We start from the raw sequence: 144,179 nt of genomic DNA, 5'->3' as shown, positions 1-144,179 counted from the left end.
GACTCACTTTGGCCATCAGCGTCGTGCCGAATCCACCCTGGTAGTTATTCCCAGACGGCACGCCCTCCATCACGCCCGGCACAGGGTTGTACGTGTCACTGGACCAGCAGCGGCCAGAGCTCATGTTCAGGATCTTAGCCAGCAGCTTGGGATCAAGCCCTAGCCTAGTCACCAACAGACAGAGAAGACAGGAAGTGACCCGCTGCTCTGCGCCCATTCATCTCGTGCTAATAGATAACACCCATACTGCTATGCATCAGGGAGGCTGTTCACCTTTGGATTCCTTTTCAAAATAAACCAACCAGGAAAGTGGTAAAACAAATCACACAGACATGATGGCTCATTTCATTGCAAACCTGCAAATACTGGATTGTTTTAATGATTTGAAGGAAACTGCAGTGAGTCTCAAAATAACTGCACAGAACTACACTGTAGTACACAGCACAATCCTGAGACCAATACACAATGAAATGAACAAAGTACAGCAGTATCACAATCTGAGGAGCAGCACATTCAACTCCACACACAGGGACAGCTGCTACATGCTCACAGAAGCTGACAGCAGGGCTTGAGCACTTGAGTACTCCCCTTCTGTTCAGCTTTAGTGCTTAGTGCAACAGCCTACGGTCTCATCTGTATCGGTGACAGCATGTCAGTTATTACTACAAGTGCTGCTGCCTCAAGAACTGAACTTTCCTGTAAACTGATGAAGGAAGAAACCCTAGGGCTCGTGGAGCCTGGCAAAATATAAATTATCTAGCATTAAAATTTCATGACCCAAAAAAATAAAATTGCAATGAATAATAACTCAGAGACCTCTTGCTGTGGTAATGGTATGGCATTGGGCAATGTGCATTTATGTCTACTTGTGCGGGACTCGCTCACAATCAGAACTAGTATTGCCAAATTCAATCTTCAGTGTAGAGGACCAATTTGCCAATCACAGGCAGTTAATCTCAGGTATAACTAACCATTACTGTAGTCCGGCGAGTGAAATAAACTGAAGACATTAAGGCATACTCCCGTACATAGTCCATTAGAGGCAGTTATTGCAGATTAAAATAGGCTTGTGGGATGTGCCTTATATGGAGCCTGTGCCATAGAAATGTCACAGTCAATCAGAGAACCCCTCCTTCTTCCTGAACCAGACAGACACGAAAGCTTAAGTATGCTATAACTCAGCTGGCCCATTCACATTCCCACCTTAGACTGCACTCAAGAATGCTCTACCTCACCAAGGGTTGCTAGGAGAACTTCTCTAGGTGATTATTACCCATATTTGTACATGCACTCTTAGCACTCAAACAAAAACAGATGGCTAGGAGGAGAAATAGGATACTGAAAATGTGAGTGAATTCAATCCAAATGCATTTGTACTTTTGTTTTAGACATAATAAGTCATTTCTTTCAATAAATTTCCCAGCATACGCTGGCCTAAGCCCCCACCAAAAGAAGCGATAGGAGACTGTGGCAAGGACACTCCCTTAATGGCACACAAAGCTTCAAAACCTTTACCTAGGTTTTACTGCAACACCTGTGAAATGCCACCTATGGTGAAAGTAGCACTAGCATGGGATGGTTTCTAAGGTTTATTTCCATGCAGCAATTTATTATTATTATTTTTTAGGCCTTTTTCAGCTTTATTGGACAGTATAGTACAGAGAGACAGGAAGAATGGGAGCGAGAGAGAGGGGAAGACATGCAACAAATTGTCGGACGGTCGGATTCGAACTGTCGACGTCGCGGCTCGCAATGAGCATGCGGTCAGTGCTCTACAGGCTGCGCCACCGAGACACCCCCATGCTGCAATTTATGAAAACAGACTTTTAGCTCAGTCTACCAGTCCCGTGGCATACTTTACCTAATCCCCAGGTTCATCGTTTCAGCAGTCCCAATCATCCCGATGGCCAGCAGCATGTTGTTACAGATCTTTGCCGACTAGACAGAGTATGGATGGAAAAATACAGATTAAATATCTGCACATATTTAAGATGAATACCGACACCTAAAAAATAAGACTTGAACCAAATAAAGATGCTGTGGCAGAACCTGAAACAAGTGGTTCATGCATGAAAACCTACCAATTTGTCTGAATTAAATGAGTTATTCAATGAAGATTGAGCCACAATTTCTCCACAGTGGTGTAAAAGACCACTGTGGAGCAATTGGACTGAATTGCACAATTAATTTAATAACCTTAATTTTAGGGTGAACCCTTGAAGCTGACAAATTATTAAAAAAAACATTTTTATAGAAATTTCCTGCAATTGTCCCCCCCCCCCTCTTATTAGTCAATTGAGAAGGCCTACTTACATGCCAAGCATGTGTAGTGTGGACTTACCTGTCCTGTTCCGACCTGGCCACAGTAAACCACGTTGGCTCCCATGCAGCTGAGGAGCTCTTTGGCTGCAGTGAACTCCTCCTCCGCCCCGCCCACCATGAAGGTGAGATTTCCCGAGCTCGCTGCTCCTACACCTGAAGACATCACACAAACAGGAGTGTGAATGGTTAGCAGGGAGGGCAGCTGACAGTGGGGTGAACACTGACATCCAAAATAAGGCTGGATATACTGTTCAGCACCATCACTATGAAAATAATCCAAATTAATCAGTGGCGCATCTAAAAATCACACACTAAACAGGGCAAATAAAAATTACATGACAATGGTTTCAAGTGCATGGATGTTTTCCATGTACAAGACATTAACAAAGTTTGATTAATATACTTGCAGCTCAGGCACAAATTGAACTTTACATATTGGAATTGGAAGATATCCAATATTTTCTTTCACTGAATATCTGAACTGGCAGAGTTCTAAACCACAAGCACAATGCTAGCATTTGCTCCCACAAAACAAACAAAAAACAATAATAATAATAATAATGATAATAATCCATCCATCCATCCATTATCTGAACCCGCTTATCCTGAACAGGGTCGCAGGGGGGCTGGAGCCTATCCCAGCATACATTGGGCGAAAGGCAGGAATACACCCTGGACGGGTCACCAGTCCATCACAGCGCACACACACACTCATACCTACGGGCAATTTAGACTCTCCAATCAGCCTAACATGCGAACATGCATGTCTTTGGACTGTGGGAGGAAACCCACGCAGACACGGGGAGAACATGCAAACTCCGCACAGAGAGGCCCCGGCCGACGGGGATTCAAACCCAGGACCTCCTTGCTGTGAGGCGGCAGTGCTACCCACTGCACCATCCGTGCCGCCCCAATAATAATAATAATAATAATAATAATAATAATAATAATAATAATGAGCACAGTGCTCCCTGGAAATAGCTCACCGAAGCTCAGAAATATTAGCAAAACTAGTACTAAAAAGCCAAGCCAGCCCATTACATCTCACAGGAGTCCCACAGGGCTCTGTACTGGGGCCTCTGCAGTTTTCCCTTTACAGAAAATCTTTTGGCTGAGGAATTGCATTGTTAAAACTTTTCTGGTCTTTCCTGCCCACTGCCACACAGGTAAATTAGAAAATATCTGCCTGCCTGGCTGACATCTCATCATGGATGGTCAGACAGCTCAACCTTAGCAAGACAGAGCTGCTCTCACAGAGCCTCCATACCACAAGAACTCCGTCACCACTGATGGTGCTACAGTGGCAGCCTCCCGCTCTGCTAGGAACCTGGACGACCTGCTGGATTTCAAAGAGCAAATTTCAGTAACATAACAGTCCAGCAGAGTCTTTCGGTATAACATCAGGAGCATTCGACCATACCAGACTGCATACTCAACGCAGCTACTCATCCAGGCTATGATAATCTCCCAACTAGATGTACGTGGTGGCCCCACTCGTCTTCAAACTTCGTAAGTTCACATATCACGCTCCTGCTAAAGTCACTCCACTGGCTACCAGTTGCTCTCAGGATCAGATTCAAAGTTCTGACTCTAGCCTAAGCTGCACCCAACAACACAGCCCCTCCCTACCAACAGGACATAATTCAAACCTACACACCAGCTTGCCCAATCATATGTGAATCTTACCTTATCCAACCTGATCTGTTTGTTCGATGACCTTGATATGCACATTTTTGTACGTTGCTTTGGATAAAAGGGGCGGCATTTAGGGGCGGCCTGTAGCGTAGTGGTTAAGGTAAATGACTGGGACACCCAAGGTCGGTGGTTCTAATCCCGGTGTAGCCACAATAAGATCCGGACAGCCGCTGGGCCCTTGAGCAAGGCCCTTAACTCTGCATTGCTCCAGGGGAGGATTGTCTCCAGCTTAGTCTAATCAACTGTACCTCGCTCTGGATAAGAGCGTCTGCCAAATGCCAATAATGTAATGTAAGAGCATTTGCTAAATAAAATGTTATGTCATGAAAGGTGAGGATTCAAAATAAACTCGCTGTACAATGTGTATATATCCACCTAAAGGCAGCCCCTAATAGTCATAAACTAGCAAGAGCAGAAATATCAGCCCACACAGTTCCAGTTAACACAATAAAAGCCCACGCGAAACCACCATCAATTGGCAAGCATATTATATAGTCACTCATTTCCTATGCCAAAGGAAAGTCTATGAACAATCCCACAAAACCTTCAACTTCGACTTAACACTCACTTCTCATTTCAAAAACCTGAAGCTGACTTGGAAACGCTTCAATCTTAGACCGTTTAAAAAAAATTAACACTTTGAATGTGCACAGAAACATCCATGAGAAACAGAAGCCCCAACTCAGCTGAATTTCAAATTCAAGTTTTTGTTTACAGCAACACCAATGGTCATATTATAAGTGGTGGTTAAGCATCATTTCATAGGAGGTGGACTACATTTAAATCTATATTTGTATATACAGTGCAGTCTATAAGTCTTTGGACAGTGGTACAATTTGTTATTTTGGCTTGAGCACATTTAAATTTGAACAGATGAATATGAGATTAAAGTGCAGAGTCACCTTTAATTTGAGGTCATTTGCATGGGTTGGGTTAACCATGTAGGACTCCCTTTTTTTATACATAGTCCCCCATCTTAGGGAAGCAAGAGTAGTTGGCTTCTCATCCGTTTCTAATTAGTTTGGTGTATTCACTTCCGGAGTGCAGGTATAAGAAAGCTTTCCAAATCCAGTCTTGGCTCAATCTTTTGATTGCCTTTGGAATCAGTTATTGGTGTTTGTCAAGGACGAGCATTGTGCCAATGAAAGTCAAGGAAGCCATTGTGAGGCTCAGAAATGAGGAGGGGAAGGGAAAAAACAAAACAAAAACAAACAGTCAGTCAGACATAGGCCAAACAATAGGCTCACTGAACCAAACGGTTTGACACATCATTAAGAAAGAGCACTGTTGTATGGGATCATTGCCTTGCTGTGGGATGAAGCACCATCCAATGAGGCATTGATTGAACTTCAGTCAAACAGAATGCATTCTGCTGCTGCTAGCAGTTACATTATCTGCAGCCATCTGCTACATTATCAATGAAGACAAGTGAGCCAGCACCTGTGGCAGATGTATGCCCCTGCCACCATGTTTCACGGACCGCAAAACCTTTTTCCAGAAGTCTGTAGGGTCTTTTAGGTACTTCTTAGCAAACGCATGCCTCCTGAAGAGTGTTTCTGATCTGTTGGACAGGTGGTTTTATTCATTATGGTCAGAGTTTGTCGGTCATCAACAGTAGAGGCATTTTCCTTGGCCTACCAGCCCCTTCGCAACTACGGAGCTCACCAGTGCTGTCCTTCTTAATGATGTTCCAAACAGTTTATTTTAGTAAGCCTATTGTTTGGCCCATGTCTCAGCCCGTTTTTTATTTTTTATTTTCTCTCAGCCTCATAATAGCTTCTTTGACTGTCATTGGCACAACTCTGGTCCATATGTTGACAAACACTAATGTGTTCCATGTTCAAATGTGTCTTTGGTCTGGAACATGCCATTAAAAACAAATCTCTTCACTCGTAATTACCTGTTCAAATGGACAGGGCTTAGCCCAGAAAGAGACAGGCAGACAAGAAAGAGAGGTTAAAACAATGCACATAGTTGAGTGGTCCAGCAAATTATTAAGTCACCTAATTAAGAAATAAAAGTATAGCTGCGATTATCAGTATGGCATAAGCATGTTTGAAATAGAAAGCATGAAAGAGCTGGCTGAGGGTGTCGCTAATGGGAACTGTGGTAAATGGCCTTTTCCAGACACAATGGGACAATAACATGGGTATGGTCAGCCCCCAGTCTCCCACAGAGAAATAGCCTACTTGTTTACAAGGAGCCTCAATTGTGGTTATGAGTTAGAAATATGTCAAAATGAGGGATTTTCTCAAAGAAATAAAGAGCAAAACAACCTTCAACTAACATAAAAGGTTAACCAAGTTGGACATAAAAATACCCATTTCAATATTTTGCATGCCAAAACTACCCAAAATGTCTTATTAAAAAAAGCACTTCATCTCCTGGCCAAAAATAATGTGTGCTCTTCCAGCACAGCCACTCTACACAGGAACAGTGTCATTGGACAGATTATCAAAATCAAAAGCTCCACTTCAGTTCAGCCTATAAGAGAAAAATACTCACAGGATAACTTCCACTGCTGCAAGACCCCACACTGATGCATCTGCAGCAGAGTGCAAAGATGCCACTTATTCCCCCCAGATGGAATACATTCCAGTTTGTCCAAATACATTTTAACAAGGGGGGCATGGGGAAAAGGCAGGGCACTACTTTGCGGGTGGTACAGCACACCCATACACAAGAATATACCGATATCAGTGAAGACCAACCTAAAAAGGCCCGACACACCAATCCAGTTGCCCTACACAGGGCTCAATTTCCATTTCTTGACAACAAATTGTCATTTTTCAGAGTACAAGATGGGCCAACCACAAATGGTTCTCAAGTTGCAACCTCCTGCCAATTGGCTCAGTTTAAATGTTAGTTGCCAACATCAAACCAAAAATTATACAAGCAGAAATAGTTTTGTTTACAACTTACTTGCATATGCAAGATCAGGCCAGTGGCCAAATACAGACGAGCAGAAGAGCACCATAAACTTTGTGGTGCAGATTTATTCTTCACAACACATGGACAAATTGACAAGATAAACGTAGTTAAAAGCTTTTATTCATTTTATTCTCATGCCACTATGAGGCCTTTATGATGGTTAATGACAGCCCAGTGAGCAGAGCAGCAGGAGGACAGAGATAGGCGCGCCCACACACAGGCAGTTATCTGTAGTGTACGGACGTGACGTTAAGTGGACCTGGCTCAGAGACAGGCGGCTTGTTAAGATGAAAGCCAAGAGGAAGGCAGCCAGAGTTTGTCACGGCAGCACGCAGCTGAATTTACCTACATAAGGAGAATAAGGGAATGGCAGGAGGCGAGGTCAGGGGCAGACTGACAGACTGAAGCCCAGTGGGAGTGGACCCCACACCAAAACCGATGCACACGACGGCACGATCGGAGCCAAGAGCCAAGTCCACAGCTGCCGGGACAGCTTTCATTTGGAGACACGGCCAGACACCAGCTCCCTCAACACAAGCTTTCTTATGCAAATTCAACTCGCTCAAATGTGCCCCGTCACTGCCGGTCAACTGCACCTCACGCACCAACTGGCTGTCAACCACTTTTTCTGCATCAACACTGCCACCAGCCCAACTGCGTAACGTTTCCAGAGGAAGCACCACCCCCCCCTCCTGTGCCCATCCTGCCCAGCGACGGGGACATCTCACGGACTGCATGACAGGACTCACAGTTCCGGCAGGACACCCACACAATGGAGGAGTTCGCTAAAACCACAGCCACTCACAGAAATCCACACACACGGAGCTACACAATTAGCTGCATTGCTCCATGAAATGGAGGATTCCAGATTGAAGGGAAAACAAAAGTGGGAGAAGAAAAAAAACGGTCCAACACGATTAAAATTTTTTCTAAATAAAATCATCATAGGGTACGTTTTTAAGGGACTGCCAAGTCTGCAACAACAATGTAGTACATACACGGCCATTAAGAAACATGCAGAAGTAGAAGCCTGCAATTCAGCCCCCCACATTCCCTTGCTTGCAATTGTTTCCGTGCCTTACTAACACACAGCATTTTTGGCATCAGCTCGTTATTCCACACCTAAAAACAAAAGAGAGGTTCTCAGTATGCATGTGTATGACAGAGCTTTGGAGAACAGAAACAAGGGAGAAGTGCATACAGGCCAAAGGCTCACCATTTACTGAATTTACATTTTCCCCATACTGGTAACTTTCAGACTTTATAGCTGTATTCATTTATGTATTGCTATTCTCTCAATCCGCACTTGCTATGTTGTACAACTCACAAAATCAGACAAAAAGACTGCAACACAGAGATGGTTTACAAAGAAACATGGCATACTGGCCAGCACGTCAGTGACCACATGGACCCAAAAACAAGAACCCACTGGAAAATGCCACAACACATTTAAAGCGCGAGAGTTAGTAATTGTAGCAATGAGGAATGCGGCATAATTACCGTTAGCTAATGGCCGCCCGCTTGTTAGCCCCTCTATTTTTACTCCGACGCGCCACCACCCTGCCGCGACGTCAGACTGGGTTTGTTGTGGGTGCCGTTGCATGAGGACACGTTTAATGGTACAGACACAGGGTTTTATGAATAATGCGTAAGAGAACTACTGCGCTAGACAGCCAGGCAGTGAGAGAGCGCCTTCACTTTTTATTATCACTTGATGCAGAAGCTCGGAGCAGAACACAGCTGCTTTGACAGGATCTGCCAAACCTCACTGACGCACTCGAGGTGGGAGATTCGATAAAATTAGCTGCTAGAATGAATCAAATACAGTCGTTTACACTTAAGGAAACCAGGGGATAACATACTAATTATGAAGAAACATAGGGAAACGTTGCAGGCAGTGCAAAACATGACGTGCCACAAATGAAAAATATTCACTTTGAGACAAAGCTTTGCAGATTGACAGAAACTAGAGGATAGGAAAACAAGCAACTAAAACTGCGAAATTAATAAGTGAAATATAGAACAGAAGCGGTCAGTAGCATACATGCATACTTAACTGTACACCTTTTCTGAGGATTACAGATTGACTCATATTCTCAGTGCAATAGTCACTTGACCAGATGTTATGAAAACACATCAACAAATGGGAATACTACAAATAAATAAATAAAACTGAATAATGTTCAATATTATCCGACATGATATTGGTATATGGCATTTTGATGAGGCAGAGTATTGATTAATTATTGAGCATGAATATAATTTCATAAAAATATAATCTCAAAGAATTTAAGATTAAAAGAAGACCTTATAGTCCTGGCTGACTGTAACATTGACTGTTCCTGGACAATTCACGGATGGTGTGTTGCCCTGCAGGAGAGTCCACAGTAACCCCAGACATGAAGCCCATCCGTGCACTAGAGCCTTAACAGGATGAGCCACTCAGCAGCCCGCCATGCCGTACCTTTCAAATAGTGCAGTGAAGACCTTATAAATGTGACAACTCAGTCTACCATTAATCAAATCATACCTCCCAAAGCAATAGCACTAGGAGAAATGCACAGTTAGGATACGATTACTCAGAACTATGCTTTGAAAGTTCAGGTGACCACAAGCTCAGATGATGTAGATTAAACTAAGGCAACCTTGAATTGTTGGATCAAGTAAGCTGGAGGAATCAGGAAGACAAACAGAAAGTGGTCTCCACATGCAGATACCTGACTGTGCAGAGAAAATCACCATAAACTGGGAGTGTGTGTGTGCTTAAGATTACAAGATGAAAAGGAGACAAAGGACTGCTCTGTAGGTCATGAGTAAGCCCTTGACCTCAGCTCCTGACCTCAGTTACTAAAGTACAAGTCCATTAGAGAGCCACACAAGTCTGCTGCGTGTGTGCGTGTTTGTGTGTGGCCTCCTGTGCTGAGATCTCTTTTCTTACAACTCCACATTTGGTTACAGCGCCACCTGCTGGTTTATAAAGACATTGACAAGTGTCCCATTCTCATATTTACAATGCATAGCTAATAATGATAGAGTTCAGATCTAAAAGGGATTCGTGCCACACCAGGTTATATATGGATCTCACACCAGGGCTTTCATCCTCTATCCCTGGAGAATGAACCGCATGCAGTCTATCCATTCTGTAGTTTCAAACAGGGTCATTAGTCATTTTTCAGCACACCTGAATGGGACACATCCAGCCACCCTAGTGGAGATGGGACAGGTGCTAAGAATAACAACAGTGGAGACGCCTGCCAGACTTCGTCAGCACCCAATGGGGACATACGGAGTCAGTTAACCGGCTCCCCACTAGAACAGAGTTAAGAGGATTTAAAGATTTGGGACTCAACTGTGCCATCTCCGCTGGCCTGAGACAAGACAGCCATATAACCCACCTCCGTCACACACACACACACACACACACACACACACACACACACACACGGGGGTGGGTTATTAAGTAGTTCTGCTAAAGGAGTTTTATGGCTACCCCCCACCTACTGACCCCCTCCTTGCCAAGTTCAATGCGCGCTGGCAGACCGCTTTAATCCCGCCGCAGACACAGCTCGGCACCTCACCCGAGATGGGAAGCAAACGAGTCCATCATTATCAATCTTCAGGACTGGCTCATAAAGCAGGGCTTTACTTCAGCTCAATGAGCGCTGGAAGGCTGGGTCACAGACATCAGATCCTACTGGCTGTGGAACAGACGCCGGTCAGTAAACAGTGTCAGAGGGCGCTCGGGTGTGTGTGTGTGTGTGTGTGTGTCTGAGAGGGGGAGAGAGAGGAATGCCAGAGCGACCGCATGCATAATCAGAACTCCCTGCTTGCTGGAATTCGGTGTGTGTGCTGCCTGTGTAGTGTGTAGTGTGCACTAGTGTCCCAGTGCACAGACGCTCAGACCCATCTCTATGATCCAGGGTGGGCTGATGGACAGTTATACTGCAATGTCTGTCGCTCAAGGCAAAGCTCATCCTCCCACGGGCAAAGTCAACTTTGGTGTCGTAAAGACTCAAAGGGTTGTAAAGAGGGAGGAGTACCTCTATCTCCATTAAGGGCAGTGGGACAGGATGCAGCCTTACGCCTCCTTATTCACATGAAAGCAGCGCTACGCGATACACAGTTACTGACATCACAGCCTGCGGGCCTGTGCACCATCACAGTGATGTCAGTGGAGCCAGTCACACACACACACCACAACACACCACCACACACCACCACACACCACAGGGGCATGCTAGAGGGACTGGATCAACAGATCCTCCAACAATCCTTGCAGATAACTACCCACTGATGTCACAAAGTAACAATTCTTGTGTAATAGTCCTGCTCCAATGGAAAAACAGGTCACACTTGAGAGCTTAAAACAGGGCATGTAATAAACTTCTCTCCAACCAAGTTTACTGGTTTAAATGAGGACAATCTTGTTCTCAAGCAAACTAAACGTGCAGAGTAATGAGTCAGTAGCTTAATTTGGAAGTCAAACTAATGTACTTCCTTGATAAAGGTGGTGGCAGAACCATAATCTTTTTCAGTTGTCAGGAAAGGGAAGGTACTGACACACAGTAAGGGACTTCTGGGTGAGAAAAGCAGATCAGTTGCTGAGCTCACTGGACCAAACAACTGAACGTAATATGGGCACAAATTCTGATGTTTTTCTCATTTCTCCATGTGGAATGGCCACTTGCAATTACAGGCCCATCTCATCCCATCTCAAACAGAGTGTAGAATGCAGCTGTCACTTCTCTGCAGTCTACCAGCCAAAGTGTGCAGTAAGTGGCATAAACCCAACACAACAGCAAACTTAAAAAGAAAATAACAAAATAAAATACCTTGTCTTTGGATGGTTGGCCATTGAACCTACCTTTTCATAGGAATGGAGGGGTCAAGAGGAAAGAAAACGGCACACTGCCACAATGCTGCGATAGCTACTGCAGCCCTTACCTCCAGACACGGGAGCGTCCATGAACACAGCTCCCATTTTCTCTGCGGCGGCTGCCATCTCCTTAGAAACGGACGGATCGATGGTGCTGGAGTCAATGAGGAGAGAGCCTTTCTTCACCTTCCTGTAGGTGAGGAGAAACATTAATGTACAAAACCAAAGGAAAACCAGTCTCACCCTGCTACAGACTTCTTCATTGCCTTGTAGATGCAATTCTTCCATACAAGCCAACACAAAACAAATCATATCTGATAGTGACAACTTGACCAGGTTTGGCACATGGAGCTGCAAAGCCATAAGAGATAGTATAATATTTAGCAGAAATCACAAACACTAAAGCCACAAATTAACTACTGTTATTTCCATCCCAAGTTCTCTGGCCACAATAAATTTGAGTCCAATAATAATGCAAAAATAGCATTATCTTGTGATCCATATAAATTGAGGATTGATTAAATTTAAGCAAAGACATGCAAACCTTTATCATTTCTCTTCTTCCCCTATATAAAAAAACAAACAAACAAAAAAAACAACAACATTTAAATTAAATCTGATTTAACGCAGTAAAAAGCAAGGTGACTGCATAGCAGTGAGAAAAAAAGACATGGCAACAGCCAGGGCAGTGTGGAAGATGGCCTAACCAAGTGAAAATCACCCCCTGGGTGTGGAAGTCGTACAAGACGGGGTGACTGAACCGAACAGAGATACTCACTTTAGAATCCCGTTGGGTCCTGTATATACATCCACCACGTTGGGACTGGATGGCAGCATGGTGATGATACGGTCCGCCTTGTCTGCCACATCTGCTGGACTGTCCAGAATCTGCGTACCCAACCAATCGTATCGTGTTATACAGGTTTGCAGAAGGTACACTTTGTAACGGCAAAAACTGCAGATAATGGCAACATCTGACACGTAAACAAGTCACCCTCAAAAACTGTGAATAAGTATAAACTGTGAATGCTAAGCAACACCAAATTTCAAATCATAAAAGTAGAGATTCCGTTTCCAAAATCAAACCCCTATGTGGAGGGGAAACTAAAACACTTCCTAATGCAGTTAACAGGGCCGTGGCACTATGATCAGGAATCATTTTAAGAAGACAGTTGGGGGTGTAGCATTTCTACACAATTCCATCTTAATCCACCAGAATGTTGCAAATGTTCAGTGGACAATGCCTGGGTGCCTCAGAGAAGTTTCTGAAAGCCGTTATATCCCCTCCCCTCTGGAATCTAATTGGACACTGCTCCTGACATACCACCAACCACAAGGCCCCATCTCAGCAACTCAATGAACAACAAACCATAAGACCCTTTGATATTGCATATACAGCCCTCATCCTCCTCAAGCCAAAGTTAATGCCAAATGTATTGCTACATTTGAAAGGATGGGGGGGGGGGGGGGGGGGGGGGGGTAAGTCAACCATCAGGTCTATGGAGACAGGTCTCTTATATACCAGAGCAAAATAAAGGCTAACAAATAAAACGGACCTCAAACTTAGACATGCTAAAAGGCATGAAACCAGTATCAAACTGAAATTGTATTCTTGCATTTGGTTAAGGATTATTACTGTAATCAAACTTCTATCATAGTCAGACCCTTTTTGGAGTAATTGCACAATTGCCTTCTCAGCCGTTTCAGATCTTGCGACTAGGAATTACAGACACTGACATTCCTTGTTTTCTTTGGGGTTTTCCTCTTTTATTGTTTTGGTTTTGGCACTTGCTGCTGTGACGTCAGGCAGCTGGACACACCACTGCTCCACATTTGCTTATCCAAACAAACCATCATTAAGAAGAAAGAGAGCACTGGTAAACTGGTGAAATTGCAAAGAGGCTGGTATTCCAACATCTGGATGCTAATACCCTCAAATTAAAGGTGACAGTCTGTATCTCATACTCATCATTTCAAATCCAAAGTGCTGGAGTACACTCCTGCTCTTGAATTAAATATATTTTAACATTAAACATTAGTAGCTGTACTAAACATTACAGCAGCATTGAAAACGGTTAGCTATATATCCAAAAAATAAAAAAAAATAAAAAAATACATACATACATAAAAAGTCTTCAGAGTATTTTACATTTAAATTACACCATATTTGTATTAATTTAAGTTTATATGCATGAAACTGAATATTTAGTCACTGGATTAATAACAATCCATCATGAAAAAGGAGACTGTCAGGGCTAGAAGTTCTAGAGTCCTACTGCAAAGCACAGTGTAATCACCGTGTTCAGTGGGGCAGATGCAAGTTTGGGGTTCAGCTGCTTGACATACCTGAGCACCCAGCTCCTGCAGCTCTTTACAGGACTCGGGGAACACGTCAGTGGCGATGATTGGGTAGCCATGCTTCAGCAGGTTCTTGGCCATGGGGTTCCCCATGTTTCCCAATCCAACAAACCCCACCTGTGTCTTGGAGGCCATAGACCTGGAGGAGACTGGGACAAGAGAAAAGTGACCCTTTAAAACACAGTACGCAAGTATTTATATACACAAAATTACACACATGGATACAGAAAAACACCTGTACATAGCCTGCACAGAAACTATTTCCACAATGATACAATAGAACGCAAAAAAAGAAGGGTTCAACCAGCTACATGGAGAAAGATTTAGCATCAGTATAATTGGTTATTTCAGAAAGCAGGGTTACTAGGTTAGCTGGATAACTGCACAGAATAAAACTTCTGGGTTTTACTCTGTGCAGTTACCTAGCCAGCTCAGTAATGTCTGTGGAACAAGCCCCTGGAACCACTGCTGGGAACTTCTGAAGAACATTTCAGTGCTGCCAGACCAGACCAACAAATATGAGTATCTGCACACGACAACAATGCAGAACATATATGATGAGGGGGAACATTCAAGCAATACAGTTTGACAGTTTTTCCATTTAAAAATAAATAAGCATTACATCCAGTTCACCCCCTGAAATTCAGAACATTGGCATATGCGGAGCAGAAGCCCTGCAGGGAAAGCTGCATGAAACCAGAAAGGCAAACATACTTTCCACACAAACACCTCCAGCTGGAGAAACACCCCAGCCAGGATTCACTTCAGGCAGGCACAGAACGAGGACAGCCTGAGGTCAGCCAGCGGTCACCTTACACAACTGATATGGCATTACAATGATCCAAATGTTCTGCGTACATGTTTTCAAAGATGTTTGCCAATTTGTTTATCCTGAAAACTCTCATTGATAATTCTTAAACAAATTAATGAGGTTCTGAACTATCCTTAAATGCTATTTATATTAAAATGGCAGTAGCATTAATTACTTAATCTGCATTAAACTAGATGCAGTGTGCTAGTTACAGTACCATATGTACAGTGCCAGGAAAATGTTATTGGCCCCTTCCTGGTTTCCTCTTTTATTGCATAGTTGTCGCACTGAATGGTTTCAAATTTTTTGGACAAAATGTAAGATTTGACAAAGGGAACCAGTGTACACTGGTTCCACCATATTTAGCAGCAATAGCTGTAATCAAACACTTCCTTTAATTTGATATCAATCTTTCACACTATTGCGATTTAGCCCATTTTCTTTGCAGAACTGATTTTCAGACAAATCCATAGGTTTGGCATGCCATAATCAAAGGAAATTTAAAGAGTTGAAATTGATTAGTCTGGAAAGGGTAACAAAGCCATTTCTAAGACTCTGAGGATACACAGAACCACAGTGAAATTAATCATCTCCGAATAGAGAACAATTGGAACAGTGAAGAATCTTCCCAGGAGTGGCCAGCCTGGCAAAATTCCTCCAGTGTTCATGACTCTACAATGAGAGAGACTTGGCAAAGAAGGAAGGTGAAAACCACTGCTAACCAAGAGAAGCATCAATGTTTCATCTCTTTCAGGGTGTTCTATGGGCAGAGGAGTCAAATGTGTAACCTTTTGAATGATACAGGTGTTGTGTAATGCAAATGCAGCATTGCACAGTAAGAGCATCATACCAAACGTCGAACATGGTGACGGTAGGGAGACAGTGTACGGATGTTTTGCTGCCTCGGGACCTGGACAACTTGCCATGAATTCTGCCATGAATTCTGCTCGGTAGCAGAAAATTCTCAAGATGAATATCTGGTCATCTGTCCATGAGCTAAAGCTGAAGTGTAACTGGTTTAAGGAGCTAGCCAATGATCCAAAAGACAAAAGCAAGTCTACTTGGCTGGAAATAAGAAAAAGAAAGAAAAAGAAAGATTTGTAGTGGCCTAATCAAAGTCCTGACTTGAATCCAATAGAGATGATGTGGCAGGACCTGAAAAGAACAGCTTGAAAACCTACCAATTTGACTTTATAAAAGCTGAAGAGTGGGTTAAAATTCCTCAACAGCAATGTGAAAAACTGACATCAAATTATTAGAAGTGTTTGGTTGCAATCATTACTGCTCAAGAGGGTGAAACCAGTTAAGTTTGAGTGTTTGATAACTTTTTACCATTAAACAAATGAAACTATTTAAAAAAAAATAGGTTTTGTGTTTACCCAAGTTCCCTTTGTACAATACTACTACATTTTGTCTAAAGATCTGAAACCATTGAGTAAAAAAAAAAAAAAAAAAAAAAAAAAACCTATAATAGAGGAAAGGGGGCAAATACTTACTCACAGTACTGCACATACAACATATAATTCTAAGCACAATCAGTGGTGCCCATACGCTGGTCTGGGGGCCCCTTGTGCATGTTGGTTTTCATTCCACAATTGCAATCACAGACTTTTAACAAGCTGTAGTTTTTCTTAATTAAGTGCTTTTCATATTAAGAGGGATAGTTTGCAACAGGCGTCTAAATGGTGAAAGTGTGGATACCTGGCCACTAAAACAAACCACCAGGAAAATGAAGAATTCAAAGAAAAAGTTTGTCAAAACACAAGTTTCTGGATAAAATAATGAAATTAGGTTGTTGAACATGTGTATAAATTAAGAACTGACTGATTAACCTCAGTCTTTCATTTGATCAAAAAAAAAGAAGTTATCAGTGAGTATGCAATTGTTGGCAATATAGCACAGAAAGCAAAATATGAACATGGGAATGCAAAGCCATTTCTGACAATGTGGTGTAAGAGGGTAAATAATCCCTCTAAACATGAAAAGCATCCAATTAAGAAAAATGAACAACTTGTTAAAATTCCAGGATTCTGATTGTGGTAGGACATTTGGAATGAAATTCAACATACACAGGTAACCCCCAGGACCAAGCTTAGGAGCCAGGGTGCTAGGTAGTGTTCACAAGATAAAGAGAAGAATAATGCAAACAAAGCAACAAACTAATCACCATCAGAAAAGGCATCACAACATCACAAAGAGCTAGAGAGGAGGAGGCAGTGCCAGCTCAGTGCCCATCTATGAGAACTACAAAATTATGCAGAGGAAGTATTCTGCTGTGAAAGGAAATCTATTTTCCTTTCCCTACCTTGTGACAAATGACTTTTACTATATTTATATAATCAATGAAATACAAAATAGGGAAACTAATAATTTATATGACCAACATACTACACAGTGCTTTCTCGTCCATAGTCATGAAACAGGTTTAACAAATTAATTGGGTCTGCAACCCAGGTCCCAGAGAGCCACAGGCTCTGCTGGTTTTCATTGTTACTTTGCACTTAATCAATTACTACAGTTGCTTGCACAGTTAGTTCACTTCACCTGGTTACTTTGGTCTGAATTGGCTGCTGAGGCAAAAACAAAAACCAAAGAGCTTGCAGCTTTCCAGGACCAGGTTTGCAGATCCCTGACTTGGGCTCATGAATTAATGAATGCCATCAGACATTAAATTTTATACTGTCAATCTTTCAGGATCATTGCTCTTCTAAACTTCAATGGCCTCATGGCATGCATCTCCAACAGACTTCAATCAAACTACAAGCCTGCAACTGGCAGGATGACATTTCCATCTTCCTTATGCTCCACAATCTTTGACAGAACCCAATAATCATATGTTTGTTTGGGTAGCTGCAGTGAATTATAGGAAATATATACCTATATGGAGTTGGCATTTGTGCAGATCCCTCCCTAGAGAGGAACTGGGGATGGTGGACAACTATGTAATGTGCTTGGCTTATTAAGGGATTGGACTTGCTCCTGAAATGGTGACAGAGTACATCTGGGAGATTCCTCCAAGTTTGCAGTGGAGACACAGCCTCCAATATGAGAGAGAGTTTCATTCAAATAGGACACTTGATTTCAACTGTTGAAAACTAGAGGCTTGTAACACTGGCCAAACCCCTGAAGGTCCCTTGGCTGCTAATTCTACAAACTACATATAGCTTGATAGTGTGATCCACTTCGCCAATCGCCTTATACAAAGGCAAGGAGTAAACATGGAAGATTGATAAGATTGCAGAAATGTTTCAGTTAAATGCAGTTAAGTGATATGCCGAATCTCTTGAGTGTAAGCATATCCGGGTTTAAGGCTGATCTTTTCCCACATGTTAATACATTGTACGGAAATAACTAGAATCTCTTCAGGTAATATTTACTCCCCAAACTGTGTTCAACAGCGAACTGTGGAAATAGTTAAATATTAAAATAACAGAAGTGACTTGGCAGCAACCTCTTGCAGAAACAATTTGAGGCAAGTCTAGAAGCTTCAAATTTGCGAAATTTCGCAAGGACAAGCATGTTCTCCAATTAACTAACTAAGAAAGCTAGCAAATAAACGTGGGACTAGCTAGCTGGATAAATAAATGCTCAAAGCATGATTCTATGTGGGTCGTAAACTTGAAATCAATTTGGCTTTCAAGAGATTGGCCACATGACAATTAACTAGCATGGTAGTTAATGGAACGGCAATTTAAACATGCAAAAGCTGATCGATAAACGAGCACGACCAGTTCACCCATGCACTAAAGTTAATTCAGTCACTAGACAGTAAGCTATCCGGGTAGCTATAAAAAAACAGTACGTCTTTCAAGTTGGCTGAACTAGCTGGCCAGCTAGCTATCTGCAAATGTCTCGACAGTCCTAGCTCGCTAGCAAGCTTGCTAACTTGTTAGTTGTTGCCCTTTTGATATTCTACACCAAGAAAGTATATCAGTGACATAATTCAAGACAGCAGGACTGTCATAAAGCAATAATTCGATAATAAAATTAAAAGACATTACCCAGCGCCAAGTCGACATTCTTATTCCACCTTTTCAATAAGTTTCGAGACCCTCTGAATAAGGCGGCCATGCTTTTCTTCTCTTGACCTCAGCTTTACAGTAGAGCAGGTTGTAAATGATGCGCTTTTCGTCCATTCAGCAATAGCTGCGCGACCTCACATCCAATGAGAAACCACAAGGAGGCGGGATATCCTTTTAGTTCCCTCTGTTTTGTCATATGTGGCGTGTAGCACCCTCTGAACTTGTATTCCTGAAGCTGGCTGGGTGTTGTGAAGGACATTTATTGACGCAAGTCCTTGATCAAAATCATTTCACGGCAGTTACAATGCATAACTCAGATAATTGAATTAGTTAGGAAAGGTGCATATCGTTCAAATAAAATAATAACAATAATAATTATTATTATAATTATAATGATAAAAGTAATATAATTATATAGTAGTTATATATTAGTGAAATGATTTAATAATGTATAGCAAAACTACAGAAATGTGACATTCAGATGCGACAGCCAACATTTTGAATAAACAAATATTACATAGGTTCAATTTTTATTGCCAATAGTTTGGATTGATTACAGCTTTGCTTGTTGTCTGTTTGCCTACAACAGCCTTTCTACCGTCGTGGTTAAGCTACATACTGGGAGCCGCACAGCTGTTTGGCCCTTGAGCAAGGCCCTTAACCCCACATTGTTCCAAGGGGGATTGTCTCCTACTTTGTCTAATCAACAGTAAGTTGCTTTGGATAACAGTGTCAGCCAAATGAAATGACATGGCTTGTAATGTGAGATTTTGTTTTTACAATTGGGTGAATATGTGTGATGATGAAAGTATTTGTATTTCTTTATAAATGTATTGCATAATTGATACATTACATAATTAAAGGCCAGAAGCATCTTCTGCAGTCCACAGCTAGGGCTGGCAAACCAGCAATACAGTGCATCACTCTGTGACTGAATGTATTATCAGAGCCATTCCACAAAATAAGCTCGAATTTTGGTATTTGGAATTTTGCATTCTGGAGTTGAATGGCCATAAAATCCATTTAATGCCAATGTTACTCTATTGCAGTTTCCATTCTACTGTCTCCCAATATGTTCTGTTCAACTTCATGATTAAACAGACAACACTAAGCACAGACTAATGTACACCAACATACTGAAGTTGGATATCTGTATTCACTCCAGCAGGAAAGACTAGGCATAAAAAAGCAAAGAAACAACATTTATTAATTCCACCAGTAATCATGACAGATAATGGTCTTGACAAGGTTCCCACTCAATAATTTTTTTTGTTAACTCAATGTTTTTTTTAATATAAATGTATTTATCTTAAAATGTAAAGGATTATTGGTGCAACCTTGAGCTCTTGGTGTGTTTTTGTGAAGTACAATATTGTCTGTAAAGCAAATGCTTGACTACAATGACATACAGTGCCCTCCATAATGTTTGGGACAAAGAGCCATCATTCATTTATTTATTTGACAAAAATTATAACCACTGTGCTTCTGCCAGATATGCAGTAGATATGAAAATAATAGATTTTCCGGTTGAACTAAATGGAAAAAATATTGAGGAGAAACAATTATTTTCATATCTACTGCATATCTGGCAGAAGCATGGTGGTTTCAGCCTCATTTGATACTGTACCTTGGACCATTGATGACTTAAAGCCATTTAGCCAAAAAATATGTTCCATACTGCACCAGCATAATTTAATCCCACCCCCCATTCCCATAGAAATCCATTCAAATGCAAAGAGTTTTAGAATTGCTTTGAGGACAACTGGAAAATAAGATATCCAGACTCTGTTGATGTTGAAAGGTTACAGACATCAGGAAGTCATGGCATGCAAATGATATGCAACAAAATACTAAACATGACATTGTTGTGTTCCAAACATTATGATGCCCTGAAATGGGGGGATTGCTGCAATTTCTACATTGTGAATCCAAACTGTATACACATTCCCTTTATTAAAATCTGACAATGGGCACTTTAACCTTGTGTGATTTGTTTTCTTACAAATCTCTAATTTTGGAGGCAAATAAATAAATGACGGGTCTTTGCCACAAACATTATGCAGAGCACTGTATGACTTTTGGAAGCAAGGAATTTGGATGGATTTTGTGTACTATTCATGTCCCCCCCCCCCCCCCCCCCCAATATGAGCATTTGTGCTTCACTTTTCTAGGGAAGTTGAACTAGAAGTAGAATAAAAAATATACATCAGACATCAAGTAATATCAATAGTGCCCCCAGGTCTTTAAAATTGGTCAACATAGAAAAGGCCATGCACGTCATCCGGAAATGATGTCACGTTGTTATTCTATTTCAGGAAGCAAGAAGGGGAATGCCTTCAGCTTGAGAGGGGAAAAAGTGCGTCAACAACTGTTTTGCAGCATAAACCACGTTTTACTTCAATTTCACATGGGAAAAAGGTATTGTTGAATATTATTAATGTGTAAATCCATAATTGACAAGGCATATACTTTGTAGTTGGTATGCTAACCTTGATCTTCTGTTGGTTCGAACTTGGCTGACAAGCAAGCTATGGCTGTTATTGCTAAGCCAAGGACTTCGAACAGAGCTAACGCTGAGTTGTCATGTAGCTGACTAACGTTAGCAAATTTATTTGGCTAAATTGGAGTGGAGAAAAAAGATGTATTGAAAAATGCGAATATACGCTTTTGAGTTTTATTTAGATTTTACATATTTGAGCGATGTCAGAAATAAAACAATATTTGTTTTGGTGGAGCTAGCAATAAACTGATGTTAGCTAGCTAGTTTACAATCTTAAGAGTTAGCTAGCTAACGTTAGCATTTTGCATGTCTGTCGCACTGAACGGCCTTCACTGATAAGGCCTTCATAATACCAGTTTTCACGAGCTCAGCGACTCGAGGATAGTCAAAAATATCCAGTTAGTTTTAGCGCTCACTGGTTGTCCTGCTGCCACGATTTTTTAAACAAATATAACTAGCTCTTATTTACATGTTATCTACATGACATGTTTACGGATGTAGCTAGCTAGCTATCTAACATGCCAAATTAACCAGATTATCCAATGTATAAATTAACTTTGCTGTTTGTTAATATTCATAGCCTAAGTAGTTGGCGTTAAGCGAAACTGTTAACGCTTAAAACTATTCGAAGTTTGTTTTTGAAGAATTGAACACGTTATTTAATGGAAAGGTCAGGTAAACACGATCAGAGTTTTACTTGTATTCAGGTCGTTAGCAACAATAGCCTGCGTAGCTGCTGTAGCATCTTGGTATAACCCAGCAGCTAAATGAAGCCAGTTGTCTGTTCACTAAAAGTTAGGTAGCAATTGAATATCTGAGATCGCGGGACCAGTTAATTAGTTGGTCTCTAACCAACTCATTAGCTAGCTAACTCTATTTTGCAGCATATTTGTTTTTATAATGGAACTGCGGAATGGAGACACACACATTACTAGCTGCGTTCCTGTGATGTAGGCTAATGCATTTTTATGATATCTTTTTACGACGTCATGCCATGGCCGGGAAATTTCTGATGTGAAGTGTTTCGAAACATAAACCCCATGTCATATATCTACCGGTATGCAGTGACAGTCAATGTAGTAATACACTTATGTAACATGTATTAGAACTAGGCCTATGTATTATGTACAGTACGGTATGCAGATAGGCCCCTGAAATGCAAATTGTTTGAAGACAATTTTGGGTCTACAGGTTTAAATCTAAAGAAAGAAATGCACCAATTCTCAACAATTAATATACCATATTATGATTTAATCTAGTTGTAATGGGTAAAGGGGGTTCCTTAATCCTGTGGAGGTCATAATTAATAAATTAAATAGATTAAATAACCTTGGCAGCCACAAATTGGCAGATGATGGTGCATTTCAAGCTTCCCATTAGGTAATTGGTTTTTCACAGTCAGCTAGTTAGTATGTGTTTAGTCAAATGTTAATAATCAGCTTTGTAATCTTGCATGGAATTCAACCTTCACCCCACTCTGTTAGTCAATATGGAATGGCACTGCCTGTGTGTCCTCTGTCCCAGTCCCATATTGATGAATGCTACAGAAAAAAAAATCTGCTATACCTACACGTTTGAGTGAGTAGTGTGAGAGGGCCTGAATCTGAATAATCTCATCTTTACCACTCAAAGCAGAGCGAAGCCATTTCTTAAAATGTCACCAAACCCAGGCCAAGTTGATATTACTTTAAACATTAAACAATTATTGTAGTGAATATCTTTTCAAATATAAGCTACTTCTAGGAGAAGACAAATCTTACAATAACTCAAAGTATTTTTGCCCCAGTTAATAATTTCTTAGGTTCCTTTAAATTGAATCACTTGCTATGACTGTAAACTACATATTATCATGAATTGTTATTGTCCTCTAATTGTAGAGTCATCATATTTGTCAGTAATTTCAGTCAATCTTCCTGAATCCCGATCACTTTCAGCTTCTGTGCTGTGACTTTGTTCATGGGGCACAGTTTGATGTACCTGTAGGCCATTGTTTGAGTCACACCCACCAACCCTTTAACAGTGGGGGAATCCTTTTCAATCTTTCCAGATTGACATTACTGTATGGATGTGGACATTACTAAGTAGGTTTCTTGTTTTGACTTTCTATGAAATCCTTCCCTTCTGCCCCAGTTCATAGGTTTTTGTCTATATATAGCACATCATGTATCTTTTGTGACTTGTCTGCAACTGAATGTTGGCACTTCTTTTGTTTTTGTTTTACAGTGAAATTATGTTCACTTCTTTGTAGTGGGACTTGATACTCGATTGTCTGTTATGTAATCGGCTAGGCTAACAGAAAACTAATTTGACACCAAATGTACGTGTAGGTTTCGGGGTGCTAGAAACATATGTTCGTAAGCTCACTGTCAGTTTTTGGGAGTGACATTTAGCTGCAGGGTAAATGTAGCCATAGTTTAAATAGTTTTCAGTTGATGCTATCTGGTCGCTTTTAAGACCGATTACTGAAGGGAGTGTGGGAAGAGAGCCCTGTGTGCAAATGGAAATGATTCAGCCTTTTCTGTACTACATGTTTATTCACAGGGCTGTACATAAGCCAGACTGCACTGTTTGGCTGAGGGAACTGGGCATATAACCAGGAGTGTTGAACAACATATGGAGCACTCTTCTTCTACCTTTGAGCAATTGTGTTCTTAACCCTGGGGGAGCATTTTAGTATCCTGCTTGTATACAGAAAGTTGATAATATGTTTAGGCTAATCTCTAGAGCAGTCGGCACTCTTCTTTTCCCGCAACACAGCCTGCAGACTATTGGTCACATGCAAAATCTTTAGTCCTTGTGTTGCCACAATTCCAGAGATGCACGTTCAGCAGTTGAAATCAGTACATTGTCATGAATTACAATTCAAAGGTCTATGTGTCAAACTAATGACAAGAGTGATGACCACAATGATGACATTGCATAAACATTTTATTGCTGTACCGTGAACATTGACCTCTTACATTAATCAGTTACTTCTTTAATTACAGTAGGGAATGCTACGGCATTAAAGCATTTTGGGTATTATGTCCAGACAGTTCACGTTACATGAAGGGGGTCCGAACTGAACATTTTTTAAAATTTTAAAATTTATTTTATTTTTAAAGATATTTCTTAGGCCTTTTTCAGCTTTATTGGACAGTATACAGTATAGAGAGACAGGAAGAACGGGAGCGAGAGAGAGGGGAAGACATGCGATAAATGTCAGACGGTCGGATTCGAACCGCCAACGTCGCGGCTCGCAATGAGCATGCGGTCAGTGCTCTACAGGCTGCGCCACCGAGACACCCTGAACATTTTTTTAAGGGACAACATTTCTAAGCTTCTTACATAATGGATCGTATCTGAAATCAGCTGAGTGTGAATCATGATTTGTTTAGACTGCTTTCAGTCCGCTGTTCCTTCGGAGCTCCTTAGAGGAATCTCATAAGACATCCTCTCTTTTACAGATATAGCCTAGACTTAAAAGCTCAGGCATAATAAACTCATTTTCTGAACACCAAATTTATCTTTTACCCTAACATTTTCTATGTCCATCTTACATCTGTATGCATTTGCAAGCTGAAGTGGACCTGAAGTGTCATGGACGACAACAATATTTGGCAAAAATGACTTCCAGAAAGTGTTTTTGTTGAAAGTAAACGGCTGCTACTGCTGGAGCCAGAATTGAAAATGCTCGGCTTGTCCAATGAAATATTTTATTTGGGCTTGGCTGTGTATCCCCATAGAAGAGCCCTAGGGCCCCAATAAGACACAAACCATTATTGTACAGCTGGCTGACTGTCACATGCAGACTTTATCGCAGCAGGGAAAGATTTTGAAGTATGCCGGCAGTTGGGAACGTGGTTTATTCCTCATGGCAAGTCTGTTATTCTGGTTGCGTATTTACACAGGCCCTATCCCAGCTTGTTTACTCTGGTAGGCAGTTGGAAATAATTGTTGAATTCATTCAATAATGACTAGATAATATTTGAAAACTTTTGCAGGCGAATTGTGTTTGTTTCACTGTTAATGATTTTAAGTGAGTAAACTCCTCCGTAACTGTGAAATGTCCTCTTCTGCTGTCTGTCCTTTAGGGACACCCTTTGATGGGAGAGATGGCGTTCTACCAGGAAGGCCCCTCAACTAGCAGCACCATGGAAACGTCAAACTTTGCCCATGTGATCTTCCAGAATGTGGGGAAGAGCTACATCCCCAACGCTGCCCTGGAGTGTCACTACACCCTCACCCAGTTCATCAGACCGCACCACAAGGACTGGGTCGGCATCTTCAAGGTGCCTCTTCTCTCCTCTGTGGTTTTTTGCGCATTTCACTCCTTTCATTTCCCTTCTCTCTCCATTTCCTCTCCCTTTTGACTCTCACTTTTTGGCTCCTCCTGAACACTGTGTGGACTGAGGGGTGTGTGTGGGTGGTGGCAGGGATTAGCAGCTTAACTGGTCTTTTTTCTTCTGTTTTAAACACAGCTTTTTCACCAATTAGCCACCAACAGAGTGGAGTGAATGTCCCCCACTGTTCAGAAATGTTTATAAATGAAATGTCACCATGAGATGGCAAACCTATGATCAAATTATTATTATTTTTTGTCCTTTAAAGAATTTCGATTATCTTAAATTTGCATAATGAAACGATGTCACTTTCCTTTATATTTTGGTGTGCAAATACTGCATAATGTCCATATTGCTGGTGTAAGGGGGATGCCTATGTTTGGGGACAGTGGGGGGTGTTGATGGTGCTGGCCATCATTGTTTATGAGCTGTAGTAGTCCTGCTGTAGACTTGGTGATATTTTATTTGCAGAGCAGGTATTTAAACCGCCACTCCTCCTGTTCATATGCCTGGGTCTACGGTGTTCCTGCCCTGCATATTCCCATGCTTATTTTGAAACTCTTTTTTATTGTTTATTTCTTTTAATTTTTTTTTCCAAACGCCCTCCATGAATATTTCGGCACAGCAAATTGGTACATTCAGCTCAGAATTGGCATATTGCATATTATTTGTTCCTTCCTTCAGCAGGCAAAACAAAGATACTCAACGACAGAGCAGCCCTGCAGAAGCCAAGCTTTGGCCCATAAATCCTTTATCACAGACATCTGCATGATAGTGCCAAGCTAGAACACACAGGAGCATGTCTGGGCCATGAGTCACTGGTCTGTAGGGAGGTTCTGTTACCGGCACACGGTTATTTGCCGCAAGAAGCGCACATGAAGAGCTATCGCACCCTAGTGACGTGAAGCTGTAACAGCCTCAATCGGCAAATGTTGGCCCTGTGGAGTTTTCTTCTTCAACACACCGAGTGTTCAATCTTTATTGAGCAGGACTGGGGTGGGTGCAACTTTTTGTTTAGGATTTTGGGCTAATATTATAGCAGAAACATGCACCAGATGTTCTTCCTTCAGCCTAGAAAAATAATTAGTTTGAAAAATAATCCAGAGACCATTACAACACTAATATTTTGAGATGTTTCTTTTTATTGTTTAGAAGTATATTTGTCATCGTATATTTCTGAATATGATTAAAACGGGTAAATTCATTATTTAATTATCCGTAATGGGATGCCACTAGGGACTGATAGATGATATCCAGTATTACTGATATAATTAAATTATACTGATAATTGAAGTCGTAAAAATGATTGAATGCATTTCACAGCTAAAATTATTACAATCATGATACATCAATACAGTGAATTATAAAGACCAATGGATGTCATGGCATTCAAAGAGACAGCTTTAAAATTAAGGATTGCAATTCAAACTCAAATCACTATGTTTATACCTATTGGTGCAAAGCTGTTTGGTGTGTTACATTCTAATCATTTTTATGTGCTTTACAGCTGAAATGTTCAGTCCAAAGATACTGATACCATACAACAATCCTGACCATGTTACTTGTATGTAGGATATAAATCCTTCTAGGTTTATTACAGGGTTACCAGTTGATTGGTGTTGAATCTAAGCAACAGCAAAATGTGAAGTTGTTTTAAAGGTACAATAGTTAATTTTGGACTTCTAACGGTCAAGAATTGCAGCAACAGACACCCTTAAACCACAACACTGTTTATCCCTCCCCCTTGTCTCTGAACGCGCTGACATTGAAACCCCCCCCACGCCATTTCAACCAATGAGCTTGAATTATTGTACAGCTATACAATGTTTTGGGACTGAGTATTGGTCTGTCAACTGTATGTTTTGAAACCCAAATTGAAGGACTATAAACACAGGCAGAGGGCGAGTCAGCACGTCAGTGAGCCTTTTTAAACGATAGGAAGGGATTTACAATGGTCTAGTGACAATGTTTTAACACAGAAATGGTGTTGTACCTTTAAGGTTTCCTACGCCGCGGTGTCTGAACACGCCGGAGCGGCTGCTCTTTGATGGCGCAGCGCTTGCACGGGGCCGTAACTTTAAAGGCCTCCCGCGCGGCCCCGGAACCACTGGGGCGAGCGGCGGGGCCGCTCCGGAGAAAGCAGCCGGGGTTTATAATTACGGTGTCAGTGCGCAGCTGAGCCGGGCTCCTGCCGTGATTCATGGCGGCGCCTCGCTCGCCCGGGCCCTGCTCTGCGCTTTATTTAATCGGTCCTGTACGTACACGCAGCCCCCGAACCCGCCCCTCGCCGCCGGCGACTGCAATTTCCCACCGCGCAATTACGCCGCTATTTATGTCGGCTGCCCATCTCTGCGGGGACGTAAACGATAACGTGCGAGCGTTTCGAGCGTTTCCGAGCGGGCACGGCCTGAAAAGCGGATACCGGCAGTCGGTACATCTGGGGTTTTTTCCCTCGACGCGTTACAGAACCGCTGTCTAATGGGGTTTGTGCTTGACAGAGATGTTTAAAAATGATTCATTGTCCTTTTTCAGTGCGAAGTACCGTCCCAAGGATGGTACAGTACCAGTGCATGCTGTTGCTAATGTAATCCATGCACATTGAAGCTATCCACACATGTTCTCTGGGGCCCAAGACAAGACGGATGTATTTCTTTTTTTTCTTTTTTCTTTTTTTTGGTAGTTTGCCCTCTTACCTGTTTGCCTGTAATGAAGTTGGGAAACGAGGACTACTACCTAGCATTAACGCTAACGATGCTCAAGCCTTTACTGCTTCCTGTTCTTAACTGCGCTGACACCCCAGGCTCCTCTCAGGTGCTCATGGGCACTTCTGCTATACTGACATCACTGTGAAAGGAAGTGTAAGATACCAGCCGTTCCCTGATTTTCTCTCTCTCTCTCTCTCTGTGTGTGTGTGTGTGTGTGTGTGTGTGTGTGTGTGTGTGTGTGTGTGTGTGTGTGTGTGTGTGTGTGTGTGTGTGCGCGTGCGCGTGCACGTAGAACTTTCTTGTGCATACACAAGTCTGATTCTGGCTGACAGTTTTATGGCAGAGGGCTGAAATTATGGATGTATGTTCTGCACTCCCCTCATCAGCCATCAGTTAACAACACATAAAATTCATATAATTACATCTTGGTTTACATTTTGAAGTATGTATAAAATTTTCACCTATTTTGCTCTTCCTGTTTGAGCCTGGCTGCAGCTAACCAAACCCATGCTTCCCTTTCAGTAGCGTGCTCCAGGGCATTGGCCACGTTTGCAGGGGGCCGGGAAATGAACGCTTAAAGGATCTCTGTAAAAGTCTCCAGAGCTTAAACTTCATTAGCTATCGTACATTTCTTACAAAGGCCTTCTTGTTTTCTGATGGAGTAAAAATATTGATAATTATAATGTAAGAAAATTATTATGATTTACACTGTCTGAAACAGCCATTTTCATTTAGTTTCTTCTGCTTATTACTGTCGTTCCACAGTGAGAGGGGTGGTTTCTGGTGAAGGTGTTGTGTGCTGAAAGGCTATTTCTGCTGTGGGTTACAGTAAGGTACCAGCAGGGTACTAAGATACCCACTCTGTGCTGGTGTGTTCCGGACTGTAACCACTTTTCTACCCACAGGTCGGTTGGAGCACTGCACGAGACTACTACACGTTTCTGTGGTCACCTTTTCCTGAGAACTACGCTGAGGGAACCACAATCAACAGAGTAGTGGTGTTTCAAGGTAAAGTTGCAAAAAATCCCCCATTTTATACAAGCCTGTTTATCCTTATGGTGGAAACAGGAAACCGTTAAATGCCACACCTCCTTTTTGGAATGCCCTCGTGTGTTAGCCTGGCCTTTCTCCTCGTTCTGGCCTTTCTGCAGAGTTTTTACTTCGCCGGGGGTGTGGGGGGAGTCCGCAGGGCTTCCGATTGGCTCGCAGGCGTGGAAATGCCTCGTGACTGGACGAGAGGGCTTTTAAAAGTTTTAATTTTAGATGTTTAATAATTGCAGAAGAAGACTGTTTGGCTTGTTCTCTGTGTGGGGACGTGACGCTGCCTGTGGAGACTGGCGGGCAGCCCTGCAGGGCAGTGTGTAATTGGCCTTGGCATCGGGCAGGGAGGGAGGCTTTCCGTCAGCAGTCTGAGCCTGCTGTGCGCTAAGTGTGCTGCTCCAGCGGGACGACTCCACAGCTCCCCCAGTGGCCTGCGGGGTGACTGCAGGCTCCCAGATTCAGAGGACGTTTCTCTGCTGATGCAGCATCGCAAATACAGTTGTGCATTCTGAATAAGGAGAAGAAGGAAAAAAAAAACGTCTGCTTTCAATTTTTTCCCCATTTACCTTTTCCCTCCTTATCTCCAAATTTGGAATGCCCATTCTGATATCACTTTTTGGTATGCAGAGTAGCATCTGCTCTCCAGAGAAAGCCACTTCTTCACACTACTGCTACAGTGTCAGGATTACTTGCTACAGTCAAACCAAATGATGTTGCTGCTCTATCTTTCTGTATTCGTAACGGATGCAAATAGCATATTTGTCAATACAAAAGCGCATCAGGCTGGAAACATAATGTTAGAAGTAAGAAAAAGAGAAATTTGTTGGGGCACTGTGCCCTTGAGCAAAGTACCTAACCTGAATTGCCTTTGTGAATATCCAGCCGTATATCATTTCTATGTACAAATAGGACAACAACGTGTGCTAAATGCTATAATACAATTCAATGTGGGTCTTGGGTATTTTCAAAAATGTTCATGTCCCTCCAAACTCTCCCATCATCTCTCTATCATCAACATTTGAAATGAAGCCAGCCATCCCACCACTAACACCAACAGAGAGCCAAACCCAATCCTAAAATGGAAAGTTTTAATTAGATTTTTTTGTCACTCCTTCCCCTTTGAGCTGCTCATAGACCAGGAACATTGTCTGCTTGTGTGCTCTATAAATTTAAGCGTTTATATAGAACTTTTTTTCCCTATTGCGTTTGAAGGTTTGTAAAGATGTGTTTATTGTAGTTAACTGATTAATTGAATCCAACCATAATTGGCACTAACGGCCTCGCTTGTTTTCCAGGATACTATGTTCCGAACGACGACGGGGAGTTCTACCAGTTCTGCTATGTCACACACAAAGGCGAGATCCGGGGGGCTAGCACCCCCTTCCAGTTTCGGGCCAGCCACCCCACGGACGACCTGCTGACTGTGGAGGACGAGAACAACTCCGACATTCTAGTGGTCACCACGAAAGCTGGCCTGCTGGAGGTGAGAAATGAACAAAACGCACGTACGCATTCTCTTGTAGACATGACGTGTACGCGCACACTCATACCTGCGGACACGTCCGTACCTGTGCGGTTTGGCTATTCACCAAATTCTGTGAATCCAAAGATTTGATGGCTTCAATCATTTATGTTGTTTATTCATGTCTCGAGAGTGTGTTTAGTGGTAGTATTATTAGCATTATGACTATAAGTAATACCGGTTATAAAAGGGTACTTCTGAACTTCTAAAAGTTCTTTACGGTAGTCTGTCTTCGTAGCTGGTCTATTGACCTTTGCAAACACTGAAACAGGAACTTGTATGAAAATTTTAGTGTTAACCGCTCTTTATGATTTCCATACTTGTTCATAATCACTTGTGAGTTTCATGGTCATGAGGTGTCCTCCAACTCTGCTTTCCCTCCTGCAGCAAAAGGTGGAGGAGGCTCGGAAGGAAAAAGAGGAGCTTGTGAGGGCTATGACGCTCCTGCAGAGAGAGAAGGAGGAGGTACAGGAGGAGAGGGAGAAAGTGCAGAGAAAGTGTGAGGAGGAGAGAGAAGTCTGTGCCCAGCTGAGGAAAGAGAACCAGGTGAGAGAACGCCCATCTACTGCAGTCTTTCTCTCCCTCTCCCTCCCTCTCCCTCTCTCTCCCTCTCCCTCTCTCTCCCTCTCCCTCTCTCCTTCGTTTGATCGGGCTGTGCGATCGCGTGAGCGCCTTCCCTCTGCTCCGTTTGAAGTGCCAGGGCCCCACCGGCGGTCGCAGGTAAACTGCATCCATCCAGGCTGTAAAACGCTGTCATCACACCCTAAAGATGTGTGAGGGTACAAAGGGCTTCCTCCAGTCACCTCCAGGCAGGATGGAACTCATCTATTCTTCACTGTGTAGGGAGTGCTTCTGCAGTGTGCGGTTTGTCTGTGATGAGTGGCTCCACTGGTCCTGTACATTTTACTCTTGAGGTTCTGGGAGGAAGTGGGTGGTGGTTCTGGGCATCCAGTGAATGTATCGCCCACAGAGAGCGAGCATGATGTGGCACTCGCACAGACAGATGGGATACATACACGAGAGCAAGGAGACCAATGGCATTTCAGCGTGCCGCAGTCTTTTACGGGTTCTCTTCTTTTGGAAGAATGGGTGAAAAACATGGGTGTTATTAGTGTTTTGCAATGTAGCCATGCTGTAATTAAAAACATAATTTGTAGTGAAATCATAAAAAAACAGCTCAAAAACAGGATAAGTGAAAGGAATGGCCGGAGGAAGAGATTTTGAGTGTGCAATCTCTTAGCGCCCCCTAGTGTGTGTCTGTCACACAGCCCTGTGGGTTTCCCCACAAAGTTTACTTTGTATGACACTGCCTGGCCCCTCAAAAAAAGCCTCAGAACACCTAAAATTTGAATCTTAGAGGTGATTTTTTTATTACAACATGAAATTAATTTATCAAATGGAGTGTATAACTTAAGCATAATAGTTGTGGAGTATACCATGCACTGTAAATCTACTTGGAAATGGAAATGGCCTTAAGATGAAAACATAAGTACATATTTTGCGGCTGTTAATTTTACGACACTTTTATAAGGTTTTTATGTGCTGCTTAAATTGTTCCAAAACTTTGGCAATAAAATTCATAGAGTAATTCAGATGGTTGTGCCCTGCGGGAGAGGCAGGTCTGAAGTGGGTCTTTTTTCAGAGTGACACACCTGGAGATGAGAATAAGCTATAATTCTGCACTTATCGAGGGGGGTATTCCATGTGCTGAACGGAGCCTAGCTTTCAATTTACACTTGATCCTCTTCCAAAGACTATGTCAGCGGGGTCTGTGCAATGAGTCACACCGTTTCTGCTTGTGTGTGTGTGTGTGTGTGTGTGTGTGTGTGTGTGTGTGTTGCTTCATGCACGTCTCGGGACTGATGCCCGTAGCATTTAGGAGACGTTTGTGATTTATACCTCCGCTGACAAGTTCTAACAGAGTGTATGCGGAGCGGTGAGTTGTTTTCGCCGTTCGTCAGTGTATAGAGGAGCACAGATGGGTCTGACTGCAGTGCTGCTGGTCTTTCTCTCCCCTCTGTGTGAGCCAGGGTAGATGTGTGTGAGAGAACGTCTCCTCAGTTCCCCACATGGGGCGTTTGGCTCAGCGCTGTTCATTCTGAGCAGCTCAGGATATCAGATATCAGCTGTAATGGGAACGGGGCACATCTGATTCACATAATGCAAATCTGGCTTTAATACCTGGATGGTCATGAATAATAGGTCCATATCAGGATCGAGTGTGCTATTTGCTCTTTTCGCCGCGGTGAAATGTTTTCATTTCTTTCTGTTTGATTGAGAACTCTCACCTAGTAGATTAGAGTATAAACTTTCCAACAGTGTATGGCATGTAAAATTGTAAAATTAGAACTTGGACTGAGGGCTGAGAATAACCACGAGAATGTTTTCTTCTGCACGCTTTGCACAGTCATCCAGAACATTATGTGGTAAGATACAGGCACAACAGTCGTAATGGTTGTTTTCCTCTGGTTTTTGGAAGTGTTTACTAATTTGGCCAAAAAAATGAAGCCATGGCCACATGGATTTGGGGAGAAAGTTGAAGCATGAATTCTGATACATGTGAATTTGGCAAAGACTTCCGTATTACTGCTAATAACATTTCATTTTACATTGCCCCATAAACATGATATTGTATTCCAATTTTTATACTTCGTAATGGGGGGGAAAACTTGTTGAAACCAGTTTTTCAGATCCCTAGATATCTTAGACCCTATGCTGATGAACAGCTAATTTCCACTTGGAAGTGATTGAAAGTTTAATTAATCAAAATGGCTGATTTGTAGTAAAATATATAATTATTTAATGATTTACAGCAATGCACCATTTTGCCCTTTTTAAATTTTATTTGGAGACACTAAGGGACATCAGAGTACACAGCTTACATTTTACTTCTGATCTTTAGTAGTTCTGGCTGTCACTCAGATTTTGCACACTCAGGAAATCCATTTTGCATCAGTATTTCAACACACTTTTGCATTTTTACTAAATTCACCACAGTTTATTTTCATAAGTTAGGTATAAATGAATTTGTGGTAAATGCTCAGAGTGTCTTGCTTCATTTAAGTCATTTTCCAAGTGACACTCACACATGTATAGAACACTAGATAAGTAGGCAAGGATTGGCCAGATTTGGTATGGGACCAAAGGCGTTAATGTTGTTAATGTTGTTAATGTTGTCCATGTAACCACTGTTACTTCTCATTGTCCTGAAGCTCTTTGGAGGGCAGTTGTGTCTTCTCTTCCCTGAAGAGCTCTTTCCAGTGGCCCTTCCAGAGGTTATGAAACCTCTCTTTCCATTCTTCAGAAATGTTTGGGTCTCCATTTCAGGAGCTCCAGAGTGCCTCTCAGAACCTGCAGGAGGAGAGGGAGGAGGTGAAGAGGAAGCACCAGGAGGTGACCTCCAGAGTCCACCAGCTGGAGGAGGACCTCATCGGTGTCACACAGAAAGGAATCCAGAAAGAGACAGAGATGGACTGGTGAGTGAATCGTGGTGTGTGTGGTGTGTGTGTGTGGTGTGTGTGTGTGGTGTGTGTGTGTGTGGTGTGTGTGTGTGGACCCATGTGAGAGATGGGAGGGTTAGGTTGCCCTGTACGTTTTGGCACGGTGAGAAGCTGTTGTGACTGATCTCTTCACAGCCTACGGGACAGAGTGAAGAAGCTGATGGTGGAGAAGGACAGTCTGGAGTCTCAGCTGCAGAACGAGCGCGATGAGAAGGAGCTATATAAGGTGACGCACGCCCTGTGTGATTTGTGAGGGAGTTTGGGTGCTGCTCGTTTCTGCTGTCACTGTCAGAGTGAGTTGGGTGGTCTTTGTTCCCTGATGAGTTTAGACCTGGCCTGCCTGTACTCGAGCAGATTTACTCTGATCTGTTATGTGGACTAATGGTTTTACGCCACCTCCTCTCTGTGTGGGGTTGAGAAGGGAACGCCCTCATCTTGTTATAGAGAGGCAAACTAATCGGGGACAGTGCAGACGTGTTCAAGGACGACCACTTCGTTCGATAAAAAAGAAACCCTCATCCTCCCTTTTTGTAATGTTTTTTGCTCAAGGCCTGCGGGAGTTGTAACTTTCTGGCCTGTGAGATATTTGTATCTGGCTCACACAGTTACTCAGCCATCCTCTCATATAAGAGAGCATCAGCATGCCGATCAGGACAGGACACATCATTTTATATAACATGGACAAAATATAAGCATAAGAATATGGACAACAGCATGTTAACCCTTCATGTGGTGTCATTTTAAACCTGGTGTGTTTTGGGCAGTATCAGTGTAGACCTGGTGTGTTTCGTACAGGGCCTTTTTAAGCGTGTCAGTTTAGAGCTGGTCTGAACGCTGGGGTTTTCTGTGTGCTGTTCTCTCGCCCTTCCCCACAGGCCTCTCTTCCGCCCACGTTTCATCCTCGTTACTCACATCTCATCTATTCCCTCTCTTACTGTCATTAAGCGGGGAGCGCTTTACGTCCTGTTTTTTAAATGAAGCTGGCTTATTTGAGGCTGTTGATGCTTTCCATGTGTGAGTGTGTGCCTGGTGGTGGCCACTGCTTACTTACGGGGACTGGGACACACGGTGGCCATGGAAGTACAGTGGAACCTGCACATCATTTAGGAGATTTACTACCAGTCTCCTAGCCGCGGTGTAATTGGGCTCTTTGTGTACGTTTCATAAGTTGCTAATACTGTGTAGTATTTGCCTCAAAGCTGGTTATTGTTCTGTGCTTACTGTAATGGCACTGCTTAGGCCAGGTGAAAACGACTGTCTTTTAAAAAGAAAATGTGTTCCTTCTGTACTTGTGTGTGTGTGTGCTTGTGTGCGTCTTTGTGTCCCTTTGTGTATTTGTATGGGTGTGTGTGTCATTGTGTCATTGTGTCATTGTGTCTGTGTGTCTGTGTCTGTGTCTGTGTGTCTGTGTGTCTGTGTGTCTGTGTGTCTGTGTGTCTGTGTGTCTGTGTGTCTGTGTGTATGCGTGTGTTCTGCAGGTGCACCTGAAGAACAGGGAGCTGGAGACACGGAAGCTGACGGCGGATCTGCAGATGCAGAAGGTGGTGGATGTGAACAAGGAGAACATGATCACTCAGTTTAAGGAGGAGGTGGGGCGTCTGCGGTCGTGCCTCGCCGAGAAGGAGAAACTGCAGAAGGAGATCCTGTCCAACAGCGCCTCCCCGGTACGGCTGCCTCTGCACACGCCTGTCCCGCTGGACTGACCAGTGCAGTCTGTAGCCCTGTCTGTAGCCCTGTCTGTAGCCCTGTCTGTAGCTGTAGGGTGGTTTGTCTGTCGGTTAGAGGGCAGATGTGAATGCATCCGCCCATCAGTCATCATTCTGTAGTGTCTGGGCGTACGTGCGGGTCTAACGTAGGTGTGGGCGTGCGGGTCTAACGCAGGTGTGTGCGTGTCTGGGCGTGCGTGTGTCTAACGCAGGTGTGTGCGTGTCTGGGCGTGCGTGTGTCTAACGCAGGTGTGCGCGTGTCTGGGCGTGCGTGTGTCTAACGCAGGTGTGCGCGTGTCTGGGCGTGCGTGTGTCTAACGCAGGTGTGCGTGTCTGGGCGTGCGTGCGGGTCTAACGCAGGTGTGCGCGTGTCTGGGCGTGCGTGTGTCTAACGCAGGTGTGCACGTGTCTGGGCGTGCGTGTGTCTAACGCAGGTGTGTGCGTGTCTGGGCGTGCGTGTGTCTAACGCAGGTGTGTGCGTGTCTGGGCGTGCGTGCGGGTCTAACGCAGGTGTGCGTGTCTGGGCGTGCGTGTGTCTAACGCAGGTGTGTGCGTGTCTGGGCGTGCGTGTGTCTAACGCAGGTGTGTGCGTGTCTGGGCGTGCGTGCGGGTCTAACGCAGGTGTGCGTGTCTGGGCGTGCGTGTGTCTAACGCAGGTGTGCGTGTCTGGGCGTGCGCGTGTCTAACGCAGGTGTGTGCGTGTCTGGGCGTGCGTGCGGGTCTAACGCAGGTGTGCGCGTGTCTGGGCGTGCGTGTGTCTAACGCAGGTGTGTGCGTGTCTGGGCGTGCGTGTGTCTAACGCAGGTGTGTGCGTGTCTGGGCGTGCGTGCGGGTCTAACGCAGGTGTGCGCGTGTCTGGGCGTGCGTGTGTCTAACGCAGGTGTATGCGCGTGTCTGGGCGTGCGCGGGTCTAATGCAGGTGTGTGCGTGTCTGGGCGTGCGTGTGTCTAACGCAGGTGTGCGCGTGTCTGGGCGTGCGTGCGGGTCTAACGCAGGTGTCTGCGCGTGTCTGGGCGTGCGTGTGTCTGGGCGTGCGTGCGTGCGGGTCTAACGCAGCTGTGCGTGTGTCCGGCAGACGGAGAAGGACGCGCTGAAGGAGCAGCTCCGCCAGACGGAGGAGCAGCTGCAGGCCACGCGGCAGCAGGCCTCCATGCTGGCCTCGGAGCTGAGGGACGTGTCCAGCGCACGCGACCGCAGCATTTCTGACCTGCACCGCCTACGCGTGGAGATGGAGGCGCTGTGCAAGAGCCAGGCCGACACCCAGGCCCAGTACAGCCGCATGCAGGAGCAGCTGGACAGCATGAGGGCTGCCGCCCTGCAGGAGGCCGTATGGAGCCCTTTCCTCTCACGTGCCCTTTAGAACCCAGGGGCTCATTCCAGTCGCTTACGTCTCTCCACTCCTCTCCTTTCCTCACTCCTGACCCGAGGTCCGCCATCTTTAAGGACATTCCAACCCCTTAAATGTTCCTTCTAGGAGTTAGGTAGTAGAAGTTAGGAACTCCCAATCTTTCCGTTTGAGCAAGAAAATATCAGCGCATCCTTTGCAGAAGTTCTATTTATTTTTGATTTTTTCAGAAAGCCAGACGTGTAAATGATCGACCTGCGGATCAGCCTCTGCCCGTCTGCCATGCATCGGCCGTGTCTGTAACTGACGCGAGGAGCAAGGGCATTCCGTTCGCCTAATTCCCGCTTTTCCCGATTTCCCCGTCTTTCTCTTTCATCTTTTCTTGACCCCTTCCGATGGGTGGAGCTAGGGTCAAGGAGAGGAGTAAAGACAATAAAAAAGGGATGTGAATGAGCCCCAGGTCCCAATTTTTGGCAGCCATTTTAACCTTCCGTAGGCCACCTTATCTTCCTCATTGTGTTAACGGTGTAGTGACATGACTCCGTACCCAGCAGGCCGGGGCAGAAGGAGGGGGGGATGCGGAGGCTGGGAAGGAGGCAGAGCTGCAGAGAGAGGTGGAGGACCTGAAGCTGAGGTTGCACATGGCTGCTGAACACTACAAGGAGAAATACAAGGAGTGCCAGAAACTCCAGAGACACGTGGCCAAGCTCTCCGAGCAGCAAGGGGTGAGTTCACACGTGCGTTCAAGACCACGTTAGCTAACCTTTTGAAAAGGTAGCGTGCAGCAACTAAAGTAGCTGCAGATTGGAAAAACGCAGAGAGATCAAAAGTTTTCAAGTAGTTGGCTGTTCTAATACACTTTAATCAATGTAACATTTGTTGTTACTTTTAAAAAATAAATCACAGGTAAGCAACGAATCAGCTAGCTGGCATTGTTAGACCTATGTCACATTCATTTGTATTTGTTGTTGGTGAACTAAATGGAATGTTAATTCAAAGTTGCTCAACAGTAACTGTTTCCTGCAAACATAGTTCACCGCAAACGTTGGCTTTCTTGAACACATGTCAGGTTAATGTCTCCAAGCGGTTACCTGGAGTATGCACCTGACCCAGGTCAGTAGCTTTCAGCCCTGGGGAGAGTTGGGGCCCCTGTGGGCAGGTTGGGTGCTGCACCCCTAACAGGGCAGACAGGTTTACTCTACTTTTACCTACTGGATCATTATTTAACGACAGGGTCATCCATCATGCCTGCAGTGTAGATAGTGAGCTCCATAATGTGTGGGACCAACAAATAATTAACATGTGGAGATTCAGATTTTATTAAAGGGTATTTTTATACATGGTTTCACCAGGTAGAAATTATGGCGCTTGCGTCTACCCACTGGTGTGTGCATTCACTCTTTACTGTTGAAACTTACTTTATGAGTTTAATTTCACTCAGACGTACACTGCACATCATGCCTGCAGTGTAGTTACTGTACACATGACTGTCTTAATAACCCTACAGGTGTGATGTTATTATCATATGCACTCTGGCTGGCTACTAAACGTGAATCTATCATAAAACATCAGTTGGTGAATGTGCTGTAGGTAACCGGTACTCCTGCAGCAGTAGTGTAGATGCTGCTGACGGCAGGTTGTGATTGGTCGGTGAGGGCCCTGGGCCTGCTGATTGGCTGATCTGTATCCGTGTGGTGTTCTTAGGACTCAAAGAAAAGTGCGGTGGCAGCAGAGATGCCCTCCAGCCCGGAGCAAGGTATGAACGCCCTCTTCTCCGTGAAGCTCTCCTCCCTGTAACCGCTCATCTGCTGGGCCAGGACAGCCCGGGGTCTGATCTGACATTCTGTGTTTCAGGGAGCCCAACATCCTCCAATATTGCACTTGATGCAATTATCCAGGAGAAACTGAAAGGCATTAATAAAGAAGTGATCGAGAAAAGTGACAAGTACAAGAAATGCAAACAGATGCTGAGTGTAAGTGTGTGTGTGTGAGTGTGTGTGTGTGTGTATGTATGTTGTGTGTGTGTGTGTGTGTATATATGTTTGTGTGTTTGTACAATTCAGGTGTATTATGTATACCGAGGCTTAAGTGTGTTGTGGTCCTGTAAATAATATCAAATTAATATAAGAGTCAGTCAAGCATTTTTGTCTTATATTTAAACGTAAACGCTTATTACACTTTATTTATTTACCCATTTCATGACTTAAAACAAGCTAATATTTTATTCTTGAGAATAAAATGCTGATTTAAAAAAATGCTTGTAAAGACGGTAGTTTTGCAGTGTGTTGCCTGTGTACGTGAGGAGTGCGAGTGTTTCAGCGCTGTGTGAATGCGTGACCCCCGTAATGAGGCGTGTGACCGCGCGTAATGGCCAGAGGAGGCGCTGACGTGTCGTGTGTGCAGGAGGAGAAGGAGCGCAGCTGCATGTTTGCTGAAGAGCTGGCGAAGGTTGAGGTGAAATGGAAGGAGCAGTTGAAGATAAATGAGAGCTTGAAGCTGCAGCTGGCAGCCGCAGAGGATCGATATAAGGCGAGTCACGCTGGCAGGGCTGTGTCCCCTCAGACACTCTGCCCCGCACTCTTAAGGAAGCTCGTGTGCGTCTTCATGTCTGAAGGGCACAGTCGTTTTATTCTGGAAGGGGAGTGGCGTGTACCACACTGGTCCATGCATGGCCTGGGACATAGGGTACAGTTGAGTAGCATATGCTGCTGTTTGTCATTTGTGCAAAGTCACTAGCCAGTCTATTATATATCACTTGTACATGCATCGCTCACCTTAACCAAGGCCCATAACTAAATGACTAATGTAATGTATTGCTAGTGATAAACTCATTTATGTGTTTAGTATTGAAGGTCAGTAACTATGTGGAGCACTTAGTACTGATGTGCGAAGATCCTGTCAGAGGCAGAAATGAGGAGTGTATTTGCAGGGGAAGTTATGCTCTGTGCTAAAGCATTAGTTTACAGTGTGGTGGAGCTGGCTGCAGTCTGGACCCTGGCAGTGGCTGGATCGCAGTGGGCTTTATCGCTGGGGAGGGTTACAAATGACTCCTCAGCTCAGCCGTTTGCTTGCAGTCTGCTTGCAGCTGCGCATGAAGTGCACTCCGGTGCAGTGACTGCGCAGCTCAGCAGGTGAGGAGAAGGGGCAGCCAGCAGCCTGCACTCTGAGGGGGCAAACGTGCTCCAGTCAGCCCTGCAGCCATGGGATCCAACAACAAATACAACCGGGGAGAAAAGGCAAAATGGGGAATGAAAGTTAGAAAAAAAAGCAAGGTTGTTGCCACGGGATGGGTTACGGGGAGGAATGTCACTACGAGGTCGGCCGGGTCTACTGGGATGAGGTTGCACAAGATCGTCTTACACTCCTAGACTCTGAACTCTGCGATTTTTCCATCGAAGAAAGAGCATCTGTTTATCACTCCTTTAAACAAAGAGGCAGTCTCCGATATTATCTGCAGATGGACATAAATACATGGACAGCATGGTTTACGGAGCGGTCCTCTCGGAGACAGCTTTTATGGCTGTTTATGTGAAGGCTGGAGACAGTGGGACATGGGTACTGAAAGATCCTCTCCTCCACCCGCCTAATGCGTTTCTTGGCTCCGACTGTCTCATGTGAAAACGGGGACTGTGTGTCTGGAGGGGGGATTACTTTAACAGGTTGTTGTGATAGGAGGCCTCCAGTCATGTGACCTACCCCACTGAGCCACTGCATTTGCAGCCCATATTTCTGGTCATCTTTGGCTCCAACAATAGCTCCTGATGTGATTTAAAATGGTAATCTTTAAGAAAAACGGCATTTGCCGACATTGTTTGAAAGTTTCCCTGTGTCTGTGCTGCAGAGCCAGGTGGCAGAGAAAGGGCGGGAGGTTAAAGAGCTGAAGGAGAACGTGGCGCTGCTTGTGAAGGAGAAGGAGAAGCTCGAGGAGGTGCGTGCTCCTTCGTGACTTTTCAGATGGCTCCTAAAAGCTCAGCTCGCCACTTTGGCCCAGCTTCTCATGTGGGTTTATCACGGTTCTCTAATTGGAGTGGCAAAACCAGTGACTTCTTATTTTCCATTCAATTACTGTGGACCACAGCGAGATCCGCACTGACACTGAAACAGCTGAAAGGTAACCCACGTTCAGCTTAGAAGGGCAAAATGACCCAGTTTGAGGTTGACTCTATAAATGAAATTGGCGCCTGCTGAAAAACATCAATAAAAAACGAAAAAGACTTAAAATTCCCTTGAAAAGGAGATTTATTTATTTATTTTAATGAAGGGAGGCAATTAAACTGTTTGTGTGCGAGTCCACTGTGTTTGATTGTGGCGCGTGGCGTTGTCTGGGAGACGGAGAGTGACGCAGGACAGGAAATGTGTGTGTGATTACAGGTCTCAAGTCAAGCTGTACACTGAGCTCCGTAATGTTTGGGACAAAGACTTTTTTTTTTTTTTTCATGATTTTGCATACCACAATTTTTGTTTTGTAATCAAGCAATTCACATGCAGTTAAAGTGCAGATTTTTTTACTTTTATTAAGGGGTGTTTTTATACATCGTTTCACCATGTAGAAATTACAGTGCTTGCGTATCCCCACTGGTGTGTGCATTCACTCTTTACCGTTGAAACCTACTTCATGACTTTAATTTCACTCAGATGTACACTGTACATCTTGCGAATGTCTTTGGCAGGGGCTGAAGAAGAGCTCAGAGGTAAAGGAGGGTCTGGTGTCGGAGGACTCCAGTCTGGAGGGCAGCCAGCCCATGTTCCTGCAGTACCCCCTCCCGTACACCCAGGATGCACCACCAACTGCCCTGGTGGCCCAGCAGTCCACAGAGCTGCGCTATGGGAACCCCTACACCACTCCTGACCCAGAAGGTGAGAGGCATGGTCCCTCTTCCTGACACACACACACACACACACACACACACACACACACACCCAAAGCTGCTGGGTTTCTCTCCTCTGTAGTTCTGCTTGGAACTGTTATGTTTCTATGGCGATGTTCCGGCGTCTCCACAGCAACGCGTGCTGTTCTCTCTCACCCAGACGGAGCGGATGCAGAGTTCCCCTCAGACCAGATGCCCATACGGCCCCCTGTGGGGCCCCCTTCCTGGGACAGTAATGTGGTCTGCATCCAGCCCTCCCGAAACCCCAGTCCCCCCGATGGCCTGGAGGAGCCTGAGGCGCCCAGCAACGTGAGTCCTCTCAACCACAAATACGGCCCCGGTGTCGAAACCCGCTGCCGGGGAGCCTGTTTCTGCCTCTCCCCGTGTCATCTCCTGCCCCCACCAGCTCTCTGTACCTCTCACACCAGTGTGGGGCTGGGGATGAGTTGCCTGTACAGGAATTTACAGGAAGCTTCAGCCACTTCCCCCAGCACTAATGAGCCCGAACAGCAGGTCATTAGGAGAGTCTCGGCCATTATATTATTACTGCAGAGGTAACGCTAAAGAGGGAAGGCCACTAGTGAACCACAGCCAGCGCTGTTCCTGACTAATCTAATCCGACCATTCCCATTGAGTGGAAAAAGGACAATTACACAAGGCTGCTCACACTACACAATTCACACCTAGCTAAACAAGTCCTCTAATTCGCTTTGTTGGAAGAAAGACCTTACATATGCCCAGTTTCAGCAACCCCTGCACACAGCAGGAATAGATTACTGCTGTTTTGCTGTGCTGACAGGAAGTAATGGTGCTGATGTGTACTATTACGGGATTCTGTGGCTGAGGTTGCCTCGAGGAGAGGAGGCTATGTGAATATGCTTTATGGGGTCTGGACTGTCCATATTCTAGAGAGGTTTTCCAACTTGCATGTCATATCAGAGATATTGTTACACAGAATAGTTGATGACATTTGGCTGAGGCTGGTGATGTGTCTCTTCCAGGAGGGTGGTGCCACAGAACAGCCAGTGGCAGGGGAGCCCCAGAGCCCCCTCCTCACCGATGGCCGGCCCCGCTTCTGCTTTGATTCCAGGTAATGTGCCCCTTGCAATACAACCAGGTCCTCCCCCACTGTGCCTTCCTGTCTGTTAAAAAGTGGCCGTGGGGAAGGCCTGGGATGGTGCAGTGTCTTCATGTCAAGTCACCCCGTGGCCTTGTAGCAAGCTCACCCATGGTAGCACAGGGGCAGATTCCCATTGTCATCCTGTTCTTTGTCCTATAGCAGGGACATCTGTGCACTGCTGGTGGGGTCTCACATAGCCACATACATTATTACTCTCATGCAGCTCTGTCGTTGGTCTGTTCGGCAACATGTGTTCTGTAAAGTGAAAAGCATATTGAGATTGATAGACTGCTAGTTTAATTTCCCTTTGCCTTTTGTTTTGTTCCACCAGTGTTGGTGTGGTTTCATTATTCCATGATCAAGCAGCTGGGACAGGCACAGCTTTCCGTTTATTCACTGTCCAAAACTAACACTCTGTTTAAGTGTCCTTTGGCATTTTAATCCAAAACAAACCCACTCTGCCCACATGGTGTACTAACGAAAGCAGTAACTGAGCACAGCTTGCAGAGGGGTGAAAGCAAAGACCGTAAAATGTGGACAGTATGTGTGCATGAAAGCATGTATGGATTCAGACACTACATACAAAAACATTATGTCAAGGGAATGAGCATTTTCATTCAGTCCTTCATCCTTTTCCCCACAGCTTGGACATTCAGAAACGCTGTCCACTCTGCGAAGTCATCTTCCCTCCCAACTACGACCAGAGTAAGTTTGAGGAGCACGTGGAGAGCCACTGGAAGGTCTGTCCCATGTGCAGCGAGCAGTTCCCCCTGGACTGTGACCAGCGGCTGTTTGAGAAGCACGTGCTCACGCACTTCGACAGCAACGTCCTCAACTTCAGCTAGACGCTTCCCCCAAAACACCAGAGCCGGTGAAATTAACCTTAGCGTCACCCTGTAGTAGGCCTCCAGCTAGACATACTATTTAGTTTATGCTGCCATTCCAAGTAGCAAATGCATACAGTCGCATGCAGTGGTTTGAAGATTCTCAGTTAGGGACCTGAATTCTAATTAGCCTCCTTTCTCAATAAGATTTCTGAGAGATCAGCAGTGACACTGTAGAGGGCTCTCAGGAAGTGTCCACCTCGCACTGCTCCTCTGTGTGGCTCCGGTGGATAAAAGACATGAATCTGAGGGCCACCTGATCTGTATCACTTGATTGGTTTGCAGTTTATACCGTTTACTTTGCTCGGGCACATAAATGTCTAGGTGGCAATCGCACATTGCACTGAATGCTGGAAAGGTTGAGACCTCCTCTAGCGGAAGTACATGAACTTGGTCACTGCTTTGGGGTTAAGAGATGCAAGTACTTCTATGCTATAGTTAAAATTATTACATGGTATCATATTAGAATCCATTTTAAAATATTTTTTAAGTTTACCACCAAATTATTACACTATATTTATGGAAAGAAACAAAGTAAAATAATGTCACATCAGTAATTACTCTAGAGTCTATATATTTTTTCCTTGCATTGTGACTCCAGGTCTCTTCCACAAACCTCGACCTTTCACCCCACTTACATGCATACCTGATTTTACCTACATATAGGGCTTCTGTTAGATTGCAATATATCTGTTTGATCATTTTTTTGTTAGTTGCCTATGTTTTTGGGTTATTAGGAAGACTCATTTCTTTATTTGTCCTGTCTAAACTAATCTTATAAAGTCTTTGTTTGCAACCATTTGTCTGTGTGATTGATGTCGCTACATTATTGATCGATTGGGGAGGGTTTCACAGTTAAAGGAATACACCAATATTTTGTGAAAAATACCCAGACTTACCCAGACACAAAAATGAAAATGAATTAAGTCTGGGTAAGTCAGAAAAAAAGGTATATTTCCCACAATGTTGGTGTATTCCTTTAAGGCTTCTTAAAGATGGCAAATACTAATGGAACAACCATAGGAGAATTGAGTAAAGGCCTCTTCATTTAAGAGTACGTTTTTACACTGTGGATTTGGCAAGCCTTTGGTGAATAATAACTAGAGGGTGGTCACCTAGGTTAGATTTAACCATGGAGTTTAACCCATTAAGCCCTACCCTTACCCCTATTGGCAAGTCAATGTATTGAAGACTCTTAAAAATAGGTATTTCAACCTGTTGGCCCATTTGTGCTTCTCTGCAGTGCAGCCTGAGAAGAGCAGTTCTGTTGATGGGCTTCTCTGCCTCCTAGCACTGTTAAAAACAGGTTATCCCCTCTACGATACACACACGTCATTAAATCAATATCCGAAACACTCGGAGCAGAAGCATTTTTAATCTTTAAAATGTAATCAGATTTACATTTATGAAGCAGCTTTTTTTAAAGCAAGTTTGACATAGTAAATCACCTTCAGTTCCAAAACATGACCTCAGTTTGCCTTCATACACATTGGGAACGTTGTTGTCCACAGACATACGAAAATATAATTTAAAGCACTTACACAGACACATGACGATACATTCACTATACACAATATATCAAAATAGTCCCCTCCATACCTGCTGTATAATACTGTCACAATGTTAAGCTAAATATAAACTGTAACTCCATTACAATATTCAAATCCATGCAGTGATGGCATGACTGTGCTCCAGACTGATCTGCACAGAAATGAAAGAAAGTCAAAATGCTATTGACAGCTGTCTCCTACATCCTCCAAGATTGGTCAAAAACAGAGGGACAAACTGTCTCTGGAATGCCTGAACAATACTTTTGTTTCATTTTTTAGCCCATTTTCAATACGCTGTAACAAGATTTTCCCTCTCCATTGTGGATGTGGTCATGGCAGGTGAGCCACATCCATAAAAAACATGTACCTTAAGAGCAGAACACACAGGGGCAGCTGTGGTGACCCCTGGGTCTGAATGGAGGCTGTGCTGATGGTAACACAGTGTGGGGCAGAGCTTTCTCAATAATACATACCAGCACTGCAAGAAATGTTTACAATACTATCGATAATAATCATACTAGATATTTCACCATGAAGCTACACAGGCATAATATACTGGAATGCTGTGATCTACAATACAAGGCAATCGGAGATCATACAGACTCACAACGTACAAGAAAAAAAAAAAACACAAGGCGTGGTGAAAAAATTTCCCTTGATAACTAGTACCTCTACAGTAATGATCGGTTTCATTGACTCTTCTCCACGACCGCAGGCATGCAAGCGTGCAGCAGTCTGGAGAGATTGGCGACGAGGAGCATCCAAACTCTTGTTGGCAACTGGTTACTACAAAGTGCTTAAATACTTCACCCAGGTGATGAAGGACACCATTCCATTGCCTCAGGATGGGGTCTGGAGACGGTGACTCCAGTCAGAGTCCAAAGGCTAACTGGAACAGCTCAGGCTAAATACTGTGGGAATATCTGGGCAGGATTACGGTTTTGAAACGCTGGCGAATGTTGACCTGAGATCTTTTGTTTGGCGTTAACATAACTAAGTCAGCTGGGCCTGAAGAGAAAAAACCGAACTCAATAATATCAAAGCAATCTTTCAACCTTAACTCTCTCAAACATAGTCTTAAAAGCGAAATACAGTAAAAAATAAAACTTGGAAATAAAGAATAACTTTTTTGATTATGAAAGTGTATATATACATATATATCTACGTTTTTTTATATAGCAGGTAATATTCCATATTATATTACAAACATTCAGTTATTTTCCTTTTTTGCTAAACTTTAACTTTAAAGTTTAACTCCATTGATGCACTGCATTGGAATGGTGGAGTCTTGGCAGAGAAGGATTTTCTCACGAGAGATCTAATAACCAGCAATGTGAGAGGGAGGCTTCATGAACCCCAAAATGGGTGTTTGTGTATGATCGTGTTCAGTGACCTGCTGATTTTAACCAATAACGTTGGTTTGGTTTCCGGGAGTCCAAATGAACACACACATAGACCCACTTCACAACCATTACACGGCTTTCCATGAGCTCCCATCCAGAACACACTCATTCTGTCCTACTCACACCCTGCTCCACGTATACGCCCTGCTCCTGACCAAACATGGACCGGGAGAGCGTGGTCACTCACTGTCCTACACACGCCCTGCTGCACGTATACGCCCTGCTCCTGACCAAACATGGACCGGGAGAGCGTGGTCACTCACTGTCCTACACACGCCCTGCTCCACGTGTAAGCCCTGCTCCTGACCAAACTTGGACCGGGAGAGCATGGTCACTCACTGTCCTACACACGCCCTGCTCCACATGTAAGCCCTGCTCCTGACCAAACATGGACCGGGAGAGCGTGGTCACTCACTGTCCTACACACGCCCTGCTCCACGTGTAAGCCCTGCTCCTGACCAAACATGGACCGGGAGAGCGTGGTCACTCACTGTCCTACACACGCCCTGCTCCACATATACGCCCTGCTCCTGACCAAACAAGGACCGGGAGAGCGTGGTCACTCACTGTCCTACACACGCCCTGCTCCACGACTACGCCCTGCTCCTGACCAAACATGGACCGGGAGAGCGTGGTCACTCACTGTCCTACACACGCCCTGCTCCACGTATTCGCCCTGCTCCTGACCAAACAAGGACCGGGAGAGCGTGGTCACTCACTGTCCTACACACGCCCTGCTCCACATATACGCCCTGCTCCTGACCAAACAAGGACCGGGAGAGCGTGGTCACTCACTGTCCTACACACGCCCTGCTCCACGTGTAAGCCCTGCTCCTGACCAAACATGGACCAGGAGATCGTGGTCACTCACTGTCCTACACACGCCCTGCTCCACGAATACGCCCTGCCCTAACACGAACGAAGAGAGCGTGCTCACTCTGCATCTAGCCCATCCCAGTTCAGCTCTTTCCTTTTCAACTTCTATCAATTTTTTTTGTTTTTCACAATTAGCACCATATATCAAAAGTAACGAAAAATAAGTACGATAGGTATGAATGTGCAAACGTACAAAAACCGTGAACTCTACAAAGATACATCATTCCAAAATACAGGAGAAAAAAAATAAAGTAATTAAAGCATGCAATGAAAGAATTGTGTAGTGTAGTGTAAAAGGGGTGGTTGGCACTGCAACTGGCTCTACTGCTGCATCTTGCGGATGATGTCAGCAGACACAGGCGGGTGGAAGTTGATGGTGTGGTGGCGGAGGCCCTGAGATGTCTTGTAGCTCTTGCCACAGCGGCACTTGAAGGGCTTGCGCACTCGGATCTGGGTTCGGTGCCCATTCTTGGCGTGGTACTTGATACCATTCACATTCTGTGAGGAAATAACAGTGGTAGAGTCAGCACACTCGTGCCTGGCTGTCTAGGCATAACAACAATAAAACAAATAACGATAAAAAATAATGAAACTTATCAATAATAAACACCTATAAATTGTTATTGTCAGTATTGTCATCATTATCGAGGGTCTTCTTTGCTTACATTGACTTATACAGTAATTGCGGCTGAATACCTGGCTCAAGAGCACAGCAATATCACCTCATATTGGAACTGAGCCAGTTACATCCTGGTCACAACACACTTCCTGAGCCACTAACAGCATTTATTTTCAGAAGCCATTTAAACTGCAGCTCAACATGGTGCTCAGGCCCCTCCACACCAGGCCCTGTGACGTCTGGCCCTTTCCCCACACAACTTTGTCAGACTGTATGTAATTTGTCTTTACCATTCATGCCAGATGGGAGTAAAAAAACTTTTAAAATAACAAAACTAACTAACTGGGCAGTCTGCATTCTGTATATTAATTATGTACACCACACCACAGCTTTATTGGGTGAGACCTTATTAAATTTAGTCTAATAACTTTAATTTGTAATTTGTATTTCTTCAATTAATGTGCTTCTTCATTGGGAGTTTGAAACCTGGGTGGCAGAGTACTGTACTATCTTGACAACAATATGTACCCTTTACTGTTTCGGTAAATATCCCGATGAATAAACATGGCAGCTGTGTAACGGTGTGAGAATGAGGTGAGGAGGCCAGGGCACCTTGTATCTCTTTTTGCAGCCGGGGACGGGGCAGGCGAAGGGCTTCTCGTCGCCCCCGTTCATGCACATGGAGCTGAGGATGGCCTCGGAGCTAATGGCACTTTCGGTGGTCCAGGACTCGTCACTGTCCGACTCCTCGTAATCCACCTCCTCCTCGTCATACTCGCTACCTGGGAGGGGGCACAGGGGACGCGTCACCACGGGGTTACCAAGGGAACGGCGGGGGGCCGATATCCCAGACTGCACCATCCTGAGGCAGCATTTGAAAGCTTCCGATCCCTGCAGCTGCCCCTAACTGAAAGTGTAAAAATTATTCAAAGATACGACCCATCTATACAAGTATACAAGTACAATATGTACAAATGTAATTTAACCAGCAATAATTTTAGTAGCTTGCAAAATAGGTTTCATTATCTGTACCATGTCTACAATCTTTTCAAAATGCGCACATTTTAAGATTTTTATTATTTAATTGTCTGCTAGCTGGCTAGGTCATTAACGTCATCATTATACTTTATCAATACTTCATTACCAACTACGAATCTGCATCTAGTATGTTAGGTTCTTCTGAGCGAGATGGCTACGAGGCTAGCCGATTTCTCACGTATGACCGGCGAAGTACATTTCCGCCCACGAAGGCCAGTGTCCTTTGATTTGAGAGGCAGTGACAGATGGACTCTTGAGGATGAAGGAAAGACCTTCACTGGAAATGAGACGGAGAACAAACCCTGACGCAAACGGGAACGGGCAGGAGAATGACCTGAGCTGGGAATAAAAGTAGAGAGGGCTGGAAAAGCATTCTCCGGGGAAATGAACCCCGTTTCCCTCCCAGCTGAAATAGTCCATTAACTGTCAAGAATTTATTAGAGCGGACATCCACTCTGAGGCTTATCATTCCCCACTTCCTCACTGTTTAGCGTTGGGAGAAGGTGCATCCATAAAGCTGCCCCTGAGAGGCTCTTAATACTGGGGTTCAGGGATCGTGCTGGGTGATGTCATGAGGTGACAGCGGTGCTGTAGTACACCTCTGGCAGAAGGACGAGGGGGTTGCGCCAGTGATGGATGAACAATATGGATTTTAGTGTATGAACTTAGGATGTAGGGTGGCTAACATTAATTTGAGGATTGCTCCGAGAAGCTGAGAATTCTTGGAAGTCCGCTGATAAATGAATGGCTTCAATCCCCTATTCCCTGTGGAAACCACTATAACCACCATCACCCCCCACCCCATTTCCCGCAATCCCCTCCCTGCCCCCCTGACCCCCCTTGATACAGGGAATTTGTGTGTGGATGTGTGTGTATGGTGGAGGGGGGGAGGGGTGCTAATTGTGCCCTGGCGGATGTTGAAAGTCTTTTCCATAGCATTTGAACAGCAGTAACACTGAGACTGAAAACATTTGGACCTAAATACTCAACATCTGCTTTGCACTTAAAACACCTAGCAAATACAGATTCTTTATTACCTTTCCTGAGAACATGTAGAATCCTGCTCTACACACACAACGTGCTGCAGGACTAGCAACAAACAATAGAGTCCAGCAACCAGGCAGACTGGTCTGAGGAGTGACTCAGTGGCTGGGGCTGAGTCGTCTCCATGGAAACGGAGCCCACAGTAGAGGGAGACCATTAGGAATATTTGGGAAAGAATTAGAGTGTGGGAAAGAATATGGTCCAGTCAACGGGTCTCAAGGTCAACATACTGCTTTGGTGTAGCTCCAGCAATGTATAAAGATACAATTCAAAAGTGGACCAATACTTTAAACCACACAAATATGAAGTCCACCAATTAGGCGAGCAAGAGAAAAACATTTCACAGGAAGAAAAACATGGGAATGGTTTAATCGCTACCACTGGGCACAGACATGGAGTACTCCATTACTCACAGGGCTGAACAGATAGCTTCACTGGGCATGGCATGCGATGAGGACGAGAACTGTAGCCTCTTTTAGAGGTCTTTTTTGAGCCATGCGTGTGAGAATTGAGCTCTGAAGCAATGCATTTCCTCCTGAGATTTTCCTCAACATTAATCTCCCAGATTCCCAACTCCTTCTCTTGTTAATGACCCTGTACAGCTCTCTCTCTGCCATCATTACATTTTTAGGCTAATGCAATTTTCCATTTAAATGTGAAATAATGTATTAAATCAGGCAGAGAAGGTGAGTTTAGAGAACTGATAATATACACTGCAAACCATAATAATATTTGACTATGTCCACATAGAGTGGCTCCTGTAAAGAGGAGGTCTGTTCACACAAAATGTGTCCACATAATAATGCAGTGATTCCTTGATTTGTTTTCAAAAACTGCAATTTAGATTAAAAACTATTGAACCAAGAAATGCACAATTTCCCATACCAGAGTATGTTCACAGAAACATTGTGAATGAAAGGGTAATTAACAGATTGAGATTCAAACCACATTAAGATGTATGTGTAAAACTACCCAGAGGCAGGCAACCTTTTAAAGAACCAAACAAACGTACAGCACGTGAGGAAATCTAATTAGGATGTATTAATGTAGCATTTGTAAAACTCTGATCCGCCAACTCAATTATATAGTAAGTCAAATGTGGGGATAATTACTTTGACCTAGCCTATGTTATATGAATTGTAAACTGAAGCAAGTCGGTGCTGGGGGTGGAACATTTTACGATTTTTTCGCTACACGATGACAAGCTGATTTGTCCTTGCAATTACTCAAGGACTTGTTTCTTTTTTGCGCTGTGTTAAGAAAGAGAGAGGGTGACCATCAAGAACACAAATGCGTGATTCTTCACCAGCGAACAGTAAAATGTATGAGTCTCTCACACTGTGTGATCTTATCGTGGAAGCTGACATTTTTTTATGGCTGAAATTATGGCTAGGGTTAGGGTCAGGAAAATGGTAAGTGTTAGGGTTGAAGCAAGACTAGATTTATGCTTAGGAGGTTTGGAGGGTTTTGTTTTAGGATGATCACATTTTTTCACTTTTGGATTGTGATACTGTAGTCTTATGAATTGTGTCAGTGAAATATATTTTTCAAACACATTTCTTCAAATTTCATTTTTGAATTTATAATATTTGAGTCGTTTCTCAAAGTAGTTAATAGAAACATGTTATATTTAAGAGGACTAGAATTGCAGTGTGGTTGAGTGAACAGCTAGCTTTAAATTGTTTTTTTAAATGAATATAAAACATAGTAGTTAGCTAGCTTTAAATGAGCTTTTAAATGAGTATAAAATATAAGGCCATCGTTTGTCTATACCCACATACAGTACATATGTATACAGCACTGGCACAAATGATGGAAACACTGTTACTACACCACATATGTGAGTGGGCAAATATACACAGGAACTGATGTGCCTTATGCGTACAAATAACTGCTAATGTCACATTGTGTATTTGCTTTTGTACATCGATTGCACCTTGTAGTTTTCATTATAATCTCAGATTTTCTGAGTACATTGTTTTCCTAAAGGATTAAGAATCTGTACTTGTTCAATAAAGTAAACAGTCCCATCTCTAGTCAGTACACCCCTATGAAAGACAAGCACATGCTTGGACAGACACAGCCTCTGCATTGTATTAATGCAGAAAGCTCATTTTATACAAACAATTGTGAATGTGTTGAAATGCACTGCAGACCTGTGGTATATGTCTCATGTCCAGTTTGGGCTGAAGCTCTTTTATGCTTAAATTATATTATTATTCTTTGTTAAGCAATTATTTTATGTTCACCCTCATTGTATGCCCGTAGTCATACTTAACAACAAGCACAACTTGCACTGAGTAAATCCCTGCACTGTTTACTGTTTACTTTGTACTTTTGCACTACCCCCATTGCACACAATCTACCATAGCACCTTATCATGGTCAATATATCACATATAATATATTTACTTCTTTTCTGTGAGTGATTTTGATCTGTATGTGTGAGATATGTGTGTATATGTGTGTATGTATAAGCTACTGGATGCCTAAAATTTCCATCGGGATGAATAAAGTATCTATATCTATCTATCTATCTATCTATCTATCTATCTACATCATGCCCACACGCACGCGGAGGTGAGGCCTACCTGTAGGAGTACTGCTACGGAAAGAGGAGGAGGGGGTGATGGGTGGAGTGACGGGTGGGGTCAGGCTGCCACTGCTGTGCCGTGGGGGGGTGGATACGCTGTTCCGGGACACGCTGCCCGTCAGAGACAGCGACAGTTTGGGCTGGATCTTCTTCTTCAGCGTCTCCTGCTCACGGCGTGCTGCATCCGTCATAAACCTGGAGAGAGAGGACGCGTGTGTTCACCGACAGTCTCGCACTCCCACACACTCACAAACACACACTCGCACAAACCAACATATGCTTCCACAACCACAACCACTACCTGAATGAGACTGTCCACCCTGAAATGAACTGGAAGCCACAAAGTACTTTTTTTACATTGAAATATCTAAACATATACTGTAAGTGGGAAGGGACATTTGAGGGGAAAATCTGTACTTCTATAAAAGAGACTCCAAGTCCTATGTCTTAGACAATTTGATGTTCTGTAACAGGAGGTCTTAATGGCAGTACACACTGAATGCTTAAAATGTGTTCAGGCTAATGTGCCTATGTATCTATGTGTAGCACAGCAAAGTGGTAGATATTAATATATTTGCTTTTACCATGCTTTTTATTTCAGTGTGTTCAAAAAGATATCTCGTGACACGATGAAATATGTCCACGTATTAAAATAATTTAGGCTACCATTTGAGCAATAATATAATATTTCAATCTGCAGTTATTCTAGATTTTCCACATTCAAGCATTATCATTTAGATTAAACTGTTACATTGTAAAACAGTCCAAGTAAATGCACCTCATAAAAACAATATGTTAATGCAGACACTGTTAATAAAAAAGTGGAATCAACAGATTACATTCGAGCCACATCAAGGCCTGTGTGTAAAATCCCCCAGACACCAACAGCCTTTTATAACCACTATTCAGACGTGATACTAACGCAAAGCTCATTTCTCAAGGGTTGAAACTGAAATGATACCACAATGCTCTCATGTAAGATTGCATACAGCGTGTTCCTTGTAGTCTAATCATTAAATGCTGGTCTACGTAATTGGCTTCATTCGGTTTGCTGCTGGTTTTCATTTTCCCCAACAGAACCAAGGGGAAAACATGTGCATACAAGAGCACACATGCACATGTACACACAAAGTCCAAGACAGCAGCACACGCTGATAGGGTCAGCGGGTTTACGTTAGCGGTAATAGCACTGCTACACAGCGCAGGGATTACAGTTATTCATTTAGGCCCTGCATGGGGCAACACTTTGAGCCAAACAGCTGCAGGTTTCCATATGAACAAAGTAACAGATCACAGCTCTGTGTCAGCAAGGCACACAACGCTAATGGACACAACACAGTCTTCCTGTTTGTAGGACAGACATCAGCAGTGAACAGTGTTTCCTGTCCCCATCACCAGGATACATGGTGCTAATAGAGCGCGCCGTCATTTCACAAAGGCAGACTTATGGACAGAGCAACAATAAAGGCAGCACTCACACATCCAAGAGTGCTTAACTCCTGCCATTTTGGCTCTGGCTATTTAAAATGGCATTTACGTTTTCTTTTTATTTCAAAAGTATGCTTGATCCACTCATATCAATTCCAGCAGATGACTGATCGCATATGGGGGTGTATGTGAGTAGTGTGTATGCCTTTCTGTCCTTAACTCATTATGTTCACCCAGAATGCAGTTCATAGGTACATTATTTGGGTCAGTATTCAGGTGTGGCTGACACTGCCTCAGACACTGCCTTAGAATAACCCAAAATGTTTTGACAGTGTTTTTAAGTATGTATTAAGTAGCATGTGTTATGATTATTATGAACATCAACTAAATTGTAAAGTCAATGTATCCTCTAAACACATAAACATGTACATAGCTCTCAGATATGGATTCTGTTGCTGCAAGCTGAACTTTCATAAAATGATGACATATGCGTGGGTGTAATGGAGCAGACAGAATTAATGTTCTTTACCTCTGTATAAATGTGGTATGAACACAAGCACAAACAGCAGCTCAAGCAGAGAGCGTGGAAGAAGCTGAATTCAGCGGGGATGACAAATCGTTATTGGCTGTCATGTCTTAACAAGCACCTTCAGTGATCTTTCAAAGGTATTCCCATTGAGCAGAAGTTATTCATTAATCATCCTATATGATTATTATTATTCTGCAAAGCTAAGATTAAAGGCTGTATTCTACAGTATGCCCGTACTTGGCACATTCTCAGTGGGGAGGGACACGCCCGCTCACCTGTTGATGTAGCTGAGGGCCACATAGGTGGGCTGCTGCAGTTCCTGTTTTTCTAACACCCGAGGGTCTGTGTCTGAAAAGAAGAAGACAGAACACAGTCAACATAATGTGGTAGACACACTTTCTCATATTACCTGGACTATACAGCGTCTCAAAGTTACCCACAATGCATTTCAACACAGCTGCACAACACATACAGTATTGAACCCCCAAAGTCAAATATCTCATTGCTCAGTTTCTTCCTCTGATGGTTGCCTGCTCTGTAACGTGTAATGAGCCAGTGATGAGGGATCAGAAAGAACAGAGTTCAGTGGCAGATTCTGTACTGCAAATTTTATCATCCATGGCTCTTCAAGGATGCCTCCTGAACCTTAACCTTAAATAAAACAACATCTTTTCATTAGCCACTGATTCCTTCCCAGGCTGGTCATGGCTGGAGGGAGGGGTTCAGTTACTGGAGGAGGTATTGTGGGAGTGTGTCATTCGCAAGAACAGGATATTACTCATACTGTGCATGCACACACGCACACGCACACGCACCCAAAAACACATGCAAAAACATTCTAGGTCAGAGTATCTTCAATCCTGGCCCTGAAGAACATTGATAAACACACATTATCCTTTACATTGAAATGTGTTTACTCTATTTACAAAACAGCCCAAATGCAGAGCCTATCATAAAGTGGAAGAGCGAATGTTGAGATGCCCCAGTCCAGTTATTTTCTGCTTTGACGGTCCTTACTTCAGCCAGACAAGACTGAAGCAGACGCAAGGATATTTCCTCAGCTTCGTCCAGACACTGTTTGCTTTGTAATCCTGCATACAGACAGCTTCCACCCTGAGGTGAACCAGCAAAAACTTCAAAAGCCCAGCCCACTCACATGCCTGAGTGGAGCAGCTCCTGAGCACATCTGAGTTACCAGCAGTACCCTTTCTGAGTAGTGTGGAAATACTGCCCCCATGTGGCCATTCAGAAGTTCACTTTTGAAAAGTACTGGTTTCTGATTTGGGAACTCCTTAGCATTACCATATCGTATCCTAGACAGAATGGAAAGGAATACGTATTGTTTTGTTCAAATCATTCAATATTTGTAACATAACCATTGAAAAAAAATAATCTTAACCTCATCGAGCTCAAATCGTTATTTTTCCCACACTAGAGCATACAAGTGAAGCTGTTATCTGACATCCTACGGTGCTTTATAAATGTTCATCGATAATAAAGATATAAAGAAACCATAGCTACTTAAGATAACACCCATGTCTCTGTCGCCGCATAAATATCATCTCAAAATCAAATTAAGTCTTTTCACCCCCCAACTGAGGAGTGAAGATAAATCGGTGGATACTTAGTATAAAATCACCTTCATCACTAACTGGGCTTACAAATAAAACACTGCTGTTCCTTATGGAGTTTCCAGTAGCCTATCTTTAACCAGAACTCACTCTGAATAAGACCAGGGACCCTAATTAAAAAAGCACTACGTTCGGGAAAATTAAATGTCATGCTGGGTGGGCCCGATATTGTCAGCTCTGCCCAAACGGCTGGGAGACGCATTGTTAACACGGGTTGTTCGAGGCGAAACGTGGGGGGAGGGGGGCAGGAGGACAGCCAGCGTCACAAAGCGCGGCGCTTCGCGTCATTGGCGGTTAGCTCTCCGCGCGTAATGAAGGCCTGCGTGTATAATGGCTTGCACATGCCGTTCCCAGGGTACAGCTGAAATAATTAAACTGGGCAGCGAGCAGCTCTCTGCCCTGCCGTCTCCCTCCTAATGAGGCCGCGCTGCAGCCGGCTCGGGCCCTCGCTTTTATGTGTATTCTGTGAGTAAACAAATTTTTCTGCGCAGTTTAACTTGAACCATATTAGTTTATATTAAAACCACACATTGCTAAAAGTGTGGATTCGCAATTTCTCCCTGGCTGACTGGGCGCTATAAATTAAGGCTTTAACACCTTATATTTAGGAAAGAATGCAGACTGTTGCCTCTGGGCCTTTACAACACCAGGGAAACTGACGGAAAACAAGGACCCACACAAACACACACATTTAAGGACTTCAAAAACCCAACTGACGTGCAGCTACAGTGAGACATTCCTCAGTCGATTCTTCTAAATGGAAGCTGGTGTATGGTGAGGTTTTACTGAACACGCAAAATGCAATGTTACTTAAAATGAACTGCATCAGTCACAAGAACCCAGGGGGCGGGCCCCACTATTACCAAAGTGTTTCATTAGTATTGTTTTAAGTTCTTGGACAAAAGACCACTCCCTGAATACACGCACGCACTTACGCACACAAATTTGCTCACACACGGACATGTACATGCATGCATACACACATGTACTCAAACGCATAAAAGAATCGACAGTGAGATGCATTAACTACACTGAAGTTTTACAACTCCCAGAGGTCAGCAGGAGAAACAGCCATGTTGTGTGAGGGTGGGGGGTAGGTGACCCCAGCCAGGGGGAAGTGGTAGAGGAAGTCCTGGCTACACAAATCCCTAACGAGGCGACAAGAGCAGAGCCAGAGCGGGCGGGGCAGGGCTACCCTGTGCCTCAGTCAGGCACTGATCAGTCTCCTCCACCACCCAGTAAATCAGAACCTACCCTGGACGGGCAGGAGGTCTACCCTGGGCCTGCTTCCTGACGGGCCACCGGAGGAGAGGACCGGGGGGGGCAGGTTAATGACTACACGTCTGCGACGAGGACAGACCTACTCTCGCTCATACAGGTGGTCCGCTGAGGTGGTCCTTCATTTGTCTTTTATGGCATTTTATTCGTTAAATGGTCTGATGCTGAGATCGAGATCCTTCCTCTACAGATGGATGGGGAGAGAGCGAGCGAGAGAGAGAGAGAGCGTGAGAGAGAAATTGTGTGAGAGAGAGAGAATGCGAGAGAAAGTGAAACCCCAAACATGTTTAAAGTTTTCCATTTTTGGTGATGCATACAGCATGGACACCAAAATGTATTTTATTTCATAAACCAGAAAGACCAATCCACACATTTAGCATTTTCTTCCTTGGGGTGGTAAGTCCTGTTGCTACAGAACTAGACTGAAAATGTCAGCCTTAAGGCATACCTGTGTATGGTACAGGACTTGCCCCCAAATTATTCAGCTACCTAAAAGTTCAAGGTAATATACCCTCTTTAGATCAAGCAATTCCGGGCTATTTTTCTTGTCTTTATCTCATATATAACCCATATATTCTACTACGGCAAAACCTACACTATAGGGTCATTCAATAAAAAGAAAATAAATAATATTTCTCAAAATATTTACATCCAAGAGACTTGTATTAATGCAAAAAATCTTTTACAATTTGCTTACCTGCCAGTTCTCATGCGGATATAAAACTGTACCTCAGCAAGAAGCCCTTGGTTAGATGAATCTGACAAGCGATAAATAATACTTATGAACTGTGAAGTTATTGCTCATGTCTTAGATATTCTTAAATGCTTAAAATATCACGCCAAGTGATTATGTATGCCGACAATACATGTATCTGGCATAAAGCACAGAAGCTAATAAATGCTGTTACAATACAGAGCGATAATACCTCTGGACCCACCACAGAGCTCAGGTTTTATGACCAGAAACAGCATGGATGTGTCACCTCTGGGTATCACTCGCTGACAGAGACATCAGTTCATAATAAAGAAGATGATTACAACGTTTTAAAATTTTATGATCCAACTCAAAGTATTAAACACACAGAACAAGCTGTAGGCCGATTGCAATCTTTTTATCAATTTGAAGACAATGCAGAATTTTTTTACGACTTGGCACAGCGCACAGACACTCTAAAGCTATAGTTGCACAATGCCTCAGAGGTACACGTTGATGTAATATGCCTATATCCCAAAGCTGAATTTTCCTGGTAGTTGCTCTATAAGCTCAAGAGTCTAAATCTGGACTAAGTGCTAACATAGTGACCCGGGCTACTGGCCTATAATAGGTGCAGAAAAGTCATGGATAAACCTGTAAAACTGCATTTTATGGGCTGCCTGATTTTTGCATGGCAGATGTTAATGATGATATTGAAGTACGGCAGCACTTGCAGGAGATCTGAAGACACAGTCAGGCTGTTAATTTCCACAGTATGAACATCCAAACGCTGGCCTGGCATAGCTTACCTGAAGCCATCATCATATATGGTCAGACTTGGTCAATTTAAGATGATGAAACGATCCCATTCACTTTAACAGCAGCATGATGGGCTCACAAACACAGCCATACTGCTAATATCCTGAGAGCGGTGCAATGCAATGAGACTCCAGGAGACATATTACTACTGTAACATCCCTCTTATCTCACTGAAGCAAACACACCAAAGGTCCTCGATTAGTAGCAATGAGACAAATATTTTTTCTATTGCTTTACTTGAACTGAATGCCATACAGTAAGACCCACATAGCACTGTCATATGAATATGGGATGGCATAGCAACATAATGCAGCATAATAACCGATCACAACATGATTATAGCTTATGACAAATGTCATACTTTCATAATGCATGCAGCAGTTATTTTGAAAAAAACTTTATTTTTTTTGTAATATTCACTCATAAATGACAGTGTTATGATATTGGTCATAATCTGTAATATGCCATCATGCCTGTTTATGATACGCCTAATTTTTCAATCAAAGTGCAAAGTGCTGTACTTGGTTCTTAAAATTTTTCAGAAAGTCCATATCCCAACAAGTCTAGTGGTCTTAGAAATAATCCAAAATGGCTGCACCTAAACTTTTGCTTCAACTAATTTAGTGTGGTTCAAGTCCACGTTACACACAATGTTGGTTAGACTGAAAGCTCATCCCGGGACATTACAGGGTCCCCGTTTACAGAGGGTGCCGATCATGAAATCGCTGTGAGGGCACATCTGTGACCAGCTGGCAGCTTCCGCAACCTAATCAGCACAACCACCACAACCCCCCCCACCTCCAAACAGCTCCAGGCACAGTCACCTGGACCCCCCCCAACCCTCACCTCCCTGCAGTGGTCAGCACCCTGGTGACATGTTTATGATGTAGACAAACAGCAGGACACATTGTGGGCTTGTGTGTGGCAGGACAGACATTAAACCCTCATTTGTATTTATCAAAGCTTTCACTGTGCCACCCACAGAAGAATAGCCATTCAGGTAGTGTTTCTATTTGCTGCATACATTTCCTGGACCTTCTTGGCAGCCATCTTGGGGAGCATCTTGTTTGTGTGAGCTCACAGAACACAGCTCTTCTGCTTAATTCTGCACTTTCTAAATAGACTTTCTACAATACCATTGTCATAAGTAACAACTTTCACTTGAGTGCTAATGTTTGGTAAAAGCTCACTGTGGCCAGGCAATGGTATTTAGGTTGCAGCCTCTAAATCAGCAGTCCACGCTCTCTCTGATATTAAATATCAACACCTACCTCTTTTTCTCAGCATACAGCCAGGTTTATGAATCCAGCCTTATTCCACATGAATCAGAGTGTTTGTGACAGGGGTGTTTGAGTGATAGCTGTGTGGAGGAGGGGGGGCAGAGCTGTAATTAGGTCCACCAGGTGCAGGGATTGGGATGTGAATAACTGCTGCCCAATTTTATTATTTCCTTTCGGATTTGGGGGAGCATTCCGGGCCTCTGAAATGAGTCTCCGGAGAACAGCTGCTTCAGGCAGAGTAGGGCGATTGTTAGAAAAAGGCCATCATTAGAACAAGAGTATTGCTGGCAAAGAGACATCATTAAGACAGGACCATTGTTGGGACAGATCCGTCATTAGGCCAGAACTCAACCATTAGAACATGGCCACTTGTAGAACAGACGTGAGAACGTCCTTATTAAGGAGAACATAGCCAGAGTGTGTTCTTATGTCAGAAGGGCATATTAGGACAGAATGGCTGTTCTGCTGATCTTTTGGTGTGAGAATTCACACAGTACAAATGTGATTACAGACGAAACAGGACCAGATGACCTGGATAATGTGTTCTGTTAATAGAACAGGATTACGTGGTTAAAATTAACCTGCTACATGCTGCCACAAAATCTTCAGCTCACATCAGCAAAGACTGATATCTGTTATAGCAACTTTCAGATCAAAGCAGACAGGCATATTGAGAAAGGAATTTTACTAAAACAGCTCCAGTAACAGATTCAGCTGTAGAAAAAGGTAACAATGTTTGTAAAACTAAGTTATGAAATGAAGTCGCTATGTATGAGGGCAAAGGGGCCAAATAATCTATTGAAATTAGAATCATTTGATGGTTAATTGAAACTATGTGGATAATATTTTCTCCACGACATGAGCAAATTGTATGATAAGTTTTTTTTTTAATCCATAATGCCAAGTTACTGTAACTACACAAAATGTTTCATATTTATAATGATGTACGAAAGGTCCATTCCCCAAAAGTAGCATTAGACCTAGTACCGACAGTGTCTGTACCTCCCATGAGAGCTTTATCACTGAGGCCTCTCCTATAGTACAGCAGTGACCCCTGCTGTCTACTGGCATGAACAGCAGGCTGGAAAGCCACCAGACAGCCAAGGCTTGTTTTCCAGGCCCCTAATTAAAGAAAGGAGAGCGCGTTTAAGCAGCAGGCCACCAGATGAGTGGAAGAAAAGCCAAATCAAGCACCCCTCTCTGTAATTAGGGCTGAGAAGGCTTGGCGGGCGCGCCAGGTTTCGCACTCGAGCAGGCGGAAACAGGGCCGTGGCTGCAGGAGGGGACGGGGGATTTTTCCATTCTGGGCACACTAATTGCCTCATTATTCCTCAATAAGTCATTTAGACCATTTCTACTTCAGCTCACACCTCGGAAACATGCAACCAAAAGAATAAAGAGGGCAAAGAAAATGGACCTGACCAACCAAAAACGCCGTAGAGGGACAGGATGCTATATCAGTAACACAAATTGGCAATATCAACTCTGGATGTGCAAGACCTAAATGAAGGATGATTCTAAATATGTGCACAAAGACAACATACTGTATACAGCAACAGAAATAAAACAAAAAAGTATTAAGCTTGTGGAGTTTCTATCTTTTTTTATTATTATTTTTAAAGGCTTACAACATTGTGTAAGCAATGCTATCATGCATAAAATATAATGTGGACCAAACTGACAAACATTTCTATTTTGACAGATTGTTCTCACAAGCTGTGGCCATGTGAATGACAATGCACAGACTTAATATGCCTTCACCAATAAAATGTGTTTGTCAACAGCCTTAGGCAACATTCCTGTACCCAGGCTCTTTGTCCATATTGCACATGGCAGGGGGACATTCCTCCAATATGGACATGGGGAAATATTTTCCTTATTCACTTTCTCTCTGTAGTCATTGTGCACGTAATAGTCTGACAGTTTTCTCCCATTAAACCACAGTGAAAACATTCTGAGAAATATCTGTAGCATTAGCAGTTGCACAACAGCTAGACTTAAGCTGAAAAATAATTCCAAATAGAACAGCTAAGAAGAAAATGCTGCAGCAAACAATTATCTTGAACAGCAATCATCTTACATAATACTACAAAAATACACAGACTAATCATTACAGCAACATTGCCTCAAATCAAAAATATTCACAGGGTTCCAAACAAAGATTCATAAAACAAAAAAGTTCTTATACATTCTAAAATATCCAAATTTAAAAAAATGCTCATCAGACATTGAATGTGAATGACTTGTGTTTTACATCATTGGAAGAGCAGCTGCTGTTAACCTAGTTCCGAAAATAAGACAATTATATGATATTGCTTTACTTATTGATATTTTGTTTTACTTATTCATTGTCTTGCATTATTCACTGTGGACATCAAATAGCAACTTTATTTCCAGAACACTTTTTCTGTAGTAGTTCAGCGTCATATTGAGAAAGCACTGGATTGTGAATGTCTTCTTTCACTCCTGCACCCATACATAAAGTGACCACTTTCTGAAGGGAAAAAGGTGTGTTTTTGAAGACCATGAGATGAGTGCCTTTTCCGAAAGGAAAAAGGCCACTGTAAATTCTGTAGAGCTGACCTGCCCTCTGCTGGTTCTAAAATGTAGGACCAATAGATCTCACCAAGCTCTGAGAAAAGCCAGCGGGAAACGGTTTCTCTCACTTTGCTTGCATGATAGTCGTAAATGTGAGACATTCAGACAATACACACTGTATTGTCTGAAGAGACGAGACTTCATGCCTTCTCATAATTATTTTATTCATCAAAGTATGACCAGTGAAATGGCAATACCATGACTAGTGCAGCTTCAGAAAAGTCTTAACCGTCAGCCAATTTAAAATGTAATCGGTCTGTTCTCGGCCCGCCTCAGAAAAATGTCTATTTTCTCCAATCCTTCCATCTAAAAATCTACATGTAAGGCATGTCAGTGACAACCTTTTTTATGTTTTCATAAATCTGAGCTGTACAATTACAATAACAAGGTTATATCAGATCAAGTAGCTGGAGAGGGGCCCAGTGAGAGAGACGCAAGACAGGTAAGAACTTGAAATCAGAGCGCACTTGTACAGACAAAGAACGCTTACCACATAGCTCAACATACCACTGTGACACATTTACATAACAGCATAAACATTCACCTAAGCTGAGGGCCATGGCTGTGCTTTATATTACTGTAAAACTATTGCTGTCAGGACAGCGGTGTGAAATAGTGGCTAGGCTAGCAGTGTACAGTAGTAGTAAGGACAACAGTGTAGCTACCTGGGCAGCAATGTAGAGTAAGGTTAGGACAGCAATAGTCAAAGCAGCAATGCATGGTAATGGTCCAAAGAGTAGAGGTCAGAGCAATAGTGTAGAGTAGCATTCAGACTGAGTGGTGTGGGCAGGAGTGGAGAGAAGTGGTCAAAGACTTATGCAGGCGGCAGCAGGGAGAAGTGGACAGAACAGAAACATGGAGTACCAGCGACGATCGTTCTGACTTTAATCAATTCCCAGTCAATTCAGTAGGCTACAAAGGCTCTTAGAATAATTAAAACTGAACAATAACATGTCAAAAGAGCAGGAGGCTGAACAGTTTTGTCAATGAAGGCCACATCATTCTCCCAAGCTTCATTCTTCCCAAGTGTGTGACAGCCTTTGTCTATTACCAGGAATTCATTAGCAGAAACACTTGAAGGTTAATTCAGTATTGTACTAAGGGTATAACAGACATTTGAACTTGAGAGCATGTAAGGGAAATGGGGGCAGAGAGAATACTCAGCATCCGCAAACAAAGGAAAAACAAGCAAAATAAGGATATGTGATGCAATCGCCTATTTTAAGAGAATATGGGAAGCATCCTGCTTGTCAGTCACACCCAGGCCATCAGCCCATTCCAGGGTTATTTCCCACCCCAGAGCTTAATGTGCACCATATGTCCTGTGTGCAGCACTCCTGCAATGGATCTCATCATAACATCAACTGTTCTCATCTCACTATGATGAGAAAATATAGTCTACCAAAATGATACATACAATTAATCCAGTGATGGCCAAAGAATGAGTCATGTGCATGACTAGTTTCACTTTTGTCTTGGCTTGAGACATGGTGAGATTCTTTGAGCACTTTAGATGGTATTGTGATAGGTATGCGTACACTAAGAAGAATTCAGAAATGTATAGGGCTGTACAGAATAAAGAATCAGTCTGTCCTGGGGCTCAATGGCTGTACTCTATAACCTGGTGATGTCAATAAACTGTGCCTTTTGATGAGTAATCAACTTGTTGCTCTCTCTTTAAAAAAAAAAAAATTTTCTCTTGATAACAAGATCCCTCTCTTGTCATCTCCGATTAGCGTTAAGTTTCTTGTTATAATGATACTAATCACAGAATATGTTTTCACAGTGGCAGCAATGCATTCTCACAGTTATGCCTTCCTGACAGATGATAATTCATGATTTTTGTAAAATGATCATTTTTGCTAAGCTACTGCTTCATGAAGTAGTGTAATTGTGATAGCTCCACATTTATTGTATTAAGCTAAAATAATAGACATTTAAAGGCATAATGATCAAATAAAGCGGACTATTAATTGCTAGTCAAGGAAATCTACTTTAAACACGTGCTTATGTTACCACATTTATGTGGTTCTTGTATCACTTTAAAGGAATTCCAGCTCTATATTTACATACAGTGTACATACAGTGCAGTCTGCAAGTATTTGGACAGTGGTACAATTTCTGTTCTTTTTTCGCTCTGTATTCCAGCACAGTGGATGTGAAATGAAAAAAATGAATATGAGGATAAAGAGTAGACTGAGTAGGCATTTACGATGGTGTTTGTCGATATGAGTACCTGAGTTGTGCTAATCAAATTCAAGGAAGCCAATATGAGGCTGACAAATACAATAAAAACCAGTCTAAAACATAAGCCAAACAATAGGCTTACTGAAACAAACTGTTAATGATGGAACATCATTAAGATTTAAAGGCATTTGAACTTCAACACATAAGATGCTTCTGCACACTTCAGAATACATTCTGTTGCAGTTATCAGCAGTTACATTATCAATAATCGCAAGTGAATGCCCAAACTATAACACCCCAACCACCATGTTTCACAAATGAGGAGCAGGGGTCCTTTCTTTCTTGAGCAGTTCCTTTTAGCTCCCATACTTTGCTCTTGCTGTCCACTGGAGCATTTTCCAGAAGTCTGCAGGCTCTTTTAGGTACTACTTAGCTCGTTCTACCCTGGCCATCAGGTTTTTGCACCTCACTAGTAGTTTGCATCTTGCAGTATAGCCTCAGCAGATCCATTTGTGAAGACTTCTCGATTCCGAAAAAGTAGGAAAGTACATTAGTAGGAAAGGCATTCAAAAGCCTAGATTCATGTCCAGACCCTGATTTCTAGTCAGGTTCCCTAAAATGGGGGAAATATGTATAAACTATGCAATTCCTATACGGATTATCTCAATGTTCTGGAGTACAGAGCCAAAAGAACAAAAATTGTACCACTGTCCAAAATACTTACCGATTGCACTGTATGTATACAATCAGTGAGCACTTTATCGGGTATTTATTAAGACTTTTTTTTTTTCTTCTTTTTTTAAGACTTCTGCTGCTGTAGCCCATCAACTTAGAGGTTTGACGCATTGTGTATTCAGTTTCTGAGATACTCAAACCACCCTGTTTGGCACCAACAACGATTACACGGTCAAAGTCACTTAGATAACATCCCTTCCCCATTCTGACATTTGGTCTGAAAAACAAATGTCAGAATAAAAAACAAGATGGATCTAATTTTCACCAAATGTTATAATGTCACCCAGAAACATACAGCAAATGTTGTCTTGGGTTCATGATTCGTCGCCGATATATGTTTTCAGAGCGGTATCAATCACCAATTCCTTACATTGTTGTGGTATATGATAATTTGAAAATGATAACAAATGAAAATTTCAATGCACTAGCTTAGTTACACCTTACTTTCCTAAAGTTAAGAGGCAGTGTCTATTGTCATGTTCCCCCAAACAAAAAGAAAGGATCACAAAGAACTTACAAAAAAATGGCCACTCAGCAAAAACAACCAAAAGAAAGTAAAAAGCAAGAAAAGCAAAAAAGGTGCTTAGTTGCATCTCATCTCAACAGAAAAGCAAAACATAGGGAGATCATCAAAACTTCTAACTTGTCAAATGTGACATAGAAGAAATAGCTTCAGCAAAATCTCTCAGAATGAAGCTGGAATTCAGCCGGTCTTAAATAACCATACCAAGCCAACGCAAACTAAACAAAGATGCATCACCCACACATGGAGAGCAGGATTCATCATCCAATCAGAAAGGGCAAGTAAACAGTCCAACTGAAAATCTTCTTATGAAGGAGATGAAATAAAAACTTGTAGAAATAAGAAACGCCCTAGCGTTGTACACTCAATCTGTGCTCCATTAGAGCCATTGATCATGGAAGGATTGTGCCTCTGTTTGACATTTTGTCCATTCAGTTGCCAAGACCAGATAAACCACCACTAGAACAGTGTGGTAGTCCATCTTGGTGGATCAGGGCAGAATTGGAACTTGAAGATACTCCAAGAAGAAACGTAAAATTCAATCTCAATTCTCCAGGGCTGGGCATTGTCTCTTCAACACAGTCCAGCAACCAATTATTATCATATGCAACCACAGCTCAACCTCTGATGCTTGCAAAGTCAAGTGAAGTGACGCCTGACATGAGCACATATCAGATAGACCCCATCAAGAAGGTAATGGATTGAAATTTTGCATGTTCCTGACTATGTCTGTTCACACTGATCATTCTCAACAACACAAAAAAATTAGTGATGTAATGCCACTCCAGATACACAATGATATCTCAGAGCTGGCAAAATTTTCTGGATGACATTATAACTTTAACATTATAACTTTAATCTCCACTTTGCAGATCAACTTTCAAAATTATAATCACTCATACCTCTGCTACCTTTCATTTTGGGGTCAAGAGCCCATAATAATGATCTGAGACCAGTGCAATTTCAGGGTTTTCTTATAAGACCAAATAAGCATGCCAAATCTCATTCAAATCTGAGACGATGCAGTCCAAAAGTGTATTGTAATGGCCTGGACTTAACCATAGAGCACTTGGTAAGAGTTCAATGCATAGGCCCATAGAGCAAAGCATTTTCACCTCAATGTGGATATTAGAAATGAAATGAAACTATTTTTGTTTAATTGCTAACACAAACTTTAACCCTAAAAAACAATGAAGAAGCAGTACTATGTCAAACAACCTTGTCAGACAACCGTGTCAATTCCAAAAAAGATAAACAGATTCCAGAACAAGGCACATAATAATTACATGGTGCACTGAGCTGAATGGAGAATGCATATGGTACATAAAATGAATTAAGCCATACATAAACATTACCTGACAGAAGACTCTACATGTGTCATCTTCATTTTCTCAGGGAGCTAGCTGACTTGTGTTGTGAACATTTCTCATTTCTCAGTTAATGAAGTAATTTTATCAATCATTCACACGCTAACAGGTAATAATCACAAATCTGTTGACTGTTCATTAGAAATGAATTTGAATTTGACAGATGCCCATTCATTTGAGTTAATAATTTAGTTGACTAAGTAGCAAATGCAGCTATCCAGCTATGACCCTTAAATTATGTTCTGTGAACTTATTTTAAAGTGTATAGTGCTCATTCTTGGGCAGGAGGTACTCTGCACTAAAAGAAAAAACCCATGTTGTAAGCATTCATCACCAGCTAAATAAGGTAGGTCATCCCATCTCAAACTGTTGCATAGCGTGCAGTGAACAGTTGATGTACAATGAGCAGAGTAAGATTTTTGCTTAAAGAAAAATACATTCCTATTCATGAAATAAATCAGAAAAGGCTGTTGCACATTGTACATACTAGTAAACTTAGATTCAAACAAAAAAATATTTGTTGATGGTTCACTGACATTTGGCAAGGTGCATCTATCTATCTGATTCTGTAAACTCATCGTTAGCCAATGCATTTGGTACTGGGCTGGCACATGACTTCCTGTTTGTTCCACATAAACCGTGTTCAAATTTATTCCAGATGAAAAGTTAAGCGTAACTTTCTCCTGCTGTCACAGAGTATGGAGGAATGGAAGCAATAAGAAAAGCTCTGATTTAACATTAGTATAAGGGTACTTGGGACTTGGAATTATATTTGGCTACATACAAGGAAATCTACAGCTGTAAAACATTTTTTATCCGTTATAACTTTTAAAAATATATATTTATAAAGTCCAATCATATTTGCCGGCCTAGCTCGTTGCCATAACATCTAAGTGGACACACACAGTTCCTTAGTGTGTTTTGCAAGCAACACTTCTTTCCAGCAGGTGAGCTGCGTGGCCATTGCACCGGGATACTGCAGTTCTGCCAGAACTGGCACAGGCTGACTTAATGCTAACATCCTTCCCTGGACAGCCAATTATGCCTAACTACTGTATGTGCTATTCATCTTTCGTTCTCATGTTACACAACACATATTAATACGTTTAGATAAAAGCATCATTACAAAACAACTTCATATCCTTTTGAACTTCTAGTTTAATTAAAAGCTTGTTCGCAGTGACTTAATATAAAGTTAGATGATACTGATAAATAGTTATACACGCAGTAAGCAATGTATTAGATAGAACTGTACAACAGCTTGTTAATGCAAGAATTTATTGCTGCTAATTATGTGGCAAAAACTAATACATAAAAGCATGCAGTCATGGTCAAGACGTTCACAGCTGTTGTTCAGACCAAATGTCAGAATGGGGAAGAAATGTGATCTAGGCGACTTTGACCATGGAATGATTGTTGGTGCTAGATAGGGTGGTTTGAGTATCTCCGAAACTGCTGACCTCCTGGGACAGGGACAAGGGCTAGACTAAACACATAATAAAGAGCTCACTGAGTGTAGCACTATCATGGAAAAATGACAAAAATCATTATATTCCTAATATATCATCTCTCCATATCATGCATTATTGCTTTATTCTGCATGTTATTGTAAAGCAGCGTTCTGCATTAACTTGATCTACAGATACTCAGAACTGACAACCCTCAAGTCTTACAGAATGAGTGATGGCATATACGTAGGGCGGCCTGTAGCGTAGTGGTTAAGGTAAAGGACTGGGACACGCATGGTTGGTGGTTCTAATCCCGGTGTAGCCACAAAGCCGTTGGGCCCTTGAGCAAGGCCCTTAACCCTGCATTGCTCCAGGGGAGGATTGTCTCCTGCTTAGTCTCATCAACTGTACGTCGCTCTGGATAAGAGCGTCTGCCAAATGCCAATAATGTAATGTAATGTAATACTCTCAGTGACCAATGGCAGATCACTGAACAAAGCTACGTGTTGTAATTAACTGCTTAAGGTCAGCAGTGTGTTTTACAGTTGTGGTCAATGTAAAAACAATTTGAATGTCAACAGTCATATGTGCTTACTTGCACTTGATCGTCATCCCTGCAATAGAGGGATGTAATTAGGTGAAATTCAGTGTTTTTTTTTTTCCTGGTTTTAAATGGGTGGAGATTTTGGGGGAGGGTACACATATTGACCTGTTCTTCACCCCCTGGAATGACAGTCTAATTTACACCCCACTGGTCTCCAGGGACAGGCCGTGTCTGATCCCATACTACAGCTCATGAATATTTAACACCTCTGTGTGTCACTCACAGAACACAGAAGACCAAACTCTGCCCTGTAGACCCACATCATAACACACAACAAAATATGGCTCAGACATACAGAAAAAATCCATTGACATCTATAACCAGAACAACACAAGCAACACAAACCAAACAATGACATATGTAAGAATGTACCCAGCATTCACACACCCAATCAAAATATTAGTATATTAGTTCCACATCAAAAGTGGCACATGGGCTATATGGCATATTTAGGCACTACATAATGAGGATCACATAGCTTTAATTTGAGAACAAGGTTGTGGCCGCAGCATGTGTACTTGAAAAGGTAAGCTACACAATCGGAAAGGAAACCAGGCTGGCCAAAAACAGGAAAAGACAAATTAAAACTAAATTATGATCATTTTACAATGAAAAGCCATGCTTAATGGATGCGAAATTTCAACCCAGCAGTGGACGGGTACACTTTCAGAGAAATAACACCAACCCACACAAATCAGTCATTCTAAGAAAGTGGCTTGCGGTTGTATGCTGGACGTTATGTGCAGATTTATTGTGTTTTGTATCACATTAAATTAAGTTGCAGATTGTTGCATGCAATACATTTAACACATTTAAGACTCTAAGTAAATTATAATGACTCCACACCACCACCGAAGCATTCTTTAACGTTAGCTGGCAGGCTGAGGTGTAGTCTACTCTGCACACCGTTAGTTTCCGGAAGAATGCACAACCATATCAGTTTCCCAAGCAGCTGTAACGTTACGTGCAGTAACATTACATAATAAAAACACATCTTCAGTAGTTTGTATCAACAATGCCACGTCAATACAATACAATTACTCCTATAAATCGAGTTTGGATTATCCAGATCCGTTACTTACTAGCTAGCTGTGTGTGGCTACCTGGCTAACGTTCTTAATGTTTTTGCAACTTAATTTCAGTTTCAGAGTTCCAACTTTCCGTGCAGTCGAAATGTGCAATATAGCTAACGAAAAACACATGCATTCAGTGCTTTCATTACACACGAACATAAAACGGAGACAGAACAAAATACCAAAAACTCAGGTTTATTAGGCTTACGCGGTGTGTCAACTCCCTACCTAGCAGCCGGGCCTAGCTAGCTAGCCTAGAAACACTGCATATGATAATCGGGCGAGCAGTGCAACACATCGACGCACTTCTCCACCTAAACATAAATGTGCATTGCGCTAGTGGCGCTTCCACACCCGCCCTGTGCCTTTGTTATGTAGAGGAAGTTAGAATTAGTCTATAACGTTATACTTCTGCGTGATAATACATTGCAAAATTTTGCCAGTATCTCATCAATACCACACCTAGCAACAGCGCTGTCAGAACGCAGGAAGCGAATGGCTACCGCGGCTCGTTCGCGAGCGTTGAGCCGGCCATTGCTAGTAGGCGAGACGAGTTGCGGCCAAGCTGCACGAAATGCATTTGAGAGTCGCCGGCGCTTACCGATATGGTTATCCTCGATGTGCACGATGAGTTCGGCCAAGGATTCGAAATGAAGTCCACAGCCCCCGAACCTGCAGGTGTTGGAGAAGAAGGAGGCAGCGGCGATGCCTGTCATGGTTTTAGCTACATTGAATAGGGTAGACTACGGGCAGGAAGGATCTCACACAGACACCGGCGGCCTGGCAGCGGCAGCAGCAGCTGGAACAGCGGCGCGAGGGGAAACGGTGCATCTGCAGACGGGGGAGGGACCACCACATGAGCACGACTGACGTCATGCTTACCTGTTGCAAAGTCCCTGAACTATACTGGTCTCCTATCTCTTATGACCATAAGTATTTGTAAAATATAGTTTATTAAGGGAAGCAACTAAGCATTTTATTTATAAGTATGCTGACAAGCAATATATGTCTCTTTTTCTTACATATGTTTTAATCTCATATTCTACAATTCAGTCATAACTGTTACACAACCCATCACGTTACCACCTCAAGAACAACCATTGCATTGTTGCTGTTACACATATAACATGTAACTGTGTACTGTGGAGCAACATATAAGCAATATATGGCCTGTGCAGCCTAAACAGGAAACCTGTAGCCTACACACATCACAGGTGCATATCTACTTCTGTTCATCTGATCCAAAAACATACAGTGTCTCACAATGATTTGAAGTTCTGTATACTTACTTTGTAGATATATATGATCTTTGAAAACCAACTATATAATGGGCCTATATACTGTACAAATGCAAAGTTGTAACAACTTATAAGTAATGTAATACAATTATTATTATATCGTAATTATGTATCATTTTGTAATTATCTATAAAGTACAAAATTGATCAATTTCAAATGTAAACTGAATAGCAGGACTGTCTATGACTTATTGGGACTTGAGACTGGAATGTGAAAATAGACTTACGTAGATAGCCGGAAAGCCAAAATGTCGTAATTATGTCCACTGGGTGGCACTGTATGCTTGAAAACAGCTGTAGTACCCCAAGGATCGACTTGGCTTCACGTGGCCCAGCAAGGGGAGGTAGTAATGTTGTGTAACTCTCACTATGGCCTTAAACTAAATGTTCGTAACTGCACCAATGTCATTTGATCATGCATTGGACCTGAAATCTTCAACAACAATGTTGCACAAGAAGTGTTCACTATTGACAATTCCCCTGCATTTTACTGTTTACTTCTTGATCTCATGGCACAGCACTAGATGGTGTCTTAAGGGGACCATACATACATACACTCTTTAAACACTTGTAATACATATTCTCAGCTCACCAAAACACATACTAAGCATACATTTGGGTAAAAGGTAAACAGTGTGAGTCATGCTCAAAAGTTTAATAAAGACTCCTCCTACAGGAACCTGCTACAGCCTTGTCTGGTCTCCAGGAGGAGCTCTGTAGCAGGCTTTAATTGAGAACTGGATCCTGCTAGAGCAGTGGTCTCAAACTCAGTGTCACGGAGGCCTGCGTGTATGCTGGTTTTTCATTCCAGCCTCAGATCATGATTATTTAATTAGTTCAGTTATTTGCTGAATTCCGGCTGTAGGGTTACACATATCGTATATCAAGTGAAATGTGTTATTTGTGTTGTCTATATAAAAATGGTTGCTTATATTCTGTGCTTTAATGCAGTTAAATGCATATGGTTGAATGAGTAAGTGTAATCAATTAAGGCCACATTGGATGGAATGAAAACCTGCTGACACACGGCCCTCTTGGGCAACGAGTTTGAGACCACTGTGCTAGAGGGATTGGAGTCATTCCACTTTATTGTGAGGTGCGTTGGGATGCATGCAAAGAGCAAAAATATAGTCTGTTATTATTATATTATTATTACTGGGGCCTGCTCTACAAAACAGGATTACTGAGGTAGCTGCATAACTGAGCAAAATCCAGAACAGTTCTTTTTACTTCAGTTCATGTTCCAGATTTGGGAGGGTTCCAGGTTTTACTCAGTGCAGTTATCCAGCTAATTCAGTAATCCTGCTTCATGACATGTTTTTATTTTTTTTTACATTTGCTATCAAAAAGAAAACCTAAAATATTCCACAGCCGTCCAGCTTCAAACCCTTTCCCATACCAGCTTTGCACACCTACAAACACTGTGTCCGAACACTGCAGCTTTTTTCAGCGGAAGAATAAGCCACTCATCACAACCAATCAACATCTTACAGGTGTGCCACTTCCAGTGTGCTTGGTCAGTTGGTCATGGATGGGAATAGTGTGGAGTCCTTTGCCCTGATTTGTCATGCTGAATCTCAAAGGCCCTTTAAATGCTGATCCACATCTTTCATCTCAACCACCCTTCAGACTGCATTCCGGTTGTCATAATATATGGATTGAACATAAAGAGACTTAAGATACTACCTTTAAGTGAACACATATCTAGAATTTCACTGGTTAGGATGTCATAATTAGTTTAATGTGTTTCTGAGGGAGATAATATCTGAATTATTCGCTATTTTCTGTCATTTTTTGGTGTGTGCGCATGCATTTATGGGGCATCCCTTTGTGTGTGTATGTGTGTGTTTGCATTGCTTGGTCACACATATGCAATGAAGCCATAATCAAACATATATATAGGACACATTTTCACACCCAAGTGACACTACCCTCACCTGTGTGTCATAACGGATTTACAGGAGATTTGGATTTTCATGTCTGCAGTGTGAAAGTGCTGCTCTCTTTGGAGCATTTCTATTTCACTGTTGATTTACTGAACAAACACATCTAGCACTTTCTATATTCTACAGGAACTAGACCACAAGACGTTTTTTCTATTTTGCTATATACTTAAGCCATTTGGATTTGAAAAAAAGAAATCAGCCCTTATTTCATGGTATTTAAAAGCAATATTATGAGCAGTACATGTCTAGTCTTTTGAGACTTTGTTTTCATCTGTGGATCTTGCATTTGGAGTCATATTTGATACACCATCATGGAGACCAGAGGACTACCTATGGCATGAAAACAGCTAATATGTAAGCTAAGAGAATAGAATAATTCACAGAGAAGGATAACACAGAAACCGGGTATATCAAGTAAAGCAGTTTGGAAGGTTTTGAAAAAGAAATTAACATATTTTTGGAGGGCAAATTATGGGTCCCAGGGTCTTTCTATGGAGATGCATGGACACATCTGGAGATATCTGTCTCTGACTGCCACATCACAGGTTCTGCAAGATTCATTTAGTGACATATCTAATGAAGACAGGAACCAGTCACATAAACAAACTAAGAAAACCTATATGGGGGGGGGGTTGAGTGCAGCATTTTGAAAGCTCATTTAGCATTATATGAAATACTCATATCAATAAAGAGCCTTTCACTTGAAGCAACATTTATGTCAATGAAACATTTGTAGGTGCTCTGTAAGGCTCATCAATAAAGAATCTAGTAGCAGCAAAAAGTAGGCCCAGACCCCATTATCTGCTGTAATTTAATGTTCCTTGCAGTTCACCCTGAGACTGAAATGTCACTTAAATCACAAGGACTACAACAACCATTAAACCCACCCTTAATCAGATGTGAGACCTGTGTCAAAAAGCTCTATAGGAGAGCTGATGTCAATAAAGGTCAACACAATATAGAATGTACTCTAAAAACCCTCTGCAGTGTTTCTTTTGAGAGTAAGCGAACAAAATGTAAAATACTCTTGGTTTTAAAAAACTGGTCTTTCACATGGTAAACTATACACTCGGGTCCTCTAGAAGATTTTTTATAGCACATTTAAAAATGAACTAAGCATCTTAGTAACTCGCCCTCTTGTCCTCCCACTGCCTGTCTCTCCCACGGTCACTCTAAATTTCCAAACAACGCTACGTTCGTTGGCCACTGAGACCTCCCTGGTACCATGCCTGGAGGGTATGTAATGGGTCCTCTTTGGGCCCTACCCAGAGTCCATGTGCTCATGAAGGCAGCAGGCCTCCATGAACCTGTTTTTCCAGAGGTGGCACCAGAGTCTAGCGTGGGATACTACCATATAAACATTACATCCATCACTCCCATCTGTCAGTCCAGAGTTTACATTTCAAATGGCTCTCTCATTTCTTTTATTCAGCAGTTTTTTTTTTCCAATGAAGAATTATTAATCTGCTTAAAATAACAAAGTACTGCTAAATAAATCCTAACACAATGCACCACTGTCACAAATCGCAAAACATAAATACATAACTGAAATATTAAATCTGGGGTTCAGAATAAATTATTTCATATGATATTTACTTTATCCCAGGATTTATCTAGGCCTAGATTCAACAAGACACACTTTGATAGCTATGGCAAGCGACAAGATGAGGGACTGTTATTCACAGATCTTTAGCCACAAGCAGAGGGAGTTCATTATCAAAGCATTGAATAAACCAAGAAAGATTTCAATGTATAAAGAAATGCCATATCAAAGCGGCAAAATGAAAAAGAACAGATGTATGGCAAGGAGTTATCGTTTTAGGGCAGGTGATGACTTGGAATGTAACCACTACCCTCACCTAGACTGGGGTCAAAAACATGTTTTAGTGAAAACACTAAAATATATATATTCCTAATCCTTCTATATTTAAATTAATTTAGTAAAGTGAAAACTGTATAGGGCCAGTTTCACTGACAGATTAAGTTTAGTCCCATTAATCCAATCTTGGTCCCATTTGTACTGGGACCAAGACTTGGCCTAAGAAATGCACCCACACACAAACATGAGAACAGGAGCCCAGCCTTCTCTCCTGTCCCAGAGGTTATTAGAATGCATTAGCTAACAAGCCTCGTATGAAGAATGAAAACGAGACTTACATAATTAATAATTCCTCAACATTTCCAGCCCCGTGGGTAAGACTGACTGGCTCTGGTTCAGAGCTCAACGCGGCAATAACCAATGACGGGGCCACCTGGACATTCCATCAACAAGACAAAACACAGATCCTAACTGCAGCAATAGCATTCTTCTGAGTTTCCGTGTTTGTTGGGCATGTATTGTACAATATCTCCGCATTAAATAAAATCTTTGTCACAAAATTGGCAAAAACACAATCACAGTATTATAGGTTTTCCTTTAATGCAAGGTGGAGCAAATATTCTTAAGTGAGGGTCAGTGATCCCATATCTATTCCTTTGTCATCTACAGTCCGGTGCTCCAGGGAGATGATGTTTGGATTAATAGAGAAATATATGGGCAATAAATGGCAAAAAGGACGTCGTAAATGTTGATTAAAACTCAGGTTAAGAGAAAATGGCAGGGAATTGTTGAATTATGGAGGGTTTATAAAGGCAGGTTATTGTCTCAGTGACAGTGCTCTTAGTGCTACCATACTGTGTGTGTGTGATCTCCGTATTTCTAAGAGTGAGGAGACAGTCGTTAATCCCCGGGACTGGAGGAGGCTCCACTCACCGCATCCGTCTGGAGCTCAGGGGCTCAGAAATCACACACAGCTGCCACCATCCACTCACACTGCGCATCAACGCGGCTGATTTCTTACCATGCAGTCATCCTGTCGGTTAATATTTTTTTACGAGTAACATTTTAAAGTATCAATTAAAGAGATCCGATGGCTGTCACCGAGCTTTATGTACATGTCTTTACTGCTTCTGGACAGTAACCTGCTTCTAATCACTCCTGCTATGGGCTGACTGCCCCCCTTCTGTGTCTGCGGTCACTACTTAATCAACTATTTCCTGGGAGCAATAGAGAATAAAAATAGAATTATATTGCTGAAACTTAATAATACACTATTGTTAATGTATAATTTAGCTTTTTCCCATCTGTAATGGTTAATTTTATTGTCATTCTATGCCACCCACACAATACACTCACTTTCATCAACATTTCATTTTAAATAGTTCCCCGCAAGGGCATAGAACTCCCGTGTGGAGTTTGCATGTTCTCCCTACATCCACAGAGGATTCCTTTAGGTACTCTGGTTTCCTCCAACAGTCCAAAGACATGCAGGTTAGGCTAAAGGAAGAGTCTAATTTGGTGTGTGGGTGTGGATGGTATGTCTGCCCTGCAATGGATAGGAGACCTGTCCAGGGTGTATTCCTGCATCTTGCCCGATACACCCGTGGGCCATCTCCAGCTGTGAAGAGGGCCCACAAGCGTCATCATGACCTTTCACCCCACTAGTGGTGGCCCTGCTCCCCTGGCAATGATGTGACTGGTTATATGCTGTTCTTCACCAGCCACAGATGGCAAAGGTGTGCACTGAATCACAGGATGAACCATGCACTGAAATACTTTACCTAGACATGGTAACATCATCAGATGACTGTGGGAAATCATAGGGTATACCAGATACTGTATAACATTTCCCTGTCAGAGGAACAGCCCCAGAAATATACATACATATTTGCAGACTGTAAAAAGTGCTGTGTAGAAGAACAAAAAAAGAATGTATCAGCTCAGAAGGGTCAGTGTACTTATAAATTATTATTGCAAATTCCTTCACGTTCGCAATTAAACATTTTCTTTCCATTTTGTTCCAATGATGTTGTTAATCTCAGTTGGCCATTGTGTGAATCAGAGCATCCTGGAAAACTGATAAGTAGTAGTGTATGTTTCAAGTCTCCATGAGTGAATCAGCAAGCTGAGGACAGACATCAGGTTAGAAGTGGTTACAACTTCCTGCTTTGAGTTTCCACGGTAACCAGTATTAGTGAACACAAATAGAGCAACAGTGAGTCAGACAGCCCTCTCATTTCATCTGGTGGCTGTTCTACTCTGTGAGGTCACCAAACATTACAGTAGTAAGCTCTCTTAGTTGAAGAACAAAAGTCAAAGGTCACTTTATAATTATAAGGATACAATATTATGTAAACAGTCTAAGCCAGCTTGATAGAGGTATATTTTAGACAAATACAATTGTTAACATTATTATGATCTTCATAATCACCACATAATTATTGGCAGATTGAGGAATGTTGCAATATGTACAGCTTTTCATCTGATTACATCTATCCACCTGAATATAGTTTCCCAGTTTTTATTATTCTTATTTATTATTACTCTCATTGACAGTAGAATATAGCACCCCTTCCTTTATAGTGTACATTCAAATTGCAATTTCATGAAGAAAAAATATAGAAAGAGGAAAAATACACACAAAATGTTCATATCTTGCTCATGTTCCAAATGAGTCACAGCTAGCCCAGATCGGGTTGAATCCCTGGCATAAACATAATTTGTTTATATCACGTTTTATCACTGTAAAATTGGCTATGGCTGTAAAAGATAAATAGAGGAAAAGTTGTTCAAGCATAAGAAAATCATTATTTTCTAAAAGAAATGGCAGGAAAAAATAGACACTAATGTAATCCAATTCCTTGGGTATTTTCATTCTGTATCAAGCTTTGCCCTGTTCCTAATAGGAGAAATCAGATTTCAGTGGCAAATCCTAAGAGGCCTTCATTTAGGGCCCTTGATTGAGTTAGATACTCCCTTGTTGATGTGGTAATCCTTAATTCCCTACAAACTGGTTTTAAATGATTGTTTATATTCCAAGAAATAACCTTTTATGTTTTTTAAAATTGTGCTTTCCACTTTACGTTCATTATGTAGCTCAATCTCTGGACTATACTGGACTATCATTAAGCTGCAAAATACTCTAAGAAATTATATTAAATATGCACAACATACTTTCTCATTTATGTGATGGATTATTATGGAATATTATGATCTGTAACAAATACAGTGCAGCCCATACATATTTGCACAGTGACACAATGTTTGTTGTTTTAGCTCTGCATGCCAATATGCTGGATTTGAAATGAAAACTTTTAGATAGATATAATCAAACAAGTCGCCTGTAGTTAAAGTGCAGATTTTTTTATTTTTATGAAACCTTTATTAGATTTATTAATTTGATTCAATTTTGGTTTCACCATTGTGGTGTAGAGCTGGAGGTGGCCACTGACTTGCTCAAAAGGAACGGTTGGCAGGCTTTTTATTAGGCAAAACAAGCCACGAACAAAAACTCAACAAACTGTCATAAAACACAAAATAATGTAAATAAAAAAAACTCCAGAGGAGAGAAAAATGTCTTCTAAAGAAAGCTAGAAATTAGAACCACAAAAACCCCCAGACTTTTAAATCAGTTGCTGCCCAAGTCCCAACTCTCCCATGCCAGTGAACCAGGCCTCTTTAGCCCAATGATTAGGTAATGGGCCAACAGCTACAGTGATTACAATGAATCACAGATGTGGCCATACCTGTATGCAGGGCTCAATATTCCCATCCTGGCATCACACCCCCTGGCCTGCTGTAGCTGGTGAAAAGGGCTCCTCTGGAGGGCCGATGCAACTGGCAGCAGGGGTTCCTCTTTCAGGGGGCCCGATGCAGCAGGGGTTCCTCTTTCGGGGGGCCCGATGCAGCAGGCAGCAGAGGTTCCTCTTTCGGGGGGCCCGATGCAGCAGGCAGCAGGGGTTCCTCTTTCGGGGGGCCCCATGCAGCAGGCAGCAGAGGTTCCTCTTTCGGGGGGCCTGATGCAGCACGCTGTCGGGGCTCTTTGGGGCAGGACAGTGGGAGACACTTGTCCGGAGGGCCCATTGGGGCAGGGTGTCTGAGTTCCTCATTTACTGAGGATGCCAACAAGAAATTGATTTCATAAACTCAAAAGGAATGGCTGGCAGGCTGCATTGTATTAGGCCCACAAATGAAAACTCACCAAACAGTCCTTAAAAAACAAAATGATGAAAATCAATCAGAGGAAAAAAAAAACAGGGAAAAGTCTTCTAAAGGAAAACTAGAAATTATAACCAAAAACAAAACCACCTGCCTTTAAATTAGTCAGTGCCCAAGTCCCAACTCTGTCTCCCAAATCAGTCAGTGCCCAAGTCCCAACTCTGTCTCCCAGACCAGAGATTTCAGTGGAATTCCCAGGCCTCTTTTCTGCAGCCCAGTGATTAGGCAATGGGTCTACAGCTACAGTGATTACAATTCATTAGAGCTGTGGCCATACCTGTATGTAGGACTGGTGCTGCCCCCTGGTGGACAGCACCTTAATATTCCTGTCCGGGGTGCACACCATGTAGAAATTACAACAGATTTTATACATAGTCCTTTCATTTCAGGATGCAATAATATTCAGGACAAATGGCTTCACTTGTGTTTCTGATTAGTTAGGTATGTTCAATCACTTCCTTGGTGCAGGTGTAGAGCTTTCAGCATCTTGATTCTATGCTTTGGATTGCCTTTGGAGTCTGTTATTGGTGTTTGTCAACATGAGGCCAGCGTTGGGCCAATGAAACTCAAGGAATCCGTTATTTGGCTGAGAAATAAAAAAGAAAAAAGAACAGGCAGTGACATAGGCCAAACAACAGGCTTTTCAAAGTTACCAAAGCTAAAGCTGATGTGGTGAGGAATCATCTCTACATGAGGTGTCAATGCTAGTAATGCAGGCCATTATGGAGTGGAAAAAGCTGTATAATCAGAGACATAGCCAAAGCATTGAGTGTGTCAAAATCAACTGTTCAGTACTGTTGAGAAGCAAGAAAGCACTGGTGAGCTCAGCAATGACAAACGACCTGAATGGCTGAAGAAGTGTTAAGACTTGGGCATGTATGGCTGCCACTGGAATTGGCTCACGTGTCTTTATTGTTGATGTGACTTCTGACAACAGCAGCAGAAAGAATTCTGAAATGTACAGAAACAGGTCCAACCAAATGCCTGAAAACTCACTAGATGTGCTTCACGTTGTAGTAGGACAATGACCCCAAACACACTACTAAACAACCAAAGAGTTTTTTGGGGAAAAATGTGGAATGTTGACTGGTTTAGTCAATCTCTTGAGCTTAATCCAATGAATAATGTCTTTCACTAGCTGAAGACATGACTGAAAGCAAAAATCCGGCAAAGCAAACAGCAGATGGCTGCAGTGCAGGCCTGCAGAGCCTCATCAGTGGGTCCATGGGTCACACACTTCAGGCAGTCTTTAAGTGAAAAGGAAACTTTATTTAACTTGTCCAATTATTTTTGGTCCCCTAAAACAGTGGACTATGTATAAAAAGGGCTGTAATTAATACATGGATGACTATATATGGATGGAACCCTTAAATTGAAGCTGACAGTCCGTACTTATCGTCATATTAATTGTATTACTTCAAATCCAATGTGCTGGAGCAGAGCCCAAACTGTCCAAATACTTTTGAACAATTGAACATCAATGTGTGATCAATTATCAAACAGAAATATAATGAATGGAACAAAATTTTCCAAGCCAAATAATGTTTTATTCTGGATATATCCAGTAGTAAAAAGATGATGTTTGAGTATATTATTCATTTAGAATAAATGTACTGTACTTGTAGAACATCATTTCAAATCTAAATCATAGCTATTATCTAATATAATTTTTTTTATTATATATATCTAATGTATAAAAAGTGGTTGGGCTTATGGAGCACTACCCACCAGCCCTTTGATTTTAGCTGCATCACATTACGTTTATCTGGAAATTAGCCTAGCTCTGGACAAATAATCCAGCTCTTTGTCTCTGTAATAGCATCTCTTAAATCCAACACGCAGAAGTCGATATAATCCCAGCAATTATTTATTTACTCGGGAGGACAGTTCCATTATTCATTATTTGCGAAGGTTCCTGCAAGTCACTAGTAATTGAACGGACAGACAGCTTTCTCAGGTCCCGACATCTTAATTTTATTTTGAACAATCTGAGCAGGCAGGGACTCCGAAGTAACGTAACTACAAATATATTCCCTGCGTGTAAACGTACTGCTTTTCCAGCTTTTCTAAACATATATTTTTTACGAATAAATGAAACAAACAATTCATGTAACTGACCCACTGAAACTCAAAACTTAATATACATAATGAAAACACCTGGGGCTCAAATCAATATCAATGACTAGCTAAAACGCCTCTGCTCCCTTCGCGTCCCTTGAAAGCCAGTCAGACAGCTGTCGGTGCGGCCCACCGGGCGGCAACATCCACCTCAGCCCCGTTGTCCCGGTGCTTGCGGTTTTCTAGCCCCGCCTCGCTCGCCCCGCCTCCAAAGCGGACCGCAATGATTTAGAAGTTCAGGAATCCCACGTGACGTCACTACAGGGTGATGTAATGCTTCTCTAAATAGAACGTATTGTAATCTTTTCTCAGTCCAACGTGGTTCCTTCTCTAAGTGTGCCGCTTCTTCTGTACACTTGTTTGGTAAGTTATTAAAACTATTTTCCAGCACGCAAAACACTTTATGTGCAATGTGAACGCGCAGTCGCCTGTTGTTAGCGAAGTTTCTTTCTTTACATTGAGATTTTGTTTGCGACAGTAAAATATTAACAACCCACTCTGTTATTCTTGTAAATGTTCAATAACAGATTGTTGTGGGTAGTAGATTTCTATATGGAATGTAGGACTGAAATCAACGACAGCGTATATTGATGTTTGTTATTAAGTTTACACATTGCACCCATAGCTACGAAACGTTTAGCTTATAACCTCGGTAAGAGGACTTCGGAATTGTTTATTTTTTTGGGAGGGGACTTGTTTATTTTCTTCCAAAAATTGTTTGCAAGCTAAATTTCAGTGTTGACTGGAGGCAACTCAATGTTACCATTCAGTAAGTTGTCAAGACAAGTGCTTCTCTCAAATGACGGGGTGTCAGGTAGGCGACTGTCATCTCGCGTAGGCTAGTACCATCTCGAAGACTAACCCCGCGAAGTTCCACTCCAGCCGAGCGCACTGGGAATACGACAGGCTTCGCCAACAGCTTAGGTGCAGTGTAATGCGTTTGTTGGGATACTGTGAACCGAGGTGAGTTCGTCGAATTGGAATCAATCCTCCGACATACCGAGAAGTTATGGCATCCAGGCGATCTCGGGCAATAACGGATTCATTCATTGATAGAAGTGTTTCTGCATAGTTTTATATAAAAATCAAGGTTCGGTGGGGTTAGACAGTTCTTGCAGTAGGGTAGCCTACTGTTATCGGCAGACAAGTGCAGACCTTGGCATCCATAGGGCTTCTTACGGCCCCCCCTCTCTCATACGCTGAAAACATTTCGAAATATTGTTGCTCAAATGTTGATTTAGTTATGCAGTGTGCCACAGTCTTGGTCTGCATATGCAGTGATGAGAACGTATATGTTTACTGTAAATAAGAATTATACATCTGAGCATTACGTCATGCTGCAGGCCAGTCGGAGTATTTGATTAACCACCGGAGATATTGAAGGATTCAGGCGATGTGCTGACGAAGCACTCGGGCGCTTAAAAGCCCACGGGCTGAAAACGGTGTTTTAATCTGGAGTCTCAAAGTTTGAATGATCGCATGTCCGGCCCGATTTGTCACTTACAATGTTTATCTTTAGCTGTGCATGTTGAAAACCTCTTCGTCTTCCAAAGATGTCCGTAGGTTAAGCAGCTAAATCAATTAAACCTGCCGGATTTGCACATAAAGGTAATTCCTATCGTATCTTTTTCAAACAGTTGTAGAGGGATGGGATTAATAATAATAATAATAATAATAATAATAATAATAATAATAATAATAATAATAATAATCCGTCATGAATAAAGATCCAAAGTTGTCGAGTTTACGGTGAGGAGACAACTTGTTGGAACCTGTATGGACCAACATTTCATTTAGGATTCATAAATCACGGAAACCGAATTGATTTATAGCACTAAACCTGGAACTATTCACGCAAATGTGTATTTTCCTGAACAGTGTAATGTGTGAGGTTGGGGACAACTGGAGCGCATTAGAACAGTGTTGGCTATATTGGGGATGTATTTAGATGTCAACATTCAAACAACCACTGAAAAAGTTGACGGTTTCCGGATATAAGCTTATTTATATATAAACTGCTACGATCCATCAATAAAGGAGAGTTCTTCAATTGCTCTGGTCGTATTAAAAGTCAATGGAGCATACCCCCGGCTGTGCAACCGGCATGGTGACACTTATTTTCTAGCGGGCTACCAAACGATACATAAGTAAATTGCAGCCTTTTCTGTTAGAACACAAGCCTACAGTCAGGTGACGCCGGAAATGTTAAACTATGTCATTAAAGAGAGAAACAGTGAATCATTTTATGTTGCACTGTTGCGAAACAAGTCCATTCTTGCAGTTAGATTCAAACCAATACATCCGTGCACCTCTACGCTCCATAATGCGCGCAATTCAACAATGTGAAGAAACTCCTGCAAATGCAGACAGTCATTGATTGAAAATATGTATCGCTATGGGCTACTTTTTAAAAATCATTTCGTCATTTAATGAACTGGGTATGGTAACCGTAAGAAACAAACGGTCTTTAGGCCTATAATGAAAATAACAAAATGAGGTTTTAACTGAAGGATTCAACTTGAATTCCCTTTACTGACACACATTATTGAGTGCATTCAAATACTCTCAATTTATCCACTAGCTAAGTCATGTTTATATGAAATGACAAATCACATGGGCTAATAGCATTGTTTGGTCTGTGATATGATATGATATGATATTTTCTTTGAATAATGTAAACGAACACTTGATGTGTTAAGAGCTATATTTATGAAGAAAGTAATGGAAAACTAAGTTAAAATGTATTGAGTAATTCCTTTACTCATTGAGACCCTTGGGTACTTCTTGAATATGTTAGATATGCTTGACTCTTACTTGCAATGCCCATATAAAATGCTAAATTGGAGTTTTAACACCAGGCACATTTTGTTTAAATGCGTCAGCCCCTGTAAAAAATTTAATGAGTTGTCTTCACAGGAAACTATGATTTGACATTGGCATTTGACCATTTTTCGTGGACTTACAATATATCAGAAATATATTTCTGTTGAAAACCTTCTTCTTCAACAGTATTCTCATTTTATGGGAATATGATTGGACATAATATAGAGATAATTGCGCATATTCCAAAGGCCATATTTAGAATAGAGTTTTATGGGAACAATCTGTGTATGTCTGCATGTTTTTACATGACCATTTCTTCCTGTTCACATGGGTCATGTATTGCCCAGTGACACTCCGTGATAGGCCAGCTCTGTATCACTGTGAAGCGCAGAGGAAGACTTCTGTCTCTGTAGTATTACCACTTATTCAAGTAACAGTAACCCATATTAGAGTCTTACACACAACTCAAAATGCTACATATCGTGTTTGAATCGCATTGTAAAAACCTGACTGTTTTCTTGGAGACAGGTCTTCTGACATGATTGTTGGGTGCGCTGACTGACACTGCTTCAGTGCTTAATCAGTCAGTGTGAATTTAAAGAGGCTGTTTCTGCCATTTCCCAGGGGGTTCCATAAATACACACACACATACACGCTCACACACAGTTACACACAAAGTCCAGCTCTAAGCCTCAGGGCTCAGCGTGATCGCACCTTGAACTTGCGCCGTGGAGCGGCTTGTGGAGTTGAGAGATTTGGGTTGCGGCACAAGTTAGTGCTTGTCCCCGGCACCTCACCATACTGTTTGAATTCTAATTTGAACCTGCAGAATTCCTCTCCGGTCTCTCCTGAAATTGTACTCCAGGCCTTAATCCTGGACTTCTCTCACATGAGGACTCACTTACTGTGTAATGTAACCAAATTTCCTCTGCTTAACCAAAACATCAGCGTTAAATAACAGCCGGGTCCCGTCGCAGGCGACAGTGGGGCCAGGTAGCACAGCGGCCGTGGGCTAATTCTCAATGATAGAAACTGAGCAGCACATGTGTGATATCTCTTATGACATCCCGTTGTTTATGCATATTTTGAAATTATGACAAGGACAGGGTAATGTGATATTCATACATTTATGAGGTAAATTTAATCATTATCACCTCCTTATTTTCTCCTGTGTTAAATAATGCTGGATGATCACCACCATTTCCTCGTAGAATGTTGTATATTGGAGAAAATAAGTTTCGTAATTTCAGTCTGGACTAAAAGCAGGAGATTGAAATTGCAGCAAAGTTCATGAATCACTAGTCACGGCAAATTTCGCCTCATAGCCACTCAAAGAAATTCAGGAAAATTCACTGGAAGAATTTCTCGATTCAGAGTGACACATTAATTCCACGTTAACCACCAGAGAAAAACACCAGGACAATTTTAACATTCAGAATGAGTGATAGAAAGCCTTATGCATTCAATTAGTTTGCCACTAGGCCAGAGTGCTGGAAGAGATGATTCTGACTTTATTGATAGACTTTGTGCTGTTACGCTATGTGAATCTTGACATTACACTTCTCATGTCATGCGTTACTTTTGCACACTTTCATGTTATATTTGCTTTTGTGCGGATAGGCAAGAGCCTTCAGGAGGTGTATTGTAGCCTTTTGAACAGGGTGAGAAGTTGGTCATGTGCAAAAAGGAGTCGCTGCCTGAACCACAATCTGCTGAGTATATCTAAGCTATCCTGAAGGCCTATATTTACTGCTTTTTCAAAAAGCAAATTACAGAAGAAAGTGTCACAACCTGTTGTGTTGTTGTGATTGTGACTATGTGTTTCTCTGTGTGTGCATCCATAAATGCATGCGTGTGTGTGTGCATGCATGAGCAAAGTGCACTACTGCTCTGTTGAGGTATACCAAGTGTTCAGCTATCAGCTTTAGTCAAAGGTAAAGTAAAAAATTCAGTCTGTACATTTCATTCAAGTGCTTGGTCTACATATAGTATTTCATGGTAAAAAAAAAGGCACCACACAATCATTATCTGTGTGAGTGTATGCTGAATGAGAGACTTAGAGCCTTAAAGCTTTAAATGAGCTTTTTTAGGGCTTAATGCGATAGAATATGAATGACCAGGTGAAGGATTATGTCCTGAAGAGAGTCCTGCCCTGACCTCTGACCCTTCCCAGCAGGCATGACACTAATGAGGCTCATCAGCCCATAAAATGGTGTTCTGCCTAACATGAAACCATTCGAACATAAGAGAAGAAATGCAGTGCGAACTGACCAAAAAAAACATACATTTATTGGTAGGCATACTGGTAAATAGGCTGAATGTCATCTTTTCAGTATTTTTAGGGTTGTCTCTTTCTGAAGCAAAATGATTACACTTTCTCGAAACATTTTTTGTTTTGTTTCTCTATATCTTCCGCCATTTTTTCTGTATTCAAAGTTTATCTATTGTCTCATTAGTGTTTTGGGAATAGCAGATATGTAGTGTGAAGTTTTAAATTACCTACGTTTTTTGTTCACTTTGCCGCAATCGGGTGTTTTTGTGTGTGTATACGTGTGTGTGGTGTCGTGTGGAGTGTCTAACTGAGGCAGCTCTGTTTGAGTAGCTAATGCTAAATGCGAACCCTTACTGGTGTCATCATCACCGTTTATAGAATTCCCTCTCATGCTGAGCTCTTGTATGACTGAAGGGAAAACTGTAGAGCGCCTGCCCTGTGTGGAAGAAGCAGAGCTTCTACTCCATGCACTTGATATCTGGTGTAGAATGGTTGCCAAACACTAAGGACTAAGTTTGTGTGTGACAATATGTGATATTGCAGCGATATTCATTCTGGAGTTTACATTGAGCGGAAGCACTCCCTGTAAACCAATCTGTCAAAAAAACATTATCCAGGTTTTGCACTGACGTACCGAAAAACTATGGCAGTGATGTTAGGTAATCGAGTCATCGCAAACATTTTCTCGGTGTCGTTTTCTCAGCCTGTGAAAGGTCGGCACATTTCAACCTCTTTTGAAAGGAGGGAGTGGAAAGTGGAAAAGGAGAACAGGACACTACATCAGTACATGATCGGCAGAGACACAATGTGAAAACATGTCAGTCTTTCCCTGGAAGGCAAACTTACAGCGCTGGCTCTTCCCTCCTCTCCTTTCACTCAGGCAGTGGCAGTGATGAACTCGGAGCAGGAAAGGCCGTTTGTGTGCAGCGCCCCAGGCTGTTCTCAGGTCAGTACCAGGACACAGAGCTGTGGATGTGTCAGTAACCCCATGAAAAGGAGACCGCTACACTCATTGAAGACAAAACGGAATTGCATGGAGTGCAATGAAATGCAAGCCTGTTTGCAAAGGTCATTCCCCCACTGATGGTTTCCATTTACTGTACTATTATGCACAAATGTATACATTTAATGAAGTCATCGTGTGAACGCAAGGATGTCGGTCTTTCACTCGCAACGGAACATCTAATTAAAAACAAAATTGGCTTTTCTGAAATTCATCTTTAGAAAATCATTTTACAAAATCAATTGCTGGTGATGAAAAACAATTTGGCATTTGAAGAAAAAAAAACAGTACTGGAGATTGTGTTACACCCAGTGTCTTAATTGACCTACATTGGAACGTTAAGAAGTAAGAAGTAATTCAAGCTATTTAATTAACCTTATGACTCCACTGCAGGTTAATTACTGTTAACTCTTTCCAGCATAAAGCAAGTGCTTAGATTTCTTTGGTACATTTATGAAGGATAGTTATCATATTATACTGTGGTAGACATAGTACTTGATGTTCATCAAAAGCATTTCTTGTTTCATTTCTTTTTGTTTTGATGATGTCCTGGCAGATAAAAACTGCAATGACAGAGAAATCCTTTTGAAATATAGTTTAATCTATCTGTATATTGTCAAAAGCTGTATGCCATGAAAAAACGTTATATTTCTGTTATCAGAAATTAGTTCTCGGAACATAATCTTGTTAAAGTTACCCTCGTCTGGACTGTTCTCTCTTGGGCATGCACTTACAATTTTGGCAATTTCTCTTTGCATATAGTCTTGTGTGCATACATAATTAGATTATGTGTATATATTCAAAATAGTCAGATGATGCAATAAAATTAAAATCAGGCCATCAAATATAAGAAGTTAATGCAGACAGTGTATTCATTTGGCGCAATTACCATGACTACAAATAATAATAATAAAAATAAATAATAAAAATAAATGAATAAATAATAATGATAATAATAATCGTCATCATCATCATCAGGCAAAATAATAATATTTAAAAATAGCAGTTTCTCTCATATTCTGATAATTCAATTTATGAAATTCCCCATTAGGGCATCTTAGTACAGTGCCCAGGGCTCAGACAGAAAGCAGCCAGAAGCATCACTGCTGTATTAGCTTTCTCCACACTCCAAGCTTGCTTAAAACATTAACATTGACGTTAACATTGTGTCCATGTTCTGCAGAGATTCCCAACAGAGGATCACCTGATGATTCATCGGCACAAACATGAGATGACCCTCAAGTTCCCCTCCATAAAGAACGACAACATGCTGTCAGGTGAGAAAGAGACCTTGGATTTTTCTTAAGGGTATGTATAATCTGGTGCTCTACAAGGGGGTTTCTTCTCTTGGTCTCCCTCTCCCTCTCCCTCTTCTGTGTTTGAGTGTCCATGCCCATGTCTTTCCAAATTTTGGGTAACAGGGAGACATGGAAATAAGGCAAAAATTAATAAAGGTTTTTCCCCCTTTATTTGTTTTTAATTAATGCTTGAGGGCAAAGAGGTTTTCTTAGGGTAAGGTTTTGTAGTCCTCAATGGAGAATTTTGTGCCTACAATAATATTTCTCTTCCCCCACTGCAGCATGCAACCAGATCCCCCTTATCACTGCATTCCCCTGTCGCTCAATCAGAGCTATGGCTGAGAAGGGGCTGGGGGCCGGGGCTGGGGGGTGGGGGGTCGGGGGTGAGATGCGGAAGGTTCTAGAGTCGCACAATGATGTAGAGTGGGGGGGTGACAAATAATTAACCTGCAATGGTAGACTAACTTTAAAATAACATGATAGGTACATTTAGACCGATCTTTGATGGCTTTTGTGTTGCACTCTACAGGGGCTTGGGAAAGGTGAATTAAACAGTCTTCCCTGCACAGGTTTGTGCGATACTGTGTCCACATTTTCTGCAGCAGACATGTCTGTTACTCTGGAAACAGACGGATAACATATGTAAACATAATCTTGACCTTTTACCATTTATGCCATGATCCCACTGGAGTTTGTTGTCAATGAAAAGCGTTTAAGGAAATTTTAACCATAATAAAAAGTGACTGGATATCTGCACAGACTGTCAGGCTCTGATTTAGATTGAAGAGTTCAGACACAACAGTTGTGATCTTATCCCATTCTATGAGTCGTGACCCTTGAGGTGGTGTTATTGTCAGACCGAGAGCCAAAGAATGTATAAATTGTACTGAATTATGTGATGGTGTTGCTGAAGGTAATATTGCTAGGCTCTGGATCTGATAATGAAATGTACACATATTTTTTATTGATGTTAGCACTGGTACAAAGCTAAGAGCTAAAAAAAATGTTCTAGGAAGACACGGAATAAACATAAACAGTAAATACCTGAACTGTGGCTGCACAATGCTTTTGTTTTTGGTCTTTGAGGGTAGACTTTAGTACTGCCGTAGGGCTGAGACTGGATGCGTTATTGACAGGCTGTGGTGTGTTTGGATGCTGTGATTCCATCCAATTCATTATTTATACTCCTTGGAGTGGAGGATCAGATTCCCAGAGTGTGCGTCCTTCTTCTTATGTTTCTGAGTCACTGTGCGCTGTGCCTCTTTAAAGACGGAGGCAACACTACTCTTGACATACTGTAGCACCTTGTGTTTGCAAAGTAAAGGGTTAAGACTGTCATCCATCGACGGAGTGTAGAGTTAACACTGTCCCTAGCTCCCTGAGCATTACATGTACATTTTAGCTCCATACTGTACGTTGCTGCACTGTTTTCACCCATCGCCCAATAAAAGTACAGGTCCATCTCTCTTTAATGAGAATTTAATCTGTTAAGTTTAATTTTACCATACCACTCGTTGATAAAACATTTACCAAATATGGTATTGTGCCACTTCAATGAGGTTTAGTACCCTACCTGATCTCTGTAAAAATACTAGCTAATAGTGTGCTGTGTATATTGAGAGAAAAAATATTGCACTCCACTTTTCAACTGACGGCATTAATACAACCTATTCACAGAGAGTAGCTCTGGCTTATGTCAGGCCGGCAGAATATTGTCACAGACAGACCTTTTTTAACTCCAGAATATTTTTGCAGCAGATACCTGAATTGGAAATGTTGTTGCCCATACAACTCATATGTAATTGCAGATAAAAAGCAATGTTATTGCTGATATAACAGCAAGGTATGTTCCTGCAAATTCAACCCCCAAATCTCGCACTGTTGCTAGTTTGTGTTGCTACAGAAGCGTTGTTTCACACAGAACCCGCAAGTGTAGAATGCTGCTTTATACAGAACTCTAACTGTAGGAATGTTGTTGCAGATGGAACTTCTAACTGCCAAATGTTGTTTCAGATAGTACTAGAATGTTGTTGCAGATGGAACTTCAAACTGTACCGTGTGGTTGCAGATCGTGCTAGAATGTTTTTGCACACAACTTCTGTCTAGAATGTTGTTGCAGATGGAACTCTACAATATTATTACAGGTACAACTCCAAAATGTACAATGTGCCATTGCTGGTATAACTTAAACTCTAGAATTTTACCAGCAACTGTACTAGAAAGTGTTGCTGAAGGCCTCAAATCCCCAATTCTGGCACAGTAAGAACATCTGATATTAAGTTTGCATTTAACCTCTGAAGTGAACTTGATCTCTGAACCATGTGTCAGGCATTTAGCCTGTGTGAAACACAATGCCCTCTCACCCCATACTCTGACTCCAGGGATGCAGCTTAAAAAAGTAACTTTAGATAAAGCATTAAATAGACATAGTATCACTCGGTGTTGAGGGAGAGTGCTATGTTTCACTTCAGTCTCTCTGCTGGCTGTTTCAGACCAGACACCGACGCCCACACGGTTCCTGAAGAACTGTGAGGAGGTGGGGCTCTTCAGCGAGCTGGACTGCTCCATCGAGCAGGAGTTCCGCAAAGCGCAGGAGGAGGAGGACAGCAAGCAGGTGAGAGCACGCTGAGTGTGCACGGCACAGCCATTATCACCAAACAACAGTGATGCAGATGCGCTCTTCTAATGCTAACATCTTCCGAGGGTGAGAACCAGACTGTGCAGTCTGGCAGGGAACAATTATGGGGCAGCCAGGTGCACAATTTGTCTCTACTGTCAGAATAGCCAGTGCCAGCATAGCATGATACAAATCCACCCGGCACCCTCAGCTGCTGTACTCCAAATATGGGGATTGACTGAGATTATGTCACTTAGTTCTCTCTGGCCCACTGCGAAAAATAGTATTGGGCGGTATTGGTGGTATCTAAAGGCAACAATGTACGGTATTCAACTGTACTCTGCTGAGTTATGGGCTTCTCACCTGTACAGCAATAGCCTGTGGACCCCTCGTCTGTTGTCTGCTTACCTCATGTCTGTGGGAGCTGGTTTAACCAGCCAATACGTGGGTCTCCTGGGTTTAGTTCACCTGTGTTTAGCTCAGTTGTCTGGCTGGCTGAGGGTGGGGGAGGACTGCACTGTCAGCAGCAGGACTGATTGCTGGGCTCAGGGGAACAGGGAAGCAGTAGCTGACAGGTTTCCAGGTTGATGAACAGTTTCCATCAAGCTGGAAAAAGGCACACAGCAACATTTTAAGTGTAAAATCAAGTCTGATTGAGTACTATTAACTCTAATAGAGTGCACATGATCTCTAGTGGCCTCATATAAACTCATAATTTAGCACTGAAAATCATGCTGTGCAGGCTAGTTTGGCCCTGTAAATGAGGAGGAAGCTCCGTTTGAAAATTGTTTATAGCTAAGTAAAGTCAGTAAGCTTGTATCAGTACTCCCTTTCTGAAGTGCTGAAAGTTTATATGTTGAAAAGTCCAGAAGAGTTTCCAGTCCTGTTATTATCTGCACCTGTGTGATCAAAATATAGTTGTATGCTGAGATGGTTTCAGTGCTGAAATAGGAAAGCCAAAGAAATGTCAGCCACTTCACTAAAATGAAAGGAGCTCTTTAGAGCGGTAGCATTTTATCTAAGGATCAGGAAGGAACTCCCATAAAAACACACGCACGCACTCACGCATGCACGCACGCACGCACAAACTCACACACACACATATACACGGTCTTTGCTATCTGAATAGGAAGTGTTTGATTCAGCCGTTCCTCAGAGCCGGGCTCTGACAAATCCAGGATACACCTGGTCAAAAGAAAAAACTCAGACACAATGATGTCACTCAATAATTAAAGCGATCTATAAAACTGTAAAACAGTATATGAATCCTTCACGTATAAAAATCAATTATTATTATTATTATTATTATTATTATTATTATTATTATTATGAGCAGTAGCAGTAGTTCTAATGACAATACAGCAGTCAAGATTCATTTTAATAGACTTGTCATTTGGTTGAGATGGAATGTCGCTGGGTCAGACTGGTACATGAATATCAGAGGGCTATTGTGTGTGCTTGTTTTTATATCTCTCTTCTCCATTTATGAATTAAGATCTGTCCACAACAAGAACTATAGCCATAACCATAACTATAACGATAATGATGTGAGCATCTACGCTGATGAACGATAACATTCTGTAAATAGCCTCTCGGCTATGTCATCTGCAATTCCTAACATGACACCCTGAACTTCAGTTAGAACACTTTTTAAAACAACTTATTTATCGTTATCATTATAATTATCGTTCTTGGTGTGGACGGGACCAGATCAGTTTCTCAGTTTAGTTCAGTTTAGTTTTTATATTACACGCCTTTCAGTATATGTTGGGGGAAATGCATCAATGTAAATACAGTATATACTAATCATGAATTAATTAATTAAATAAGTCATGATAATGATTAGAACAAAATCCAGCATCCACACTAGTCCTTAAGAAATGTAACAAACCCCTTTGTAGGTGCTCAGATGATCTCCCTCACTCAGTGTAACTCTTCCTTGTGCCTCCTGTAAGGTTTACCGTGGGGAATACAGGTTACCTAATTCACTATCACATATTAAGAGTGCCAGTCATGAAGGTGGCTGTAAAACAACTAAAGAAAGCTGAGCAGTGTAATATTTTACACAGGTAGCACTTTAACTGAAAGGCAAGCTGGCATCCCTGTGATTCAATGAGAGGATCATAAATAACACAGAGACGAGACTCATTTGCAGTACACTCCTCTATCCAGGTCAGCCCTGGTGGTTATTTCCAGTGATGTCACCTAAATGATATGAACAGAAGACAGCAATATGACAACGGTGGTCTCAGCATGAACAAAAAAAGGATGTTGAGATTTAAAGACTAATAATGTTGCCATTTAGCAGCAGAAACGGATGGATTGATGAGCTGTTTTCTGGCTGTACTGTACTGTCGCCATCACTCTATTTTCAGTGATTCTCCTGTGCCTCTCTCCCCTTCTCCTCAGAACATTTCTCTTCAGGGGTCGGCAAGCCAGAACCAGCACCAACCCCACTCCCGTATGTCCAACCACGACAGCAGCATCGTGATCCAGCAGGCCCTGCCCTCGCCCCAGTCCAGCTCCGTCATCACCCAGGCCCCCTCCACCAACCGACAGATAGGGTGGGTCCCCCGCGCCTGCACTGTATCTACCTGCTGTGACCCTAGCACACCTCTACACCTCTGTGCTGACTGCTGTGGCTGGGTCGGTCACTTGCCTTTGCTCCCGGAGAGGGAATGGTCCTCTCTGCAGGTTGAGGTTGAGAACAGCTGAGGTTACCGCTACGCTAAGAGAGTAACATCATTTACTGTTTGTTTGGCCTCTCTGTGTTGGCTGTGTTATGTCACCCTGTGGTACTACTAAGTCACCCTTTCTCTCTCGCCCCAGTCCTGTGTACAAGTGGGGCAAAGGAAGTTAAGGCTATATACTATTGTTCTCTTGGCATTTGTGATCCTCCTTTCGGCTGTGAGGTAATGGCAGTGTCTCCTTACATTTGGCACATCAGTGTTTTTGTGTGATCTTCAGTCTGTATTCTGTGTTCAGTCAGAAATGTCACACAAACAAGCCTGTCAGAGGGTCCCAGGGGATGAAGTGATGAGATCAGTTCACTAAGGAAGTGAGTTACTACTCTGAGTTACTACTTTTACTTGGGTTTCTTGTTACAAAACTTTGAAATGCTCATATTTACTGAACGAGCATTCCCTTAAAATATGGCTTCCTTGTAATACAAATAACTGGTGACATTTAAAATATGTCCATGATGAAGAGTTGAATACATTTGTCTTTGTTTGCATTTCACCTGACTGAACAATGGAGATGAGTGGGTTGTGAGTGAGTGAGTCTTTTTCATGGTTAAGAAGAGTGTATAGATTCTTTTTTTATGCCAGTGGTGGCCCCAGTGGTGACCTGCATTGTGCTCTGTTGTGATTTTTAGTTCTAAACTTGATTAGTACTGACTATGTTTAATGGAGAAATCAACCAAGAAGTACTGCAAATCTAAGCGACTTTCATAAGACTGTTTGTTTAGTCCATCTGTACTTTCTGTAGAGCTGTGTCGCTGGAGTTGGGGTGGGTGTGTCCTCACTTGGATTCTGGTGGGAATATCAGACTTTTCTGGAGACACCCAATTCAGGCCTGTACACTGTCTGTGCTGTAATTGACTCTCTTTGCAGGAGAAAATACGCAGTTTAAAATACACTCCCCCCTGAACACACACAATGTGCAGGAGAGAAAGAAACATACTATTTTCATTTGCAATCAAGGGTAGGAGTTAGGCTTGAGGTTTGGGCCTGGGCTGCGTGGTGAATGCTTGAAATCTTTTTCCTTATTGAATCCATGTCATGTTCCTCCGTGGCTCTCCCCAACGGGGCTATGTTAATCCCATTCATTATCAAAAAGAGCAAAAACGTAAAAGCTGTCATTAACATTTTTAATGCAGTGAGTTTCCTGTTGAGCCAGTTTTGTGTTGATTTAAGTATGTTTAACTAAATCTGAACTACTGTGTTGAGGTGTGTGGGTGCATGAGTGTGTGTTTGTTTCTATAATGTCTGGAAGGCGTAGTGTAGTGTTTCTGAAAGAGAGCTATTTTATTAGTGTGTGTAGTAGGGAGAAGGGCTGAGTGAACTGTAGAGAGGCATTGTTGTTCCATGTTTATAGTAGAGAAAGAGTGGCCTGGATCCAATCAACATTTGTCCTTAACTTTGACTCACAATGAAATGCAAGTGGTAGTGTTTATCTCCACGTTTGGCATACAGTTTAGTGAACTCACCAAACAGAAAAATCGACTTGTTGCATTGCATTAGATTCAAGTTAAGGAATTAATTCAGTCAGTTTGTTTGGCATAATCGGTCAGATGACGGTGGGCCAGTTGCAGGGGCACGTCTTATATTAAACCAGGAGTGGGCCTTAATCTGAAAGAGTAAAATATAACTTTTAAGTGGCTTTTGTGAACATGTCTTAAATTTGGATTATTTACGACTGGACCATTGAGTCCATGACTAATCTAATGAAAGAATAATAAGACCCAGTGGTAGAAAGTTTCCTCAAAACCGGAAATGGAATTTGACAAAACAAGTATTTTGCATATTTCAGTGGAACTGGAGTGAGATATATATACAAAAACAATATTATAAAAGTGATATGAAAGTCATAAAATCATAAAATGTAAGAACATCATGATTCTGTATGACCAGTCTGCATATAAACTGTTCTGCTTGGGATGGTTCTGTGTGGTTATCATGTCCATTGCCCATTTTATTACGGTGCCATTGACCAATAAGATTAAATTGTCAGTAAGCCTGGCCCTGTTGGCTTAATGAAACCCTCATTAGTCCTGGAGTCAGTCTAATGGTTATCTATGAAGCCAGATTAGTTACAGTATTTTACAATTGCTCACAAGCATTGTTCGGTATTGTGTTCCCTTTTTCAAAACTATTCATACAGTTCTCTGCAGTGTAGCCTGGCACAACAGTTCATGCTCAAGATGCACCAAAACTACCAAAACACTACAAACATAAAATGAAATAATTCTATGAAAACACCAGCACTAGTTTTCTTCCAACTAGAATACTTTGTCGATCAAATCACATTGATCTAAAAAACACTAACAACCAGTGGCATTACAGTATATACATTCTTTTCTGTCTGACATTAAAGTAGTAAATAATATTGTGCTCTCTAGTTTTTCTTTTGTTTTTTAATTCGTTAAAGTATTACTTTGTTCTTTGATTCATAGGGTAGCAATGTTTCTTTCACATACTTTCAATTACAAAGCAGAATGGCATATCTTTACTGGGACAAGTCATATAAATGCTGTAGTAAAGGTTTTATTAGCATACAGCCATTACAAATGAAAACGAGAAACCACAATTCCAATATTCAAATACAGTAAAACCAGATGTACTTTACAGTGGGATAAAAACACTGGAAGTCCCAGGTAGAGTAATTCTGTTTTTTTTTTTTCCATTTGGCCTCCTGTTCTCGTCAACATTGCAGCACATGTCCTTTCTTGCTATGCACGGGGGAAAGAACCTCTGTGCATGCCTGATCCATCCCTGGCAATCATCAGCTGATATGTGCAGGCATCTGGCATCCGTCCTCTATTTTGAATGGCACCACAAATTCGTGCTCTTGTCCCTCTCCCCCTCCACCTTTCAGCTTTCACCCACTTTCACCCACTTTTTTCTTTCGGGGTCCATCTTAAACAAAATCATTCCACAGATTAATTTGAAATTCCCTCAACATCCTGGCAGGTCTCCAACTGAATCAGCTGTGACTTGTCTATTCAATAACCAGTTCACAATCGATAGCATTATCTGCATCAATTTGATGAATTTGATCCTATATGTTAGGTTTTGGGAGTAGGAGTATGCAAGCATTTGGAAATTGAGCTGTACAGTATATACAGTATACAGTTCTTTTTGGTGATTGAGCGTGAGGGAAAGAGTTTTTATGCATTTTTCTTTTTTCAAAGCAATGAAAAAATAATTTACAGTTTGGTCCACATAGAGTGCTGTTGTGCGAACTGTGTCGAGAGTTTTGAAAAGCTAAACTCATTATCTAAAAATGCTTATTAGCAATTGTAAAGGGCTAAATTTAAGATTAATTTAACACATGTCTGTGAAGGCAATTTGATTTCGGCCATTTTAATCTAGAACTAGGCTTGATCCATGTCCATGCAAGTGGTGCAGTATTGTGTGTTCATTCGAGACATTGTTGTAATTGTTCCTGTTGGAAGGAACTGACAACTGTGTTCTGTGACATTGTTGTGTATTTCCCGTATAGAGGCAGTGCTTTGTGTTTGCTGTGGAGAGACATTGTTGTGTGTATCTTGTGTAGAGGCAGTGTTATGTATTTACTGTGGAGACACATTGTGTGTTTCCTGTGCAGAGGCAGTAGTTTGTGTCGACTGTAGATAGACATTGTTGTTTTCCCTGCATAGTGGCAGTGTTTTGTGTTTGTGGTGGAGTGACAATGCTGTGTGTTTCTTGTATAGAAGCAGCGCTTTGTGTTTTTACTATGGAGAGACGTGATAGGCTACATTGCATTCACAGCCATTGCTCTTGTCAAGAACGATAATTTTTGTCTCCGGAATACAAAAGTACAATATCACCAGGAAAGCGCAAAAGGCTAATTTATATTCAATAGTTGTAAAGTTAGGCAAACAAACCAATAATTAGTACTGTAAATGTCGCTACGCATCTTCAAACATTGTGGTGTTTTCCTTGTAGGGAGGCAGTGATTGTGTGTGTGGAGAGACTGTGTTGTCATGGTGTGGCACACTGTATGTTGTGCTGACAGGACTGTGTATGTGCACAGAGCGGAGACCTTGTGAATATTGGATGAGGGGCCCATCGGAAAGCCTGCCTGACACTTTGACTGACACTCTGGCTGCGTCTTTGTCCCGAACTGGGATGGAATTTCACCCCTGAGAAGAGTGGCAATCCGTGCAGCTCTGGGACTGTTCAACGTGCACGTTTCATCTGAGTCTGCAGCTCACTGTCATACACCCCACACCTCACTGTATTATACACTGTACTCCTCACTGTATTATACACTGTACACCTCACTGCCTCACTGTACACCGCACTGTATTGTACACTGTACACCTCACTGCCACACTGTACACCTCACTGTATTATACACTGTACACCTCACTGCCACACTGTACACCTCACTGTATTATATACTGTACACCTCACTGCCACACTGTACACCTCACTGTATTATACACTGTACACCTCACTGCCACACTGTACACCTCACTGTATTATACACTGTACACCTCACTGCCACACTGTACACCTCACTGTATTATACACTGTACACCTCACTGCCACACTGTACACCTCACTGTAGTATACACTGTACAACTCACTGCCACACTGTACACCTCACTGTATTATACACTGTACACCTCACTGCCACACTGTACACCTCCCTGTATTATTCACTGTACACCTCACTGTATTATACACTGTTCACCTCACTGCCACACTGTGCACCTCACTGTATTATACACTGTACACCTCACTGCCACACTGTATATCTCACTGTATTATACACTGTACACCTCACTGTATTATGCACTGTACACCTCACTGCCACACTATATATCTCACTGTGTCATGCATTATACTCCTTACTGCATTATACTATTGACTATATACCTTACAGTGTCATACAGTACACTGCACACCTCAATGTGTTTTACATCCAACATCCTGCTGTCATATCACTGTCTTATACACTGCACACCTAACCTTGTCATAATTGTACACCTTGTATCAGTTATCCAACAGTACGCTGTCCTCACCCTGTACTCCACACTGTGCCTTAATCTGTCTCACACTGCCTCACACTACACACTTTAGTGTACCTGCATCATGCTCCCAGCACCTCACAGTGGCCATTGTGTAGTAGTGACCATGATTCTGAAGACATTTGTGTCTTTATTCTTTCTTTCTTAAACAATAAGCTACATCCATTATGCAGTTTCTTTCAAATTGCAAATTGAGGGATGACAGTTGGTTGAAGCAGAGGATAAGGTCAGTGCATTGACTGCTTGTACTCTTCCCACCACTGTTAATGTTTTCCCTCCAAAATGGTGGTGAAATCATTCTCCAATCACTTCAGGAAGATGTTTCCTGAACAACACTGAACTGAAGAATATCCCATGAGAATATGCTGGATGAGTGCAGGCTGCTGTGTGGAGTGTGCACTTTTCACACTGCATTGTAAAACAGATATACCACATGAAGCAATAACATCCTTTTTGGACTGCATGGGGGTTGATCTCGTGTGGGCGTGGACAGCAGGGTGTGCAAGCATGGAGGAGCCATTGAATTGAATCCCTCCCTTGGGAATGAGGGGTCAGATTGAGGAAGATGAACTTGACGTGACCTGAGGGTTGGGACCATTAGGGGGAGATCAAGGCGGGTGAAACAGCTCAGGGTTAGAATGTGTGAGAGGGGTGGTGCAGGCCTGACCAGTCGCTGTGACTTTGTTGGGGGTGGGGGGGGGGTGGGAGTGGGAGTGGAGTGCTCAGTGAGGATGAGTGAAAATCAGATGAGTAGACCATAATGGAAATTTTCACCTCGGTGGAAAAATGTAGGAGGAAACTCCCCTGCTCAGAAACACAACTTCCACAGGAAGCCATCAGGGCTGATTAGAGTGTCGCGCATGGGCCTCTTCACAGGAACTTCCTTCCCCCAGACCATGGCCGCAGGGCCCATGTCCTCCAGCACTGCTCTGGGTGGTGTGAAAAGTGTGTTTTAAATCGGAAGGCTTACTTTGTGGGTGCAAGAGGGACAGTAAAAACATAGCTGTTTATTAGGAAGGCAGCTCTGCATTTCCAATATGACTCAGACTATCAGAATATTTATAATATCATGAGACATTTTTAGTGACTCAACTCAGCTTGACACTGACTTAACAGGTAGTGGGGACATGCAGATTGGAATGGATCAACAATTGTATTACTCCTGTGATTTATGGCCAAATTTATTGCAAATAATATGACAAATCGCCGAGCTGAAACTTGCTTCAAGATTTAGCTGGTAAATAAATATTCTGTATATTTATTAAAAGTATTGTATGTCATTTCACCTCACATTTCCTCTTTTAATTGTTTGAGTTCAAGTGCTCTGCATGAGTTAGCCTTCTATTGGCTAAGTAAATTATTTTAAATAACTATCAGATTCCAGAAACTCCATATGTGCATTTATTAAAATACTTTCAATTTTATAACAGTGGGCGGAATGTTTCTAAAGTCACAATTTAGCACCATTGTGAGTGGGGCACTCCCACTGATAGTGATCGCTGGGAGTGATAAACTCCCACTGATAGTGATAAAATATTTAGAAAATATTCTAGTTTTAAGAATCATCTATAATCGAGCATTAAATCATATGAGTCTCAAGAGTGCTCATGAATTCGTTCCTCTTTTCGTTAATTGCAGACGTATGTAAATAAGGAAATGTACTTGTGGTCTATGTGGGTGCATACCATATGCATGCTAAAATGAGTGTTTTATGGTTGTGGTCTGTGCCATGATATGTGTGTTTAGTGCAGAGTGTGATAGTGTACATGTAAATGTCTGCATTTATACAGTGCCTTTATCCAAAGCACTGTACAATTGATGCTTCTCATTCTCCCATTCACACACACTCACACATACATGCATTGTGTGTGTTATGTTTTTTTGTGTGTTGTTGTGTGGAACGTGAGAGTATCTTGCATTATTTGTGCCTGATACATTGTTTTGCACTTTAGTGCCCCTCTCATGTTTGAGTGACATGGATGAAAACAATATAAGGCTTGTACACACTCTTTTTCTCAAACTCATATACTGGAGGCCCACTGTATCTGCTGCATTTTGATGTGTTCCAGCACTTAATTTAAGGCATTGATTGTAGAGTCCACTCACGTTGTTTCCAAGAGCTTGTGCTCCACCAACACCTTCCAACATACAGTAGATGAGATACTCGTCATAGTCCAGGACAGGGTGTCAATTTCTCATAAAAAACTCATCCCCAAGATCATATGAACAGCACAGCAGGACAAAGTGGTCTCTCCTCTCCTTGTCTTTGACAAGTGTACCTGCCAAGCAAATCATTTATATAATAATATAGCCAAGAATAACTCTCCAAGTATAGCTTCATTTAGATGGATTTGCAGTCCTCACTCATCAGCTTCTCTTTGTGGATCATTGCAACTTTATTTTACAAGTGAGTCTTTTTCAATACTTTCAATGCATTATGAGGAAAAGATGTTTCAGCCACAAAGACCTTTGGGGATCAAATTGCTTTGGGGTTATATAAAGTCCATGGCAGTCAGAAGGAAATGTGGATATGTATTGTAGTGGCTATGTGTGAGAGATAACTAGGAAATTAAAGGCTACAAGAAGCACAGAGTATAAAGAGGCTTGCAATATCTCTGTGCCTGTTTATCCCATGCTGATTCTGCATACTGCCCCTCCCCTCTGCACTACGTACCAAACTGATGGATGCAGGGATGACTTCACTCACATGACTTCTAAACAAGTGTGGTTGTATTTCTGTCCAAGAGCGTGACCACAGATAAAATCGCCAGGAAATGCACACTTCTGCCAGTGGCCTTCAATGAAACTTTCATCTGTTTTCTGGTCAATTTCAACTCTCCAGAAATTGAGGCACTGAAGAGCCAATGAATCAGCCTAACAAGTCATTTTCATTGCTCCACATTGTTTACTGAAGAGCTTAGAGGCTTGGAATCAATTAAGACTGGCTTTCCTTAAGTCCATTTGTTTAAGGGTTGAGCAGAGGCTTGTAGCTGTGAAATCTGAGGACTTTGGTTCTTGTTCACTGTCAGCGTCCCTGACCAATTACCCAGGGGAGCTCTGCTGACAGAAACCAGCATTAGAAGCTTGTAATAAAAAAGGGAAAGAAAGAATGCTTTCTGGACATATGAAAGCCATGGTTATCATTATCATACAAAATAAAGCTGTGTCCAAGTGATTAGAATGCGTCTTGCCTTTGAATTCTAAACATCTGTTCCTGAATTATGTCAGAGTTAAACATGTTAGACACAGTTAGTCAACTGAGTGAGATACAGCACAGAGGGGAAGGTCTCAACCTTTTGACTTGAAAAAGAGAGGAGGTAAAAAAGGCAGGATTACAGAGAGCGGTATCTCAGATCCGCCTCAGATTTTAATATGACAGGGAGGGTAATGTTTCACAGAGCGTGATAAAAATTAATCAAGCTGCACTGCAGTGTTAGAAGGTTGAGACTACTGATGAGAGACTGAGCGTTCATGAAGTAAGTAAGTAATTTATACACAGTATAAATTCTTTATACATTTAAACTCTTTCATGATGTTTTGCCGTAGATGGCCAACTTTGAATTGATTCATAGGAATCAGTGATTGGCAGTACTGCAGTAGCAGTTCATGAAGTAGTCTCCTATTGCTACTTGAGACTGACTTGGATGTGGCGAAACCCAATGAACATTTTAAATCAGCTGCCTGATTTTGCAGAAGAGTTTCATCATATATACTGTATATTCAGTGCTGTGGAAAAGTATTTGACCCCTTCTGTACTGTTTAGAACAGGAAGTGATGGAATGACACAATACCAGTTCCTTTAGACTGAGAGTAAATAAATGAACCAAAATTTTACAGATAATTTACCGGTGTTTGATTTTATTTTACAATAATTGTTAGGGGTGCCAATAATTTTGAGGAAAACAAATGTGATTACCTAATAAAAAACATTCAATAAATTGAGTAAATGAGTATTGAAATAAATGTATAGCTTTGCCATATGTTTGAACATAACATATAGATCTCTCTCTGTGTTTTTTAATTATATTTAATCAATAAATCAAAGAATCACTCTATTTCAGCACTCTTGAACTCACTGTGCAATACACAGTGCTTCATTTTTATAGGTTAGAATTCTTTGTTTTATAACAGGTTATTATTTCTTTATTTGTGTGATTTTGACAGAAATAATTGAAAGTAAACTTGAAAATCTAATGAATGCTCAATATAAATTCTGACTTCTGATATTATATTATTATGAGCATATTATCGGATAATTATTTTATTATCAACACATTCTGAAGTGCTATAAAGTACTAAGTAAACTATTCATTCTTTGTATATAGCAATGACAAATGTTACAGATAAACATCCAAAGTACCCATTCTTAATTTGTATTTTAATACTTTATATATACTATAAAAATGTAAAGCATAAGTACTCAAGAATGACAACATGCTACAGCCGATGACCAAAAGCACCCAATTTATTTTGGCAGAGCCGTTTTTTTGCAGTTCTTAGGCTGATAGTCTTCGCACATTGGGGTTATTCACACCTGCAGCGCTAAAAACTCCCATACAGGAAGTGTAGGAGAGAGGCAGCAGGCCTGACAGTTTAGCCATGTCTCTAGCCTCTGATTGTGTCCATCATAAATACATTTACTCGTTTTTGCAATATAATGCTTTCTGTCTATTCGGCCAGATTTTCATAATATGAGTGATTTCATAAACTGTGACAGGACCTCAATATGAAATCCTCTGCTAAACTTGTATTCCAAAACCAAAAATGCAGCTAATATGTGAACATTGTAATATATTGAATGCATAATGCAGTCACTGTCACTGGGAAAAGGGGACTAAATCATCAACACGACATCAACTCCTGGTCATTAAATCTGATAGCATCATATCTCCTGCATAAGATCCATGCAAAAATTCATTTTATTACATAGTACAATTCACTTAACAATTCAGTTATAAAAAAAATATATAAAAATAAAAATAAAAGTGTAAGAAAATCACTGAAAATGAGTTTTGTAAAGAATCTACACTGGGTACTGGAAGAAGACACTGAAGCTAAATGAGCTGACCATAATGTAATGCTCATTTTGCAAAGCATCAACTAAAAAGAAATGGAAAAATATTAATAAATTATACATGACAATACTATCATGCTATAGTACCACACTATATGTATTGGTCCCTAATGAGCAATTTTTGAACATGAAAGACTGAAGCACTGTGGAGGCTGACAGATCATTTGTTTATGCTTTCTTTAGTGATGCAGCCTACATATAACAAAATAAATGTATCTATCACTATAACCCTTTGTAGCGAGTACTATAAAGGGACATCTATCACTAATAAATCTATGATATGAAAACAATCTGATGTTGTAAGATGTTGTGGTGTAGAGGTCTGGCAGATCATCTTGGTAATATGCCAGTCCATAGACATCTACACTGCAGTATATTACAACATCAACCTCTAGATGTATTTACACATTGGATAATAATATTACATTATATAATACATAGGCATAGTTTAACATCATCTACTTTGCTGTATGAACTTCTCGATAAGATCAATACATGTTTCACTTAAAGTTCTGCCTATCAGGATACAGTATGTTTGACCTTCGACCTTCAAACTCTGTACTACCCACATACTAAAATAGCTACAACCATCCTACTGTATTTTGCACATAATTACATGGACTAAAAACCACTCTAACCCTTTAAATATACATTTTGTTTTAAGGTATGTTATGTACTTACTGTACAAGCTAACCTAAGGAAATACATTTCTCATCCATGAATTTAGTTGCTTGCTTGCTTGCTTTGTATAAAACAAATATGTTTCAGGCATATTGTGCAAAGAGAAATTGATTTTGTTTATTTTGCTTTTTTTTATTCAGCATTTTTAAGAATACATGTGACCTCCTCAGTTAAGCTCTGAAGAGGAGTGATTGTAATGATTCTTAATGTCGGAGTCTGACATGTTCAAAAGACTGGACAAAATGAGCAGTCAGGAAACATTGGGGAATCCACAGCGCTCTGAACCAATGAAAATAGCTGTTGTTGCGGAAATTGTTTTTTTCCATTTCCCCCCTTGACTGGTCTATGGTCTCCCCTAAAGAATCCTAGAAACACCCCTGATATCTGTAAACAGATACAATTTTAAATGTAAAATACTCTTGGTCTATGGTGACCCTTTGTTCCTCTTTGATCGGAGAATGTGTTGCGTGCGCACTCCACTACTTACAGTACATCAGGCCGCACACTTCAGGGGTAAAAAGTTCAAATGAGAGCTCCAGAGCACTGCAGTAAACCATTTAAGAATAATAATTAAAAAGGCTTCAGGAGACACGATCTGCTGTGCTTCCTGGAAGGACGGGGGTGGGGACTAATGGTCATGAGGTTGCGTTGCTCTGGGCTTTGTAGCACATTGGGGCACAAGGGTTTGTGGGCATAATGAGAAGTATTAAAAATATTTTTCACATGCAGAGTTAAAAATACAGTTTTCACACCTCTGAAGAACAACAATGTCCCAAATGCTTCTGCATACAGGAAGATGATCCTTAAAATAGAAGAAAATGGTGGCCCATGGTGGGGGTGGTTGTGCATGTGCGTATGTGTGTTTGTAGCAAAAAACTGTGCCGTCTTTGTTTGAAACATTTCAACTGGCTTCTTTACCAGGAAAACAGTGCATATGTCATTGATTTGAGCATTCAATTGGACTAAATGGCAATGCATACCTTTCTTATTGTAAACATGCTGCAGCAAAACATTTTATAGCATTTCATAGCAAATATGCTTTGAGTTCAGCTACTTCTAGAATGCTCTGAAACACGTGCATGATCCTTGATAATCTTCTGTGTCATGCTGCAAGGAGCAGTACTCCACCTTTCATTTACTGCTGAGTGGAGCTGTTGGGTTACATTGAGAAAGTATGTCATTTTATTATGAAAAGGTATGATGACATATTTTTTACAATGTAGGCCAACAGTTTATGTAAGAAAAAAGACGAGCTTGCTTTAATTTACAGCATAGCAATCCACCTAAAAGCAGTTTCTTACTGTATCCTTCCTGCTGGGCACAGCCTGTTACTAAGAACTAAGAGACCTGTTCTAGGAGCAATCTGCTGCCCATGCGTTCCAATTATATCAGCGCATTTACTGAAGAGGAACGACAGAGCAAGGACTTCCTCTCTGTTTATGAGAGACTCTATTATGGCACTTTTACATGAAATTGATTGTACCTCCTTTGCCCTTTGTGTACGGATACTATGAATGGGGCCACAACTGAAGAGGGAGCCCTCTTCAAAGGAGGTTAATAAATAAACTATTTCTGTTTCAAGCAGTCTCTATGTAAAATAATATTTATCACTTAAAGACTCTACAGTACACTGCAAAAAATCCATCTGCAAGTAGAAGATAGAACCACTCCTCCTCGCTTTCTCAGTTCCTCTCTTCGTACCATTGTGTTCATGTTGATTCTAAAAGAGATGTATGTTTGTATTGGTATCTGAGTCTGATTTTAAAAGAATATTCCAATAAGAATGATTCATTATTAATTATAATTATTATTATGTTTTGCTGACATACCAAAGATTATTTTTAAACGTGAACACGGCCTTGGAAAATTCAATATCTGTAGTGCAGTCAATATGTATTTGGACAGTGGTACAATCTCTGGTCTTTTGGCTCTGTACTCCAGCACATTGGATTTGAAAGGAAACAATGAATATGAGGTTAATGTACAGACTGTCACCGTTAATTTGAGGCTATTTACATCCATATTGGGTGAATAATTGGACAGTTGGCTTTTCAGCCTTTTCTGATAACAGTTTGGGGATGTATGGCTGCCGTAGGTGCTGGCTCACATTGATAATATAACTAGCCTCAAATGAAAGGTGACAATCTGTACTTTAACCTCATATTCATTGTTTCATTTAAAAAACAATGTTCTGGATTACACAGCCGAAAGAACATAAAATTGTACTAATCTCCAATTACTTATGGACTGCACTGTAAATACCTTCAAATCAGAGCAACAGTATGCGCTGTAACGTCATACTCATGGGTTTGTTTCAAATCCAATGTGTTGGAGAACAGAGCCAAAACCCACTGTGCCCTGAATAAAGAGTGCCCCCCTAAAATCTCTGTGTGCCTCCCCAATCAGAGCAGTCCAGAGCCGGGGCTGTTTCCTCCAGTAATGTTTTAACTTGTGACAGCCGCATTTCTTACTATTGAATTGAGTTCTGCCTTCAAGAACTAGATTTTCTGCATCGAGTCCGTATTATGCAATTCTGAGTAGCGTAGCGAGTGGGAAACAGCGCAGTAGTAGTGCATGAACTATGTTACATATCTCTGGGGAAATAAACAGATATCTGTTTATCTGCATCAATATAAGAGCAACGGATTTCTCACACGTCATTGCAGACGTAGGTGATGCCCCAGGAGGTGTTAGACTGAAAGTGAAATGGTGCATGTGAACGAGTCCAGAGAAACAGTGCCAAGCGGGGTCTCTCGTTTGATCCCACCTGTCGGGCCTGCACCCCCCCCCCCCCAGCACCCCCCGCTCCACCCGTGAAATGGTGAACCGGAGGACCTGGATGTTTTGAAGAGGGAACGCAGTGACCCTGCCTGCATGGCCCCTGGTTGCGCGAAGAACGAATGCGGGATGTACATCTGACCTGAATTAAGATGAGCTCATTGTGTACTGCGGAGGGTTTAATAGTGCGTTTGGAGAGGAACGCCCAGGCTCTGTTCCCTCTCATTCCAGTGCCGCTGTGTCATCCCTGCCTGGGGCCACCACACACGCAGGCCCCTATGGAGCAGCACACAGCTCTGAGAGGGAATATGTCACCACATGCAGTCTGGAGATGGGGACCTGCCCTCACAACACAGAGAGAGAGGGGAGGAACTGAGGAGAGGGCGGACTGCGAAGAAAATATGCTGCACAACAGAGGAGAAGAGAGAGGAGGGGGAGGGAAGGAAGGAAGGAAAGAAAGAAAGAAGGAAGGATCTAGTCTCAGAGCAGGTAGAGAACATCTGTACTCACCAGTGAATGAAAGCAGTGTGTGGGATCCTGGGAGAGCTCAGCACGGGAAGAGAGGGATCTGAGCTGAGTGAGAGAAGAGAGGAGAGGGATGTTGTGAGCCAGAGTGGAGGAGAGGAAGAAAGGAGTAGAGAGATGTACAAGGACAGTGGCATCTTGGTAACCCTGTGTCATAAGAGCCATCACACCCAGTGTGTGCTGCTCAGTGTGGGAACAAGGCTCTGTCAGATAGGCAGAACAGCTAAAGAAAATAACTCCATTTAGAGAGCTGTGCTACTTATAGGTATCAATATCTCACTCTCAGTCTCAAGTATTGTTCTTAATTGTGTCTGTCAAGCACGTCAGACTACTTAAGAAAGTACCTGCAATCTAGGAATCCAGACACTACCATCCTGTCTACCTGCAATCTTGGGCTCCTAGATTGAAATCTGCTGTTTATTTTCTGGAAAAAGAATGTCCATTCAGACTAAATCAAACATAGTTTCTGGAGTCATGGCAATCCAGACTGTGCCCTCAATTGGACAGCTGGGATTCTGGTTCTCGCTGAAGTTTGACTGAGGTTTACAGAAGTTCTATATTTGAGCCTGCTCATTCAAAATGACTGCGGAGGTTAAATAAGAGCAGGGCAGTGACAGACAGACATTCTCATTCATGCGTAAACGTAAACAGGAACATGATATGATATTACAGTACATAGCTGTTATCCAGTGATGATGGACAGTGACTCTACTCCTTATACTGTTGATAGACTAGCTTTCCAAGACACTTAACAATCCATGTATACCTCAATACACCAAGCACCTCCACATTCCTGAACACCACTGTCAACATAGATGCCCCAACGTCTATGCACACCACAAGGTCCAGATATCCCAGAGCACTCAGATTCCCCAAAAAAGTTTTTGATTTCCCAAAATTCACATGATACCCGTAATGTCCAAAGATGTTGCGGTGTCCAGAGATACCCCTGACAGCCTCAGAAATCCCAAAGTCCCAGTGCTGGTCCTTCATTCGCCAGTAAACGTCAGGTTCTGTCATGAGCCATTAGAGCAGATTTATTTGATCAGATTCTTATTATTTCCTCCGTCCAAACCCTGTGGCCCTCTCCTCCCTGCTGGTGATTAAAGACAGTAAATCATGGCAGGTCCTGTGCAGTGTTTACTCAGAGCGGCAGGCAGCTGCAAGCTGTTTGAGCCTGCTGTTTCTCCCCGTGTTTACCTCCGTTCCCATGGCGACTGCACCACCGCGTCTCGCAGTGTCTGGAACTTGGCCCTGGGCTGTTTTGGTTACATTTGAAAGTTTTTAGCTGCTGTGTCTACCCGAGTTAGCAGTGACTTCACCAGCCTGGAGCGAGGCTTGCGTTGTTGGGACGAGGGGGAAGGTGGGGGATAGAGGTGGTGGGGCTGGGGAGGGGTGGCGGGGTGTGCAGGGGGAGGGAGGGAGAGAGGGAGAGAAGCCAAGAGCATTACATCATCTCTGGATGGCAGTCAGAGGGGAAGGATATGAGTCAGTGGGCTGACTGTGCCTGGCTCTCTCTCCTCCCACCCCTTGGGCCGCTGCCAGCCGCTGTGTTCCAGCCACAGCGCAGGACTGTGGGACGCGGGATGGAGGACCAGGAGCGAGGGTGCGCACATGGCTGCCAGGAGGCCCAGAGCAGAGCGCTCTGCAGGACTCAGGGGGTTTTGGTTAGAGTACAGCTCTCATTCCCAGATGGGTCAGCTGGAGGAGGGGGGGGGGAGTGCTGTGCTTTTCTACTTCACAGCTCTGGGTGTCTGATGGGGGGAGGAGGGAATGAAAGTGAGAGAGAGACAGAGAGAGAATGAGAGAGAGAGGTAGAGCGAGAGAGAGAGAGGGACTGAGAGAAAGAGAGACAGAGAGAGAATGAGAAGCAGAGAAGAGAGAGGCAGAGAGAGAATGAGAAGCAGAGAGAGAGCGCACAAGAGAGGGAGAGAATGAGAGAGACAGAGAGAGAGGGAGAGAGAAAGGGAGACAGAGAGAGAGGGGCGGGACCACTGTGGGAGCAGTGATGTCATGGTGGAGCTGTAAGGCTCAGTAATGTGAGAGGGCAGGGTCAGGGCTGCAGCGCGTCTACCCACTCCCCTGGGACCTGAGGAGTGGTTATTATCAACCCAGTCACTGGACTTACAGCCCGTAATTACTGCCAGACTGAGCACTGTCCGTGAGCACACACACACACACACATACACACACTCGCACACACACATGCACACACACACGCACACGCACATGCACACACGCATACACACACACACACACACATACACACACTCGCACACACACATGCACACGCACATGCACATGCACATGCACACACGCATACACACACACATGCACACGCACACACATACACACGCACATGCACACACACACTCATGCACACACGCACATGCACACACACACATGCACATTTACAGGCGTCCCACACACAAGCTCATTCACTCATGCGCGCATACACACACATGCACACACACACACACACACACATGCTCATGCAGGCATACAGTAGAGACATATGAACACATGCACATGCACACGTGCACACACGCACATGCACACACACACATGCATGCACACACAGAGCATGTAGAGACATATGAACACATGCATATGTACAAACACAATAAATACACACACACTCAGAAGCATATACGCATATTTGCAAGCATGCACACAGCGTATATAGGCAAAACGACACACACACAAAAGTATATATGCACAGACACTCACACACACAAACACACCTATACACAAGCATGCACTCATGCAAAATGGTGGCTCTGGAATACTGCACACGTTTTGTGAAGGTATATTTCAAGTGCAGAAATTCCAAACTGGATTGTAACTCTTTTTTGGAAACAGGGAAAGTTTCTCCTGAGCGTGCCGCCTCTGGCCGGCTCCAGTTGTTGATTTTTCCGCTGGCGGTGCAGGTGAGGTGTGTTGACAGACAGGCGGGACAGCGAACCTGTTCAGCTTCAAAGGCTTCTTTCTTCTCCCCTAGCCATGGCTAGCCTTCCATTAACTCACTTTCCTGTCCCCTGTGCATTAATATGCTGTTCTGTTGGGCCGGTGACAAGAAATCTCTTTATATCGCCGACTGTGTGTGTGCAGGGCTGGCCCTGTGCCCCTGTAGGTGATCGGATTGTCCTGTGTTTTCCAGCCTCCTTTGGCTTGGAGGCCAAGACTTCAGGGTGCGTCAGCCCACCTGGTCAATGTAAAAGGATGAAAACAGAGATTCAGAGTGCTTTGTGAAATATATTACAGAAAATAAATGGAAAATGGCAACAGATAGAGCAAGAAATTAAATGGAAAAGGGGTAATGACACAAAGAGAAACAATACAGACATACTGTGTACTATATTTCAGCTGTGCTGGCTTGTAAACAAAGTGATGTCCTGACATGACATTTTACAACTGTATCTGCACAGAATAATATACACAGCACAGACAGCACAGCTCTGTTCCATGACACATAACGTACACTGCTTCAAAGAAAGAGCCAAACACATTTTGAATTACTTTGTCATATTACCTTGAAATGCACACACACACACACTGTGCTGCCTGTTGGCTGCGTTCACTCTCTGAACTCACACTCTGTTCATTTGACCAGCTCGTGTCATGTGTGGTGATGAATTAGCCTGGTTCTGATAAACCCGTATGCTGGACACAAATGGTACAGGAAAGAAAATACATGTGTGTCAGAGCTGTAATAGCTTGCTGTATTTGCCCGTAATGGCTTTGTGTCTGTAATGACTCTATACTAGTGATCCGCAGTCTAGATGGAAAATGAACAAATTCAGGCTATAATAATACAGGTGTTTGTTCAGGTGCAGGAAGTCTGTTAAAGACCCCCTTCTGTGCTGTTTTCTCATGAATTTACTTGAAACACTAATTGGTTGACAGGTTGAATAGATAATTGTTTCAACTGATGAAGACTTGTCTTGTCATGTTAGCTGAGTTGTTAGTCAATGTAGAGTTTTGAATCTTAAATATACATACCTGCAGCCTATTTTGCAGATCACAAACCAACTGATCTACAATAATTAAATAGCTGAATCATTATTGTTTTCAGCATAGTCATGTACAGTAATTTTGTTTGCACATAATATCAAAATGTGTCCATATAGCATCTGTAAATAATGAAAACATTCTGCTGTTGCCCCTTAACTTAAGAGATATGACTGAAGAAAATACCACATGAGATTTCCTTAGTTCTGAGTGAATTAAGTGATCTCCAGAGAAAGAGCTTGTATTACAGCACTTAAATACGGTCAACAGATTGCTGTGATATATGAATGTTCACATTCCCGAGAGAGGTCTGAACATACAGCTGTCCTATGGAAAGGACTTGGGTCACAGTGAAATGCCACGGGAGACCGTGAGTGTGGAGGGCACGAGGAGGTCCCATGAGCCCTCACTCGTCTGCGAGCTTTCCCACAGGAGCCCGAGTGTGTGCGGAGGGTGTGTGTGGAGAGTGTGTGCGGAGAGTGTGTGCGGAGAGTGTGTGTGAAACGGCCCCTCTAGCCGCTGCCACTGCGGCCAGACCAGAGCAGAAGGCAGGAAGGGGACTGGTCAATGCAAAGTTTATTTCTGTCACATCTCAACTGCGTGTAAAAGCAAAGCCTCAACCAAATACTCTCTGTTCCTTCTCAAATGACATTCGAACCATAAATAAACAGATTATATTTGATTAGCATAGCGCAACGGTAGTTATGTTGTGTAGCAGCTAAGGACAGGAAATCTATAGCTTTGGGTTTGAATTATTCTAGATATTCAGCTTCTGATCTTGAGGATTTCAGGTGCGTCTCACGCATACTTATTGCAAATGATTAAAGCGTCTTTTGAAAGCTTTTGGAATAGCAATATAAATAGCAATATTCCATAATAACTAATAGTGACGGACGGTAACTTGTATAGCCCTTCGAAAGGCTTTGCGAGTCTGTGATGAGTTTCAGTAACAGAATGTGTTTCTATGTCTGTCTCTCTCTCTACTCTTCGCTCTCTATCGCTCTCTCTCTCCCTCTCTCTCTCTCTCTCTATACCTCGCTCTCCCTATCTCTCTCTCTCTCTCTGTCTCTCTCATTCTCTCTCTAACTACAGGCCTGTACCAGGCTCGCTGTCATCATTACTGCACCTACGGAACAGACAGAGACAGCCGCTACCTGCCTCGATGCCAGGCACCCTGCCAGACCCCACCATGCCCGGCTCTTCTGCCGTGCTGATGCCTGTGAGTACAGAGAGAGTCTGAGTGAGCGCTGCCGCCTCATCCTGATCTTCACACACACTCAGCAGACTTTCCTGACTGCTCTCACTCGCAGCTGCTAAAACGATTCTTTCAAAGAAGTCTGAAGCCTTCGCTTGTTTTCACATGATATTTCAAGCACAGTGTCAATATAGCTATGCTGTTTTTTGTTCAAACAAATTGATTAGCTGTACCTTAAGACATGTGTAATGTGATCTCAGTTTTATCCGCATTATGAAGAAATTGTTGAGCTTAATGAGAAATTAATAGATATAACTGCGGTAACACTAGCATTGCAGTAATATTTTAAATTCAGAATGCTTAATTATACTGAACATGATACGATCTATACAATGTATACAATGTTGTATGTGGCAATATAGTGATATAGTCTGCAGTAATACAGTGTCAGAGTGTAATAATCTACAGTATTACTGTTATCCAGAGGCACAGGTACAGCTCTACTGTTTAATCTCTGGCAGTAGACTTCTCAGTGATACCTCTGAATAGTAAACTAAGCTAATAATTCTAATTTAATGAAATAAATGTGATGTTTTTGGAAATTAGAGTTTCACTCTGTGGCTATTGGTTAGCTAATTTTTAAATGCATGGTCTGTCCAACCACGCACACTCCCGTGGTCTCTTGTGGAATAACCCTAGATGTCCTAGATTGAAATGCATTGTGCGGCAGTGATAACAGCGCTGAGAAAGGTCCACACACCAGGTCTCTGATGACACCATATGTTCCCTCTGTAATACAAACCAGCCTGTGTTTATGGGGAACATGTTCCGTGTTTATTAAGTTAAGGGCTGACAGTATTTAGCAGAAGACTGACAGTCCAGGAAAGGGGTGCTGGTTCCGACCATATTTTCATACAAAATACACTTAGTGCAATTAAGGCTCTGTGCAGTGTTCCCCCCTGGTCTCTGTGGACAGGGTCTACAGTAACATGTTTCAGCTGTCTCAGCTGATGGAGCCCAGTGGGTTTCAGATCCCACAACCTGTAGCTAACAGAGAAGACTACTCTTACTGATGATATAACACACTGCAGGTAACCACCGTGGCCACATCACTCAAGGCTACCTCGAGCACTGGTTGGTGACATGAAAAAAGACTGTTCAGCCACAGGTGGCCTATGGATGCAAGTCTTTCAGACCTGCAGGTGACACACAGGTTATAACAGACAGGTGGCTGGCAAGTTGTACACCTTTAGTGGTGGTATTTCACTTGGTATTTAACCTGTAGTTTAACCTGTTCTTACTAGTGACACAGGAAATGCAAAGCTTGCATACTAGGTCAGGTTGTATAACTGAAAAGAACACAAATTAATCTAGGACATCCTATGTTGTTGGAAACATACTTGCTTTGTCCCAAGGTGAGTAAAAGTAATTGAAGTAAAAATCTTTATGTGAGATTTTTGTTCCATCTGCCATCTGTGTACATTGCTTGAAAATGTATAACAGAATTCCAAGTTCTGTAATGTATATGTAATAATGCAAGTCAGATTTGTTTAGTCGAAACATTTCACATGAAGTGCACAAACATGCATAATTAATGTATCACACTTTTGTTTACCAGAAGCAGAGAAAAGTTTTGTAGAAAAGCAAACTGCTTCTATTTCAGCCTCAGGTGACCAGTCATATACTGCCGTTAAGGTCACAGGCTGGTGCAGCTATTAACAGGACCACATATCATATCCCATCTCACCCCAGCTTCCTGTGTTAGTTTCGGTCTTACTAAAAGACCACTCTTCTTCACACCTTGTACAACGCTTTCCCTCACAAGTCAGACGAAATTAGTCCCACACGCTTTTTCATCAGCAGTGCTTCTCATATGTCATCAAGCCCCAGGACATGTCCCCTGTACACTCTCCTTTACACTTCCTTGGGGGAAGCATTAGTATAAAAATGTACTGTTTCAGAAACAAAATATTTTTGAAAATTGCCTTCAGGATCATGCTAATATTTCTGCTGAGGCATTAATTATTTGCTCAATTATATTCATAAAGAGCTCTGTTCATTGTTTGTTTTCAGAACAGTATGTGTAAAATCAATTTTTCTTACATTTTTAGATGGAGAGACAGATGTCTATGGGCTCCACTATGATGGGTATGCAAGGCCCCACCCACAACAGCTCTTGCTCCTCCCCCCATGTTCCTTCCATGCACTCAGAGGCTAAACTGGTGAGTTTCAGAATTATATATGCTAGATATATGCACATGGACACACACTCTCATGCTCACACACATGCACACACACACACATTCACACATACACACACACACACACACACACACATACACGCACATGCACATGCACATGCACACACGCATACACACACTCGCACACACACATGCACACACACACACGCATACACACACTCGCACACACACATGCACACACACACGCATACACACACTCGCACACACACATGGTACACACACACGCACATGCACATGCACATGCACATGCACACACGCATACACACACACACACGCACATGCACACACGCACACACACACACACACACATGCACACACACATACACATGTGTATGCACATGGACACACACTCACACACATATACAAATGCACACACACATATATGCACACACACACCCACACACACATATGCACACACACGCGCACACACACACAGACACGCAGTCACACACACGCGCACACACAAATGCACACATACACACACACACACGCACACACATACACACACGCGCACACACACACGCAGTCACACACACGCGCGCACACAAACGCATACATGTACACGCGAGTATGCACATGTACACACTTGTTCAGTCTCAAACTCTTTTCCACTGTGCCAAGCCAAAGCCTCAGCGCTCTGAAGTGAAGTAGCTGCTGGCATTTCATCATTGGGTCCTGAATCAAACCCTCAACCTGCCAGAGCAGCACTAGGGACTCTGGGTAGAAGAAAGGGGCCTTTATGCGTCTGGGCAAGGAAGCCTATGGAGAGCCTGATGTATATCTAAATGCATAGAACATGCAATGTGGGTCCTGCAACTTGTTAGTACTTGTATAACACAAGGGGGGAAAAACTGCTGATGACCTCATCCTGAACAAAGCGAGCAGTTAGTGAGTGGAGACGGGAAACTTGGAGAGAGCAGAGTGCCTGTACTGCTTGTGTTACTGCCACAGCGGCCCTGCCAAAGATTGTAGCACTGTATGACTATACAGCTGCAGATTATATCACTGCAAAGATATACCGCTACAGATTAAAGCACGTAGAGCTGTACTGTTACAGATTATGGAACTGTATAACAGTAATGCTGGGGAATATACACTCTATATCACTGTACTCCTGTATTTTATACTGTATAATATACTCACTTTCAGCATATTTAGTCCCCAAAATTCTCATTTAGTATCATTTTCAACAATAATTTCATACCGATAAATAAAAAACTAAGAGGCAATGTTAAGGCCCCTCACTGTCTGGTTTTCTCAGAAAAGTTAGCTTTTATAAATAACCCAGTTATATATTCATTATTGTTGTCATTGCCCTTAATAAAACAAGGGCAGTCACGGGCCCTTATTAGATTGGTATTGAAATACTTGCCTATCTATCTGGGGTTAAATGCATTTGACTTGTACAAGATTGCAGTGCCAGCAACATAAAGCTGTTAAATTCAAACCAAGAATGCACCCTGTTAGACCCCGTCCCCCACCATAGACAGTGTTGCGTATGTGCATTATATGAACTCGCGTATTGAGCTTCCATTGTTTCACATGGAGTTGCCCTCATTAGCCGTTCCATGGAGAGGTCAGCGAGGGCAGCTCAGTGAGATCCCAGAGTGATGCGGCTCTTCCTGCACAGCCTCAGACAGTGCGTTCATACGGAGCGCTTTCATTCACGCGGAGGTGTGAGGTCTGACCTTCCTTACACCTCTCCTCTGCTCCCCACACTCAGGCTGAACCATATCTTTTATGTCATCTGTGACCCTCTCTGGCTATCCCACCGCTGCATTCAGCAGCGCTCCCGTTAGCTTTCACTGAGATGTATTCCATGCAATGATTCTCCACCTGCGTAACAGTATTCTGGCAAGCACGTGTGAGGTGGAATCAGAGAAAACTTTCTGCGTATCAAATGCTGGTCTGACACAGAAGGCAGGTCCAGACAGCCAAACAGGGCTGTGTGTCACCAAACTCTGTCTTAGTAATGTCAGACTCTACTGGCAGGCTGCGCCAGGAGCAATCATCACAGTATGATACTGCAGAAACAAAAAAACCTGGCATATCACACTATTCTTTCTCAAACATATAACCTACAGCAACTTGCCTTTTCAGATGAAGAAAGTGTATTCTGCAGTTTTATTACAGTTCTGCATTGTGGCCAGAATAATAATAATAATAATAATAATAATAATAATGAAAACATAAAAATGCATCTGTTATTTCTGAATATGAGCTAGGTCAGAGATGAGGAGACAGAGAGTGGAGAGTAGGGCTCACTCTGTGAGCGATTGCTGTGGTGAAGGGCAGACTGACAGCGGAAGATGGCTGCATTCTTAGGGCACTTAACTCTCCCTCGTCTCACTCTCTGAAGATTGATAGTCTTTGTTATCCTCCTCATCCCCCTCTTTGTTTCCATGGTAACTGTCGGGGGGATACAGGGTGCAATATTAGTTTAATGTTCATTATCTCTCCTTTGGCTTTCCTCCAGTCCTTGTTTTCTTTCTTTTTATATCTTTGCAAATTTGATTTATGGAAACTGATCGATGCTTAAGATCGGCATAGTTTTGGGCAAAACAGATATTGTTTAGGTTCTCTATTCTTCATGTTCATGTGTGATGCACATATTATATACAGTACGTGTATTGTGTCCAGATTAATTGATGTGAGTGGTCTATTTTGTTCTTGGGGCAGGGTGAAATGGCACTAATTTGTCAAAGCTGTACTATAACTGTTCTGCTTTACAGCATATCTGGGAGTTTGTGAGCGTTCTGTTAGCTCAGAGACCGTTAATTTATATTTGTTCACAAAGAAATACGTAAGAGAAACAAATTATTTTCCGTCATATCAATGTCCAGTTCATTCCAGTGTGGTACATTACATTAACGGAATCCAAAGATTAAAGTCTTAATTGTGTTATCCATGATAGTCCCAGGCCCAGGTTCAGAAATGTAAGGCAATTCTCTAATATCCCCTCCCATCCAAGGTGGATAAATAGCGCGGTGCTATCGTGTGACCCCGTGCTGATCAGACCCATGTGTGCACAACAGTGTGGCCTGACTCGGGCCCTAATCGCATTACAGCGAGATGTTGACTTTCTGCAAATGGGAAATCTCCGGACGTAACCCCACACCCCGCCGCGCTCTGGCCCGGGCCGGCGACACGGACGAGGCTTTTCATTTTTCCATTTTTCACATTTCTCCCCCCCCCTCCGAGTTTCCTTGGAGAAAGGGAAGATGAAAAGGCGGGTTGTGTTTTTCCCCAGCCGGGCTTCCTGCGCTGGTCTGCAGTGCAGTCTGAGGCAGAAGGGGACCCTGGTGGAGTTAACCCCTTTTCTCCCGCTGAGAGCCCACAGAGGAGCTCCTGCACCAGCTCTAATGACCAGTAATTGATTTTGTGGGAATGTTGCTGCTATAAGTGCTGTATGTGATGTAAATACTTAATGAGCAGTACAGTTACTGTGGCCCCCTGTGGGGGCAGCTATCAGTGAATCTCTCAAGAACATTTCTCATCCCATGATGTTTTTTTGGCACACAAAACCCTATGATGCTACCAGCTCATTGCACCTTGTTCCAGTCCTGCACTCCAATGTGCTGTCTATGTGAGTTGTAATATGTAGTGTGTGTGGAGTTAGGGAGGGGTGTGTCGGTATATGTGTGGGGTAGGGTGTAGCTTCAGTTGTAGGTAGTGCATAATGGGACTAGATTATTTTGTCTTTGTGTTGGGGATTTGTGGGTTTTGTATTGTTGTTGTAAAGGAGGACAGGTTATTATGTATAGCTGTCTGCAGGTTGAAGAGGGAGATTTTTGTGCTGCTTTATTCTGGAAAGAGGTAATTGAGTTTGATGTTGTGTTATGTTTTTTATCTGGGGATAGAGCTGTGTGTGTGTTCTTTTGTCTTAAAAAGAGAGTTATGTCTTGTATATTGTATTGTTGTGTTAGAGAGCATTCTGTGTGTTGGTGTGTGTTTTATTGTTTAATTGATGTATGCATGTGCTTTGTTTTGGAGAGGGGGAGTGCTGTTGTGTGTTGTTTTATGTTAAGGGGAGGAAATTGTGGATTGTTTTGTGCTGTATAGTCTTGGAGAGAGAGTCGTATGAGTTGCTGTGCACTGTTTTATGTTGGTGTGAGGGGGCTGTGTGTTGTTTTGAGTTTTAGAGTGAGTTTTGTGTGTGTGTTGTTTTATGTTAAGGTGAGGGAGTTGTGGATTGTTTTGTGCTGTTTAGTCTTGGAGAGAGAGTCGTATGAGTTGCTGTGGACTGTTTTATGTTGGTGTGAGGAGGCTGTGTGTTCTTTTGAGTTTTAGAGTGAGTTTTGTGTGTGTTGTTTTATGTTAAGGTGAGGGAGTTGTGGATTGTTTTGTGCTGTTTAGTCTTGGAGAGAGCGTTGTATGAGTTTCTGTGCACTGTTTTATGTTGGTGTGAGGGGGCTGTGTGTTGTTTTGAGTTTTAGAGTGAGTTTTGTGTGTGTTGTTTTATGTTAAGGTGAGGGAGTTGTGGATTGTTTTGTGCTGTTTAGTCTTGGAGAGAGCGTTGTATGAGTTGCTGTGCACTGTTTTATGTTGGTGTGAGGGGGCTGTGTTTTTTGAGTTTTAGAGTGAGTTTTGTGTGTGTTGTTTTATGTTAAGGTGAGGGAGTTGTGGATTGTTTTGTGCTGTTTCGTCTTGGAGAGAGAGTCGTATGAGTTGCTGTGCGCTGTTTTATGTTCGTGTGAGGGGGCTGTGTGTTTTTTTTGTTTTACAGTGAGTTTGTGTGTTGTTTTGTGTTGAGGTGAGGGAGTTGTGGATTGTTTTGTGCTGTTTAGTCTTGGAGAGAGAGTCGTATGAGTTGCTGTGCGCTGTTTTATGTTGGTGTGAGGGAGTATTTTTCTCTCCCAGGGTGAGGGCAATGCTGCAGTGCGAGTGCCAAGTTCCACACAGCTCAGAACATTACATCACAAAGGAAACCGTGCTCTCCCCAGTCCTCTCTGGGCACTCATATTCGGAGCCCAGTCCTGCGAGTGCGTCACTCTCTCAGCCGTATCTCACAGCACAAACATGTGGCGTACACACGCAGCAATCTCGTGACAATCTAAACAAGCTTGTGCGCGTGTCTATGTCTGTGTGTACGTGCATGCTGTTTGAGAATATACCTCAGTCTGTATGGTTGAAATCCTTCCCAGTCTCAGATAACAGCTATTGTTTCCATCATTTGATTCTATTCTTTTCTTTTACACAATGAAAGAGATCACTCTGTTTCTGGAGAAATGGAAGCCCAATCTCTCTTTTCTATCAAGCCTGAGAAGATATTCCTTATGGGCTACCTTAAGATGAAAATCTGAAATCTGAGCCGATAGAATTTCAAAGCCTTTCAGTCTTCAAAGTGTCTGGCTGGCTACAGTGAGTTTTTGCAGTAGTTGTTATCAGTGTTTTTGTTTTGCATTTAGCAGTTTGGTCAGTATTCTAGACTATTTCTAAATAAGCTTTTTTGGTTGCTTGTGTGAACCTGTGCATATGAAAATGTGTTATTTGTTATCTGGATAATTATCTATTGTTTATATTGTTACTAAGGACAATGAATGTGTCGCTAAGCATCAGAGTAGGTGCTGAGTTTTTTTATGAGGTAAACAATACTATATGTTCCTACACTGCCGCTCTACTGACTCTGGTGCTGGCTCTGTTTTACAGAATGACATAATTCTTGGCACACTCTAAATGTACTTCTTTTTAATTGAGGGTGGAAAAAAAGAAACTATTCTGAAAGCATCGTTTCATAGAAAGAGTTACTCACCATCAAAGCAAGATAAAGTATGATAAAGTTAATACGGCATTACACCTACACACTTCAGAAACAAATTGGCAGATTCCAAACATGAACATGAACCTCAATGTCTATGAGACTTTCACTAAATGTTTTTTGAATTTACAGCGAATGTAATGCATACATATACATACATACTGTATATTGATGAACTATTTTGGAAACTAAAACTAAATTCCTTCATAATTCAAGAATAAGGAATATAGAATAAAGTTTCATAGGGAATTAAGTAAAGCCACTTTGCCAATTTGTGTGCAATGTTAAGGTGTTCAGTTTCTTTTTATATACCATTTTATATTTGTATGTGTTGTATGTATTTCTTGGTTTATATTTGCCCTGGAAAAGGCAAAACTACTCTTTTCAGCAAGTGAATAATCATCCTTGCATGAATAAAATATGCACTGTTGAATTGTGTTGAAGGTGTGATTTGCTACAAGCTAATTATCATGTGCATTCTTGTGGTTTGGTTCTTTTTATGTCCCACCTGTGTACTAATGTTGGAGTAACTCTCAGATTAAAGTGAAGGAGCAGCTCTTATTAATGGGATCTAAATGCAGCTTTTGTAAGCAATTTTCCACAACATCTGTATGAATGGTGGCATTGTTGGTAGATGATGTCATCGAAAGAGTACGATGAGCTCAGAGCACAGCTGAATCTGCAGGCTGCAGAGCAAAAATCCACTAGGCATTCTCATATCCAGGAGAGGGTTAAGGTGAAAAGAACTGTTTCAGTTAAAGAGACAGAGTCATACTCTGACATATCGTGCTTACAGTTATAGTCAACCTATTGACGTGGTAAAGTAGGCCTAAATACTCGAGAGTTTGACATACAGGACAGTGTATTGAACTGAAAGGTTAAAAGAGTACATTTCAGGATGTCTGACCAGCATTTAGGACAGGCATCCTCTCTCCATGGACACCCCCCCCCCCCCTTATCTGTGTGTCACACAGATAAGAGAGCACCATGAGCTGAAGATGAACCCAAGTGATAATCTCCCTTTAATGCAAGTTTAATGCAATACCAAATAAGGCATTGCTCATTGTTACATGTTCTTTCTTTTCGTGCTTCGTTTCATACCGAGCACTGTACACTATGGCGTACTACGCTAAATTCACCAAGACAACAATCTGGTGCTTCCAGTGACTCACTCTGCCTGTCATCCATTGACTTTCCCTGTACCTGTCCTGACAGATACAATACTGTGCAAAAGTTTCAGGCAGGTGTGAAAAAAGGCTGTAAAGTAAGAATGCTTTAAAAAATAGAAATGTTAATAGTTTATTTTTTTATGAATTAACAAGATGCAAAGTCAGTGAACAGAAGAGAAATCTAAATCAAATCAATATTTGGTGTGACCACCCTTTGCCTTCAAACCAGCAGCAATTTTCTAGGTACACTTGCACAAAGTCAGGGATTTTGTAGGCATATAGTCAGGTGTGTGATTAACCAATTATACCAAACAGGAGCTAATGATCATCAATTTAATATGTAGGTTGAAACACAAATCATTAACTGAAACAGAAACAGCTATATAGGAGGGTTAAAACAAGCAAGGTCTCTCCCAGGCAGAGATTTCAAGGCAGACAGGGGCTTCCAGATGTGCTGTCCAAATTCTGTTGAAGAAGCACAAAGAAATGGGCAACGTTGAGGACCGTAGACGCAGTGGTCAGCCAAGGAAACTTAGTGCAGCAGATCATGCTTACTTGCCTTCACAATCGGAAGATGTCCAGCAGTGCCATCAGCTCAGAATTGGCAGAAACCAGTGGGTACACCCGGGTACATCCATCTACTGTGGGGAGAATTCTGGTCAGAAGTGGTCTTCACGGAAGAATTGTGGCTGAAAAGCCATACCTCCGACGTGGAAACAAGGCCAAGCGACTCAACTATGCACGAAAACACAGGAACTGGGGTGCAGAAAAATGGTAGCAGGTTCTCTGGACTGATGAGAAATTTTTAAATATTTGGCAGTAACAGAAGGCAGTTTGTTTGCCGAAGGGCTGGAGAGGGGTACAAGAATGAGTGTCTGCAGGCAATAGTGAAGCATGGTGGAGGTTCCTTGCAAGTTTGGGGCTACATTTCTGCAAATGGAGTTGGGGATCTGGTCAGAATTAACGGTCTCCTCAATGCTGAGAAGTACAGGCAGATACTTATCCATCATGCGATACCAAGTTGGAGGCATCTGATTGGCCCCAAATGTATTCTGCTGCTGGACAACGACCCCAAACATACAGCCAATGTCATTAAGAACTATATTCAGCATAAAGAAGAACAAGGAGTCCTGAAGTGATGGTATGGCCCCCACAGAGCCCTGATCTCAACATCATCGAGTCTGTCTGGTATTACATGAAGAGACAGAAGTATTTGAGGCTGTCTAAATCCACAGAAGAACTGTGGCTAGTTCTGCAAGATGTTTGGAACAACCTACCTGCCAAGTTCCTTCAAAAACTGTATGCAAGTAGGATGGCAAAGGATGGTCACACCAAATATTTATTTGATTTAGTTCATTCACTTCTTCTGTTCATGCATTTTGTTAATTAATAAAAATAAACTATTAACATTTCTATTTTAATAAGCATTTTTATTTTACAGCATTTTTTCACACCTGCCTAAAACTTTTTACAATACTGTATGTTGGCCAAATCGAGTCTCTTTTTACCTGGTCTTAATTTGGACATTCTGCTGGGTTTTAAAATATTACAAGTGATTTACATATGCTATTGTCTGAAAAGCTGAAATTAATGCTTCATTAATGCTGTATACCATGGTGCTCCTCTCATCTGGAACTTGTCCAAAGGTGATATTTGATTTATTGAAAATGAAAATGACATTTCTGGAAAAGGACATGTAGAGAAGAGAGATATTCTTTTGTTGGTGGTTCACACACTTGACTTAGACTGGCTGGGTTCAGTCCTGTCCATGCCCTCATCGCAGAATAGACAGACACCAGGGTTTGTGGAGCACATGTTTGTTTTTGGATCACACCCTGTTGTTCTAACTGTAGCGAGTGTGTTGATGCCATCCGGTCACGGTTCATGGCTTGTGAATGGGTTGGCTCTCTGGAACTCCATGCTTGGGTAAACCAGTCAGGATTATCAGCAGACCCAGACTGTCCAATCCCAATTTGCCTCAAGACCTCACCATCAGTGGATCAGACACCCAACAACAACTACTGCCTATATAGTGAAATCTCCTGCACTCGAGCTACCTTGTCAAGGGGTCTGTAACCCAAGGGCTGATTAATTCACTACATATGGACTATGGAGCCACTGTGGCCAGCTTAATTTCTCAAGGTTTTCTGTTTAGGCAGGATCTCAACTTCACATGCAAACCAAACCACAATTATTGGCTAAGAGTAGCCCTATTCAACCTCGTGGAAACTGCCTTCTGAACCCTAATTTTCACAGAACTTTAGGGTTCAGAAGGCAGTCTGTGATTGGTCCTAAAGAAATCCTGGTTCCCCTGAACAGCCGATTGTTGTTTACAGAGAAATGAAACAGTAGCTTCGTAAATACAGTGCTGATTCAGAGGCAAGCTAAGTGCAATCAGCAAGAAAGCTAGACTATGTTTCAGTACCCGTGTCTGGGAAAGGTGGTACAGCTCTGCTCAGGAGAAGCAAAAAAGCAGAACTATTGGGTAGCAGGCCAGGGTGGGTCAGGGCTGTGACCTCAGTTCCACTGTAGAAATACTGCAGCAAACATAATTTGCACCAAATTGGCAGCCCTCACCCTCCCATAAGAAATCAATTTAAGAACCATGCAATGTGGTAAGAGAGGGGGTGGGTATGAGGAGAAGCAGTGTAGGGAATAAGGGGCTCACTGCTAGGGCTAACTGCCTTTCAGGGCAATGGAGGGATCTAATAAACTGAGTTAATGGTGGCCGTTGAGTTTGGGTGTGTCGAGTGGGCACTGCTGTGAGTTAAAGGGAAGGGACCTGGTAAGAGCCTGTGAGTCTGAGGGTTTAATGAGCAGATCACATCCCACACTGACAGGCCCAGAGCCCACAAATATCACTGCCAGAAAAGTTTACTGCCTCTATTTATTTGGCACTTACAAACATGCAAAACATGGGACTCACAGGGACTCACAGGAACTTATTGGACAAAGTTTCCTGCAGTAAATATGTCCATAGGAACCAGCCTGAATATTAATTGAAATCCCCAGTCTACGCAGACACATATTCTGTCACCAGCAGTTCCAGCAGTTCCAACACCAGTCCCCTTTCTCTCTAGCTCTCTTTCTGTCTTTGAAATGATGACAATTTACATTTTCATGACATAATCCAAAAGGTGCATTTGAGAAGACACTTTTGTTAGAGCTTCAAACTTCATGAAATTGTTTCTGAAATCATCACTCAAAAATCACTGGAGAAAGGAAATATGTGTCAGTAATTATACACTTATTATCACCAAGAAATGCGGCGACTTTATTTAATAGGATATCTGAAAATTAAACATTAAATGGTGTGCTTAGAGAGGAGGCTTTGTGGTACCTGAGTCAGTGATCAAAGGCCTATAATAACATGTCAGGTCAGTGTTCCAGGGTGCCAAAGTCATCTCTCTCTCTCTCCATTTCTCTCTCTCTCACTCTCTCCTCTTTTCCCTCTATCCTTCTAACAAATATACACAACATGTGCATAGTGCTTTACAGAGTTAAAATTCCTCTTGAGGAGGACATGTTTGTCTGGGAGAACAGGTCAATGCAGACAATGTCTGGAGGCAGGCTTCCCTGATGGAGAGTGTGGTCTCTCTGCTTACGTCACTGACTAACACCTGCGTTGGCCTAATGACTGTTTTCTATAGCGTATGCAGTGCAATTAGAGAAAGGTGTGTGTTATTAGAGGTTAGCGCAGGTGGAGGCTCAGACCCCATGATGAGCGAGGTCCTGCCAATGCTCGTTTGTCTCAAACCCATCATTGTGGATGCGGGGAGATGTTGTGTAAATACAAAGGGAGCTAGCCAAAGAGAATCTGGTTGTTGCTCTCTAAAATGGTTTTACGTCACTGTGGTTCTGGACTGGAATACATAAGCTGGGTTTATGCAGAGCTGGAATGAAGGTTTTTCTCAGTGTCTGATGGCACCGGTCAGGGCTGTGAGGAGTGTCTTCCCTACCAAACACCAGGCCAGACACCTGAACCCATGTCAAGGTGAGGCTGTTTCTCTCACTAATGTTTCCAGTTTGATGGGAAGTTTTAGATTTTGCATAAATGTGACTTTGAATTTGCATCCACAGATAGACTGTTTTAAAAAAATGCTGGAATTTGACCAAGTATTTTATTTGCATCCACAGATAGACTGTTTTAAAAAAAATCTGAACACTCTTTAGAACTTTTTTTATTGCCTACTTTATTGAAATTGTCAAACGTGTAACTGCCAAAATACCATGGATGAGGCATGAATATATTTTATATAACTTGCAGAGGAGATTGTGTTTTTGGCATGGAAATATGCCTTTTAGATCCAGCGGAGCATTACTGTTTATACTTACATCTTAAAACAGTCCAGCTTGATGTCACAGTAGACATCAGCAGACAAGTACTGAAGCCAGTTACTTGACATAGTCAGGTGTGCTGAAAGCCATTGATTTGAAGTCTTTATTTAAAGTCACGTACATAGTTCTCCTTGAACTTGGCTGTGTGTGAAAATAATGCTGACATTTCTTTGATTTTTTAATCATGTGTAACCTTAATGGTATGGGTGTGCACTGTTATACAACTCTACTCTCTTGTAGCTGTATGGTGTGTAGCTGAAGCCTCTCTGTTTGTGGAGATGTATGTTTTGTATCTTACAGTAGAGCTTGTTTCACTGCATGGTGTGTTGCTCTCCATTGCACAGTTATATGTTAAATAAATATAATGCCTTGGTTCCATGATTGTACAGTGTTAACTTTACTACTCTTTTAAGTGAAAAGTTTATGACTTTTTTCTCCTAATGCGTGGTTATTTGTTGTCCAACTTAACCGGCTCAGTTGTGTAGTTATCAGTTGTCTAACTTTACCGTCTCAGTTCTGTTCAGGGTGTCTGGTAATTTGGCTCCCTTTGTTGTGTGGCTGTGTGTTGGGGGCTTAACTCTGTCTCTCTCTTATCTGTGTAACTTCTGGCATCCTGACCTGCTGTGACTCACAGGGGCCTCTCCTGATAAATAAGCAGAGTAATTGAATTAATAAATGGACAGCGCTGTCTCTGCCAGCTGGAAGGCTATCAAAATGTGTGATAAATGAACACCCGCTGGGCTGACTCTGAGAAGGGGAGGGCCTTGGAGCGATTGCCTCCCCCACCCCACACTCCACCCACTGTCTGGCGGAGCTCCGAGCAGAGCCAGGTCCAGACATCCAGCTCACCCACACTCGGAACACATTATGAGCTTCCAGACTGTGGCGGAATGGCCTCCTCCACGGTTTTGTGGGAACAGGAGATTGTCTGCACTGATGGAGGGAGGTTCTGGAGATAGGATCTCTACTCCCACATGTGATTGGAGCTTTCTTGGGGGTGGGCCTCGCATTTTGCCCTGATTGGCTGGCTGCTTTTGTTCTCTAGGTGCTGCTCGAGTTTATACTTCATAATCCTCAGACATACACTTAAAACAAGCTTGAGCAAACAGGGATCATTATTGCCTTTAAGGTAAAATCACTGTTTTGTGTTTTCTGAGAAAGTTTTGGGAAATGAAAATGGATTTTTTTTGGCCTTTACTAAATTTCCACTGTGCAAAATGAAATTTCTTTTTTATTTCCAGTCAAATGGATAGATTACTACTTTCCTCAATGTCTAATACATTTTAGCATTTATATTGAATATACAAAATATTAAAATCGCATTAGAAAGTGTTTATAAGAACACAGATCACCAAATGGAGGGTGGAGAAAATGGAGGTGGGTGTTGGCCTGGGAAAGTGTGTGAACATGTTAACAAGACATTTGAGTTTCTGACCACATTTTCCTGTGCTCATAGAGCATCCTGTTTCTCTATTTGTAATCTATATTTCAATGCATATTTTTATACAGTGCCACATCATACTTTACTGTGCCGTGGTGTGGTGTGCCATACATTATTGAACCATATTGTTTTACATCTTCTGGCCATATTATTCTAGAAGATATGTAGTGATGAGTGGAAGTCATGGTAACATCATTAGGCAGATCATTAGGCCTCCATGCTTTTAGGGCTCAAAGTCTCATGTTGGTTCTCAAGTTTGAATGTTTATTTGTCACATTAAATACTGTATAAAACAGCCATACTGTAAATCTGCAACAAATGAATTTGAATCTACCACAACTGTCTGTCACAGAACAGGTCTGGAGCCTGATTTGCGGGAATTGACTGCAATACTGCTCTGAAATGGGCTGTCTGTGACTCTAAGAGCAAGTTACTCTAAGGGAGGTCCCCTGTGGACTGCGAGTGTCCTGGTCTTTGTAGTTTTTACACTGTGGTAAGAACTACAGTGGTACTGTAATCTGAGAGCTAGCGCTGGACAGACAATGCACAGACAGAACTGTAAGTCATTGATGAAAGGGAGCGGGCAGGGCTCTGTGCAGAACTTTTGAGGGAGCGGGCAGCTCTGGATGGAGAGAGAGAGAGAGAGAGAGAGAGAGAGAGGAGAGAGGGTGGAGGGAGAAGTGAGGACGAGGGGGTGAGGGGCTGTTCTGGACAGAGAGAGAGAGGGGAGGGTAGAGAGAGGAGGAGGGGGTAGGGGGATGATGTCGCTTGCTGGTCTGGGCCCAGGACTCATATCCCAGCCAGCTGGCTGTCTCTCCCACTGGGAATCATGAATGTGCAGCTTGTTAAAGATATGGAGCCCTGGACACGGGCTAGACTGACTGACAGCATCTGGAACAGAGGGGGAGGGGAGGGAGGCAGCGAGAAAGGGAGGGAAAGAAAGCAGAGAAGGAGAGGGAGAGGGAAAGAGAGAGAGACAAAGAGAACATTGAACTAGATTGATTATTAGTGTTTTGTCAGTATTATTTTGCGTTTAGCTTACTACTCTTTCTCAATAAGAACAGCTGCTAAAGCACCATAATACTTCAAGCCCATTTATGTTTTTGTTTTGACCCGCATTTTTTTGGTAAATCTGAGTAGAAGTGAAAGCTCTTGTGTTTTGACTATGTTTTTTCCAACCAGGTACCAATAAGTTAATACCATTGTCCATAACATCTCAAAAAGCACTCTGTCAATCACATTTTTACTTGATAATTTCATATCATTAAAAGATTAACCTACCAATTTTGTGGGTCATTTTCCATGATAAGTCAACAGTTTCATACTGGTGGCCTTGCACAACCATTTTGACAGCACAGTATTATTTTTGACAAGAGCTTTAAGCTGGAAAAACATTTTACTTGACAAGACCACAACAACCTTTTTATTGTATTGGATTAAAGGAAACCATAAACCATTACATTCTAGTCTCTGGGGCATAAATCAGAATTATGCCTTCTTGTTTAAAATCTTAAATTCACAACAGAATTTTTCGTTTAAAAACAGGGCTTGTATTGTGACTTACTATCCTTGGTCCCCTGAAACGAAGGGACTATGTATGAAAAGGGCTGCAATTCCTACATGGTTCACCCAATATGGATGTAAATATCCACAAATTGAAGCTGACAGTCCACGCTTTCGTCCATATTCATTGTTTAATTTCAAATCCAATGTACTGGAGTATGCAGCCAAAACAACAAGATTTGTGTCACTGTACAAATATTTGACCAATATGGACTGCAAATTAGTATATGCTGACTAATAATTACATGTCAGTATTCTTTAAAGCATTTTTATGTAAATAAAATAAAATGAGTATTGGTCAGGTTCAGTTCTGTTCAGTACCCTGATGAAAATCTCAGTGCTATATCAACTGTTCGAGTGCAGGATCAACATGCATAAAGATCTTGTCATAAAATTACTTGTGAGAGGAGAGAGTGAACATTTTACGCTCCATATTACACACTAGAATCCAAGTAAAACCGACACTACACACACTGCCAAAACTGTGCATAGTGGGCCTGTAGTGTTCTTAAAAGTAGAAAACTCTTCCTCCACATGTGTATATGAAACCCTGTAGAATACATTTTAGGTTACTGGGGTGTTAGGGGGCTTGTATATAGGAGCTGTTCCAGACAGACTGTACCTCATTTTCCACCCCAAGTAGGCCCTGTGGGGTGTGACTGGGAGCCTTGCCCACCGTATGGAAAAAGTACCCTGCCCACTGTACCAACCAGGGTCTGTTCTCATCCTCTACCATGGCACAGCATTAGCTATACTGGACAGTCAGTGGGCTATGGTTGTGTTTGTCTCCACTGTGTTAAAGTGTGATTTTCTCACAAGTTAACCCTGATTCATCAGAAGGAGAAAGGCTCTCCATGCCTCCCAGAGCCACAGAGATGCAGTGGCCTCAAAGCCATAGTCCAGTGTGAGCCATAAGAAATGTTATTAACTAACTAGATGAGATGAGAAAAACTATCTGGTACTTGTTGAGTTGCTCTTACTTGAGTAATTGCACTTATATGCAATTATATGTGAATTAAGAAATTCACATATAATTGCTATGTACTGTAAGTGTGTATTGTTGTATAATTGTGTTAATAATAAATAACAGTTTTTTTGGTTTGTGGTTAGGTTAAGGCTGCCATTGGTGGGGGTAGATATGGGATTAGTTTTGCAGCCTTGTGATTATACTATTTAAACACTAACGGTAATCCCTGTTACCTGCTTTATGGATGGAAATTGAATTGTTATCATACTGTATAATACAACTTGCTGTCACCTCACATTTTCCAAAGAAATGGCAACATGACAGAACTTTATTGGTTCACATTTGCCTAGTCGAGCAGTAGAATATAGAGTGACTGGCATGTGATTATTTATCTTGTGTGTGAGACCTTGTATCAGGTTACTCCATGTGCAGTAGTTCTGCAAAGTATTGATTTAAATGGTATAATTCATTAATAATTCTCATGATAGTGATCACCCTGCTGGGCATGGCTCCTACCCATTACCTTCTTCCAGTGTTTTCTAAAAGCGCTAAGAGGGCCATAATCATAGCAGCAGACTGTGAGTTTGTTGAGTCTGGGTACTCAATTAGCCTGAATGACATTGCCTGGTCTGGTGTTAAGATAGACTTTAAAGTGTATTCCAACTTTACGAAACAGCCACATTATTTTGGCTGTTCCCAGAATGTTTTAAGACTTTCAGCACTTGACTTAAGCATTGAGTTTGCTCTGTTTGCTCTCATACTGCACCTGCAAAAAATATGTCGGCTATATATGTTAATGTAAAAATAATAAATGCAGAAAACTAGCCATGGCTGTCATATAGTTGCAGACTATTTTAAGAAATGAAGTAAGTGAGCCACAAAAACATCACATTTGACAATTTTAGCAATTCAAACAAAATACATTTTCTAACTACATTTTGCTTGGCTGGTAATAACACGTTATCCTGGATGTGAGTGTTTTCAGTGCCCCATGTGCAGCTGTCTGACAGTGGCAGTAATATATTCACAACATTTCACATCAGAAACCACCACTTGAGTGTTATTTGTCTGCCTTTAAAAGTAAACAACCATAATAAAGTGGGGTAGACATGGCTTCTTATTTATTCGTAAGATGTCAAAGGTACTTGGGATAGCTTTCAAATGATCAATGGTGCAGACATGTTTTGGCTCTTGTGGATTTGTATTTGTGTGCTTTTCCCCACGTGGTTGTGTTATGGAGATGCCCAGAAAAACAGCACCAGGAAAGGGGGGGGGGTGGCCTGGGCAGGGGGAGTGGAGGGAGAACAGGCTCACCTTGTATCAGCCCCTTGCATCTTGCACAGACTGGCCACATGAGAAATATTCACTCAACAGCTCTAAGTAGATCACACAGTTAAACAAGCTGGCGTGCTGCAGAGAAAACCGAATCCAGACTGAGGCAGCCGGGTGGGGAGGTGTCTCAGCCTTTAGCCTCGCTCCCTGCCTGGGCTGGGATCCAAACTGACCTGGAGAAGGACTTGGCAAGAAAGTGTTTACAGAGAGAAACATGGCTGTGGAGGACGAGAACATCAGAAAGAGACAGGGAAAGAGTCTGAACTGTGGGGTGCGATGAGTTACTGTACCCTGCATTCTTCACTGTGTTTCTCCACATAATCCCCATAAAAGGGGGAAACTGGAGTGAGTGAATGCATTCTTACTGGGCCAATATTTTCACCTTTGGATATGTGGCCAACTAATCCTGTAAATGAGAGAACCAGACAGCCGAGACATCAGGAGACTGCAAACTAATCACAGCTATTGATGGAAACAATCTCTCTCCACAGAGGCTAAAGGCTGCCCTCACACACCACCCAGGACCTATCGCCAACGGCAACATGAACACCATGGGTCACATGATGGAGATGATGTCATCGCGGCAGGAGCAGGCAGGGCACCACCACCTGCACTCGCACCCTCACCAGCACCTACAGGGCCCGCCCCACGGCTACCAGCACCACGCGCACCACCACCACAGCCACAGCCACGCCCAGGCCCACGCTCAGGGTGGGCACCACCACCCGCACGGACACCACCACTCGCACCAGCCACACCTGCACCCCGGCCACAGCCACCAGACCTCTCCACACCCAGCACTGCACTCTGGAGCCCCTTCACAGGTACATACCACCACGCAAGACAGGGCCGTCTCACTGTCTCAGTGTGAGCAAAATGTTTAGTTAGACACCTGAGTGTGCAGTACCAACAAGGAGGTCAAGTTTAAACATTCTTAACACTAACTGGTGCTAACTGGTGGCCTCGAGGCCAAAACCAAGACCAGAGGCCTGATTTTTAGACTCCACCAGTGTGTAACTGCAGTTTCCTCAGTCTGCTCTCACACTGATTATACAGTGTGAGTATTATTTATGCCAAGTCAGTGTCAGGATTTGTTTTTGCACTTATTACAGTTTTAGTAACTTAGTGTTTCACTAAGTTATAACTGTGAGACTGAGTGGAAGTAGGCAGTGGAAAACTGCTTCTTGACACCTCTTTAACAAGGTAGAGCAGCCTCCTGCTGCTCTCACAGCCCGTGGAAGGGGGGCACATTGCATGGATATGTTGTTTTTAGGGAAGTTCCAGACAGGAAAATGGTGCGGGGGGTAGATGGGGGTTGGGTGCCGGGCAGGGGGTCCAGACTGGGGAGAGGGGTTACAGAAGAGGTTTCAGACTGCCGATTGGCTGGCTGCCAGGATGGTGGCAGGGTGTGTGCGGGCAGGGCCAGACGCAGCTTCTCTCGGTCTCTCTGCGTGACCTCCTCGCGCGCCTGCGCTTGCTTTCGCAGTTGTCCCCGGCTGCGCAGCAGATGCAGCCGACGCAGACCCTGCAGCCCCCTCAGCCCAGCGGGGGCCGGCGCAGGCGGGTGGTGGACGAGGACCCAGACGAGCGGAGGCGGAAGTTTCTGGAGAGGAACCGGGCGGCGGCCACGCGCTGCAGACAGAAGAGGAAAGTGTGGGTGATGTCATTAGAGAAGAAAGCAGAGGAGCTCACCCAGACAAACATGCAGCTGCAGGTACAGTCTTGCATGTATAGCGCACTATACACAGAGGTGTGCAGTAGTCATGTACTACACCAGTATTCACACAAGTCAAATCTTGCACTGTAGCAATATACTGTCATTACAGGAGTGGCTTTCAATGTAAGTATACAAACGGGTACAGGTTGAAACTCACAAAAATAGCAACACCTCTATCTACATTGCAAATGCACCCATAAAATTGCAGATAGGCACATTGTGTCTTTATCAAACACAATACGCAATATTGATTGTACTGTTGTCAGAAAGTTCCGGAGCTCCTTGCCATGAAGGCCTATGCCTGAGAGGCTCTGTTAAGGCATTATATTGAGCACTACCTTCCACTGCTCACGGCAAACCATCCGGCCCCAGGAGCAATACATCACACAGGCGCGAGGTTACAGTCCCTGAAGTCAAATATAGACCCACAGGACTTATATGAACATACACAGGGGTCAGCTGTACTGGAAAGTTTAAGTGTAGCTGTGAAGGTGTACTGTAGGACGTACCCAGAGAAGACCTGCCATCTAAATGAGTATGTAAAGGCCAGGGTCCCTCTCTCACACCACTGTTACCATATGAAATCCAAAATGTAGTGAAAAATGAGCACCATAATCCATATTTATATTTTACATGCTTGACTATACAGTAAATGCAGTTCATAATGCACATTTTTGTCATGTTTTATTCCCTATGCAGTTTACACATGTGTAATCTATATTTTTGAACATTTTATATTTCCTGTGAACGTAAAAATGCTCACATCACGCTCTCTCACCCCCACGCTCACCTCTATATTTTCACCCATGTGTCTTTACTTCCTTTGGAGCTGACATTTTGGCTTTAAGTTAGATGTGAGGCTCATTGCAGACAGGAAGTTGAAAGGTTTTCCTTCTCTCACTACTTCAGTCAGAAGTGTAATACAATGAGTCCAGACTTACTGGCCTTCCCTGTGAGTCTGTGTGCTTTAGGGGAACCTCACCTGAGAATGAAACGTGCAGTAGAAACATACTGCTGGCTCAGCCTAACAAAGCACTGAGCCCCAGTGAAAATGCTGGATTTATTCTCTTTCCTTTATTTCCTTTCTTTCATTGTCATTCTTGTCAGCTTTCTTGTAAGCATAATATATATGTACCCAGATATATCACACCTAATTCTATATCTTTAATATTTTTTGTGTGATTTTACTATGCAATACTAGTGTTAGCCAGAAGGTGGAGGTGATCACCAATGCTATAGAAATGAGAAGGCCATTTTCACTTGGTTTTGTCTTCTTTCCTGAAGTGCACATACGTTTTTCTCCCTCCAGAATGAGGTGACCATGCTGAAGAACGAGGTGACACAGCTCAAACAGCTCCTGTTGACACACAAGGACTGTCCCATCACAGCCATGCAGAAAGAGTCCCAGGGTTACCTCAGTGAGTAGCTCCTGCCCCACCCTCAAAGCTCTGCGTGACAATAAAGCAGACAGATGGATGGAAGATAGAGATGCCTAGCCACGCAATAAACGTCCCTGGGGTTTCTCCTGTCTACTCCCTCTGTGTGATAGGCAGATAGGCAGATAGAGAGCCTAAAAGAGTCAGTAAGACATATTAGGACTTCACTGTGCACTCTAGTGAGTGGTAAGACTTCCGCAAATACATCTGTGTCTGTGAGGTGTTGGGTCTGAGTGAGGGTGTGAGCTTTGAAATGTTGGGGCCAATGTGAGTCCCTCCGGCACAGGTCATTCTCAGCACCCCTCCCTTCCCACTCAGAAGTCCAGCTGGCCCATCTTACAGTGCGTTTCTGTGCATTGAAATGACGCACTCGCTGGACGGAAAATATGTGTAGATGTGTAAATGTGCATGGCCCTAATGGTGCAGTGGACACTGACCAGACCATGAGAAATAGACGCTTCCTTCGAGCCAAATAGGCGAGTTTCCTGTGCGTAGCTGAAGTGAGGGACCACAGACTCCCTCCAGTAGACGGGACACTGCCCTGATTTTGGGTCAGTTCTCCCACGCACCGGTTATGAGCTGTGCCTTGTCTTTGAGCAGCAGGGCTGTTCTTGGAACAGCATCTCTGCAGCATTGCATCACCATTATGTGCGTCATGACATCACAGGCACACCCACTGATTGACTCGGGTGTGTCTTCACTTTTCCGGAAATACATTTTCCTGTTTTCATTCAGGAGGGGTGAGACAGCCCTGGATGTCATTTTATCAATCAGTGTTGTACGAGAACTTGCTCTCTCACTTGCTGGTGGAAACATAGTGGGTGATTATAGAGTGAGTTCAAATGTTAAAAGAAGGTGCAATGTATTCAGTGGCGGGATGATGGGAGATGGAGTTCAGATTATATCTTGTTGAGCATGGCCATGCTTTATAGCCTGTACTGCTTGACTTCACTTCCCATAAGCACCATTATTAATGGTGGCCAATGTTCTTCATCACACTCATCCATGTTACACCTGTGTTGTCATATTACTGTTATTTATATACTGAGTATTGTAGAATGGAATAAAAAATAATTATTAAGGATAGATTATATATTTTATATATCAATAGATCAAAATATTTTATATAATCTGAAAAATGTAAATTTTGTATAAAGCTTTTCTAAATTTAATGTTTCACTATTTTGCTCAAAATTGTTTCAACTTGGAATATACTCTAGCCTACTTAAAATTGTGAAGTGAAATTAAGTTGTTTTTTTTCACACAATGTTATGAGCTCAGATGGACAGTAACGATGTTGAGAAAAGAGTGTAAAAGAACAGTAACATTTGCTTAAATTCATTTTACAAAGTTAAGGACAACATATAATCCTCAGTTCATTTTCCTTAATATTATTTAATATAAAAAATTGTGGAGGTATATTGAGTGAATCTCGACAACAAATGTGTAAAGGCACAAATAAGACGGATCCCCCTGGATCTGGTTTGGCAGATTTCTGTAAACTGAAGTGTAAATATGTGTATATTGGCTTGTGTGATTTGTGTTTCATTCATTCAGGTGTAAACATTTTATGTCTTTCACTCTTTTTTCCTTTACAAAGTAATATCCAAATACTCACTATAATAAAGAACATATTTATTTACATGAAAATGATGTATGTGTATGTGTTCTTGTTCATTTTTTTAAGCATTGTATGCATTTGTGAATTCTGTGCATTTTGTGTGTGAGCAGGTTGTGTATTTAGTGAATACATTCTTGTGCTGTTTGCTGTATATTAATGAAGCACTGTGGAAACATGCAGTGTCACTCTGTCTCTCTCTCTCTCTCTCTCTCTCACGCACACACACACACACACACACACACACACACAGACACACTCTCCCACACAAAGTGATCGGTCGGGCTTGTCTTTTAACTGGACGGTCTTTTGCTGTCACCAGGTCCGGAGAGTAGCCCAGCCGGAAGCCCCACCCCCGTATGCTCCCAGCAGCAAGTCATCCAACACAACACCATCACCACGTCCACCACGGCAGTAGGGGGCAGCGCTGTGCACGGCCAGCTCAACCACCGTACAGACATCAACCCCATCCACTAGAGACTGCGGCCCAACACGGCACCCCTGCTGTGTCCTCATTCAGGAGCCTATACAGAGAAACCTCTGATGCCTGGAGTGCAACTCTTTTTACAGTATGTATTTTTATAGACTCATTTAACTCATCTATGTTCTTCAGTTTACCTGTTTGTCACGTTTGTTGTGATTTCATAGAAAAAGGGAGATTTGCAATTCATGCATTAAACATTTAACTGGGATTTTTTAATACTCCCTATTTGTGGTACAAACTCAAGGGACCACTTTTGTCAGAAATGCGAATGCCACCCCTGACCATCAAACCCAAACGCACTTGGTGACCGTTCAGGCAGTGTTCAGGCCTCAGGCAACACGTCTGTACTTCCTCTTCTGTGCTTCCTGGACACCTGCAGCTACTGCCCTCCATCAGTATTAATTCACGCTTCAGGAATCGCACTACAGCCGTGAAATATAACAGCTCTGCCATAGAGATATTAATTACAGTGTTTAAAGAAGAGAGAAACTGCAATGTTCTTTTCATACATACGTCTTTCAGTGCATTTCCCTCGTGGATAAAATGCAAATGTATGCAATGACTGGGGGGCTGAGATTAAATCAAAATCTCTTTTCATAACAAATCCACCACTGATACCACAAAACCTATACAAGTTTAGCAGAATAAGTCTATATGGAAGTTATAATGAAGCATGTTCCACAGCCCTGGTTATACCCCCAACATTGTTAGCATGTAGAGCAATATATGGTCTCACTATGACAGGAATGTTCCACTTTCTCTCAGCTTGGGACATGTACAGCCTGTGTCTAGCAGCCAGCATGATGTCTGACTTTGCATTCATTATGGACCAACATGATCGCTAAAACAAAACTGTCTGCATGTGGTGTTAAACGAGTCATACAGACTTGTAAATATTGTGCTCATTTTTTTCCAGGGCAACTTCAGTAGCTTACTGTACACCTTAACATACATTGCACATTAGCTGAAATGCATCACTCACATACAGGTTTTCGGGGGGAAAATGTAGGGATTTTTGACTGAATATTCTTGGTGATTACATTGTCATTTTGCGGCTGATCCTGATGATCTCAACTGACTAAAGCTGAATTTATAAGTGCTACGTCACCGCGTGGTGATTCATGACTTTGGCTCTTGGCCTAATGTAGAAAGATTGTGCTTATCTGTACATATTTCACCTTCCTAGATACCGATGCCATGAAGGCACTGTACTAAACATGGCACATTACTCATTTTCTCTTCTTTTTTAGTTTTCTCAAAAGATACTTATATTCTTACCTCATCACCTGTGCCCTGCCATCTCTCTGAATATTGAGCAGATGTAATGATTATGCAACCATCAACCATCAAAGCCACTGAAGTGTGTCAAAATCTGTTGTGAACGATCACTTAATCAGATCGTAAATGATTGTAAAATGTTTTAGCAAAAGTCCACACTTTTCTGTTCCCGTACATGCATAAACACAGTGACATTTATATTAATGCTCTTTAGATTTGATTTTTTAATAGTTTTAAATATTCAGAAGCAAGTCAGGTTAAGTACCTTGCTTAGGGTACAGTGGTATTACCACACGTAGGATCCAAACAACAACCTTCTGGTCTTGAGCGCAGGTTGTTGGATTAGACAGCGCAATCAACACCAAATGAATGCAACATTCCAAAGTCTCACCCAGTATTGCCTTCAGTATTCTCTATAAGATGTCATTTATGCAGAGAACCAGAAAACAGAACGCCCACAATTGCCAGCTTCAAGCAGGTAAGATTGTGCACTGAACCCTATGGGTTATGTGGTGGATCGACAACAAAGAAATAATTGTTTCTCCTCCACAAATTATAATTGTGTCAGTCTGTCTTGTGTTGGCAAAGGAAAAGTGTTCATTAAAAATAGTTTCTGTCTTGAATAATGTACTTAGTATTTATGGCAAGTATTGATATCTGCAGTTCCAGACTCTGCTTTTCAAATATCACAATGTGCCTGAATTATTTGCAGTGTTTGCTTTCTTGCAGTTAAGTACAGGGGATGTCTGAAGTGAAATCATTTCTGGATTAATAATTGAATCATTAACAAACTTTCCTCACTGACTGATAACTGATTAATGTTGATTTTACCAGTGTTACTTCCTATTACATCTTTTTGTGAAGGGTACTGTGCCGCAGGATTGGCATCTGTTTCCTGGGCTTGATTTTGTCTAGGGATGCATTTGTGTTTTGAAGGATGAATTTCAGGCTAATGTGGACCTTATTTTAGATCCACTCTTAGAAACAGGATAATTTTCTCACTATTCTTTAGAATCAGGGGAACCCATAATTCACTAAAAGGTTTAAATGACTTGGTGCAAGGCTTGATCAGAGTCTGGGTCCTGGGTGGCCGCATTGTCTGGTAGGCACTAAACCACCTTACTCATCTAATCACTGTCTTCACTGAAGCAATTTTAACTTCCTTCCTCAGTTTGATAAGCTTCAGTGGTTTAGCCTTACAGAAGAGCTAAATTCTGTCGAGATCTTCCAAGTTTGCTTTGTCATCAGCCCTGAGAAGATCCTTCAAACACAAACTCCCTCTTTTACTCCCGAAGCAGTCCATAGTTTTCTGTAAATGACTGTAAATGTAAATGAGGGCTGACATCTCTAAAGCTAAACATTTCTTCATCATTGTAAAACCAGCATACTTGTATTAGCAACCTGCAACATTGCTGCAGCATTGAACTGAAAATCCATTGGACCTGCCCAATCTTGCGTTTGGATCTGTCTGGCAATAATCTAAACGTGTAAACCCTATGTACAGTAGATCTCTATGCACTTTGTCCTTAGGGACATCAGAGAGAACAGCCATATTAAAGTCTCAGTGATATTCTGGAGTGACGTTCAGTCTATTCACTGCAATGGTACTCTATTCTTAACATTGAATTTAAGCAAGTATGATTTTTATTTTAATTCACACCTAATGTTTGTCATTAATTGTAATTTGTAATGACCACCAACTTCATTATAATGTAATGAATAGTAATGTCATACTTGAACTCAATACTTAGGACTAAACACCATTGCAGTTAGATTGAATGTCTCTGTCCATACACCAGCGGGAGACATGCTCATTCTGTATAGACTTGGAAATTAAGCTTATGTGTGTCTAATGTGTCACATTTGACAGGTCCAGGAGTATGTGTGTGTGTGTGTGTGTGTGTGTGTGTGTGTGTGTGTGTGTGTGTGTGTACGATTGAAATGGAGAGAAAAGCCTGGATCTGATCACAGATCTCAGCCTTACTTCTAGAGCTTTGTGGACTGACCAAGGTGCCCTTATGCTTTAATGTTACACGTTGGTGTTCTCTATATGGTGTCTTTCATAAGTCCTCCTACTGTACGATGTAGCAGAGTGATGTTTTTCTTAATACAGCCATGGATAACCAGTTTGCACATTGTGAATAATACTTGTGCTAATCGTGGACTGGAATAGCTTTCTCTGTCATCTTTTCTGTGTGGTGAACAATGCTGGTGGGTTTGAATTGTCCAGTTTGGCAGTCATTAAAGGGAATTATTCCCACTGGGATTGACCTGGCAGGAATTGCTAGTTCAACCAGAAAAGTACGTTTTGAATCTAATTTTATAATTTTATCATATATTCTAAGTGATGAGGCTTCGGGGGTTATTTTCAGTCTTGTTCTAATATCATCATAAGACAAACAGGAACATAGCCAGCTACTTCTCATCCTCCTCAACTGGAAAGTGATTTTAACATAGGATTTACAAGTAATATGTTTATCTGTGCTTTTTTATTTTGCTATTGGAGATGGGCTAAATGTGCAAGATGGACAAGAAAATTGTGTCCTGTGTCTATTCTATAATCAGACCAGGCAGGCATGAGGTGCGTGTGTGTGCGTGCGTGTGCTTGTGTGTGTGTGTGTATGTTTGAGTTGGGAGACAATGCATCTACATACGTAAATAAAAGTATAACTGTATCATTTTAAATATAAACTTATAAATATAAACCTATAAATACTGTATAGAATCTCATAATTTTGTAATCTTGTACATGTAATGTAACCACCTTTCTTTCTGGAAGGAGTCAATGTTTGGTACATGTTTGTAAATAATGTTTGCATAGCAGTTGTTACTTTCAAATGTATGTTATGTCAAGAATCATTTCTGCTATTAGGACATGTTTATTGTTAAATATGCATAATGAATTAATGAATTCATACTTGTCTGCATAACCTTGTACATTTAAAAGAAATGTTTAATGCCTTGAACTGTTTCTGTTGTTTTGTGTTTTTTTGCATTTGTACAGATGTAAAATATCACTGAAGCTGCAGTACAGTATGAAAATAAAGCACTTGTTCTATAACACGGCACAGAGGTTGGCATGGTGTCTTAAAGGAGTGGTCCTTATGGGTGCCCGGGCCTGATGATCTGTCCAGTTGTTTCAGCCACAGATTTCCTCTTGTCTACAGTTCCACAGAGGCCCAGGCAGTGCAGTACAGTTTACTTGGCAGTACACATCTCACTTTCTCTTCCCACTGGGGATAAAGCAGGTATTGATGTTGTGAAACCGTGAAACATTGCAATCCTAAATTGGCATTGTATGTTGATTGTATTGATCATAAAGTAACTGAAATTCTGGTGGGATGTTGCCAGTGCTAGACTGCAGACATCAGGGCTGCATTTAAACTCAGAACTCAGAACTCAGTGAGCCAGTTTAAGAGAGACGATAAAGTATGTGCTGAAGAAGTTCAGTTGGGTTTGGTGAACATCATTAGCATCCAAGTCATATTTTTACATTGAATGTGTTGCTTGGCATACTAATGATAAACACTAGCACA

The 144,179-nt window shown here is 42.2% G+C and overlaps 4 protein-coding genes across 9 annotated transcripts in view; 2 read left to right on the top strand and 2 right to left on the bottom strand.

The window, feature by feature from the left end:
• Positions 1–19,097, bottom strand: part of hibadhb (3-hydroxyisobutyrate dehydrogenase b) — a 24,720-nt gene extending 5,623 nt beyond the window's left edge. The window contains exons 1-7 of the mRNA XM_061219954.1: positions 18,995–19,097; positions 14,171–14,331; positions 12,603–12,712; positions 11,893–12,014; positions 2,342–2,475; positions 1,862–1,938; positions 8–164 (exon numbers count right to left, since the gene is read on the bottom strand). Coding sequence (XP_061075938.1) covers positions 8–164; positions 1,862–1,938; positions 2,342–2,475; positions 11,893–12,014; positions 12,603–12,712; positions 14,171–14,331; positions 18,995–19,064 — 831 coding nt within the window. The 5' untranslated portion in view covers positions 19,065–19,097. The remainder of the gene's footprint in view (positions 1–7; positions 165–1,861; positions 1,939–2,341; positions 2,476–11,892; positions 12,015–12,602; positions 12,713–14,170; positions 14,332–18,994) is intronic.
• Positions 19,098–21,302: 2,205 nt separating this feature from the next.
• On the top strand, positions 21,303–45,324 carry tax1bp1b (Tax1 (human T-cell leukemia virus type I) binding protein 1b). Of its 5 annotated transcripts, none has more exons than XM_061240313.1 (18): positions 21,303–21,433; positions 25,589–25,786; positions 29,448–29,550; positions 30,879–31,066; positions 31,493–31,651; positions 34,433–34,581; positions 34,741–34,831; positions 36,084–36,269; positions 37,387–37,638; positions 38,211–38,381; positions 39,361–39,412; positions 39,511–39,629; positions 40,060–40,185; positions 41,498–41,584; positions 42,327–42,513; positions 42,685–42,833; positions 43,526–43,614; positions 44,288–45,324. In XM_061240313.1, the coding sequence occupies exons 2-18, from the start codon at positions 25,601–25,603 to the stop codon at positions 44,487–44,489; spliced, it is 2,496 nt and encodes an 831-aa protein (XP_061096297.1). In that variant the 5' UTR covers positions 21,303–21,433; positions 25,589–25,600; the 3' UTR covers positions 44,490–45,324. The 5 variants fall into 5 exon arrangements, with proteins under 5 accessions (XP_061096297.1, XP_061096288.1, XP_061096313.1 ...); XM_061240304.1 differs by having other exon boundaries at positions 38,208–38,381; XM_061240329.1 differs by lacking the exon at positions 40,060–40,185 and having other exon boundaries at positions 38,208–38,381.
• A 563-nt stretch (positions 45,325–45,887) lies between these two features.
• On the bottom strand, positions 45,888–72,679 carry jazf1b (JAZF zinc finger 1b). The gene is made up of 5 exons (XM_061243566.1): positions 72,446–72,679; positions 55,883–55,955; positions 53,649–53,845; positions 49,589–49,758; positions 45,888–48,855 (listed from the first exon to the last, which is right to left on the bottom strand). Exons 1-5 carry the CDS (start codon positions 72,558–72,560, stop codon positions 48,679–48,681), a joined length of 732 nt encoding a protein of 243 aa, XP_061099550.1. The 5' UTR covers positions 72,561–72,679; the 3' UTR covers positions 45,888–48,678.
• A 10,800-nt stretch (positions 72,680–83,479) lies between these two features.
• Positions 83,480–143,709, top strand: creb5b (cAMP responsive element binding protein 5b). Of its 2 annotated transcripts, XM_061216031.1 has the most exons (11): positions 83,480–83,605; positions 89,218–89,283; positions 90,524–90,617; positions 93,131–93,252; positions 95,665–95,819; positions 115,179–115,305; positions 117,393–117,503; positions 134,602–134,934; positions 135,597–135,824; positions 137,137–137,245; positions 139,204–143,709. In XM_061216031.1, the coding sequence occupies exons 2-11, from the start codon at positions 89,230–89,232 to the stop codon at positions 139,356–139,358; spliced, it is 1,488 nt and encodes a 495-aa protein (XP_061072015.1). In that variant the 5' UTR covers positions 83,480–83,605; positions 89,218–89,229; the 3' UTR covers positions 139,359–143,709. The 2 variants fall into 2 exon arrangements, with proteins under 2 accessions (XP_061072015.1, XP_061072016.1); XM_061216032.1 differs by lacking the exon at positions 83,480–83,605 and having other exon boundaries at positions 89,273–89,405.
• Positions 143,710–144,179: the final 470 nt, after the last annotated feature.

This window comes from Conger conger, chromosome 1 (genome assembly GCF_963514075.1).
Source record: "Conger conger chromosome 1, fConCon1.1, whole genome shotgun sequence".
Lineage (NCBI taxonomy): Eukaryota > Metazoa > Chordata > Actinopteri > Anguilliformes > Congridae > Conger > Conger conger.
The sequence above is the reverse complement of the archived record's forward strand: the minus strand, read 5'-3'. Positions and strand labels throughout refer to the sequence as shown.

Excerpts from the sequence above, each read along its gene's own strand:
- jazf1b (XM_061243566.1), bottom strand. The coding sequence starts at position 72,560 with ATGACAGGCATCGCCGCTGCCTCCTTCTTCTCCAACACCTGCAGGTTC. Across the intron at positions 55,956-72,445 it reads CATCGAGGATAACCATATCG|ACACAGACCCTCGGGTGTTA; the intron begins GTAAGCGCCGGC and ends TCTTCTTTTCAG. Across the intron at positions 53,846-55,882 it reads GCCCTCAGCTACATCAACAG|GTTTATGACGGATGCAGCAC; the intron begins GTGAGCGGGCGT and ends CTCTCTCTCCAG.
- creb5b (XM_061216031.1), top strand. The coding sequence starts at position 89,230 with ATGAACTCGGAGCAGGAAAGGCCGTTTGTGTGCAGCGCCCCAGGCTGT. Across the intron at positions 89,284-90,523 it reads GCGCCCCAGGCTGTTCTCAG|AGATTCCCAACAGAGGATCA; the intron begins GTCAGTACCAGG and ends CATGTTCTGCAG. Across the intron at positions 115,306-117,392 it reads CTTCTGCCGTGCTGATGCCT|ATGGAGAGACAGATGTCTAT; the intron begins GTGAGTACAGAG and ends TTACATTTTTAG.
- tax1bp1b (XM_061240304.1), top strand. The coding sequence starts at position 25,601 with ATGGGAGAGATGGCGTTCTACCAGGAAGGCCCCTCAACTAGCAGCACC. Across the intron at positions 38,382-39,360 it reads AGCTCTCCGAGCAGCAAGGG|GACTCAAAGAAAAGTGCGGT; the intron begins GTGAGTTCACAC and ends TGGTGTTCTTAG. Across the intron at positions 43,615-44,287 it reads CGCTTCTGCTTTGATTCCAG|CTTGGACATTCAGAAACGCT; the intron begins GTAATGTGCCCC and ends TTTTCCCCACAG.